This window comes from Apium graveolens, chromosome 1, assembly GCF_009905375.1.
Source record: "Apium graveolens cultivar Ventura chromosome 1, ASM990537v1, whole genome shotgun sequence".
NCBI classification, from domain to species: Eukaryota; Viridiplantae; Streptophyta; class Magnoliopsida; order Apiales; family Apiaceae; genus Apium; species Apium graveolens.
The window spans coordinates 132860612-133004790 of record NC_133647.1 but is presented as its reverse complement, the minus strand read 5'-3'; the positions used below and the strand labels follow the sequence as shown (position 1 = coordinate 133004790).

General features: G+C 37.0%; 1 non-coding gene across 1 annotated transcript; it reads left to right on the top strand.

Moving 5' to 3' along the window:
- Positions 1 to 138866: 138866 nt before the first annotated feature.
- LOC141682492 (small nucleolar RNA R71) lies at positions 138867 to 138973 on the top strand. Its single transcript, XR_012559797.1, has one exon. It is a non-coding gene; the product is annotated as a small nucleolar RNA R71 (small nucleolar RNA).
- Positions 138974 to 144179: the final 5206 nt, after the last annotated feature.

Here is a 144179-nt window from a genome sequence, read left to right as displayed (position 1 = left end):
TAAAAACTGATGCCGATTTATGACAAAATCTCTTTCGACTGTAATCATTTTTATCAAGGGATTATAGATCAACTTGAAACACTGGAAATATGACACTAAATCTCAGGGCCATGATCCACTAGACTTTACTATATTAGGGTAATTGAGAGGTTTCCATAAACAAGAACTTTGACAAGGAAATTGAGCAAGGCTATTGGATAATATGAAAGAGTAATGCCAAACTAGGCTTAAAGCAATGGTTGTAGACAAGGTATAGGTATTAGAACATCAAAAAGATAAGCATCACTGGTTCCAATAGGATAGAGGTGTTAAAATATAAAGAAAGTGATCATCAGCTCAAGATATAACAGGGTATCAAGCTTTTAGGGTAAGGATAGGGTTATCAAACAATCATGAATGAATTTAAGAAATGATTGGCTTTTAGGTATCAAGATAAAGTTTCTATCGAGGTTATTTCAAGAGTTGAATCAAAGCATCAGGGTGCAACATCAAGATTTCTCAGGGATCAATAGCATGATAATCAAAAGGATCAATAAGGTATTATAACACATCTCTATTTTATCATGGCATTAAACTATCATGAAAGACTTTTGAACTACTTGCAATACGTACTCGAGGGTTCATGGCATCTCTATGTAACTCAAAGATAAACAAAAGATACTCTTGATTTAAATATATCAAAATGACTCAGGATAATTGCATCGATATATATATGAACTGTTTACAATAAATGCGAAGGTCAAGTTGAATCACTTGCCTTGAGATAGACTGGTCTGGTCTGACTGGTAGGAGCAACAACTGGAGCTTCACTCGACTTTTATGGCAAGTTTTCCCTCGTCTCGAGATCCTACATAAATAATAATAATCCTCATTATAATATATTCTTTCCATCTTAACCTATTTACAACCCGAAATTAAACATGGATGGCACTTAGGCCTATACACACTTAATTCATATCCACCATTTATATTTTCAAATGTACACACGTAGCCACATAATCACATATCGTATATTAATACCAAATAACATCATATACACCATAATGCCACACTAGGCTTGGATGATCTCGACTCACCACTTAAGTTACTTGGTCGCTAACTAAACGAAGTCTTCGAATTTGGGCTTCCTAACTCAATGTGCCTTTCCTAAGTTATCCAAAACCTATTGACCCTCACTTGTGCCTTTTGTTCTACTGACCTTATACTATCTTACAACTATGGTGGTCGACCCAATACTCACTTCTAAGTGTCCTAAAACTATGTGATAAGTGAAAGTGCTCACTGGTGCAAATTTCAGAATGGTAACTAAGGTTTCTTGAGTGCATTAGACACTCTTAAACTACAAGTTTTTCTTCAAAATTTTTACACAAGACTCTCCTGACCTAAGGGCATCTCACAAGCTTGATGTGGCTCAAAGGCCTGGCTTGGGCCTTCTTGGGCCTAAGCTAAAAGTCCAAGGTACCCCTGTTTTTTTTCTGGGCAGAAAATGCCCTGACTTGAATTAACTTGTGACACATGGTTCTAGCTCATATCCTATGAACTATGGTTGGAAAAACTTCTCTGACATACCCTCTAACTAAGGCCCAATTGGGCCTAATGAGGGCCTACCCATGACATGGCCAAATCTCCCTATTTCTAAGTTGCAACAAAACTGTCCCCTGTTGGACAGATTTTGTTATTCTACTTGTGCACCTAACCAAATGACATGCAAACCTCCAACCAACTCCTAAAACCTATTATATACTCCCCATACTAACTTCTGGTGGCTTGGGCCTCAAAGTGCACATCAATGACATGGTCAAAACTCACTCTAAACCTCAGGGTACTAAACTGATTTTTCTGCAGAAACTATAACTCTCATTTTCCAAGGTTTTGACTTGACAAACCCAATTATCAACAACTAAATACTTAAACCAAGACCTATACTTGGTATTCTACTGAACTAACTCCCTTTTTCTCAAAATAACCTTGGTGAGATCATCCTTACCTAAGGTGCAACTATGGCAAAACAAAAGAGACTACTCTTAACAAATCGCAAATCTTCATGCTTTTGAAACAACAAGATATATATATTTTTATAAAAGATAACCACAAATTATTACCATGCAACAAGAAGCATAAATCAATATTATCACATTATTCCTACTGAAATTAAGGCTCACTAACAAAATCTTTTCCAAATGATCAAAATCTTACAACAAACTAAGAGAATTCCACATGCATGCATGCCTTCGGGTTTTTCAAACCAAAACAACATATTTTCTACATATATTCCATCTTAAAATTGACATGCAAGCCTAGCATAAGGTATACCTAGATGATCACTTAGCATGCAAGGAGTTTTATCAAATTTTCACCACAAAATTCAAGTCATTATCACATAAACATGCAAAAATTGAACAAAACAACAAGAATGATTTCAAGGACCATTCATTCGGCTCCCATATGGTCATGGCCGAATGAAATGGATGGAAATAGCCATTAAATCATCAAGAGTTTCCTTCTCAAGACTTGGCACTTATCCATTTATTGTAGTCCTCTCGAAAACAACCTTAAATCCATAAGAATCAAGATTGTATTTTGAGTTTCACTAAAACCTTTACATGCAACCCTTAAACTTAAACTTTCTACTCAAAACTCTTTGAAATATGAATGATCATGATATAGGAAGTAATATTTACTTGTATGGAAGGTGGAAACTTGAACGTGGAATGAAGAAAAGGGGAGGGGGTAGGTTTTCGGCTAAAAACCCGAGAGGAGAGGGGGAGGGCCGAGAGGAGAGGGAGGAGGGAGGAGAAGTGTGGAAATGGTGGAGTGAAAGTGGTGTGTTTGTCATGTTTTCTTGGTTTTTATTTGCCCATAAGTGAGTGGATGAGAGAAATTACAATAGTAACCTTCCAATCTTAGTTAGGTAGATTTGCATGCAAGGACAAAATAGTAATGTGGCTAGAAAAATGAAAGTGAGTGGGGTTGGAATTGCCCTCCTTGCCCCTTGGTTGAATGGAAGAGAGTTTGCATGCAAGGGTAATCATGTAATTTGATAATTATTAAGCAACTAATTTCCAAAGATTTATTTTTATATAATAAAATACAAGTTCAAAAATTATAAAATTTATACCATAAAATAACTTGGATTTTTAGAGACTTTATAAAATCATTTTCAAAATTTTGTGAACAAAATGTCTTTTAAAAGAAAATTTTTCCAAAGCTTAGAATATTCCTTATAAATCAAAAATAAAGAAATTAAATAAATTCTTGCTTTGAAAAATCATATACTACCCAAAGCAAATTTATAATGCAGAAATTTTCACTCACACAAACGTACAAGCATTGAATATATTTTTATTTAACTTAATATTATTCACAAATAATATTACATAAAATGCCGGTCGTAACATCCTCTCCCCCTTAAGGGATTCTGTCCCCAGAATCTAAGAGAACAGATGAGGATACCGGGAACGCATATCAGACTCTAACTCCCAAGTCGACTCTTCGACCTTAGGGTTCCTCCAAAGTACTTTCACTAACTTTACTGATTTATTTCTAAGACTCTTTACTTGCCAGTCGAGTACTTTAACCGGTTGCTCCACAAATGACAGGTCTGCCTGAATTTCTACAGGTTCATATTCTATCACATGGCTAGCGTCAGGATTGTACTTCTTAAGCAACGACACATGGAACACATTATGCACATGCTGATACTGAGGTGGTAAGGCCAACTCGTAGGCCACCTTTCCTACTTGACTCAAAATCTCAAAAGGACCTACGTATCTAGGTGCTAACTTTCCTTTCTTGCCAAATCTTATCAACCCTTTCCTAGGTGACACTTTTAGCAACACAGCTTCGCCAATTTGGAATTGAACATCCTTACGCGCTGGATCCGCATACTTCCTTTGTCTATCTTGAGCAGCAAGCAACCTTTTCTGAATTAACTTGACTGAGTCATGCAACTGTTGTACCAATTCTGAGCCGAGAATTCTTCCTTCTCCTACTTCATCCTAACTTGTTGGTGATCTACATTTTCGGCCGTACAAAGCTTCATATGGTGGCATGCCGATACTGGAATGATAGCTGTTGTTATATGAAAATTCAATTAATGGCAGGTGGTCGTCCCAACTTCCAGCAAAATCGATTGCACAACTGCGCATCATGTCTTCAATTGTTTGAATTGTTCTTTCACTCTGGCCATCAGTCTGCGGGTGATACGCCGTGCTCATATTCAACTTCGTGCCAAGACATTCCTGGAATTGCTTCCAGAATCTTGAGTTAAATCGGGGATCTCTGTCTGAAACTATTGATACAGGTACCCCATGCCTTAATACGATTTCGTGCACATACAGATGAACCAACTTGTCCAGTGACGACTTCTCATTTATTGGAAGGAAATGCGCCGACTTCGTAAGACGATCAATTATAACCCATATTGCGTCATGTCCGGATTTTGTTCGCGGTAGTCCTACTATAAAGTCCATAGCGATATTTTCCCATTTCCATTCTGGAATCTTCAGGGGCTGAATTAATCCGCTTGGTCGTTGATGTTCTGCCTTTACTTTCTGACAAGTATAGCACTTCGCAACCCATTCTGCCACGTCTCTTTTCATATTTGGCCACCAAAAGTTCTTCTTTAAGTCTTGATACATCTTGGTGCTTCCCGGGTGGATTGAAAATTTCGAATGGTGGGCTTCATGGAGGATCTCATTCTTTAATTCAGGTACATGGGGAATCCATATTCTGGATGAAAACCTTAGTATTCCTTGCTCATCCCTTTTTGTATTAATCTCTTCTCCAGATAACTGATTTTTCTCTTTTTCCATTACTTCCTCTTGATACTTCTTTATCTTTTCCAGTAGTGTTGGCTGAAAGGTCATTGCATGACAAACTTCTTTGACTTTCCCATAAGCACAAATTTCCAATTCAAATTTTCCGATTTCTTCGGATAACTCTTTTGATGTTATCATTATATTCAATCTTTCCTTCCGACTCAGCGCATCGGCCACTACGTTCGCCTTTCCAGGATGGTAATTTATCGAACAGTCATAGTCCTTAATCAATTCCAGCCATCTCCTCTGCCTCATATTGAGCTCTTTCTGAGTAAAAATGTATTTTAAATTCTTGTGATCCGTGTAGATTTCACACTTTTCTCCATAGAGATAGTGTCTCCAAATCTTGAGTGCGAACACTATGGCGGCTAGTTCCAAGTCATGCGTCGGATACTTTAACTCGTGCGGCTTCAACTGTCTTGACGCATATGCTATTACCTTACTGTGTTGCATCAACACACAACCCAAACCCTTATGTGAAGCGTCGCTGAATATTACAAAATTCCCTTGATCATCGGGAAGTACCAACACCGGAGCTGTTACCAACTTCTGTTTTAACCCTTGAAAGCTATTTTCACATTCTGCACTCCATTCAAACTTTTGATTCTTTCTGGTTAACTTGGTCAATGGTGTGGCGATCTTCGAGAAATCCTTGACGAATCTTCTATAGTATCCGGCCAATCCTAGAAAACTTCGCACTTCCGTAGGAGTCCTTGGCCTCTCCCAACTCATAACTGCCTCAATCTTCGCCGGATCCACTTTAATTCCATCATTTCCAATAACATGCCCCAAAAATTGAACTTCCTTTAACCAAAACTCACATTTGGTAAACTTGGCATACAACTTCTCTTGTCGGAGTATCTCCAATGCTATCCAGAGGTGCTGCATATGTTCTTCTTCCGATTTAGAATAAATAAGGATGTCATCAATAAATACCACGACAAATTTATCCAAATACTTCTTAAATACTCGATTCATCAGATCCATGAATGCGGCCGGTGCGTTGGTCAATCCAAACGGCATTACTAGGAATTCATAGTGCCCATATCTGGTCCTAAATGCGGTCTTGGGAATATCTTCTTCCTTGATCTTTAATTGATGGTATCCCGATCTCAAGTCAATCTTCGAAAAACATTTTGCTCCCTTTAACTGATCAAAAAGGTCATCTATCCTTGGTAGCGGGTAGCGGTTCTTGATCGTTACTTTATTCAACTCCCGGTAATCTATGCATAGACGCATACTCCCATCTTTCTTCTTCACAAAGAGAACAGGTGCTCCCCATGGCGACGTACTTGGTCGTATCACTCCCTTATCCAATAATTCTTGTAGCTGGCTCGCCAACTCTTTCATTTCTGCTGGTGCCATCCTATACGGAGCCTTTGAAACTGGTTCCGTGCCTGGAGCAAGGTTGATCTCGAACTCAATTTGTCGATCTGGTGGTAAGCCTGGTAGTTCGTCGGGAAACACATCGGGGAACTCATTAACTACAGGAATATCTTCCATGCTGGGGCTGCCTCTCTCTGAATCCACTACATATGCTAGGAACGACTCACAACCTTTTCTAAGTAACTTCTTAGCCTGAATAATTGTAAGAAATAGTCGCTCTTGCCTCTGTCCCTTAAATACTACCTTCTCCCCACTCTTCGTCTTTAAATACACTCTCTTGGTCTTACAATTTATCTGAGCGCTATTCTCTCCTAACCAATCCATTCCTAAAATTATATCAAACTCTCCCAGCTTGAAGAGTATCAAGTCGGCCGAGAACTTATATCCCGAAATATCAATCTCACATTTTGGACAAAATTGATTCACAGGAATCTTCTCTTGGTTCGCAATTACCACATTTACTACCTCACTCATAACCGTTTTATCACATTGGATCTTATCAACAAAAGATTCTGATATGAAAGATCTTGTGGCTCCCGAATCAATCAATACTTTGGCTTTGACATTATTGAGTAAAAGTGTACCTGCTATCACCTCAAAATTCTGAACAGCATCTTTCATCTTTAGATCAAATGTCCTTGCTGTTGCTTGCGGGGTTGGTGCGGGTGGTGGAGGTAATGCCAATACCTCAGCTGGCACGCTTGCACTGGTACTTGCCACGTTCATCAGAGCTCTGACTGGTCCTGTTGCCTTACACTCCCTAGCCATGTGTCCAGTCTTCCCACATTTGTAGCACGTAACTCCTGGCTTCGGCATCTTGCACTCATTTGCCAAATGTCCCTTCTGATTGCACCTATAACAGGTCATACTCAGCTTATTGCATACTGCGGGGTGCCTTCTTCCACAGTGCTTGCATTCTGGCCTCTGGAACCTGTTTTCTCCAACTTGCCCTTGGCTTGCCTGATTGTTCCCTTTTGATTCTTGCCTTTTGCCCAAATTTCCTTTCCTTTGAGAATTTCCGCCCTTCTGGAAACCAATCCTCTTTACATTCCGATCTTGCAAACTTCCAGCTTCAGACTTTTCTCCATAAAATGGAACCTTCCTCTTCTTGTTATCCCTCTCTTTCCTTGACTGCATCCTATTATTCTCAATCAGAGCAGCTTTCTGTACTACTCCCGCATAAGTTTCAAGCTCAAACATAGCCACCCTATCTCTGATCCAAGGCTCCAATCCTTGCTGAAATTTCTTTGCTTTTTCTTCCTCAGTGCTGGTATACTTTGTCACAAACCTTGACAACTCAGTGAACTTCTTCTCATATTCTAGTACAGTCATGTTCCCTTGTTTTAACTCAAGAAATATTAGCTCCATCTGATTCTGCATGTACTTAGGGTAATACTTGTCCAGAAATAACTTCTTAAATCTCTCCCAAGAAATCTGCTGAGTGACTTCCATAGCTTTTACTGATTCCCACCAATAAATGACTTCTCCCTTCAAGAAGTAAGTGGCATACAGCGTCTTCTGATCGTCTCCTAACTGTACCAACTCAAAAGCCCTTTCCATCTCCTTGATCCATGTGTTTGCTATCACTGGATCAGTGGTATCATGAAATACAGGTGGATTCACACTCTGAAAAGCCTTGAAAGTGACAATTTGTCTTGGTGGTACTGGTGGTTCAGGTGGTTGGTGTGGCTCACGGTCATCTTGGTTTTCAATTCGTTGTTGAAGAGTTAGTTGTTGTTGAGCTATAGCATTGGTTTGCTGTTGCAAGGTTTCCAGTAGTTGAAGAATGTTTGGGTCTGTGGTGAAGGTGGTTGTTGGGTTCTTCTTTTTGGGAGGCATGATCCTGAAATAAGAGTTGTGTCATAACAAATATGAATGATAAAATGATTCGAGGGTATCGCATGGCATTCGCATTTACATATGGGGTCAAGTTTCCAAATTAAGCAGATATGATGATAAAAACATAAAATAACAGTTGAGAGCAGATGGAACAATAGCACATAATTATTGAAATTTTAAAGGTCACAGTACATAGGATTGGGACATAGTCTGATTCTAGAAATAACAGGCTTATTTAAAGGAAAGACGGAAACAACTGGGGATTCCATAGAGTTTGATAGTACAACAACATGAAAGGTAAATGGAAAGAACTAAGGCTCCACTCCATCTGAACGGGGCTTGGTAGTCTTTTCCTCTCGAAGCGTCTTCACAATGCTCTGGAGCTCATCCGCCACCATCTGAATGACATACTGGCTGGTACGGTCCCGGTGCGCTGGCATCTCCTCAAGCTTAGTGTTGACGTACCCAACCAAGGTCTCAAGTCTCGCAATCATCTGCTCCTTGGGCTTCCCTTCGTAGTTTCGGCTGTCCGGATACACGTTCTTCAGTCGGTCTATCAGTCGGTCGTACTTGCCCTGAAGCATGTCGAACTCGCGCCTCAACTCAGCATACACGGAGAAAGCAATAGTGTCGTCCGACCCAGAGGATGACGAGGAATGCGCCCTTTGCTGACAACCAATAAGAGGAGTATTAATAATAATTTACTTTACCTTCTCTCTCGCGTAATATCTATAACCTACACACAAATCCTATAACCTATTTGGGCTGTCCAGGGACTCTAAACCGTAGCTCTGATACCAAAACCTGTCACACCCCCAACTTAAATAGCAAAATAATTATAGCTATTACATCATTTTAATGAGTATTACACAACCAAAATCCAAGATCTTACAGTTTAGGGTTTGGAACAGCCCAACACTACCAACTATTACATCTGATTACAAATACCGAGTCCTCACACAACTATTATTACTTATTCTACCTGAGCTCGAACATAAACATCAGCATCACAGGTCTTACGGGCAGTCTGCTTGAATCTAACCATAGCTGCTAGCTGTAATATAAGGGTAAAGCAAGAAGTGAGCCAAAAGCTCAACAAGTGCTAATAGTACAACGCAAAACATGAATCGAGATATACCTTTAGGAATGACAATGGAAAGACATAATCAATGATAACGAGAGATAAAACTTATGTGAGTTGGCATCATTTTGCTTGCATCAAAACAAATTTTAAAAATCATTCTTAATCAAAATCATTTTATGACGCTACGGATTACAGCCGGTGATCAGCCGCGAAGTAATCCCGAACCTCGCTGGGTTCTAAAACATTATTGGGAATCCCTAGGCAACTTTTAAGCCTAATATAAGTGTGGAAAGGACTCGCGTCTCAGTCCAGATCCACCATTCAAAGAAAACATTTATCCCCCTTTGGGACTGAAAAATCCACATTTTAATCATTTTAAAAACTGATGCCGATTTATGACAAAATCTCTTTCGACTGTAATCATTTTTATCAAGGGATTATAGATCAACTTGAAACACTGGAAATATGACACTAAATCTCAGGGCCATGATCCACTAGACTTTACTATATTAGGGTAATTGAGAGGTTTCCATAAACAAGAACTTTGACAAGGAAATTGAGCAAGGCTATTGGATAATATGAAAGAGTAATGCCAAACTAGGCTTAAAGCAATGGTTGTAGACAAGGTATAGGTATTAGAACATCAAGAAGATAAGCATCACTGGTTCCAATAGGATAGAGGTGTTAAAATATAAAGAAAGTGATCATCAGCTCAAGATATAACAGGGTATCAAGCTTTTAGGGTAAGGATAGGGTTATCAAACAATCATGAATGAATTTAAGAAATGATTGGCTTTTAGGTATCAAGATAAAGTTTCTATCGAGGTTATTTCAAGAGTTGAATCAAAGCATCAGGGTGCAACATCAAGATTTCTCAGGGATCAATAGCATGATAATCAAAAGGATCAATAAGGTATTATAACACATCTCTATTTTATCATGGCATTAAACTATCATGAAAGACTTTTGAACTACTTGCAATACGTACTCGAGGGTTCATGGCATCTCTATGTAACTCAAAGATAAACAAAAGATACTCTTGATTTAAATATATCAAAATGACTCAGGATAATTGCATCGATATATATATGAACTGTTTACAATAAATGCGAAGGTCAAGTTGAATCACTTGCCTTGAGATAGACTGGTCTGGTCTGACTGGTAGGAGCAACAACTGGAGCTTCACTCGACTTTTATGGCAAGTTTTCCCTCGTCTCGAGATCCTACATAAATAATAATAATCCTCATTATAATATATTCTTTCCATCTTAACCTATTTACAACCCGAAATTAAACATGGATGGCACTTAGGCCTATACACACTTAATTCATATCCACCATTTATATTTTCAAATGTACACACGTAGCCACATAATCACATATCGTATATTAATACCAAATAACATCATATACACCATAATGCCACACTAGGCTTGGATGATCTCGACTCACCACTTAAGTTACTTGGTCGCTAACTAAACGAAGTCTTCGAATTTGGGCTTCCTAACTCAATGTGCCTTTCCTAAGTTATCCAAAACCTATTGACCCTCACTTGTGCCTTTTGTTCTACTGACCTTATACTATCTTACAACTATGGTGGTCGACCCAATACTCACTTCTAAGTGTCCTAAAACTATGTGATAAGTGAAAGTGCTCACTGGTGCAAATTTCAGAATGGTAACTAAGGTTTCTTGAGTGCATTAGACACTCTTAAACTACAAGTTTTTCTTCAAAATTTTTACACAAGACTCTCCTGACCTAAGGGCATCTCACAAGCTTGATGTGGCTCAAAGGCCTGGCTTGGGCCTTCTTGGGCCTAAGCTAAAAGTCCAAGGTACCCCTGTTTTTTTTCTGGGCAGAAAATGCCCTGACTTGAATTAACTTGTGACACATGGTTCTAGCTCATATCCTATGAACTATGGTTGGAAAAACTTCTCTGACATACCCTCTAACTAAGGCCCAATTGGGCCTAATGAGGGCCTACCCATGACATGGCCAAATCTCCCTATTTCTAAGTTGCAACAAAACTGTCCCCTGTTGGACAGATTTTGTTATTCTACTTGTGCACCTAACCAAATGACATGCAAACCTCCAACCAACTCCTAAAACCTATTATATACTCCCCATACTAACTTCTGGTGGCTTGGGCCTCAAAGTGCACATCAATGACATGGTCAAAACTCACTCTAAACCTCAGGGTACTAAACTGATTTTTCTGCAGAAACTATAACTCTCATTTTCCAAGGTTTTGACTTGACAAACCCAATTATCAACAACTAAATACTTAAACCAAGACCTATACTTGGTATTCTACTGAACTAACTCCCTTTTTCTCAAAATAACCTTGGTGAGATCATCCTTACCTAAGGTGCAACTATGGCAAAACAAAAGAGACTACTCTTAACAAATCGCAAATCTTCATGCTTTTGAAACAACAAGATATATATATTTTTATAAAAGATAACCACAAATTATTACCATGCAACAAGAAGCATAAATCAATATTATCACATTATTCCTACTGAAATTAAGGCTCACTAACAAAATCTTTTCCAAATGATCAAAATCTTACAACAAACTAAGAGAATTCCACATGCATGCATGCCTTCGGGTTTTTCAAACCAAAACAACATATTTTCTACATATATTCCATCTTAAAATTGACATGCAAGCCTAGCATAAGGTATACCTAGATGATCACTTAGCATGCAAGGAGTTTTATCAAATTTTCACCACAAAATTCAAGTCATTATCACATAAACATGCAAAAATTGAACAAAACAACAAGAATGATTTCAAGGACCATTCATTCGGCTCCCATATGGTCATGGCCGAATGAAATGGATGGAAATAGCCATTAAATCATCAAGAGTTTCCTTCTCAAGACTTGGCACTTATCCATTTATTGTAGTCCTCTCGAAAACAACCTTAAATCCATAAGAATCAAGATTGTATTTTGAGTTTCACTAAAACCTTTACATGCAACCCTTAAACTTAAACTTTCTACTCAAAACTCTTTGAAATATGAATGATCATGATATAGGAAGTAATATTTACTTGTATGGAAGGTGGAAACTTGAACGTGGAATGAAGAAAAGGGGAGGGGGTAGGTTTTCGGCTAAAAACCCGAGAGGAGAGGGGGAGGGCCGAGAGGAGAGGGAGGAGGGAGGAGAAGTGTGGAAATGGTGGAGTGAAAGTGGTGTGTTTGTCATGTTTTCTTGGTTTTTATTTGCCCATAAGTGAGTGGATGAGAGAAATTACAATAGTAACCTTCCAATCTTAGTTAGGTAGATTTGCATGCAAGGACAAAATAGTAATGTGGCTAGAAAAATGAAAGTGAGTGGGGTTGGAATTGCCCTCCTTGCCCCTTGGTTGAATGGAAGAGAGTTTGCATGCAAGGGTAATCATGTAATTTGATAATTATTAAGCAACTAATTTCCAAAGATTTATTTTTATATAATAAAATACAAGTTCAAAAATTATAAAATTTATACCATAAAATAACTTGGATTTTTAGAGACTTTATAAAATCATTTTCAAAATTTTGTGAACAAAATGTCTTTTAAAAGAAAATTTTTCCAAAGCTTAGAATATTCCTTATAAATCAAAAATAAAGAAATTAAATAAATTCTTGCTTTGAAAAATCATATACTACCCAAAGCAAATTTATAATGCAGAAATTTTCACTCACACAAACGTACAAGCATTGAATATATTTTTATTTAACTTAATATTATTCACAAATAATATTACATAAAATGCCGGTCGTAACAGATCTAATCAGAGGACGGCTAGTAGCAGCCTAAGACCGACTGGAGAAGTACGCTGATATGGCCCGAAAGGACAAAGAGTATGAAGGAGGGAACTTAGTATTGTTAAAAGTATTCCCTTGAAAGGATTGAAGAAGGTCGGAAAGAAAGGAAAGTTAAGTCAACTATTTATTGGACCCTTGGAGATATTAAGACATATTGGGAAGTTGGCATATGAGCTAGCCCTACCCCCGAACCTGTAGCAAGTTCATAACGTGTTCCACGTATCAATATTAAGGAAGCATAATCCGAATGTCGAACATATAGGAGAATAAGAGCACATAGACATGCAACCAGACTTGATCTATATGGATCAACCAGTAAGGGTTATGGATTGAAAGGAGCAAGTACTTAGGAACAGGGTTATCTGACTATACAATGTTTTGTGGTAAAACCACTATGTAGAAAAAAAAATTTGACTTGAGAGTTAGAAAGCGCAATGCTAGAAAAGCATCCCCAACTGTTTTCTATCTGATTCTGGGACGGAATCCTTTTAAGGAAGGAGACTGTAATAACCCCAATTTTTGGAAATATTTGAAACCCTGATGAATAGTAACTTTTTGTTGATGATGCTGATTAAGGAAAATTATCAGACCACACTATATAGGAGTACTGTTATTGAAATTCCGAGATCGTATTTGTATTCCATAAAGTAAATGAGTGTATGTAAATGTCGTCAGAATTCAGATTCAAACACTTTGGTTTTTCCCGAAAATCCATCAGATACTGAAAGGATTAAGTATAAGGTAACATAATTAAAAGGATTTTTATTTAAGGCTTATAGTAGAGGATCATTAAAGGAATATAAGATACTAATAAAGGTTCAGGGAAGCACAAGTAATAAGATCCTGAATATGATCCCTCAATTGATTAACAAGAACAAGAGTTAAGCGAACTGTAAAACAGATACGCGACCAAGGGAAAAGCTTGTTCAAGAAGCCAAGGGGCTATAACATCATCAAACCATGGGATTTTGACAAGTGGCAACTAGGTGATGTAATGATGGTGAGATAAACAAGGTTAGTTAGATATTTTATGAGATTCATTTGTAGCCAAGTGAATTAACTTTGGTTTAAATCAAGGTTAATCTTCACCAAAGCAACAAAAACCACACAAATCATTTAAGCAAACTAGAAACATTTTCACTTCACTTCTTCTTCCCTTTCCCTCGGCCAAAACCAGAGCAACAACTTCAAACTGCCATATCTCCTTCAATACTCACTCAAATATTATGTCTATAGCTCTTTGGAAAGGTATTAAAATGGCCTACAACTCTTGTTCACAAGTCTTGTCCAAATAAGCATGGTAAGATCCTCATTTGTACAGTTCTTTCAATCGGACTTTTAGAAACTTCAAAATCTAACTTTGTATTTTCTTGATTGTTTGTGAGATCCAAGCTTGTATAAGGATTGATCAAGGTTTTAAGGCTCCCTAGAAACTTTTCACTCACAAACCAGGGTATAAAAACTTCTTGACCTTTAGTACTAAGCTTGATTGTTTGAGTTTTTATATGAATTGGTAAATGTATAGTTAGATCCACACTTAGTAGTGTTTTTGTGAAGTTGTGTTGATTTTGAATGGTGGATTTGTATTTGATTGAATGAGTTGGTAAAACCTTGAACTGTGGACTGATTTTGAAGTGTTTTAAGTTATATTTGTTGTGTTATTGATTATTGGAGGATGGGAGTGAATTGGTGAGGAATTAGAGTAGTTTAAAATTTGATAATCGCGTCAACATAGCCGTCGTAATGAATGATTTACCTTAGACTATTTTTGTGCTTAGATTTAGGACCCGTGAACTCACTGTAAGTGTTGGATATATTTAAGATATCATGTCTAATATGTTTCATATTTAGTTTTCAGATCTTAACTAACAAGAAATATCAGTACTTAATGGAATCAGGACTTACTGGAAGTCAGGACTTACGGATATCAGGACTTAGATTATCAGAAGATAATATCAGAAGATGGATATCAGAACTTAAGTACTGGAGGACTAACAGTTAAGGAAGGAAGATGATTCACTGGAAAGAAGATCGAGACTAATACAAGAAGAAGATATGCATGGAAAAAGTTAGAGGACTAGAAGAATTAAAAAGATATCTGGTTGATATATTTTAGGAGACATAATTATATTCCATATCAACTAGAAGTTATCTTGTAACTATGTGTCTATATAAACACAGACATAGGTTTACTCTATAAGAGTTACGATCATCGAGAAGATCATATATTGTAACCTAGCAGCTCTCGTGATATTTGTTCATCACTGAGAGAGAACAGTTCCATTATAACAGAGTTTATTATATCGAATACATCTGTTTTCTGTTAGTTGTGCTTTAAATCGATTTGATTATATTCTACACTATATTCAATCCCTTTCTACAGTGTTGTGTGACCTAACAAGTGGTATCAGATCCTATCTATTAACACACATACAGTAAAGATCCAAAACAATCATGTCTGAAAAAGTAGAAAATCCAACCAAGCCCGCCAAAACTGAAGAAACTCCAAAGACTCAAACCCATAGACGATATGAGACTATCAGGGTTCCCATGTTGAGACCTTCTGAGTATCCCATATGAAAAGTGAAGATGGCTATGTTTCTGGAAGCTACAGATCCAGAATATCTTGACAAAATTTATGAAGGGCCGCATAAGCCAACCAAGCTCTCTGTTGTAGTTGCAGATCACCCAACAAAGACCATACCAAAGGAGAAAAGTGAATACACAGCTGAAGATATCTCATCTATTGCCAAGGATGCAAAGGTAAGGCATTTGCTGCACAGTGCCATTGATAATGTCATGTCAAATAGGATAATTCAATGCAAGACTGCAAAGGAGATATGGGATACTTTGGAGACAAGGTGTCAGGGAACTGATTCAATCAAAAAAACAGGAGGACTATACTCACTCAAGTGTATGAGAACTTTGACTCAAAAAGTGATGAGTCATTAACTGACTTATATGACAGGTTTGTCAAACTCTTGAATGATCTGTCACCGGTGGACAAGGAATATGACATTGAAGATTCAAATCTAAAATTCCTTTTAGCTCTTCCTGAAAGTTGGGATTTGAAAGCTACTATTATAAGAGACAACTATGCTCTTGATAAAACTACTCTTGATGAAATTTATGGGATGCTCAAGACTTATGAACTTGAGATGGATTAAAGAAGCAAGAGACATGGGAGAAAGTCAAGGAAAGTTGCTCTTAATGCTGAGGAGGAATCCCCCAAAGTGGCTGTCTCAAAGAAAGGAAAAGGAAAGCCTCTCATCATAAAGTCTGATTCAGAATCATCAAGTTCTAATAATAATGATTCAGAAACTGAAAGTCTACCTAAAGTAGATGTTGATGAAGAGATGATGAACCTGTGTGCTCTTATGGTGAAGGGTATCACAAAGATAGTCTACAAGAAATTCAGAAGAGGAAAGAAGTTTTCCAGGAAAGCTAGAAGTTCTGATAAGAAGGGCTTCAAAAAATCTGAAGGCAAAGGAGGAAAGTCTGACAGAGGAGATTACTCAAATGTCAAAAGCTACAACTGTGGTGAGAAAGGCCATATATCTCCTGACTGCAAGAAAGGAAAGAGTCATAAAGGAAAGGCTCTTGTCACAAAGAAGAAAAGCTGGATAGACACCTCAGATTTTGAAGATGAGGAGAACTATGCCTTGATGGCAAATGTTGATAGCAATTCTGATGCTGCTGAGTTAAAGGTACCTCAAACAACTTATGCCTTTCATACTGATGATATTACTGAGTTGAGATCATATCTTAAAACCATGTTTATTAGCTATAGAGATCAAACTTTAACATATGAAAGATTAACTTCTAAAAATCTTACTTTTAAAAAGAGGAATGATTATTTAGAAAAAGAGTTAGTTATGTTCCATAAAACTCAGAAGGATAGAGATGATGCTTTCTATGTTAGAGATAAAGTGCTAAAAATGAATAAATCTCTAAAAACTGAGTTAGAAAAGGAGAGAGAGATTATCAGGACTTGGACTAACTCTGGCAGAGCAACTCAGGATATACTAAGTAGTGGGAATTGGTAAGATGACTTAGGTTATGGATATGAGGAAAGTGAAAAAGGAACTGAACAAGTTAAGCCAATTATTGTTAAATATACTACTAAGCCAAAGGTAAATCCTGTTAAATTTGTAGCTAAAACAGTTAAGTCTGATTCTGAAAAGATGAAAGATATTGAGACAGAAGTGATAGCAGAGTCAACTTCTGACAAATTAGAACAGGATAAACCAACTGAAGTTAACATAGGCTTAATGACAAAGAAGCAGCTTAAATATAAGCTGAAAGAGATTACCAGTGTAAACAAGGTAAATGTAGCTAGGAAAAATAGGAATGGAAAGGAAGGTGTGAATAAAAGTATCAATTATATGCATGTTCCTAATGCCCCTAGAAAGAAATGCTATAACTGTGGAAACTCTAACCATCTTGCTTCTTTTTGCAGGAAGAATAAGAATATAAACTCCTTACCTTCTAAGTCAGGAGTTAAGAGTCAGTCTGTTAGATTTAAGCCACAAAATCCTTGTTTTCATTGTGGTAGTATATGGCATTCCATTTATACTTATAAGGAATATCATAGTTTGTACTATGATTATTATCAGATAAAACCTTCTTTGAAGAAAGTTTCTTTAATTTCTTCTAGTGTAAAGTATGACGCAAAGTCTGGTACTGTTAATACTGATAAGAAATTTTTTAGCATAAACTCTGATGTTAAATCCGCTGCAAATGTTAATAAAATTAAAAAGGCCAAAGGATCCAAGCACGTCTGGGTCCTTAAAACTAACCATTAGTGGTCTTTGTGATTGCAGGGCAACAGGAAGAACATCCTAGTTCTGGACAGTGGATGTTCAGGACATATGACTGGAAATAAAACACTGGCTATCATATTTTATGGAGAAAGCTGGCCCAGAAGTTTCTTATGGAGATGGAAATATTGGAAAAACTCTGGGATATGGCAAGATCAATCTTGGGAATGTCATCATTGAAAAAGTAGCTCTTGTCTTAGGACTTAAACATAATCTGTTGAGTATAAGTCAAATCTGTGACAGAGGTTATCATGTGGATTTCTTTGAAGAACACTGTGAAGTTATCAGTGATTCAACAGGCAAAGTGGTTCTGAAAGGATACAGGCATGGTAACATTTATGAAGCCAGACTTTCAACAAGTACTGATGGTTCTGCAATCTGTCTGTTGAGTAGAGCATCAATTGAAGAAAGCTGGAATTGGCACAAGAAACTCTCTCATTTAAATTTCAACAATATAAATGAGCTTGTAAAGAAAGATCTTATGAGAGGACTACCAAAAACAGTATTTGCTCCTGATGGCCTTTATGATTCATGTCAGAAGGCAAAATAAAGAAAATCTTCTTTCAAGAGCAAAATCGAGTCATCAAAACTTGAGCCTTATCACCTACTGCATGTTGACCTATTTGGTCCAGTCAATGTCATGTCTATTGCAAAGAAGAAATATGCTATGGTTATAGTGGATGAGTTCACAAGGTACACTTGGGTGTACTTCTTGCACAGGAAGACTGAAACTGCATCTACCCTAACTGATCATATCAGACAGCTGGATAAATTGATCAAAGATTCTGTTAAAATCATAAGGAGTGATAATGACACTGAGTTCAAGAATTCAATCATGGAAGAGTTCTGCAAAGATCATGGAATCAAACATGAATTTTCTGCACCTGGAACTCCACAGCAAAATGGAGTTATAGAAAGAAAGAACATGACTCTCATTGAAGCTGCACGAACAACGCTTGATGAAGCAAAGCTACCAACCTTTTTTTGGGCTGAAGTTGTGCAGACTGCTTGTTTTACACAAAATGCTACACTTATAAACAAGCATGGAAAAACACCATATGAGATGGTGAAGAAGAAGAATCCAAATGTGAAATACTTTCATGTATTTGGTTGCAAGTGTTTTTTTCTTAAGACTCATCCTGAACAACTATCCAAATTTGATCTAAAAGCTGATGAAGGAATTTTCGTTGGATATCCACTTTCCACAAAAGCCTTCAAAGTCTACAATTTGAGAACAAGAGTTGTCATGGAATCTATCAATGTCTCTTTTGATGATAAGAAAATTACCGGACTTGAAGATTTCGATGATCATGATCAGCTGAGATTTGAGAAAGAAGATTTAAATTCTGATTCTAGAAATTCTGATGACTTAAATCCTGATCTTGTAAGTTCTGATGGATTAAACTCTGATGTCGTTGAAACTGTGGTAACAACTTCAAAGGAAAATGCACCTGTCCAGGGGGAGCAAACTGAAGAACCTACCACATCTCAAGACTCTCGAGAAGCATCAGAACCTATCACTGGCTCTTCAAATTCTGATTCATCTAGTTCTGATGAGCCAAATTCTGATAATTCTGGAAGCTCTGATTCTTCAACTCCTGAAAAATAAAATTCAATTTCTGAAGTCTCAGAGAGCATAACTACAGGGGGAGTATCAGAAAGTGCTGATGGTGACAACATGGATCATGGGGGAGGATCCAGTTCTAGAGATCAACTTCCATCTGCAAGGAAGTGGAGTAAAGCACATACACCTGATTTAATCACTGGAGATCCTGAAGCAGGTGTCGGAACTAGAACTGCAACTTCAAATGAATGTCTCTATCATTCTTTTCTCTCTCAGACTGAACTAAAGAAAGTGGAAGAAGCTCTTCAAGATGCTGATTGGGTGCAAGCAATGCAGGAAGAGTTAAATGAATTTGAAAGAAATAAAGTCTGGACCCTAGTGCCAAGACCAAAGAACAGATCAGTTGTTGGTACAAAATGGGTGTTCAGAAACAAAACTGATAATGATGGCATAATTACAAGGAATAAAGCAAGACTAGTTGCTAAAGGCTACTCTCAATAGGAGGGTATTGATTATGATGAAACATTTGCATCGGTTGCTAGATTAGAGGCCATAAGGATCTTTTTGGCTTATGCTGCTCACAAGAAGTTTAAAGTCTTTCAAATGGATGTGAAAAGTGCTTTTCTCAATGGAAAATTGGAAGAAGAGGTATATGTTGAACAACCTCCAGGCTTTGTAGATCCTAAATTTCCCAATCATGTCTACAGGCTTAACAAAGCACTTTATGGCCTTAAGCAAGCTCCAAGAGCATGGTATGAGACTTTAGCTCAATTCCTTCTGGAAAGTGGATTTCACAGAGGCACAATTGATAAGACTCTATTCTACCTCAACCATGGAAAAGACTTACTTTTAGTACAAATATATGTTGATGATATCATATTTGGTTCTACTAATTCCAAACTATGTGAGAAGTTTGCAAAGCTAATGTAGTCAAGATATCAAATGAGTATGATGGGAGAACTCAACTATTTTCTGGGCCTTCAAGTCAAGCAAACTGTAGAAGTCACTTTTATCTGTCAATCCAAGTATACCAAAAATTTACTGAAGAAATTTGGAATGCAAGATTGTTCAATTGCATCCACTCCCATGGCCACTGCAACCAAGTTAGATTAGGATACTGATAAATCAATAGATATTACTAACTACAGAGGTATGATTGGTTCCTTATTTTATATAACTGTAAGTAGACCTGATATCATGTATGCTACCTGTCTTTGTACAAGATTTCAGGCTGATCCAAGAGAACCTTACTTATTAGCTGTGAAAAGAATTTTCAAGTATCTTAAGGGTACAACTGATCTAGGATTGTGGTATCCTAGGGAATCAGATTTTAAGCTAATTGGTTACTCAGATGCAGATTTTGCAGGATGCAAAATAGATAGGAAAAGCACTAGTGGAAGCTGCTAATTTCTTGGAGGTAGATTGGTTTCTTGGTTTAGCAAGAAACAAAAGTCAATTTCCACATCAACTGCAGAAGCATAATATATTGCTGCAGGAAGATGTTGTGCATAGATTCTTTGGATGAAGAATCAGTTACTGGATTATGGGTTAGAATTTTCTAAAATCCCTATTTACTGTGATAATCAAAGTGCTATTGCTATGACAGGTAATCCAGTTCAACACTCAATGACAAAGCATATCAGCATTAGGTACCATTTCATAAGGGAACATGTGGATGAAGGTACAGTGGAATTGCATTTTGTTCCAACAGATCAACGGCTACCAGATATCTTCACAAAACCACTATGTGAAGCTACTTTTATAAGATTGGTAAATGAACTTGGAATGGTTTCAGGTTCTTTCTCTAAATGTGCTTAGTTTTTGTTCTCATGCATCAGACTTTATGATCAGTGTTTACAGATTGTATTATCTATATATAATCTGTGCTTAATTTGAAAATTCATTAAATGTTGATTGTTATCTGATGTGGATTTGTATAGTCTGATAAGTGTTTTGAATGTTCTGTGGCTATTCAATCCAATGAGGATAACTGCGCTAGATGCTGACCTAGTAGTCTTTAACATACTAGAAATCCCATGTTTGAATTAGTTGTTTATGTGGAAACTCATTAACACAAGCAGATTCTGATATTGAGCTTAGTCAAGTTTACTTTGTGTATCTTATTACTAATTCACAAACTAGATTCTTGTTTTTTTATCTGTCAAATTCTATTGTCAGTAAATCTTAAGAATGAACTAAGTGCTGATAAGCCTCACTTATCAAAAGAAAAGAAAAGAAAAGAATAAAATTCAGGTACTCCTTTGAGATCTAGAGTAAAAATGTGGAAGGGAAGACCCAAGTGCATTGCTAGTTTTAAGTAATTTGCATTAGAAAAGCAAAAAAATTCTTGGTGACTTTTCATACTCTACGATTACTGGAGAAATACTCTGATAACAGCATAAATTCTGATAAGCAGTCGTGACTCACTTACACTGAGAAGCCACTGTAAAAAGGAATTTCAAAAGATGCATCAAATGAGCACAAACAGTTGAGGTGGACTCATGCATAAATTTGTTCTATAGTAGACATCATGACTGATGACAGATTTTAAGCATTTTTCTTAGTTATGCCTTATTTCTAAGATGTACTGAAGTTGATCAGACTTTAATCTTTATCTGATATTTTGCTCAATGCACACACTTTCACTCCATATGAATGATGAAAATTACAGTGGTGATTAAGTTGTTTTTGACAAACAGTTAAGTGTCATTTGCATAAATTCTGAGGACAAGTTCTAATGGAAGTTCTGATGATTAAACTCTGAAGAAAACAAGTCAGTATTTGTATAAAGAATCACAGAAAAAGATATTCACTTTTTGAGTACAGAAGCCATGTTCTGATGACTGTTAACATCTGATATAAGTTAAGTTCTGATATTAAATCCTGATGGAATCTTTGATGCTTACATGGCATTTTTCTTTACTTGACTTATTTGTGGTAAAATCTGAAACAGTCATATTTAAATCATAATAAATTTGGGTGAGATAAAAACAGTCATAATCATTATGGGTTAGTGGTTAACGTGTATGTCCTCAAAACCTACATGTGCACGGTAATTATTGCTTATTTTACGTGCCCATTAACTCCTCTCTAGTCGTTTATTGACTGTTCACACGGTGCCAGGTGTAAAGTGTATATTATGCTTGAAAAATATAACTGTTGAGTGGAGAGAGTATATATATGGGAGTTAACAGATTTTATAATCTTTTACTTACTTTTCTATTTTTCATCTCTCTTATTCTCTCTCTCTCTCTTTAATATTCTCTGAAGCATTTTTTTTCAGAACTTTTAACAAACAATTTGCAAACACTCTCTTTCTCACTTAATTTCTTACAGAGATGGCACCAAAAGACGTAATTTTCAATGGTGCTAAGTTTTTTCCTAACAACTACTCTGCCATTCTTAGCAAGGCTGAAGCTCCATCGGAACTTCACTTCATTCAGGATTTTCTCGCTAATTCTGATATTGGGTACGCTCTGACCCAACCTGATGCAGTCCCTGGAACTCAAGTGCTGGAGTTCTGGAGAAGTGGAGTATATGATGATGGTGGTTCTCAAGGGTCCCCGAGTATTATCTTTTCATCAGGGGAGGACGAGCATGTCGTGACATTGACCACGGTTCGACAAGCACTGCAGCTGCCTGAGAACTGCGTTTACTCTACTGTTGAGGAGCCAGTTCTTCAAAATATGATGGCCAGTCTGGGGTATGAAAAGACATTGGCAAAGCTGGGTCAATTGAAGAGACCTTACATAAGGAGGGAATGGAGTTTCTTCTTTGACTGCATTTCCAAGGCTTTTGCAAACAAATGTTCTAACTTCAATGCAATCCCCATATTCAGTCAACAAATCGGGTATGCTCTCATTAATCAAACTGATTTTGATTATGCAAGTGCTGTCTTAGGTTTCATTGGGGATAGGATGATAGAAGATAGAAATACTGTTTATTTTGCTAGATTCTATCAGCTTATATATAGTTTTTGTTCTGATGATAAGCCTCAATCAGCTACTGAATTAATTCCATCATTCAGACTAGCTAAAAGAACTTTTAATGACTTATTATCTACTGATAATAAGAAGGCTGCGTTAAGACCCCTCCGAGTTCCTTTATCTGTCAAACAAGACATAATAATCTATGATCCAGTTAAATACACCGCACTATATCCTGATGTCCAACCATCAGAACCTCAACCATCAGCACCTACCACCTCTACACAAACACCTCAGACTTCTCAACCATCAGCACACACAACCAGACCTTCATCTTCTAAACCTTCTAAGAGGACAAAGTCCGTTCCTCAACCTCCACAAAAGAGAAGGAAGATGATTCTCAGAGATAAGTCCGACAGTGAAGAGGAAATAGTTGAAGCACGAGTTCATACATCTGAACCTGTGATAGTTGAAGCTGAGAATGATACTTCTCAGAAAAAGAAAGCAGCTCAAAGTTCTGATACTTTGAAAAGGAAATCTGTAAATTCTGATGCTGCTGAAGCAACTCCTTCATTGGAAAAGAGATTGAAGAAAATGAAGGCAAGGAGGTATTTGGCTAAGGCTATATCAGAAGATACTGAAGAAGCTGAGGAAGGGGATCATGAATCTCTGATCTCACAAGAACCAATTATCATTGAAGCCCTTCCAGCTCAAGCCAAAGACACTGCTAATGACACAGTTGTTACCCCTCATGTCTCTCCTATTAAAGCTACAGATGATGCTAAAGAACAAACTTATAATTCTGAAATAGATATTCATAATTTGAATATACCTAAAGTTCTTTATCTGGAAGCTCCATCTACATCAAAGACACCAGCTCTGGAGATAAATTTTGTTGATCAGAATTTAGATGATGTTATTCCTTGATCTCCAGTTGCTTCACACAGTATTGAGCTATCAGAACAGAATGAGTCTTCCTCAAGTTCTGATGACAGTGTTTCCTGTTGAGACTCCAATACCTACTCTGGGCAAGGAAGAATTGGTGAAGAAATTTGTTGAAAAGAAAGCACCTATTCCTTGGGAGGATACTCACAGAGGTGTTGAGTGGACCAAGAAGTGGAATGAATCAGATTTTATTCCATGTTCTAAAATTCTGACAGAGCATATTGCAAAAGCTGATGAGTTGCTCACAAATGCTGATTTCAAGACACAACTCAAGATCACAGCTCTGTCTACCAAACATCTTCAAGGTCTACATACTTCTGCTCATGAAAAGGTTGATACACTCAGGGAACAAGCTGAGAAGTTCAATCTACAGAACAAGCTTGACAAGAACAGGTATATCAGACCTATTTCTGAAAAAGTTGCAACTATTGAGAAAACTCAAGAGAAGCAACAGGCCCAAATTGTTGAGGTTCTGGCTAATCAAGCTTCTCAGAAAGCTCAATTGGATGAAATCCAATCTTCAGTTGAACTTCTTCTTTCTCTCTTACTTCCTGATGATGCCAAAAATGGGGAGAAGGTAGTTAAGTACAAATGTTCACCTACTCAAGAACTAAAGAAAAAGGATGATAAAGGTGATGTCCAGGGAAAATATGAAAAGAGCAGAGGTCAAAGAAAAGTTCAAGGAAAATCTTCTATTCAGAACAAGTCAAGTTCTGATGTTGTGAATGCTCAAAGATTGAATTCAAGTGGTGATAAGCAAATTTTGATGTCAAGTTCCGATATTCTGATTCAGTCAGGATCTGAAGACTCTCAGAAGTTCTTGCAAACTCTGAAGTTAAAGGGGAAGCAGACTACTGTTTATTACAAAGATCCTAAAATCCAGACACTTGATGAGGAGATAGCACATGAATGGATTTAGAAACTCTCAAGGAGGAAGAAGCTAGATTTGCTGCTGAGAAGACAAATCCTAAGTCTAAAGCTTCTGATACAAAGAAACCTCCAAGGCCTAAGGAAAAAGGCATTGTGATCAAGGAAAAGTCAAATTCTGAAACTTCAAAGTTCAAGACTAGAGCACAGACTGAGAGTGATCCCAATGACAAAGGGAAAAGAAAAATTTATGAACCAACCAAGTCACTGGACTTGAAAACTTCTCAAGCTCTGATGAAACCAGTGTGTAAAATGGTTCAAGTATCTGATGATAATCTTGTTGAAGATGAAACTGTTCAAATTCTGAAAAGAAGAAAGATAATTGAAGATTCTAAAACAACCTCTGACACTGCTCAAGTTGTTATTTAGAATAAAGGACAGGAAGGTACATAAGAAACAACAAATTCTGATCAAGCTATCAAGACATCAACTGTTGACAATGCTCAAGTTGATTTGGATAAAATGACAATTGCTGATAAGAAGAAGCTATTATGGAAGAAAGCTACTCCGGTTAAACCAAAATCCAATCTCATGATTAATCAACTTGCTACATTTGGGTTGAAAGACAAGCAAACTAGAGATAGAGCTGGATTAGGTTCTGATGAAGAGAAGATTCAAACAGGAGTAGAGGTTACTCTAAGAGATCCTTTCATATTGATAGACAAACCATATGAACAAATCAAACAAAGGCACCTTGACAAGGTGTTGTCTGCTCAAGTTGTGATAGATGCTCATGGTAAGGAGAATCTAAAAGAGAAATTGATCTTATTTCTCAATGGTGGAAGGACTTATAGATTAGATGATAGTGATGTATTAAAGAAGTCTATCAGAGAACTTCAACATATTCACTATCTTCTAGAAGTAAAATCTGATGTTACAAGAAGATGGTCAGAATACATTTCGAAGGCTATAAGAGATCTATTCAAAATCTCTGGTACAAAGACTTCTCATTACATTCCAATGATTATTGAAGATGATGGAAGAGAAATTCCTATGCTGAAGAATTCTGCTAAGGTAGAAGTTATTTTGAATGGAAGATGCTTATGTTATAATGAAAACTCTTCATATTCTAAGGTTATCAGACTTGGTGATGGACTTGAAAGAACATCCATTCAAGCTCTCAGAATAGCCATTTATCAAATCGGTGATAGTAAGGAAGAAGAACTGATGCATGTCAAAGCACAGTTAGCTGAAGTTCTGAAGAAAGCTGAAGATCATCTGATAAATGATTTTGTTAAGAATCATTATGGATAAAGGTTGATTCAGTGATGTTGGTAAAGCTGGATGTTTTGTAAGTTGTAATGAATAGTCTTATTAAACTCTTATTACATTTGAACTTAAATGTTTTTGACATCATCAAATCTATTAACTTGTACATTCTTGCATAATTTACAAGTTGGGGGGAGATTGTTGGATATATTTGAGATATCATGTCTAATATGTTTCATGTTTAGTTTTCAGATCTTAACTAACAGGAAATATCATTACTTACTGGAATCAGGACTTACTGGAAGTCAGGACTTAAGGATATCAGGACTTAGATTATCAGAAGATAATATCAGAAGATGGATATCAGAACTTAAGTACTGGAGGACTAATAGTTAAGGAAGGAAGTTGATTCACAGGAAAGAAGATCGAGACTAATACAAGAAGAAGATATGCATGGAAAGAGTTAGAGGACTAGAAGAATTATATAAGATATCTGGTTAATATATTTTAGGAGACAAAATTATATTCCATATCAACTAGAAGTTATCTTGTAACTGTATGTCTATATAAACACAGACATAGGTTTACTCTATAAGAGTTACGATCATCGAGAAGATCATATATTGTAACCTAGCAGCTCTCGTGATATTTGTTCATCACTGAGAGAGAACAGTTCCATTGTAAAAGAGTTTATTATATCAAATACATCTGTTTTCTGTTACTTGTGCTTTAAATCGATTTGATTGTATTCTACACTGTATTCAACCCCCTTCTATAGTGTTGTATGACCTAATAGTAAGATTATGTCCTTTTACATTTTTATATAGTTCATGTTATGAACTTTGTTTTGATATGTCTTTCTCCTAAATCCGAGTTACGAGGGAGGAGAAACGACTATTTTAAATAACGGCGTTTCGCGAGCGAACCCCGGAACCTTGAGTAACTTTGAGAGCATAATTAAGGCCCTTAAATGATTAATTGAAACACAAAAGATTTATGTGAAGTGAATTAGGCAGTTACTAAAGTACTCGTGTAAGTGTCACCTTAAAAGTTAATCGGTTAATTTTATAAAAATTGTGAAGCCGAGGTTACTCGAGCGACTAATATAAATCGTTAAGCGCATAAGCGAACATTAGAGTCTAAGGGGATAAAGTCCAGTTTCTTAAGCGACCGTGGTCTAATTCTGGCTTATGTTATTGTTCATAGGTTACCGGACCCACTTAAAGCTTAAGCCTATCCTAGAACACTCATGCAAGTTTTCTACCCGTATAACTGTTGTTGTGATATATATAAATATATATGCATTATCTTGCGATAAGTGCATGTTTGTTATTAGAAATTCTTGCGATACATTGAAGCATGTTGATATGATATATATATATGCATGCCTGTTTCGGAATCCTGATATTTCATTGTCGATTCAATTGATTATAAACTGCATAATACCTATGCTAGAGATAAGCAGTACTTGCGTATACCCTTGGTATAGAGGACCCAAAGTTGAACATTTTTCTAAATCAGGAGACGATGTTCCCGAGTATATTATATATATATATCTATATAGTTTTTAAAACTATTAATCAAATAATGTTTATTCGATAGTTTTAAATTATAAGTAAATATTATTTTACGAATATTCATTTAAGATTCTTATTACAATCAAAGACTATTTTAATTATTTGAATAGATTTTTACTTATGAAACTTATTTTATTTCTATTAATAAATGAATATTAGTCTGAATATTCATTCGAGGACTTATGACTCCGCTAATTTTATTAATGAATATTAGTCTGAAAATTCATTCGAGGACTTATGACTCTGCTTATTTTATTAAATAATATTCTTTATTTTCCTAAAGAATAAAGTTTCGATATTCGCCAAATATTCGGGAAATGATTAATACTATCAAATCATTCTTACTTTAAATATTTCCAAAATCTATTTTCAAACTTTATCAAAACTATTTTTGAAAGTTAGACCAGATCCCAAAACTTGTTTTCAAATTTAAGATCTTCCTTTTGAAGGGGATTTAAATACTCGCTCAAAAATCTGAGGGATCCGGCCCCGTGATGTATCTTTATATTCGCAAGGAAGGTGCTGTTTTGATAAAAGAGTTTTTGATTACTTACCCAACACTCAGGAAGTAAAATTCTTGGAATAAGTTTAATCCATTAACAGGCATCGCCTGAGAAATATCGGTGAGTTTTCCTTTCCAACTAAATGCCACTTCTTGGTGGAGTCGTATCAATAAGTTTCTACTTGGGGAAAGGGGAGACGAGCTTTACGTTTCAGAGTCATGGATTTTATCTGAACTAGGAGTGGCGTAAGTGGTCAAGTGGCACCGGCCCAGCCTTATTTATTGGCCTAAATGGCCTGAAAGTTCCGCTAAGACGGTCCATTCCTTAGGAGTCCAGCATTCGGTCGACAAGTAAAACCGAATGTTCTCCTTTACATGTAGAAAATTATGGGGTCGTACTACTGCGACTGATCATGATAAGTGGTCTTCTTGGCGCGTCAAACTCCCGTAATGAGTTCATCATCCAGTTTGGATATTTCTGCAACACTACCCAGAGCACTTTGATAGAAAGACTACGGCTTAGCGATTGTTGAGTGTTGGTAGGTTTGAGTTTTTAAAATGATGTTTTCATCAAATAAAGTATCTCATAACTTCATTTCATTTTGATGATATTTCAAAAATTGATTATATTAAAGTTTTATCTTGTAGTCTCATCTATATGATGAACTTTTGAAACTGATTATACCTTGAACGGTGGAAGTTCAAGTAGTATTCGAAAAAGATATAAGTATATTGGAGTATCTTGTAACTTCATCTTTTCAACTTATATCTAGTAAATGATTAATTTATGTATGCCAAAGAGTTTCAGAAAAATGTTGAGACAAGGGTAGATATATGAGATCACCTTGCAATAATATTTTTATACAATTATAGAATGAAACTCTGTGTATATGATACACGACAGAGGATTTCAAAGTTTTTGAAAAGTATATCTATATTGAATTTTTTCGAGTTCGTCGCATTATGATATCAAACTCCGTTCATTTTTGCTTGACCAAAACTTTCATGAGTACTATGAGAATGCTCATATATTGTTAATTATTATACATGTTATTTTGGTGGGCTTTTTGCTCACCCTTTCTTTATTCTTTCATCACACAACAACAGCTAGACAAGATGAACAAGACCAAGCTCCCAATTCGCGAGCATATAGGAAACGTTCCGCAGTTTCCTGTAGGCGTTGAAGCCGTTGTAGCTAAGGTAGGAACTACCAATAGGCTAGTCTTTCAACCCTTGTTATGCCATACTTATTTATATTTATGAAGTGTAATAATGGAAAATGATATGTAATTCATTCAGAAACTCTTTTGAGGTGTAATGATTTACAATTTTGGAATAAAATGACTCGTTCATTTTTGGTATTCATCTCTGAGACTATAACTTGTGGTGTGTGTGTGTATGTTGTTGGGTCAAAATACGGAGTTGTTGGTTGTTTATTAAGATTAAGTTTTATGAAAGGAAATGGAACTCGTGACAACCCGGATTCCCGACCCCGAATTTGGGGGTGTTACAACCACGAGGCTAATTAAATAGCTTTTTAATCTATTATGGCCTTATTAAGGCTAAGAAACGTGTGTTGATCACCTTTTAATCTTGACAAAGGCTAATTTCAGTCCTACAGCTAATATTCAACTCTAATGAGGGTTAAATGACCCTAATCGGGGCTAGTTTCTTGGTAACAATTACTAATTAGGCTCAATGTAGCCTAATTTTGAGGTAACGTATGCTAATTAGCCTTAATCAAGATTAATCAACCCTAAATGGGGATAATTGGTTTTAATCTGGTTAAATATTAAGGGTAAGTTACTAAATAACCTTTATAAAGGTTAAATATAAGGTTTATTACACTAATTGTCCTTAATCGAGGCTAATTGGCCTTAAATGGGGGTTGATTTTTGACTAATTTTTACTAATCGACCCTAATTAGTAATTTTGAAAATTTTAATTTTTCGGCAAAAAATCATTAGAAAATTTCGTCTTTGTTCGCCATGGGGAGCTAAAAATTTTGTTTGTGGTCGCCATGGGGGGCAAATATTCACCTGTGACCGCGATCGCGGGCCGAGGGCTCCTATGAAGCCTACTCAGCTCCTCCTACTCGGTTGAGGGGCTCCACGATGGAGACCTACTCGGCTGGAATCTCCTGCCTCCATTATTCTGGGCGTCATCATGACCGTGATGGTGAGCGAGAGGCTCCTTTAGAGCTTACTCGGCCTACTCTACTCTTTTGGAGGTTTGCGTCAAGGCAGCCCACTCAGTTGGTAGGTTCCTTGGTGTAGGCCTTCTCGGTTAAAGTATTTTCAAATTTTTTTCTTTTTGCTTTGGTAGTGGCAACCTACTCGGCCGAGAGGGCTCCCTTGGAGCCTACTCGGCTAGGGCTACCCCGAGGGAAATTCTAGGGAGCCTACTTGGTTGAGTTCACTCGTCTGGAGTGGTTCCCCTAGAGCCTCCTTGCCTGAGGGTCCTCAGTCTATTTTTTCTTCAAGTCAAAACCTTCTTTCTTGAATCTTGTGATGTTGACGCCCTATTATTCCAGGAGCTTGTGGCGTGGATGCTCTACTCTTCCTAGTATTTGTGGCATGGACGCTCTACTCTTTCAGGAGTAATCGTGGTGACATGCTAGATGGCTAAAAGCCTTTAAAATAATCATACTCTTCTGAGTCTACTCTCATGGGAATAAGCAAGGTGTCTTCCGTGGCGTCTGAAAAGCCTTTAAAATAATCCTACTCTTTCGAGAGTAGGCAAAATGACGTCCTTGATGGCTGAAAAGCATACAAAATATTTCTACTCTTCCGAGAGTAGGCAAGGTGATGTTTTTGATAGTTGAAAAGCCTCCAAAATTATTTTACTCTTTCAAGAGTAGGCGAGGTGACGTCCTTGACGGCTGAAAAGCCTCCAAAATAATCTTACTCTTCCGAGTGTACTCTTCCGAGAGTAGACGAGGTGATATCCTTGGTGGCTGAAAAGCCTCCAAAATAATACTACTCTTTCGAGTCTACTCTTCCCAGAGTAAGCAAGGTGACATCATTGGCGGATGAAAAGCCTCCAAAATAATCTTACTCTTCCGAGTCTACTCTTCCGAGAGTAAGCAAGGTGGCATCATTTTTAGAAATTTATAAATAAGTTTCCAACTTATTCATTAATTTGAATGATTAGCATTTCTAATCTTGGCTTAAGACTAATCCATTAATCTTAGCTTTAATTAAGTGTACTTAGGACTGTCTCTGTAAATTCAGCTTCGAAGGAGCATTTATTCATTCTTTGTGTTCCTTTCCCACTAATAATGAACAATTTTAGTCAATTGTAGGAATTAACCCATAAATAACCTGCATACGCGAACCATCCTGGGTTGTAACTTGCTATAGCAGGTGCCTTTTTTCTTATAAAGGAAGAGGAGAAACTTTCATTTTCATTCACTTCTCATTTCTCAACTTCTCAATTTTTCAAATTCTCTATACCTTTAGCTCTTTCAAGTATTTAAAGCTTTTGTCGAGGATGTCTCCAGAGAATAACACCACTTTCATCTCCCTGACTGGGGCCGTGACTCCCCGTGCCATGGTGAGATCCCAATGAGGTATGGTACTTAATTCATCTATGTTCTACAACCTTCTTCGGATGCTACGAGCATGACAAACATGTTCCAAGAATTAACTGAAGAGTATCCAACTAGTGTTTATCTTGATGCCTTTCGTCAAGCGAGCTCAAGAAAAGTGAGCTACGACAAATCAAATAATTGTATAGCTTTTCACGAGGGGTCAAGGTTTGTAAGGCCCATGATAACAACCTAACCTGCAACTAAGACCCGAAACAACTGTATGTCTTCAAGAGTGCTATTATTTCGGGAATAAGGCTCCCAATTCATCCATTCATAGTAAACTTTCTAGCAGAGTTCAGGGCTCACCCCTGCGAGCTTTACCTGAACGCCTGGGCTGTTATTGTAGTCCTTATAATTAGATACCATCAGTTGGGCATCCTGTTGAGCACCACAATCTTTATGAGCATTGTAACACCCCCAAATCTGGGGTCGGGGATCCGGGTTGTCACATGTTCCATAAAAATTAATAACACTTAATATAGAATCAACAATTAACTACTGCACGTTGTGACCCCACAATATACGCACACACACATAATTAGTTATATTCTCAGAGATGAAACTGAAACAAGTACAAGTCATATGATCCACAAAATTATAAGTTATTACAACTTAAAAGAGATTCTTAATAATTTTACATGTTCCTTGCCAATATATAACATGATTTATAATTATAGATAAGTCCGGTACACCAAAAGTTGAAGGCCTAGCCTATTGTAGTTCCCACCTCAGCTATGGCGGCATCAACCTCTACAGGAACCTGCCGAACGTTTCCTATCTGTTCGAGAATTGGGGATTGGTTATGTTCATCTTGTCTAGCTGTTGTTGAGTGATAGATAAAATAAGCAAGGGCGAGCAACATAACCCACCAAAATAACATATAACTGATCAACAGTATTTAAGATTTTCATAGTATTTCTGAAAATCTTTGCCATGCAAATATTAATTAAGTTTAATATCTTAACATGAAGAGTTGCAACATATTTCAATATATATACTTTCATAAATCTCTAAAATCCTATGTTATGCATAATATAAATAGAGTTCCATTATATTTTAAAAGATGAAGTTACAAGTAACTTCAACATATATCTTTTCATAATCACTGAAAATCTTTGGTATAAACAGAGCTTCAAAATATGAACTATATAATATAACGTTACAAGGTGATCTCATATATATAACCTTGTCTGAACATTTTTCTGAAAATCCTTGCCTTGCATAAGGTAACATAAACTTGATATATGTTTAAAAGATGAAATTACGAGATACTTCAATATATTTATATATCTTTTTCATAAAACTCCTTGAACACTACTGTTGTTCAAAGTATAACAAGTTTTGAAAGGTTCATCATGTAGATGAAGTTACAAGGCGAATCTTGTATAATTCATTTTCGTAAAAACTCTTGAGGACCTTTGTCCCTTCAAGTAAAATCAATTCTCGGGATATCAGTTAAAAGATGAAGTTACGAGATACTTCATTTTTAAAATATCATTTTGAACGCTTGACCCTGCCAACATTCATCGGTCACCCAACCGTAGTTTTCCGATCGGGGTGCTCTCGATAATGTTACAGAAAATATCCAATCTGGATGGTGAACTAATTCTGGAGTAGTGTCACACGAGAAGTGCAACTTATGATGATCAGTCGCAGTTGTACAACTCCACTTAATACCTACATGTAGGGGAAAACAGTCAAATTTACTTGTCCACCGATCGCTGGACTCCTAAGGAATGAACCGTATTTCCAGAACTTCCTGGCCATTTGGGCCTAATAAACAATGCTGGACCGGTATCACTCGACCACTTATGCCCCTCCTAGTTTGAATAAAATCCATTATTAGGTCTGTAATCAAATTTAGAGGGGGGTGAATAGAGTTTATGCAAACAATTCGATAAATCTTTAATAGAATCAACAGTTTCTATATTAACAGATAAAAACTGATTATAAACAATTATGCTTGAGAGCTGCTAGGTTATGCGGATGATATAATAATGTACGCAACTCATATAAAGTAAACCTAATATGTGCTTATATAGTGCACAGTTACATAATTAATAAGGAATCTTATTCTATTACAATAAGGAAACCTATTACATATCAATGTATGATTGCTTCTGAGATAAATCCTTCACCGCCTTGAATTCCGCAATCTTTTTCCTTCTTGAATATCTACTGAAGTGATAAATCTTAATGACATCAACTTTTGATCATCAAGTACTGATATAAGTACTGATGACGTCACTCTTCAGTAAATACTGATATTAAGTCCTGATAAGAACTACTGATAGTTTCTGTCCTGATATCATCAATTAGATCTAACAATCTTCCCCAACTTGTACATTATGTAAATATGTACAAGTTCTGATTGATGATGTTAAAACTATCTAAATGTAAAAATCAAGTAAGCATATTCATTATTACTTCAGTGAATATCATCATTCTGAACTCTAACACAGTCTGGAAAATCTTCAAGAAACTTCCTCAACAGATTCTCTTCCATTACATCCAAATACCATTGCATCCTATATTTTTGTTCTTTCAGTTCATCTATTGATTTATCATTATGATAGATGGAAGCCTTGAGATCATGTAGCTTTGAGTTCCCAAGAGATAGATCATCCAGTTCCAGAAATCCAATCTTCTTTCCATCAGGATTAAAAGTTATGACTTCCCTTCCTAGACTCATTTCTATCTTGGCTCCTCCAATAGACATATCAACAGCATTTTCAGTTTGATCAATGTACTTTGGAATGTAGTTAGATTTGTAAGGCATTCCTCTCTGCTTTAACTGTATCAGGTTCTTTATAAATATAGACCATCTTGCAGTTATAGGATTGGTTACCTTGAGAATTGTAGCAACAAGTTCTAATTCCTGCCATGATTTGTCTTTCAACTGTTCTTGAGTTAACCTTATTCTTCTCCCAAACTTCAGAAAACAAATCATTTTCTGTCCAACAAGATCAGTAACACTTTGTACTAATATGATCTTCTGTAAGTCTTCAAGCATTACATTATCTCCAATTTCTGTCAGATTAGCATGCTTCCTTAGAATCTAAACATCACCTATAGATGGATCATCATTTAACCTTCCCAGACCCCTTGTGATTCCAGGTTTTCTAGAATGAGAACTTCCACTGTAAATCTTCTTTAATGTTTCAGAAGAATCTCTTCTAGGTGCAAGTTTCTTACTTCCCCATAGTTTGTCAATGTCAGCTACTTACATTTAGACTTAACAATCTTCTCCCCATTTTTGGCATCATCACCGAGCAGTAGAGAAAGAATCATCTCCATTGAATTCTGTACCTCTGTAAGTTGTTCAGACATTTGAACTTGCTTAGCTTCCAATCTAGCTTGATTGGCTTCAATTGTAGTATGTCTAGCAACAATTGGTACAATCTACTTCTGAATTTCCTAATGAGTAGTTAGCCTTAAAGCAATCAAAGATTCTTTGATCTGATTGATTTGAGAAGTAGTTGCTTCTTGAGCTGTATGCAAGGATTTTATGACCAGAGTAGATGCTTTCAGATGATTCAGCATGTCAGGATTATGAATTCTCTATTTAGCTGTTTCCAGATGTTCAACAACATTGGTTTTGGAAATAAGATATGCAGCATATTTCCATTTAGCATTCCATATATCATCAAAATAATCCTGCTTCTTCTTAGCATCTAACTCCTTAAGCTTCTGTTGCCTCACATGTTTAGGCATATCTTTAGGGAAGAATAAATCATCTTTAGGATCTATAAGGGCATTTGAAGTATCAGCTTCTTCACCATCATTAGATCCTTCATTTATAACTGGATCTTGAACTATCTGCTGAACTTTATCTCCAGCTTCAACATGTAAGATAGAATCAGAAATTGGTGTTGTATGTGATCCAGCAGCTTCAGAAGCTTCCATACCATCAGCATTTAACTCCACATCTTCAAGAATTGTAGATAGATGAACTAAAGCTTCTGGATTTACTTCCAGAACCTCAGTACCTCTGGAGTGCTGTGATGACTTTGTAGTAGATAAATCTTTTTGAATGGACCGTTGTGCTACTACATCTTTAGCAATAACATGGAGAATTTTAGGTGATGAAATAATAGAGTGAATCGACTATTTTTCAACAAGAACAGGGATTGATATAGGTGGTGGAATAGTAGATTGAATGGACTGCAGGAAAGTATTAGTACTTAGACCTGCAGGGAGATTATCAACACTTGGTACATTAGAGTTTATTCGAGGGTCAACAGACTGTTGTTCAACAGCTGTTTCTTGTGTACTCTATGCACCTGAAAAATATAACAAGTAACACTTAATCTCTATATTCTTTTAAAGTAGTCTAACTACTCCTCACATCACACAACTCATAACTTTCAATATTTAGAGTTTCCTTACAAGGATTACTAAATCCTGACTCTCATCTACCTCTCCTTTTGCCAGGAAGGATCCTGCCTCTCTTTAATTCTGTTTTATCTAAATCTTTTCACATAACTCACATAAAAGTTCATATAATTTATCCTACAAAAATAAGAGGTGGCTAATGAAAGGTGATATGTGGTCATACAACTAGAGGTAGTCCTTAAATACGGTCTAGAAATAACCATCCTAGCAGATTTTAAAACATGCATAATAAATGCTGATAAGACAAAATCAGTATTTAAAATAAATACCGACAAAGTGAAATCATTATTTATACCTCGTGAATCTGAAGATTCAGCTTCTTTACATATATTCAATGGAGGAACTGATAAGATATCAACAGATGGTGGTGATGGATGAACTCTGCCTTCAACATTTATTACTAGAGTTACTGTAGTAGGAGTGAAGCCTTCTTTGCAACTTTGATGTAATAGTTCTTGTGTGGCTGGAGAATCATGAGTTGCTGAATGACTTTGACACCCAGGTTCTTGTGCACTCTTCTCCATAATTGTAGTGTTAGACTCCTAAGCATGCTCTTCTTGAAAAATAGTTGTCTGACTGAATCTTATAGGATCAAATTTCCTACAGAAGTCCTTGACCTTAGAGACTTCTGCCTGAATTCTGGCAGTTTCTTCATCATGCCATTGTTGAATGGACTTTTCATTTAGAGGCTCTTGTTCTTCAACATCTGCTGCACCACTCTGAGGTGCAGGTTCTTGTGGGATTGGATCAAGAGATGTAGTTGTTGTACTCCTTTGAGATACATGTTCTTGTATGCTTGATCAAGGGAAAAGACCTTTCCCTTGTAACCTTTTGACACTCTCTTGAACTTGTTCATGAGATATTCTCTTATTCTCTTGCTATATTGCTTCACTGGAGAATCAAATAGAATCACAGGTGCATTAGGATTAGATTTGTTACAACCGGCATTTTCGTGTAATAGTAATTGTAAATTTGGTGTAATTTTAAAGCCGAATGCCAATATATTCAACTATTGTATGTTTGTGTGAATGAGAATTTCCGCGTCTTAAATTTTCGTTATGTGGTATATGATTTTTTTCAAAGCAAAAGTTTATTTATTTCTTTTATTTTTGATTTATAAGGAATATTTTAAACCTTGAATAAATATCTTTTTAAAAGTTATTTTGTTCACAAAATTTTAAAGTGGTTTTATAAAATTTCTAAAAATCCAAGTTATTTTATGGTATAAATTTTATAATTTTTGAACTTGTATTTTATTTTATAAAAATAAATCTTTATAAATGTCAGTTGTCATAATTAGCAAATTACATGGTTGTCCTTGCATGCAAATCCTTCTCTATTCAATTCAAAGGGCTAAAGAGACAATTCCAACCCCACTAACTCTTATTTTTCTAGCCAAATTCCTTCTTTACCCTTGCATGCAAAATGAACCAAGTATAAGTGGAGGGATAGTCTTGTCAATTCTCATTCCCACTCACATTTGCCAAATCAAAAACCATAAAGCAAGCAATTGATATGATCATCCACTCCACTCACCATCACACTTTCTCCTCCCACCCTCCTCACTCCCTCATTCTCGGCCCTCCCCCTCCTTCTCTCGGTTTTTCAGCCGAAACCAACCCCCTCCCCATTTTCTTCATTCCTCCACCAAGTTTCCACCTTCTACACAAGTAAATGTTACTTCCCATACCATGATCACATATATTCCAAGGAGTTTTGAGTAAAAAGTTTAAGTTTTAAAGTTGCATGTTAAGGTTTTAGTTGAAACTCAAAGTGCAACTTTGATTTTTGTGGATTTAAGGTTGTTTTTGAGAGGACTACAAGGAATGGTGAAGTTCCAAGTCTTAAGAAAGAAACTCTTGATGTTAAATGACCATTCCCTTCCATTTCATTCGGCCATGACCTTAAGGGAGCCGAATGAATGGTCCTAGAGATCATTCTTGTTGCTTGGTTCAATTTTTGTATGTTTATGTGATAATGGCATGAAACTTGTAGTGAAAATTTAATAAAACTCTTTGCATGCTAAGTGATCATCTAGGTATAGCTTATGCTAGGCTTGCATATCAATTTTATGATAGAATATATTTAGAAAATATGTTGTTTTGGTTTACAAAACTCGAAGTTATGCATGCATGTGAATTTCTCTTGAAATGTTGGAAGATTTTGATCATTAGGAAGGAATTTATTAGTAAGCTTTAATTTCAGTAGGAATAAGGAGTTAATATTGATTAATGCTTCTTGATTCATGGTAATAATTCGTGTATATCTTTTATAAAAATGCATAACTTGTTGTTTCAAAAACTTGATGATTTGTGAGTTGTGAAATGTGGTTTCTTTTGTTTTGCCATGATTGCACCTTAGGTAAGGATGATCTCCACCAAGATTATTTTGAGTATAAGGGAGTTAGTTCAGTAGATCACCATGTCTAAGTCTTGGTTTGGGTATTGGGTTGTTGGTGGTTGAGTTTGTCAAGTAAAAACCTTAGAGAAAGGAGAGTTATAGTTTCTGCAGAAAATCAGTTTAGTACCCTGAGGTTTAGAGTGAGTTTTGGCCATGTCATTGATGTGCACTTTGAGGCCCAATCCACCAAAAGTTAGTATTGGGAGTATATAAAAGGTTTTAGGTGTTGGTTGGAGGTTTGCATGTCATTTGGTTAGGTGCACAAGTAGAATAACAAAATCTGTCCAGCAGGGGACAGTTTTGTTGCAACATAGAAATAGGGATATTTGACCATGTCATGGGTAGGCCCTCATTAGGCCCTGTTGGGCCTTAGTTAGAGGGAGTGTCAGAGAAGTTTTTCCAACCATAGATCATAGGATATGAGTTAGAATCATGTGTCACAAATTAATTCAAGTCAGAGCGTTTTCTGCCCAGAAAAACAGGGGAACCATGGATTTTGAGCTTAGGCCCAAGCAGGCCCAAGCCAGGCTCTTGAGCCACATTAAGTTTGGGAGATGCCCTTAGGTCAGGAGGGTTTTGTGTAAAAGTTTTGAAGGAAAAATTGTAGTTTAAGAGTGTCTAATACACTCAAGAAACCATAGATATCATTCTGAAATTTGCACCAGTGAGCACTTTCACTTATCACATAGTTTTAGAACACTTAGGAGTGAGATTTAGGTTGACCACCATAGTTGTAAGATAGTATAAGGTCATTAGAGAAAAAGGCCCAAGTGAGGGTCAATAGGTCTTGGATAGTTTAGTAAAGGCACATCGAGTTAGGAAGCCAAAAAATTAGAAGACTTTGTCTAGTTTAGCGACCAAGTGACTTAAGTTGTGAGTCGAGATCATCCAAGACAAGTGTTGCATTATGGTGTATATGGTGTTATTTGGTATTAATATATGATATGTGATTATGTGGCTATGTGTGTGCAATTATAATTTAAAGGTGAATATAAATTAAGTGCATATAGGCCTAAGTGTCATCCGTGTTTAAATTCGGGTTGTAAATAGGTTAAGTTGGTGAGGATATATTATAATGAGGATTATTATTATTTATGTAGGATCTCGAGATGAGGGAAAACTTACCATAAAGGTCGAGTGAAGCTTCCAGTTGCTCCTACCAGTCAGACCAGACCAGCCTTTCTCAAGGCAAGTGATTCAACCTGTCTTTCTTATTCACTGTAAATAGTTCATTTATATCGATGCAACTATCCTGAGTCATTTTGATATATATATTTAAGTCAAGCGTATCTTATGTTTATCCTTGAAATGCCATGAACCCTTGAGTACGTATTGCAAGTATTTCAAAAGTCTTATCATGATAGTAATTTAAAGTAATTTGAATGTCATGATAAAAGAAAGGGTAGTTACAACTCTTGGTTGATTCTCTTGATTAACATGCTAATGATTCCTAAGTATTGATATCTCATCCTGATACTTGAACCCCTATAGAACCTTACCTTGAACCCTAAAAGCCAAATATTTATCAAAGTCATTCCTCACTGATTACCCCTCTTTCTTATCTTAAAGCTTGACAATTCTGATAAATCCTGAGCTAAAGATCATTTCTTCATAACTTAACACCCTTAGTATTCATGAAGCTTACCTTCTTGATGTTCCAGCACTTGAACCTTGATGATAAACCATTGCTTTAAGCCCAGTTTGGCATTACCCTTCATAATATCCAATAGCCTCGCTAAATTCCCTTGTCCAAATTTTGATATATGAAAACCATTCAGTTACCCTAATAGAGTATAGTTTTGTGGATCATGGCCCTGAAATTTGGTACCATATTTCCCGTATTTCGAGTAGATCTATAATTCCTTGATAAAACGTTTCTGTTAAAAGAGATTTTGTTATATTTCGGCATCAGTTTTTGAAATAAATAAAACACGGGTTTTCAGTCCCAAAGGGGGATAAACGTGTTCTTGAATAGTGGATCTGGACTGAGACGCGAGTCCTTTCCACACTTATATTAGGCTTAAAAGTTGCCTAGGGATTCCCATTAATGTTGTAGAACCCAGCGAGGTTCGGGATTACTTCGCGGCTGATCACCGGCTGTAATCCGTAGCGTCATAAAATGATTTTGATTAAAAGTATGATTTTGAAGTTGTTTTGATACAAATAAAATGATGCCACCTCCCAAAAGTTTTATCTCTCGATATCATTGGTTATGTCCTCTCATTGACATTCTTTAATATATATCTCGACTTATGTTTTGTATCATATTGATTAGCACTTGTTGAGCATTTGGCTCACTCCTTGCTTTACCCTGATATTACAGCTAGCAGCTATGGTTAGATTCAAGCAGACCGCCCGTAAGACCTGTGATGCTGATGCTTATGTTCGAGCTCAGGTAAAATAAGAGATAGTAGTTTTGTGTGAGGACTCGATATTTAAAATCAGTTGTAATAGATGGTAGTGTTGGGCTGTTCCAAACCCTAAACTGTAAGATCTTGGATTTGATTATGTTTATTTATTTTTAAATGGTGTAATAGTTACATTTACTTTGCTGTTTAAGTTGGGGTATGACAGGTTTTGGTATCAGAGCTACGGTTTAGAGTCCCTGGACAGCCCAAATAGGTTATAGGGTATATGTATAGGTTATAGATAATATGCGAGAGAGTAGGTTAAGTAAGTTTATTATTAATACTCCTTTTATTGGTTTGTCAGCAAAGGGCGCATTCCTCGTCATCATCTGGGACGGACGACACCATTGTTTTCTCCGTGTATGGTGAGTTGAGGCGCGAGTTCGACATGCTTCAGGGCAAGTACGACCGACTGATAGACCGACTAAAGAACTTGTACCCGGATAGCCGAAACTATGAAGGGAAGCCCAAGGAGCAAATGACTGCGAGACTTGAGACCTTGGTTCAGTACGTCAACACTAAGCTTGAGGAGATGCCAGCGCACCGAGACCGCACCAGCCAGTATGTCATTCAGATGGTGGCGGATGAGCTCCAGAGCATTGTGAAGACGCTACGAGAGGAAAAGACTACCAAGCCCCGTTCAGATGGAGTGGAGCCTTAGTTCTTTCCATTTACCTTTTTATGTTGTTGTAGTATCAGACTCCGTAGAATTCCCAGTTATTTCCGTTATTTCCTTTAAATAAGCCTGTTGTTCCTAGAATCAGACTTTGTCCTAATCCTATGTATTGTGACCTTTAAATTTCAATAATCATGCTCTATTGTTCCATTTGCTCTCAACTGTTATTTTACGTTTTTATATGCATCGCCATATCTGCTTAACTTGAAACTTGACCTCATAAGCAAACAAGAATGCCATGCGATACCCTCAAATTATTTCAATCATTCATATCTGTTTTGACATAACTCTTATTTTAGGATTATGCCTCCCAAAAAGAAGAACCCTACAACCACATCCACCACAGACCCAAATATTCTTCGATTACTGGAAGCTTTGCAACAACAAACCAATGTTATAGCTCAACAATAACTAACCCTTCAACAGCGAATTGAAAACCAAGATAACCGTGAACCACACCAACCACCTGAACCACGAGTACCACCTAGACAAGTTGTCACTTTCAAAGCTTTTCAGAATGTGAATCCACCTGCATTCCATGATACCACTGATCCAGTAATAGCTAACACATGGATTAGGAAAATGGAAAGGGCTTTTGAGTTGGTACAGTTAGGAGACGATCAGAAGACGCCGTATGCTACTTACTGTTTGAAGGGTGAAGTCATCTATTGGTGGGAATCAGTAAAAGCTATGGAAGCAACTCAACAAGTTTCTTGGGAGAGATTTAAGAAGTTATTTTTGGACAAGTATTACCCTAAGTACATGCAGAATCAGATGGAGCTTAAATTTCTTGAGTTGAAATAAGGGAACATGACTGTATTGGAATATGAGAAGAAGTTCACTGAGTTGTCAAGGTTTGTAACAAAGTATACCAGTACCGAGGAGGAAAAAGCAAAGAAATTTCAGCAAGGATTGGAGTCTTGGATCAGAGATAGAGTGGCTATGTTTGAGCTTGAAACTTATGGGGGAGTAGTACAGAAAGCTGCTCTGATTGAGAATAATGGGACGCAGTCAAGGAAGGAAAGGGACAACTGTTGGATTTTTAACGCAGCGGGGCATGGCAAAACACTTTTACACATATAAAATCCAAATAAAAGCATACAGATCATGAATAAAAATTCGAGGGATCGAATCTAACCTTTAAAATAATTCGGAGACAACGATCAGAGATCCTTAGCAGTTGCTCCTCAAGTGTGAAGCACTCCACCGGTATCCACCAAGAAAACGATGTTAAGGAGGAGGAAGGAGGTGGAGAGAATTGGGTTTTCCAAACTTTTTGGGTTTTGGGGTTCAAATGAAAATAGGGTCTATAATAGTATATTTATAGGCAAAATTTTCAGCTTAAATTTTCCCATAAATAATATTATTATTATCCCATTTATTATTCTCATTAATAATTAAAACACCTTTTAATTATTAATCCTTTTTCTAAACACTTTAGAAATAATTCTCTCTCTTGATTTAATTTCCAAAAATTAAATCCTTTAATTAATAATATTAAGAAATTTTCTTAATTAATTTATAATCAATTAAATCTCATTTAATTAATTATTAAATTTGCCAATTAATTATTTATTTCATAAATAAATAATTATCAGCCATTATTAATTAATTTCTCCACCATTAAATCATTCTCTTTTTATGGTGTGACCCTGTAGGTTCAATATGAAGCCGGTAGTAGAAATAAATAATAATAAAACTATTTTATCATTATTTATATAAATTCTCTAATTTATTAAATATGATTAATTAATTAATCACATTTATTCTACATCGTGAGGGATACTTCTCAGCATATCGCGACTATCCGGATAATATGAATTCACTGCTTAGAATGCCAAGAACCTATTCTGTGAATAGTTACCGTACAATAAACTCCTTGTACCCTCCAATGTCCCTATTAAATACAAGGCATGTATCTCGTGTCAAGCCTATCTAATTTAATCACTTGCTTACCATTTACTATGCGTAGTTCTATGCAAATTAGAAACTCCTTTCTAATTTCATTCACTCTGGCCAGAGATTCCTGAACTAGCATAGGTGGATCAGCCTTGAACATTCGCTTCCTTCACTGGAAGGGGTAGATCCTTTATTGATCATACACTATCTTCGTGTACAAATTCCTATACCCAGTAGAGCCCTAATAATTGTCCCTGTAGACTAAGAACTAAACCAAAGCATAGTTCAGTGTATACAAGATGACTATGATGACCTCAAGTCTAAGGATACTTGTACAACTATCACTATGTGAACAACTGCTGACACGCGAGTGAACTCCATCAGTTGTTCAGCTGGGCGAGTCATGTTCAGTGAACTTATTCTATAATAAGCACCTACATACTAGCTATAGTGTCACCACACAAATGTCTATGAGAACAGACCTCCTTCATAATGAAGCAAGCATAGTATGTACCGATCTTTGCGGATTATTAATTACCAGTTAGTAATCCTACGACCAGGAACTATTTAAGTTTAGAGTTATCATCTTTTAGGTCTCACTATTATGATCTCATCATAATCCATAAAAAGCTTTACTCTAAACTATGGTATATCTTATTTAAACACTTAAATAGATAAAGCCCGTAATAAAAACAAAACAAGTCTTTTATTAATATCAATGAAATCAAAATAGATTACATAAAAGTTATTCCTAAATCCTCATACATGATTGGACTTAGGACATATTCCTTTCAATCTCCCACTTGTACTAAAGCCAATCACTCTGGTATCTAATACCCATCTTGTCTTTATGACGATCAAAGTGACTTTTATAAAGTAGCTTTGTGAGTGGGTCTGCTATGTTGTTATGTGTGTCAACTCTAATTCAATACAATACAAGCAATGTTACCGCGCTCCCACTAACCCTTTTGTAGACGCATGGTTCATCTTCGTTTTTGATAAAATCAAACTCTTTGATTGTCTCATCAAAACGAATGTTCCATCTTTCGAAAAGCTTGCTTTAACCACATATGGTTTGCAGCAGCTTACACACTAGGTTTTCATTTCTCTTGGAAAGAAAACCATCTGGCTATTTGCCAGATCTCATAGTTGTAGTAAGCAGCAATCGCAAGCAAAATCCGAACTGATTTTAACAGGGCTACAAGTAAAAGGTTTCATCAAAGTCAATCCATTTCCTTTGTTTGAATCCTTTTGCCACAAGCCTGGCCTTATAGGTTTCCACCTGGCCATCTGCTCCAATCATTCTTTCTTATACCGTATACATAGATTTCATTCCGGATTTCATGGCACTATTCCATTTCTCTGAGTCAACACTACTCATAGTCTCATTATAGGTTACAGGGTCGTCATCATCAATGATCGACAACTCATTGTCATTCTCAATGACAAGGCCATAATACCTCTCAGGTTGGCGAGACACTCTCCCTGATCTATGAATGGGCTGTTCCACAAAAGGTTGTTCAGTCAGAATAGGTGTTTCCACTCGATCTGTAGTAGTTTGTGCTTCTTGAACTACATCAAGTTCAATTTTGCTCCCACTGTTTCCTTCAAGGATAAACTCCTTTTCCAAGAAGGTAGCATGTCTGGAGACAAACACCCGATGATCGGTGTAAAAGTAATACCCTAAAGTCTCTTTAGGATATCCCACAAAACTACATTTTACGGATCGATATTCCAGCTTATCTGGGTCAACTTACTTGACATAAGCTGGACATCCCCAAATCTTAACGTGTTTAAGACTCGGTTTCCTTTCTTTCCATATCTCATACGGAGTTTGAGGAACAGATTTGGAAAACACCTTATTCAGTAAATATGCTGAGGTTTCCAATGCATAACCCCATAGGAATACTGGAAGATTTGCATAGCTCATCATGGACCGAACTATGTCTAACAAAGTTCGATTTCTCCTATCAGATACCAATCTGGAGGCGTCCACTGAGAGACTATACCATTTACTTTGAGATAATCTAGAAACTCTCCATTAAACTATTCACCACCTCGATCTGATCGAAGAGTTATAATACTATGTTTGGTTGTTTCTCCACTTCATACTTATATTCTTTGAACTTTTCAAAGGCCTCAGACTTGTGTTTTATCAAACACATATCTGAATCCAGATCTATCATCTATGAAAGTAATGAAGTACGAAAATCCACTCATGGCTTGTGTAGATATTGGTCCACATACATCTGTGTGTACCATTCCTAGCAAATTTGCAGCCCTCTCTCCATGTCTACTAAATGGAAACTGCAGTGCCATAATGAAGTGAGATTTTCATCATCCCTTTTCTTTTATTAGTTTGTTCAATCTGAAGTAAATTATGTCACATTTATACAGACCATTATTTAAAGTACCACGTCCATAAAGAATATTATCTCTAAGAATAGAACATTCATTATTCTCAATAATAAATGAAAATCCAGCCAAGTCTAACATGGGAATAATATTCCTCACAATCGAGGGAACAAAATAACAATTATTTAAAACAATAGTCTTGCCCGTAGGCATATGTAAATGAAATGATTCTACATCTTCAGCAACAACTCTTGCTCCATTTCCCATCAGTAGAATCACCTCCTCTTCCTCAAGAGTCCTACTTCTCCTTGGTCCCTGCAACATATTACAGATTTGAGAACCACAGGCGGTATCTAATACCCAAGTAGAAATTTGATTTAATGACATATTCACTTCTATCATGAACATATCTGAATCAGAAGCGGTAGTTTGACTACCCTTCTTCTTCTTCAATTCTACAAGGTAAACCTTGCAGTTACTCTTCCAGTGCCCCACCTTGTTACAGTGAAAGCAAACAACTTTGCTCTTGGGGTCTTCAGCTTTTGGTGGAACCGGCGTTTTCTCACCTACTTTCTTCTTCTTGGAAGAGTTCCTCTTCCTTTTCTTAGGATTGGAACCTTCACCAATTAGAAGAAAAGAACTCTTCTTAGGGGGAAAATTCGATTCCGCGGTCTTCAACATGTTGTGGAGTTCAGGCAGGCTGACATCCAACTTATTCATGTGAAAGTTCACAACAAACTGCGAGAACGAACTCGGAAGCGATTGCAAGACCAAGTCTTGGCTCAGCTCCCCATCCATGGTAAAACCAAGTTGTCCAAGATGTTCAATCAAATTGATCATCTTAAGTACATGGTCATTCACAGATGATCCCTCAGATATCCTACAACCGAACAACTCGTTCGATATCTCATATCGAGCTGTCCTCCCCGCCACATCATACAACTCTTGTAGATGCATGAGGATAGTGTGAGCATCCATATGCTCATGTTGCTTCTGTAGCTCAATGTTCATGGAAGCTAGCATGATGCATTGAGCAACATTTGCATCATCTATCCACTTACGATACACAACATGTTCATCATTATGTGCATCACTAGCAGGTTCAGTAGGCTTAGGTGAGTCAATCACGTATTCCAGCTTCTCAATCCTGAGAACAATTCTCAAGTTTCGAAGCCAGTCAGCATAATTAGGACCAGTCAATTTGTGAGCATCCAGTATGCTCCTGAGTGATAGTGCAGAAGACATAATGTATATTGTAAATCTGTAAATGATAAACACATAACAACACTTAGCAAATATTTGATTTCATTTTAAAACACTATATGAATCGGATCTTTATTCATAAGTGGCTCCCACTAGTTTATCTAATTTATTCAACCCCCTACGTGAAAAATTAAGCATTCATAATGCTAGTGGGAATAGGGATCCTACATTCCATTACACAACCCCGGCTGTGGCACGAAACGCCACGTAATGTTCAATAGGCAGACAACTCTTGTCAATTAAATCTAATGTTATTCCCTAATCAAACTTTAGCCTCTTGAATAATTGAGTCACGGCAAGCACGACAAACTCAATATTCTAAGTCAAGTCTAACCCAACATTCCGTACAATTGAATCAGTCCCCAAAGGCCCACGACTGTGGCACGTAATGACCTTTAGATTCTTATTCAATGTACACATCTCTATGTAATAGACAAGTATTTCTTACTTCGAAATCAAAGCCCTCGGCTGTGGCACGAAACGATAATGATTTAAAAATAAGAACTACTTTTCTATCATGTTGGAAGGCTATGACCGACACAAGCCCGTTGTGTCATTGGCCAATTACTACTTGATATTATTTAATTTTAGAGGGATTATATTACGTTACAATCATAATCATATTATAAAGAGATTCTTTCTTTTAAATTAAATATTTCAAATCAATAATCAGTAATCAGATGATTCCCAGATCGAGTGGAGCATTGTCAAGAGGCGTCACTTAATAACCCTTTCTTACAGATAGAAATCTGTTATTGACAGAATCATCCTTTCTCTCATATCGAAAATTCATATTCAATTACGTGTTTCATAAACACAAGAATCTCATGATTGTATTCATAATATTATTATTAAGGTTATGAAACAATTTCACTATACTAGGTTGTCTAACAAACGCCTTATTTTCATTTAAGTTCACCTAAATCTATCATCGCATGATAAACTTGTTGGATTTTTAAATTCAGCGGGGCGTGGAAAAACACTTTTACACACACAAAATCCAAATAAAAGCATATAAATCGTGAATAAAAATTCGAGGGATCGAATCTAACCTTTTAAAATAATTCGGAGACAACGATCAGAGATCCTTAGCAGTTGCTCCTCAAGTGTGAAGCACTCCACCGGTATCCACCAAGAAAAGGACTTTTAGGAGGAGGAGGAGGTGGAGAGAATTTGGTTTTCTAAAACTTTTGGGTTTCTGGGGTTAGAATAAAATAGGGTCTATAATAGTGTATTTATAGGCAAAATTTTCAGCTGAAATTTTCCCATAAATAATATTATTATTATCCCATTTATTATTCTCATTAATAATTAAAACACCTTTTAATTTTTAATCCTTTTTCTAAACACTTTAGAAATAATTCTCTCTCTTTATTTAATTTCCAAAAATTAAATCCTTAATTAATAATATTAAGAACTTTTCTTAATTAATTTATAATCAATTTAATCTCATTTAATCAATTATTAAATTTGCCAATTAATTATTTATTTCACAAATAAATAATTATTAGCCATTATTAATTAATTCCTCCACCAAAAAATCATTCTCTTTTTATGGTGTGACCCTGTAGGTTCAATATTAAGCCGGTAGTAGAAATAAATAATAATAAAACTATTTTATCATTATTTATATAAATTCTCTAATTTATTAAATATGATTAATTAATTAATCACATTTATTCTACATCGTGAGTGATGCTTTTCAACATATCGCGACTATCCGGATAATATGAATTCACTTCTTAGAATACCAAGAACCTGCCAGTGAATAGTTACCGTACAATAAACTCCTTCTACCCTACAATGTCCCGATTAAATACAAGGCATGGATCTCGTGTCAAGCCTATTTAATTCAATCACTTTGCTTACCATTTACTATGCGTAGTTCTATGCAAATTAGAAACTCCTTTCTAATTTCATTTACTCTGGCCAGAGATTCCTGAACTAGCATAAGTGGATCAGCCTTGAACATTCGCTTCCTTCACTGGAAGGGGTAGATCCTTTATTGATCATACACTATCTTCGTGTACAAATTCCTATACCCAGAAGAGCCCTAATAATTGTCCCTGGAGACTAAGAACTAAACCAAAGCATAGTTCAGTGTACACAAGATGACTATGATGACCTCAAGTCTAAGGATACTTGTACAACTATCACTATGTGAACAACTGCTGACATGTGAGTGAACTCCATCAGTTGTTCAGCTGTGCGAGTCATGTTCAGTGAACTTATTCCATAATAAGCACCTACATACTAGCTATAGTGTCACCACACAAATGTCTATGAGAACAGACATCCTTCATAATGAAGCAAGCATAGTATGTACCGATCTTTACGGATTATTAATTACCAGTTAGTAATCCTATGACTAGGAACTATTTAAGTTTAGAGTTATCATCTTTTTAGGTCTCACTATTATGATCTCATCATAATCCAAAAAAAGCTTTACTCTAAACTATGGTATATCTTATTTAAGCACTTAAATAGATAGAGCCCGTAATAAAAATAAAACAAGTCTTTATTAATATCAATGAAATCAAAACAGATTACATAAAAGTTATTCCTAAATCCTAATACACGATTGGACTTAGGACATATTCCTTTCAATCTCCCACTTGTACTAAAGCCAATCACTCAGGGATCTAATACCCATCTTGACGATCAAAGTGACTTTCATAAAGTAGCTTTGTGAGTGGGTCTGCTATGTTGTTATGTGTGTCAACTCTATTTCAATACAATACAAGAAATGTTATCGCGCTCCCACTAACCCTTTTATAGACGCATGGTTCATCCACATTTTTGATAAAATCAAACTCTTTGATTGTCTCATCAAAACGGATGTTCCATCTACGAGAAGCTTGCTTTAAACCACTTATGGTTCGCAGCAGCTTACACACTAGGTTTTCATTTCCCTTGGAAAGAAAACCATCTGGCTATTTGCCAGATCTCATAGTAGTAGTAAGCAGCATTCGCAAGCAAAATCCAAACTGATTATAACAGGGCTACAGGTAAAAGGCTTCATCAAAGTCAATCCATTGCCTTTGTTTAAATTCTTTTTCCACAAGCCTGGCCTTATAGGTCTCCACCTGGCCATCTGCTATAATCTATCTTTTGTATACCGTATACATAGATTCCATTCTGGATTTCATGGCACTATGCCATTTCTCTGAGTCAACGCTACTCATAGCCTTATTATAGGTCACAGGGTCGTCATCATCAAATGATTGACAACTCATTGTCATTCTCAATGACAAGGCCATATTACCTCTCAGGTTGGCGAGACACTCTCCCTGATCTATTAATGGGCTGTTCCACAAAAGGTTGTTCAGTCAGAACAGGTGTTTCCACTTGATCCGTAGTAGTTTATGCTTCTTGAACTTCATCAAGTTCAATTTTGCTCCCACCTATTTCCTTCAAGGATAAACTCCTTTTCCAAGAAGGTAGCATGTCTGGAGACAAACACCCGATGATCGGTATAAAAGTAATACCCTAAAGTCTCTTTAGGATATCCCACAAAACTACATTTTACGGATCGATATTCCAGCTTATCTGGGTCAACATTCTTGACATAAGCTAGACATCCCCAAATCTTAACGTGTTTAAGACCCGGTTTCCTTACTTTCCATATCTCATACGGAGTTTGAGGAACAGATTTGGAAGGCACCTTATTCAGTAAATATGCTGAGGTTTCCAATGCATAACCCCATAGGAATACTGGAAGATTTGCATAGCTCATCATGGACCGAACTATGTCTAACAAAGTTCGATTTCTCCTTTCAGATACCAATCTGGAGGAGTCCACTGGGAGACTATACCATTTACTTTGAGATACTCTAGAAACACTCCATTAAAGTATTCACCATCTCGATCTAATCGAAGAATTATAATACTATGTTTGGTTTGTTTCTCCACTTCATACTTATATTCTTTGAACCTTTCAAAGGCCTCAGACTTGTGTTTCATCAAACACATATCCAAATCCAGATCTAACATCTATGAAAGTAATGAAGTATGAAAATCCACCCATGGCTTGCGTAGACATTGGTCCATATACATCTGTGTGTACCATTCCTAGCAAATTTGCAGCCCTCTCTCCTTGTCTACTAAATGGAGACTACAGTGCCATAACGAAGTGAGATTTTCATCATCCCTTTTCTTTTATTAGTTTGTTCAATGTGAAGTAAATTATGTCACATATATACAGACCATTATTTAAAGCACCACGTCCATAAAGAATATTATCTCTAAGAATAGAACATTCATTATTCTCAATAATAAATGAAAATCCATCCAAGTCTAACTTGGGAATAATATTCCTCACAATCGAGGGAACAAAATAACAATTATTTCAAACAATAGTCTTGCCCGTAGGCATATGTAAATGAAATGATTCTACATCTTCAGCAGCAACTCTTGCTCCATTTCCCATCAGTAGAATCACCTCCTCTTCCTCAAGAGTCCTACTTCTCCTTGGTCCCTACAACAAATTGCAGATTTGAGAACCACAGGCGGTATCTAATACCCAAGTAGAAATGACATATTCACTTCTATCATGAACATACCTGAATCAGAAGCGGTAGTCTCACTACCCTTCTTCTTCAATTCTGCAAGGTAAACCTTGCAGTTCCTCTTCCAGTGCCCCACCTTGTTACAGTGAAAATAAACAACTTTGCTCTCGGGGTCTTCAGCTTTTGGTGGAACCGGCGTTTTCTCACCTACATTCTTCTTCTTGGAAGAGTTCGTCTTCCTTTTTTTAGGATTGGAACCTTCACCAATTAGAAGAACAGAACTCTTCTTAGGGGGAAAATTCGATTCCGCAGTCTTCAACATGTTGTGGAGTTCAGGCAGGCTGACATCCAACTTATTCATATGAAAGTTCACAATAAACTATGAGAACGAACTCGGAAGCAATTGCAAGACCAAGTCTTGGCTCAGCTCCCCATCCATGGCAAAACCAAGTTGTCGAAGACGTTCAATCAAATTGATCATCTTAAGTACATGGTCATTCACAGATGATCCCTCAGACATCCTACAACCGAACAGCTCCTTCGATATCTCATATCGAGCTGTCCTCCCTGCCACATCATACAACTCTTGTAGATGCATGAGGATAGTGTGAGCATCCATATGCTCATGTTGCTTCTGTAGCTCAATGTTCATGGAAGCTAGCATGATGCATTGAGCAACATTTGCATCATCTATCCACTTACGATACACAACATGTTCATCATTATACGCATCGCTAGCAGGTTCAGTAGGCTTAGGTGAGTCAATCACGTATTCCAGCTTCTCAATCCTGAGAACAATTCTCAAGTTTCGAAGCCAGTCAGCATAATTAGGACCAGTCAATTTGTGAGCATCTAGTATGCTCCTGAGTGATAGTGCAGAAGACATAATGTATATTGTAAATCTGTAAATGATAAACACATAACAACACTTAGCAAATATTCAATTTCATTTTAAAACACTATATGAATCGGGTCTTTATTCATAAGTGGCTCCCACTAGTTTATCTAATTTATTCAACCCCCTACGTGAAAAATTATGCATTCATAATGCTAGTGGGAATAGGGATCCTACATTCCATTACACGACCCCGGCTGTAGCACGAACCGCCATGTAATGTTCAATAGGCAGACAACTCTTATCAATTACATCTAATGTTATTCCCTAATCAAACTTTAGCCTCTTGAATAATTGAGTCACGGCTGTGGCACGACAAACTCAATTTTCTAAGTCAAGTCTAACCCAACATTCCGTACAATTGAATCAGTCCCCAAAAGCCCACGGTTGTGGCACGTAATGACCTTTAGATTCTTATTCAATATACACATCTCTATGTAATAGACAAGTATTTCTTATTTCGAAATCAAAGCCCTCGGCTGTGGCACGAAATGACAATGATTCAAAAATAAGAACTACTTTCTATCATGTTGGAAGGCTATGACCGACACAAGCCCGTTGTATCATTGGCCAATTACTACTTGATATTATTTAATTTTAGAGAGATTATATTACGTCACAATCATAATCATATTATAAAGAGATTCTTCCTTTTAAATTAAATATTTCAAATCAATAATCAATAATCAGATGATTCCCAGATCGGATGGAGCATTGTCAAGAGGCGTCACTTAATAACCCTTTCTTACAGATAGAAATCTATTGTTGACAGAATCATCCTTTCTCTCATATCGAAAATTCATATTCAATTACGTGTTTCATAAACACAAGAATCTCATGATTGTATTCATAATATTATTATTAAGGTTATGAAACAATTTCACTATACTAGGTTGTCTAACAAACGCCTTATGTTCATTTAAGTTCACCTAAATCTATCATCGCATGATAAACTAAGCATATATCACATATATCAACATGAATAAACATCAAGGTAGGCATGTTATATCATCTAGCACATAGAACTAAGCATTATACATCTCTATGTATCACATGAAGCATTTAAAAGCAATTAAAAACAGTCAAAAACAGCTTTAAAACACTTCATGCAAATATAAACAGTTCAAAACTTTTATATAAACTAAAATTGATCACTTCATTAGATCCGTCTCGGAAAAATGAATCCAACGGTATATTGCACGCCCAAAACGGAGTTACGAAACTCCCAGAAAATCAATTTTAAGATCAACAGACGGGCTATAACGCATTACAGGAACGCGTTACAACCCCTGTAACGCATTCTGGTGATGCGTTACACCCCTTTTAAGCCATTAAAGGGTGTAACGCATTCCGTGAATGCGCCACAGGTGTGTAACGCATTCCCGGAATGCGTTACACCCTTATTATTTTATTTTTTTTTAATTTTTTTCAGCAGCCGTCTTCTTTCCTCGGTTTGCGCGCCTGACACCTCTGATCTACTTTTCTCCGTGCATTACATCGCAGACAGCAGTACAGATTATGCAGATAACTTACAGATGTATATATAAATATATATATATACTATATATACATATATTTACTTATTTAATTACGAATTTAATTACAAGAACTTCAAAAATTCATAATAAAAAATCTATACATCATAAAATTATGAAAAAAATACCCAGACGATCTACAACACTTGTAGAACCCAGATCAACATTCAAAATTATTATGAGAAACGATTTCTCATCAGACAAAATTAATCCATGATATAACTTGTAAAAATCATAATTAATTCATACAAGCACATAAAATTCTGAAATTTTTACCACAGATCTATATGCATACAACCTATGCTCTGATACCATTGTTGGATTTTTAAATGCAGCGGGGCGTGGAAAAACACTTTTACACACACAAAATCCAAATAAAAGCATATAAATCGTGAATAAAAATTCGAGAGATCGAATCTAACTTTTAAAATAATTCGGAGACAACGATCAGAGATCCTTAGCAGTTGCTCCTCAAGTGTGAAGCACTCCACCGGTATCCACCAAGAAAATGACTTTTAGGAGGAGGAGGTGGAGAGAATTTGGTTTTCTAAAACTTTTGGGTTTCTGGGGTTAGAATAAAATAGGGTCTATAATAGTGTATTTATAGGCAAAATTTTCAGCTGAAATTTTCCCATAAATAATATTATTATTATCCCATTTATTATTCTCATTAATAATTAAAACACCTTTTAATTATTAATCCTTTTTCTAAACACTTTAGAAATAATTCTCTCTCTTGATTTAATTTCCAAAAATTAAATCCTTAATTAATAATATTAAGAACTTTTCTTAATTAATTTATAATCAATTTAATCTCATTTAATCAATTATTAAATTTGCCAATTAATTATTTATTTCACAAATAAATAATTATTAGCCATTATTAATTAATTCCTCCACCAAAAAATCATTCTCTTTTTATGGTGTGACCCTGTAGGTTCAATATTAAGCCGGTAGTAGAAATAAATAATAATAAAACTATTTTATCATTATTTATATAAATTCCCTAATTTATTAAATATGATTAATTAATTAATCACATTTATTCTACATCGTGAGTGATGCTTTTCAACATATCGCGACTATCCGGATAATATGAATTCACTGCTTAGAATACCAAGAGCCTGTCAGTGAATAGTTACCGTACAATAAACTCCTTCTACCCTACAATGTCCCGATTAAATACAAGGCATGGATCTCGTGTCAAGCCTATCTAATTCAATCACTTTGCTTACCATTTACTATGCGTAGTTCTATGCAAATTAGAAACTCCTTTCTAATTTCATTTACTCTGGCCAGAGATTCCTGAACTAGCATAAGTGGATCAGCCTTGAACATTCGCTTCCTTCACTGGAAGGGGCAGATCCTTTATTGATCATACACTATCTTCGTGTACAAATTCCTATACCCAGAAGAGCCCTAATAATTGTCCCTGGAGACTAAGAACTAAACCAAAGCATAGTTCAGTGTACACAAGATGACTATGATGACCTCAAGTCTAAGGATACTTGTACAACTATCACTATGTGAACAACTGCTGACACGTGAGTGAACTCCATCAGTTGTTCAGCTGTGCGAGTCATGTTCAGTGAACTTATTCCATAATAAGCACCTACATACTAGCTATAGTGTCACCACACAAATGTCTATGAGAACAGACATCCTTCATAATGAAGCAAGCATAGTATGTACCGATCTTTACGGATTATTAATTACCAGTTAGTAATCCTATGACCAGGAACTATTTAAGTTTAGAGTTATCATCTTTTTAGGTCTCACTATTATGATCTCATCATAATCCATAAAAAGCTTTACTCTAAACTATGGTATATCTTATTTAAACACTTAAATAGATAGAGCCCGTAATAAAAACAAAACAAGTCTTTATTAATATCAATGAAATCAAAACAGATTACATAAAAGTTATTCCTAAATACTAATACACGATTGGACTTAGGACATATTCCTTTCAAAACTAAGCATATATCACATATATAAACATGAATAAACATCAAGGTAGGCATGTTATATCATCTAGCACATTAGTCTAAGCATTATACATCTCTATGTATCACATGAAACATTTAAAAGCAGTTAAAACAGTTAAAAAACAGCTTTAAAACACTTCCAGAAATATAAACAGTTCAAAACTTTTATATAAAATAAAATTGATCACTGCATTAGATCCGTCTCGGAAAAACGAATCCAACGGTATATTGTACGCCCAAAACGGAGTTACGAAACTCCCAGAAAATTAATTTTAATATGGACAGACTAGCTGTAACGCATTACAGGAACGCGTTACAAGCCCTGTAACGCATTCCGGTGATGCGTTACATCCCTTTTAAGCCATTAAAAGGTGTAACGCATTCCGTGAATGCGCCACAGGGTGTAACGCATTCCCGGAATGCGTGACACCCCTTTTTTTTTCTTGCAATAGCCGACACAGCCGCCTACCATCTCTTGGACACCGTGCCGCCGTACTGACTGTTCCTTGTCTTCTTTCTCCGTGCCAACAACATCAACAGACAACACAACAGATGCAAAATATATATATATATATATATATATATATATATATATATATTTACATACTTACAATTTTTATATATATATGATTATTTAATTACGAATTTAATTGCAACAACTTCAAAAATTCATAATAAATAATCTATACATCATAAAATTATGAAAAAAATACCCAGACGATCTACAACACTTGTAGAACCCAGATCAACATTCAAAATTGTTATGAGAAACGATTTCTCATCAAACAAAATTAATCCATAATATAACTTGTAAAAATCATAATTAATTCATACAAGCATATAAAATTCTGAAATTTTTACCACAGATCTATATGCATACAACCTATGCTCTGATACCATTGTTGGATTTTTAACGCAGCGGGACATGGAAAAACACTTTTACACATATAAAATCCAAATAAAAGCATACAAATCATGAATAAAAATTCGAGGGATCGAATCTAACCTTTAAAATAATTCGGAGACAACGATCAGAGATCCTTAGCAGTTGCTCCTCAAGTGTGAATCACTCCACCGGTATCCACCAAGAAAACGATGTTAAGGAGGAGGAAGGAGGTGGAGAAAATTGGGTTTTCCAAACTTTTTGGGTTTTGGGGTTCGAATGAAAATAGGGTCTATAATAGTATATTTATAGGCAAAATTTTCAGCTGAAATTTTCCCATAAATAATATTATTATTATCCCATTTATTATTCTCATTAATAATTAAAACACCTTTTAATTATTAATCCTTTTTCTAAACACTTTAGAAATAATTCTCTCTCTTGATTTAATTTCCAAAAATTAAATCCTTTAATTAATAATATTAAGAACTTTTCTTAATTAATTTATAATCAATTAAATCTCATTTAATTAATTATTAAATTTTCCAATTAATTATTTATTTCATAAATAAATAATTATCAGCCATTATTAATTAATTCCTCCACCATTAAATCATTCTCTTTTTATGGTGTGACCCTGTAGGTTCAATAAATAATAATAAAACTATTTTATCATTATTTATATAAATTCTCTAATTTATTAAATATGATTAATTAATTAATCACATTTATTCTACATCGTGAGGGATAATTCTCAGCATATCGCGACTATCCGGATAATATGAATTCACTGCTTAGAATACCAAGAACCTATTCAGTGAATAGTTACCGTACAATAAACTCCTTCTACCCTACAATGTCCAGATTAAATACAAGGCATGGATCTCGTGTCAAGCCTATCTAATTTAATCACTTGCTTACCATTTACTATGCGTAGTTCTATGCAAATTAGAAACTCCTTTCTAATTTCATTCACTCTGGCCAGAGATTCCTGAACTAGCATAAGTGGATCAGCCTTGAACATTCGCTTCCTTCACTAGAAGGGGTAGATCCTTTATTCATTATACACTATCTTCGTGTATAAATTCCTATACCCAGTAGAGCCCTAATAATTGTCCCTGGAGACTAAGAACTAAACCAAAGCATAGTTCAGTGTACACAAGATGACTATGATGACCTCAAGTCTAAGGATACTTGTACAACTATCACTATGTGAACAACTGCTGACATGTGAGTGAACTCCATCAGTTGTTCAGCTGGGCGAGTCATGTTCAGTGAACTTATTCTATAATAAGCACCTACATACTAGCTATAGTGTCACCACACAAATGTCTATGAGAACAGACATCCTTCATAATGAAGCAAGCATAGTATGTACCGACCTTTACGGATTATTAATTACCAGTTAGTAATCCTATGACCAGGAACTATTTAAGTTTAGAGTTATCATCTTTTAGGTCTCACTATTATGATCTCATCATAATCCATAAAAAGCTTTACTCTAAACTATAGAATATCTTATTTCAACACTTAAATAGATAAAGCCCGTAATAAAAACAAAACAAGTCTTTTATTAATATCAATGAAATCAAAACAGATTACATAAAAGTTATTCCTAAATCCTCATACATGATTGGACTTAGGACATATTCCTTTCAATAACAAGAAGAGGAAGGTTCCATTTTATGGAGAAAAGTCTGAAGCCGGAAGTTCACAAGATCGGAATGTAAAGAGGATCGGATTCCATAAGGGCGGAAATTTTCAAAAGAAGGGAAATTTGGGCAAAAGGCAAAAATCAAAAGGGAACAACCAGGCAAGCCAATGACAAGTTGGAGAAAACAGGTTCCAGAGACCCGAACGCAAGCACTGTGGAAGAAGGCACCCCGGAGTATGTAATAAGTTGAGCATGACATGCTATAGGTGCAATCAGAAGGGACATTTGGCGAATGAGTGCAAGATGCCGAAGCCAGGAGTTACGTGCTACAAGTGTGGGAAGACTGAACACATGGCTAGGGAGTGTAAGGCAATCGGACCAGTCAAAGCTCTAATGAACGTGGAAAGTACCAGTGCGAGCGTGCCAGCTGAGGTATTGACATTACCTCCACCACCCGCACCAACCCCGCAAGCAACATCAAGGACATTTGATCTGAAAATGAAGGATGCTATTCAGAATTCTGAGGTGATAGCAGGTACACTTTTACTCAATAATGTCAAAGCTAAAGTATTGATTGATTCGAGAGCAACAAGATCTTTCATATCAGAATCTTTTGTTGATAAGCTTCAATGTGATAAAATGATTATGAGTGAGGTAGTAAATGTGGTAATTGCGAACCAAGAGAAGATTCCTGTGAATCAATTCTGTCTGAAGTGTGAGATCGATATTTCAGGATATAAGTTTTCAGCCGACTTGATGCTCTTCAAGTTGGGGGAGTTTGATATAATTCTAGGTATGGATTGGTTATGAGAGAATAACGTTCAGATTAATTGTAAGACCAAGAAAGTGTATTTAAAGACGAAGAGTGGAGAGAAGGTAGTATTCAAGGGGCAGAGGCAAGAACAGCTATTTCTTACAATCGTTCAGGCTAAGAAGCTACTTAGAAAAGGTTGTGAGTCGTTCCTAGCGTATGTAGTGGATTCAGAAAAAAGGCAGTCCCAGCATAGAAGATATCCCCGTAGTTAACGAGTTTCCCGACGTGTTTCCAGAAGAACTACCAGGCTTACCACCAGATCGATAAATCGAGTTCGAGATCAACCTTGCTCCAGGCACGGAACCAGTTTCAAAGGCCCCATATAGGATGGCACCAGCAGAAATGAAAGAGTTGGCGAGCCAGCTACAAGAATTGTTAGATAAAAGAGTGATACGGCCAAGTACATCGCCATGGGGAGCACCTGTTCTGTTTGTCAAGAAGAAAGATGGGAGTATGCGGCTATGCATAGATTATCGGGAGTTGAATAAGGTGACGATCAAGAACCGCTACCCGCTAACAAGAATAGATGACCTTTTTGATCAGCTGAAGGGAGCAAAATGTTTTTCAAAGATCGACTTGAGATCGGGATACCATCAATTAAAGATCAAAGAAGAAGATATTCCCAAGACAGCATTTAGGACCAGATATGGGCATTATGAATTCCTAGTAATGCCGTTTGGATTGACCAACACCCCGGCCGCATTTATGGATCTGATGAATCGAGTATTTAAGAAGTATTTGGACAAGTTTGTCGTGGTATTCATTGATGACATCCTTATTTATTCTAAGTCGGAAGAAGAGCATAAACAGCACCTCTGGATAGCATTGGAGATACTTCGGCAAGAGAAGTTGTATGCCAAGTTTACCAAATGTGAGTTTTGGTTAAAGGAAGTTCAATTTTTGGGGCATGTCATTGGAAATGAAGGAGTTAAAGTGGATCCGGCAAAGATTGAGGCAGTTATGAGATGGGAGAGGCCAAAGACTCCTACGAAAGTACGAAGTTTTCTAGGATTGGCAGGATACTATAGAAGGTTCGTCAAGGATTTTTCGAAAATCGCCACGCCATTGACCAAGTTAACCAGAAAGAATCAAAATTTTGAATGGAGTGCAGAATGTGAGGATAGCTTTTAAGAGTTGAAGCAGAGATTGGTAACAGCTCCGGTGTTAGTGCTTCCAGATGACCAAGAAAACTTTATGATATTCAGCGACGCTTCACATAAGGGATTGAGCTGTGTGTTAATGCAACATAGTAAGGTGATTGCGTATGCATCAAGACAGTTGAAACCGCATGAGTTGAAGTACCCGACACATGACTTGAAACTAGCCACCATAGTGTTCGTACTTAAGATTTGGAGACATTACCTCTACGGAGAAAAGTGTGAAATCTACACTGATCATAAGAGTTTAAAGTACATTTTCACTCAGAAGGAGCTCAATATGAGGCAGAGGAGATGGCTGGAATTGATCAAGGACTATGACTGCTCGATAAATTACCATCCTGGAAAGGCGAATGTTGTGGCCGATGCTCTAAGTAGGAAGGAGAGACTGAATATGATGACAACATCAAAGGAATTATCTGAAGAAATCAAGAGATTTGAACTGGAACTTTGTGATTGCGAAAAAGTTGAGGAAGTTTGTCGTGCAATGACCTTTCAGCCAATACTAGTGGAAAAGATAAAGAAGTGTCAAGAAGAAGTAATGGAGAAAGAGAAGAATCAGTTATCTGGAGAGGAGATTAATACTCAAAGGGATGAGCAAGGGATACTAAAGTTTTCTTCCAGAATTTGGATTCCTCATGTACCTGAATTAAAGAATGAGATCCTACACGAAGCCCACAATTCAAAATTTTCAATCCACCCTGGGAGTACCAAGATATATCGGGACTTAAAGAAAAACTTTTGGTGGCCAAATATGAAGCGAGACGTAGCGGAATGGGTTGCGAAGTGTTATACTTGTCAGAAAGTGAAGGCAGAACATCAACGACCAAGCGGATTAATTCAGCCCCTAAAGATTCCAGAATGGAAATGGGAAAATATCGCTATGGACTTTATAGTAGGACTACCGCGAACGAAATCCGGTCATGATGCTATATGGGTTATAGTTGATCGTCTTACGAAGTCAGCGCATTTCCTTCCAATTAACGAGAAGTCGTCATTAGACAAATTGGTTCATCTGTATGTGCGCGAAATCGTACTAAGGCATGAAGTACCTGTATCAATAGTTTCAGACAGAGATCCCCGATTTAGCTCGAGATTCTGGAAGCAATTTCAAGAATGTCTTGGCACGAAGTTGAATATGAGCACGGCGTACCACCCGCAGACTGATGGTCAGAGCGAAAGGATAATTCAAACAATCGAAGACATGTTACGCAGTTGTGCAATCGATTTTGCAGGAGGTTGGGACGACCACTTGCCGTTGATTGAATTCTCTTACAACAATAGCTATCATTCCAGTATTGGCATGCCACCATACGAAGCTTTGTACGGGCGAAAATATAGATCACCAACAAGTTGGGATGAAGTAGGAGAAGGAAGGATTCTCGGCTCGGAATTGGTACAACAGTTGCATGACACAGTCAAGTTAATTCAGAAAAGGTCGCTTGCTGCTCAAGATAGACAGAGGAAGTATGCGGATCCAGCGCGTAAGGATATTCGATTCCAAATTGGCGAAGCTGTTTTGATGAAGGTGTCACCTAGAAAAGGGTTGTCTAGATTTGGCAAGAAAGGGAAGTTAGCACCCAGATATATAGGTCCTTTTGAAATTTTGAGTCAAGTGGGGAAGGTGGCCTACGAGTTGGCCTTACCACCTCAGTATCAGCATGTGCATAATGTGTTCCATGTGTCGTTGCTTAAGAAGTACAATCCTGACGTTAGCCATGTGATAGAATATGAACCAGTAGAAATTCAGGCAAACCTGTCATTTGTGGAGCAACAGGTCAAAATACTCGACTGCCAAGAGAAGAGTCTTAGAAATAAGTCAGTAAAGTTAGTAAAAGTACTTTGGAGGAACCCTAAGGTCGAAGAATCGACTTGGGAGTTAGAGTCTGATATGCGTTCCCGGTATCCTCATCTATTCTCTTAGATTCTGGGGACGGAATCCCTTAAGAGGGAGAGGATGTTACAACCGGCATTTTTGTGTAATATTAATTGTAAATTTGGTGTAATTTTAAAGCCGAATGCCAATATATTCAACTATTATATGTTTGTGTGAATGAGAATTTTTGCGTCTTAAATTTTCGTTATGTGGTATATGATTTTTTTTCAAAGCAAAATTTTATTTATTTCTTTTATTTTTGATTTATAAGGAATATTTTAAACCTTGAATAAATATCTTTTTAAAAGTTATTTTGTCCACAAAATTTAAAAGTGGTTTTATAAAATTTCTAAAAATCCAAGTTATTTTATGGTATAAATTTTATAATTATTGAACTTGTATTTTATTTTATAAAAATAAATCTTTATAAATGTTAGTTGTCATAATTAGCAAATTACATGGTTGTCCTTGCATGCAAATCCTTCTCTATTCAATTCAAAGGGCTAAAGAGACAATTCCAACCCCACTAACTCTTATTTTTCTAGCCAAATTCCTTCTTTACCCTTGCATGCAAAATGAACCAAGTATAAGTGGAGGGATAGTCTTGTCAATTCTCATTCCCACTCACATTTTCCAAATCAAAAACCATAAAGCAAGCACTTGATATGATCATCTACTCCACTCACCATCATACTTTCTCCTCCCACCCTCCTCACTCCCTCACTCTCGGCCCTCCCCCTCCTTCTCTCGGTTTTTCAGCCGAAACCAACCCCCTCCCCATTTTCTTCATTCCTCCACCAAGTTTCCACCTTCTACACAAGTAAATGTTACTTCCCATACCATGATCACATATATTCCAAGGAGTTTTGAGTAAAAAGTTTAAGTTTTAAAGTTGCATGTTAAGGTTTTAGTTGAAACTCAAAGTACAACCTTGATTTTTGTGGATTTAAGGTTGTTTTTGAGAGGACTACAAGGAATGGTGAAGTGCCAAGTCTTGAGAAAGAAACTCTTGATGTTAAATGCCCATTCCCTTCCATTTCATTCGGCCATGACCTTAAGGGAGCCGAATGAATGGTCCTAGAGATCATTCTTGTTGCTTGGTTCAATTTTTGTATGTTTATGTGATAATGGCATGAAACTTGTAGTGAAAATTTGATAAAACTCTTTGCATGCTAAGTGATCATCTAGGTATAGCTTATGCTAGGCTTGCATGTCAATTTTATGATAGAATATATTTAGAAAATATGTTGTTTTGGTTTGCAAAACTCGAAGTTATGCATGCATGAGAATTTCTCTTGAAATGTTGGAAGATTTTGATCATTAGGAAGGATTTTATTAGTAAGCTTTAATTTCAGTAGGAATAAGGAGTTAATATTGATTAATGCTTCTTGATGCATGGTAATAATTCGTGTATATCTTTTATAAAAATGCATAACTTGTTGTTTCAAAAACTTGATGATTTGTGAGTTGTGAAATGTGGTTTCTTTTGTTTTGCCATGATTGCACCTTAGGTAAGGATGATCTCCACCAAGATTATTTTGAGTATAAGGGAGTTATTTCAGTAGATCACCATGTCTAAGTCTTGGTTTGGGTATTGGGTTGTTGGTGGTTGAGTTTGTCAAGTAAAAACCTTAGAGAAAGGAGAGTTATAGTTTCTGCAGAAAATCAGTTTAGTACCCTGAGGTTTAGAGTGAGTTTTGACCATGTCATTGATATGCACTTTGAGGCCCAATCCACCAGAAGTTAGTATTGGGAGTATATAAAAGGTTTTAGGTGTTGTTTGGAGGTTTGCATGTCATTTGGTTAGGTGCACAAGTTGAATAACAAAATCTGTCCAGCAGGGGACATTTTTGTTGCAACTTAGAAATAGGGAGATTTGACCATGTCATGGGTAGGCCCTCATTAGGCCCTGTTGGGCCTTATTTAGAGGGAGTGTCAGAGAATTTTTTCCAACCATAGATCATAGGATATGAGTTAGAACCATGTGTCACGAGTTAATTCAAGTCATGGCGTTTTCTGCCCAGAAAAACAGGGGAACCATGGACTTTGAGCTTAGGCCCAAGAAGGCCCAAGCCAGGCCCTTGAGCCACATTAAGTTTGGGAGATGCCCTTAGGTCAGGAGGGTCTTGTGTAAAAGTTTTGAAGGAAAAATTGTAGTTTAAGAGTGTCTAATACACTCAAGAAACCATAGATATCATTCTGAAATTTGCACCAGTGTGCACTTTCACTTATCACATAGTTTTAGAACACTTAGGAGTGAGATTTAGATTGACCACCATAGTTGTAAGATAGTATAAGGTCAGTAGAGAAAAAGGCCCAAGTGAGGGTCAATAGGTCTTGGATAGTTTAGTAAAGGCACATCGAGTTAGGAAGCCAAAAAATTAGAAGACTTTGTCTAGTTTAGCGACCAAGTGACTTAAGTTGTGAGTCGAGATCATCCAAGCCAAGTGTTGCATTATGGTGTATATGGTGTTATTTGGTATTAATATATGATATGTGATTATTTGGCTATGTGTGTGCAATTATAATTTAAAGGTGAATATAAATTAAGTGCTTATAGGCCTAAGTGCCATCCATGTTTAAATTCGGTTTGTAAATAGGTTAAGTTCGTGAGGATATATTATAATGAGGATTATTATTATTTATGTAGGATCTCAAGATGAGGGAAAACTTGCCATAAAGGTTGAGTGAAGCTTCCAGTTGCTCCTACCAGTCAGACCAGACCAGCCTTTCTCAAGGCAAGTGATTCAACCTGTATTTCGTATTCACTGTAAATAGTTCATTTATATCGATGCAACTATCCTGAGTCATTTTGATATATATATTTAAGTCAAGCGTATCTTATGTTTATCCTTGAAATGCCATGAACCCTTGAGTACGTATTGCAAGTAGTTCAAAAGTCTTATCATGATAGTAATTTAAAGTAATTTGAATGCCATGATAAAAGAAAGGGTAGTTAGAACTCTTGGTTGATTCTCTTGATTAACATGCTAATGATTCCTAAGTATTGATATCTCATCCTGATACTTGAACCCCTATAGAACCTTACCTTGAACCCTGAAAGCCAGATATTTATCAAAGTGATTCCTCATTGATTACCCCTCTTTCTTATCTTAAAGCTTGACAATTCTGATAAATCCTGAGCTAAAGATCATTTCTTCATACCTTAACACCCTTAGTATTCATGAAGCTTACCTTTTTGATGATCCAACACTTGAACCTTGATGAGAAACCATTGCTTTAAGCCCAGTTTTGCATTACCCTTCATAATATCCAATAGCCTCGCTAAATTCCCTTGTCCAAACTTTGATATATGAAAACCATTCAGTTACCCTAATAGAGTATAGTTTTGTGGATCATGGCCCTGAAATTTAGTACCATATTTCCCGTGTTTCGAGTAGATGTATAATTCCTTGATAAAACATTTCTGTTAAAAGAGATTTTGTTATATTTCGGCATCAGTTTTTGAAATAAATAAAACGTGAGTTTTCAGTCCCAAAGGGGGATAAACGTTTTCTTGAATAGTGGATCTGGACTGAGACGCGAGTCCTTTCCACACTTATATTAGGCTTAAAAGTTTCCTAGGAATTCCCATTAATGTTGTAGAACCCAGCGAGGTTCGGGATTACTTCGCGGCTGATCACCGGCTGTAATCCGTAGCGTCATAAAATGATTTTGATTAAAAGTAAGATTTTGAAGTTGTTTTGATACAAACAAAATGATGCCACCTCCCAAAAGTTTTGTCTCTCGATATCATTGGTTATGTCCTCTCATTGACATTCTTTAATATATATCTTGACTTATGTTTTGTATCGTATTGATTAGCACTTGTTGAGCATTTAGCTCACTCCTTGCTTTACCCTGATATTACAGCTAGCAGCTATTGTTAGATTCAAGCAGACCGCCCGTAAGACCTGTGATGCTGATGCTTATGTTCGAGCTCAGGTAGAATAAGAGATAGTAGTTTTGTGTGAGGACTCGATATTTAAAATCAGTTGTAATAGATGGTAATGTTGGGCTGTTCCAAACCCTAAACTGTGAGATCTTGGATTTGGTTATGTTTATTTATTTTTAAATGGTGTAATAGTTATATTTACTTTGCTGTTTAAGTTGGGGGTGTGACAAGATTGACAGTCAAGATTTGATGAAAATGCCCCCCCCCCCAGTGTCTCCTCAGCAAGTTAGGTGTGAGAGCAAACCCAATCTCACTAGATCTAAGAAAGTCCTGAAAAATATGAAAATTAACATTCACACTGTCGTTATCCAGGATAGCAGAATAGTTGTTATTCACAAACTTTGCACCACCATAATTAAATGGTTTAGAAGCACTGGGTGAAGTCATGGTTAATTTTCAAGAAAAAATTTCAAACAAAACTTAGGCTTTCAGAGTTTACGGGTGAGAGAAGGTAAAGTTGTAGAGAGAAAAGTAATAAAGATAAGTAGAGTGTTAATTGAAATCAAGAATTGATTTTGTATAACACATCACTCCACTAATTCAGAAACGATTCAATTTAGTGGGACACGTGGAAGTATACGATTGACTGTAAAAGTAATCTTGTAAATATGTGTTACTGCGTGCACAGTTCCAGAGAATAAAGTTTTGTATTAATTGAACATTTTCCATATTCTCACGCCATCGTATAAACAACTGTAATCATGCAAAAAATTACACACTTTCAAATCACTTTAAACCTGTAATTAAAATACTAATTAAAACAATATTTGAATAAATTCAAAAATTTTCATCAGAATATAATAGTCAATCAAAGTTTGACCAATATTAGTATTTAATCAACAACTATCATTATTTATCAGTCAACACAAGTTTGACCAATATCAGAATTTAACAACTACTGTCAGGATTTATAAGTCAAAACAAGTTTGACCAATATCAGAGCTTATAGACATAATCAGAGTTTAACATGCAGCTACTGGCAGGGACTAATAGAAGTTAATTGCATGCTTTCATTACATCAGAATTTAACACTATAATCAGTATTTAGCAAGTACTGATACATAATAATAATATACCATACTCCAACTATCAGTAGTTATTCCTTATTTAACAGAGTTTGAGAAATGTCTTGATATCATTCCTAGTTCATTCACCAATCTTGTGAAGGTAGCTTCACAGAGAGGCTTCATGAATATATCTGCTAATTGTTGATTGTTATTCCCTAACAATACAACAAGAATTACAGAATGGGAGTTGAATGTAATTCTGGCTACTTTTTCAACTTTAAAGAATGTTTTAACTTGATAAATATAACAGTGTTTGATTAGAAATGGTGCGGAATAAAAGAGTGATAGAAATCAAAATACTAAGTAATAAAAACACAAGCTTTTAAAACTTTTTAGTGGATTTGAGAGTGTCCACCAGATATATATATATATATATATATTATATCAAATGAGAACCCTGTGAAGCTTTGAATAGCTCACAGCTGCTTTACAAGTTTAAACAAACAAAACTATAGAGAAATGCTTACTGAATACAGCTTGATATGTTTCTCTGTAAATAAGCTTGCTTAGTTAATTGTTCTACTTGTTTCACTTGGTTTATATCACCAAGTTTATATGATAATAAGACAAGATAATAAAACAAAACACATCTAGTCTAACTCTATGCTACTTCACTACTATATTCCAGCATCTTTGAATATTTTCACAATTGCATAGAAATGGTAATGCTTCTTTATTCTCAAATTCATGCTTAACAGGCTGCCACATTCCTTTTGCAAACACCCAACGCATGTGACTGTGTTGTCACTGTCAACAACTATTTGAATTTAATCATCCGTCGGGACTATGCTTGTCATCCGTCGGGAGCCTTATTGATCATTCGCCGGGAGTCTTGTAGATCATCCGTCGGGAGTCTATCTGCCACTTGACTCTATTTCACTTATACAGAATTACAAGACATCTCATATTTATAATTAATCAACCTATTCTGCATATCAATCTAGTAGTCAACATGACTTAGAAAACCCTACATAATCTACTTGACTAATACATGTTGCTTGCAGAAATGTGCTACAAAACTTATTTATTACATAAGCTACTCACTCGATGGATGTTAATCTATCATCCGTCGGGTTCATCCGTCGGGACTATATTAGATCATCCGTCGGGTGCTACAAAATTCACTAAGTTAAATCTACTAAGGTGTTTTGTTTAACTTATCATCAAGTTCACAACATATTCCTTACACTGATCTATTGGAACAAAGACCAATTTCACTATACCTTCTTCCACATGTTCCCTTATGAAATGGTACCTAATCCTGATGTGTTTAGTCATCGAATGTTGTACTGGATTTCCTTTCATTGCAATAACACTTTGATTATCACAATATATAGGAGTAGCAGAATAGTCTATCCCATAATCCAGTAACTGATTCTTCATCCATAAAATTTGAGCACAACAGCTTCCTACAACAATATATTCAGCTTCTTCAGTTGATGTGGAATTGGACTTTTGTTTCTTTCTAAACCAAGAAACCAATCTGCCACCATGAAATTTGTAGCTTCCAGAAGTGCTTTTCCTATCTATTTTGCATCCTGCAAAATCAGCATCTGAATATCCAATTAGCTAAAATCTGAATCTCTAGGATACCATAATCCAAGATTCATGGTGCCTTTGAGATATTTTCATAGCTAACAGATGAGGTTCCCTTGGATCAACTTGGAACCTTGCACAGAGACAGGTAGCATGCATTATATCAGGTCTACTGGCAGTCAGATATAGGAGTGAGCCAATCATACCTCTATAGTTAGTTATATCTACTGATAAACCAGTATTTAAATTCAACTTGGTTGCAGTGGCCTTGGGAGTTGATGCAGTTGAACTGTCTTGCATTCCAAATCTTTTAAGAAAATTCCTAGTGTATTTGGATTGATTTATAAAGATCCCTTCATCAGTCTGTTTTACTTGTAACCCAGAAAATAACTCAATTTTCCCATCATACTCATTTGATATCTAGACTGCATTAGCTTTGCAAATCTCTCACAAAGTTTATCATTAGTAGAACCAAAAATAATATCATCAAAATATATTTGTACTAATAACAAGTCCTTACCATGGTATTTCTAAAAGAGAGTTTTGTCAATTGTACCTCTTGTGAAATCACTTTCTAACAAAAATAGAGCAAGTATTTCATACCAGCCCCTTGGAGCTGGTTTTAGTCCATAGAGTGCTTTATCCAGTAAGTAGACTTGATTTGGATATTTTGGATCAATGAACCCTGGAGGTTGTTCAACATAAACTTCCTCTTCTAGTTCTCCATTTAGAAATACACTATTTACATGCATTTGGAATATTTTAAACTTCTTGTGAGCAACATAGGCTAGAAAAATTCTGATTGCCTCTAGCCTTGCAACTGGAGCAAAAGTCTCATCATAATCAATGCCTTCTTGCTGTGAATAGCCTTTGCATCCAGTCTTGCTTTATTTCTTGTAACAATGCCCTCACTATCAGTTTTTTTCTGAACACCCACTTTGTACCAACAACTGATCTGTTCTTTGGTCTTGGCACAAGAGTCCAGACTTTGTTCCTTTCAAATTCATTAAGCTCCTCTTGAATTGCTCTTATCTAGTCAGCATCTTGAAGAGCTTCTTCCACTTTCTTGGGTTCAGTTTGAGATAGAAAAAAATGGTAGAAACATTCATTTTGAGTGGCTTTCCTGGTTCTTACACCACTATTAGGATTTCCAATGATTGAGTCAGGTGTGTATGACTTAGACCATTTTCTTGCAGATGGAAGTTGACTCCTTGAAGAAGAACCTCCCTCTTGATCCATGAACTCTTTGTTATTTCTTTGACTTATACCAAAGGCTTCGGGATCGAGGTCTCATTAGCCGAAGAAGACCCTGGCCAATCCACGCGGCCTGCTTGATGAAATCATGTCCTGATGCTCCCCCTGAATCAGTATTCCTATTGCTATCAATATTTGACTCATTAGAATTTGAGGAATGAGAGTCTGATGACTTATTTACTGATGTTCCTTGAGTTGAATCACTTGTAGAAGACTCTGGATTTGAATCATGTTGCTCCCCCTCAACATATGCTTCAGTATTTGAAGAATTTCCACTTTCATGTGGATCATCAGAGCTTGGAATGATTTCAGGATTTGTTGTATCAAGGTTTCTTAGTGAATCAGGATTTAACTGTTCAACATATGGTACTTAATTTTCAAATCTCAACTTATCATGGTCATCTGCATCTTCTAGACCTGTAATCTTCTTGTCATCAAAAGATACATGTATAGATTCCTTGATTGTCTTTGTTCTTAGGTTGTAAACTCTGAAGGCTTTTGTAGACAATGGATATCCCATAAAATGCCTTCATCAGCTTTTAGATCAAATTTAGTAAGCTGCTCTGGATGAGTTTTGAGAACAAAACACTTGCAACCAAAAATGTGAAAGTACTTCTGATAGGGAATAAAATAAACCCTGATTGCGTAATTAATATCGCATTAATTGTATTGACATTGGGCTGACAATGAAGCCCAGTTAGAAAGGGCCCAAAATCCTGATTATTAATTAATTTCGTAATTAATTAATAAGGGAAAAATCAGCTATTAAGAAGAGTCCTAATAAGGACATAAATCCTAGTAGATTAGCCTCCAAGGGACCTAAAAGGATAAGGAATCAGTTTCCTACCACTTAGGACTCCAAAGTCCATTCTAATTCTGAGACTTGCCCACCAAGTCTCCTAACCCAAGTCTAATTCAAGGACTCCCAACATCTATATAAGGGGCCTCACCCCACCAATCAGAACTACATTTTAGACTTAGTCCTTGGAGGACATGAAAGTCACTACGTCCTTGGTGAGCCCTCGCCGCCATAGCCCCGAGGGCAACTATCACCAAGAACTACATTTTTTGACTTGATCCTTGGCCATCAGCAAGGTACATAGGCATCTTGTTAAGGCAGATTGAGTCATGAAACACAAGAGCGGTCAAATCGAGCCTCGAAGCTCACGTTCCTTAGTAATAAATACAGCAAATAATAACCTTAGTTTTGTATCCATAACATTTGGCGCCGTCTGTGGGAAAACACAACAACAACCATGGTGAAAACACGGAGAACAGTTAGAGCCCTTGAAGGAGGAACACCAACGGGGACAACCCAAGTGATTTATTCAACTGTGGAGGTACCTCCTCATTCAACTTATGCAACCACGCAAGGAGAAGCCCAGATAGGGGCAACTGAACCTCAGCCATAAGGGATGATTCCCTCGGCTATTCAAGGTATGAATCCCCAAGTTCAACAACTACATGCACCTGTGAATTCTCGACCCATTGGGTATGAGTATTCAACTATTGTGACTACTAACCCCCCCCATATGGGATGCCCCTTTACCCCGAGGTTGGAGGAAGCGGACATGTTGGGCGGAATGAAGCACGAGGGCGATCACCCCCGTGTATACAAGATGATGGAGTGGCCCCAAAAAGGAGGCGTGCTGACAAAGAGCCGATGGCTGATGGTCACCAACGTCCTAGGAGCACCCAAGGGACGAATTCCCAAGAAGTACAGGAAAGGATCAGGGCTCATGAGGCTGAGATTCAAAAGCTGAAGCGCGACTTGGAGTCACACCAGAACACCAGACCCCAATTACCCTCAAGGGGGAGGAATCCTCCTCCTATCATAGACCTGGATGGTCCAATACAGAGAAGGGCTGTTGTCCCAAGGGCTGATCCAAGCAATCTTCTTCTCCTTGGAGATCCTGATGATCCTACTCCGCCATTCACTGAAGAGATAATGAATGCTCATATCTCAAGGAAGTTCAAGATTCCCACTATCAAAGCTTATGATGGCACGGGAGATCCCGCTAATCATGTCAGGACATTCTCTAATGCGCTGTTGCTACAGCCCGTGAATGACGCTATTAAGTGTCGGGCCTTTCCTCAAACCCTGTCGGGTATGGCTCAAAGATGGTATAGTCGTTTTCCCCCGAACTCTATTGGGTCCTTCAGAGAATTAAGTAAGGCTTATATTAAGCAATTCATCAATGGGAGAGTGCATGAGAAAAGTTCGGCATCCCTCATGAACATTGTGCAGGGGGCGAAGGAACCCTTAACAGACTACCTGAATCATTTCACAAAGGAAGCTTTAAAAATCCCAGACCTTGATGACAAGGTAGCCATGATAGCACTGCAACAGGGAACTAGGGATGGGTTTTTCAAGATGTCCTTGGCCAAACGCCCCCTGAAAGCATGTTGCAGCTCCAGGATAGGGCAGGGAAGTATATGAAGGTGGAAGAGAGTATGAAGAAGACAGTCGTGAGCAATGAGCCCGTAGGAGGCAAGAAGCGGAAAACTGATCTGGAATATATTGCTAAGGACAAGTATCCTAGAACTGAGGAAAATCCTGACTCAACTCCCAAGAGAGGAGGACCTGGACAAAAATTTACTGAGTATGCTAAGCTGAATGCTCCAGGGAGTCAAATTTTAATGGAAATCGAGATAGATCGAGATATTCGCTGGCCTAAGCCCTTGAAGGCCGACCCTGCCAAGTTAGATAAGAGCAAGTACTGTAGATTTCACAAGGATGTTGATCATGACACCGATGAATGTAGGCAACTGAAAGATGAAATTGAGTTCCTTATTAGAAAAGAGAGGTTGAACAAGTACACTGGAGATGGAGGGGATAGGAATAATAATGGAAGAAAGAACTTTGAAGATCGTATGATGGACCAAGACGATCAGGGGCGGAATCCCCAGCCTAGGGGACCAGTGATAAATATAATCTTCGGAGGACCACGACCCCGAGGGCCTGTGATAAACATAATTTTTGGTGGACCAACTGCTGCTGGGTTATCCAAGAACTCCAGGAAAGCATATACTAGAGAGGTTATGCATATTGTTGGAGAAGCCCTGAAGAGGGCCCGGACAGGAGTAACAATGACTTTTGATAATTCTGATCTAGAGGGTGTGAAATTTCCTCATGACGACCCGCTGATCATAACACCAATAATAGGAAACAGCCCGGTGAAGAGGGTCCTCGTAGATAATGGTGCTTCAGTGGATATCTTGCTCCATGATCCCCTTTTAAGGATGGGTTATAATGATTCACAATTAACCCCGACCGATATGCCGATGTATGGATTTGCTGGAGTAGAGTGCCCCGTGGAAGGGATAATTAAGTTGCCAACAACCATAGGTCAGGAACCAAGGCAAGCAATATAAATGTTGGACTTTGTGGTAGTGAAGGCTAGTTTGACTTACAACGCTATCATGGGAAGAACAGGGATACATGCCTTCAAGGCAATCCCTTCTTCCTACCAGTCAGTTATGAAGTTTCCCACCTGGGATGGGATTGGAGAAGAGAGAGGAGATCAAAAAATGGCTAAAAGTTGTTATGTGGCCTCACTAAGGGCAGATTGAGTCGGGGGGCAGGTTCTACCTATTGAAGATCTGGATATCCGAGAGAATGATGAGAAAAGGGGGAAGCCATCAGAAGACTTGGTTCCGATTCCTTTAGACCCTGAGGATCCTAAGAAAGTGACTTTCATCGGAGCAACACTAGAGGAGCCCCTTAGAGGGAAGTTGGTGAGATTTTTACAAGAAAATAGCGATGTGTTTGCATGGTCGACAGCTGATATGCCAGGCATAGACCCGTAACTAATCACTCATAAACTGAATGTGGATCGAAATCGGAAGATGGTGAAACAAAAGAAAAGAAGTTTTGCTCCAGAAAGGCAGGAAGCTATAAAACAGGAAGTAGAGAAGCTCTTAGAGGCTGGTTTCATTGAGGAGATTCAATTTCTGGAATGATTAGCAAACCCTATAATGGTGAAGAAGGCCAATGGAAAGTGGAGGATGTGTATAGACTTCACTGATCTGAATGATGCATGCCCTAAGGACTGCTTTCCTTTGCCAATGATTGATACTTTGATTGATGCCACTGCTGGGCATGAGATGCTGAGCTTCATGGATGGATTTAGTGGATACAATCAGATTAAGATGCATAAGGGCGACATCCCAAAGGTATCATTCATCACTGACTTTGGTGTTTATTGTTATCTTGTTATGGAATTTGGTCTTAAGAATGCAGGAGCCACCTATCAAAGGTTAGTAAATAAAATTTTTAAGGATCTTATTGGCAAGACTATGGAAGTCTATGTTGATGACATATTAGTCAAGAGTCTAGTAAAGACTGATCATATAACCCATTTGAGGGAAGCTTTTGAGGTCTTGAGGTACCACAAGATGATGTTAAATCCTACGAAGTGTGCTTTCGGTGTAGGGTCTGTAAAGTTTTTGGGATTGATGGTCTCCAAGAGAGGAATCGAGGCAATTCCCGATAAAATAAAGGCAATCCTGGACATGGAGCCACCAAAAAACTATCAAAGATATTCAAAAGCTCACGGAAGGCTTGCTGCGTTGGGACAATTCATCTCCAAGTCTGGAGACAAGTGTTTGTCGTTCTTCAAGTCCTTAAAGAAAGTTAAGAATTTTGTATGGAGTGAGGAAAGCCAGAAGGCATTCGAGGAATTAAAGAAATATATAGCCCAGGCCCCGTTGTTGGCCAAGCCAGCTTTTAATGAAGTCTTGTACTTGTACTTGGCCATTTCAGAGAGTGCCTTGAGCGCTGTATTGGTTAAGGAGGAACTGAAAATCCAGAAACCTGTATACTATTCTGCATGGAGCAGAGTTGAATTATTCAACTATTGAGAAGTTTGCTTTAGCCTTTGTAATGGCTTCAAGAAAGTTGCGTCCTTACTTCCAGGTTCATAAGATTGAGGTGCTAACAAACCAACCCCTGAGAAGTATCATTCACAGTCCCAAGGCTAGTGGGAGGTTGATCAAGTGGGCAATAGAGCTGGGAGAATTTGACATCAAGTATAAGCCACGAACGACAATAAAAGCCCAGGCATTGGCTGACTTCGTGGTGGAATGTACCATATCCAACTAAGAAGTCGGGGGGCAGGAAGATAATATACCTCAAGATAAGGAGGTTGATAAGGGGGACAAAGAAAAGGATGATAATGAGAAGGAATATTGGGTCCTCTATTTTGATGGAGCATCAAAAACAAATTCAAGTGGAGCAGGTTTGGTTTTACAAAGCCCTGATGGGTTCTTAATTGAGTATGCAATGGAGTTAGATTTCCTGTCCATAAACAACGAGGCAGAATATAAAGCTCTGATAGTTGGCCTCGGCTTAGCAGGGACAATGAGAGTCAAGAACTTGAAGGTCTGTGGAGACTCGAAGTTGTTCATTTCCCAAGTGAAGGGAGAGTTTGAGGCAAGGGATGATACGATGGCTAAGTATGTCTGCCTAGTAAGGGGTGTGATGACTCAATTCGATGAATGCCATGTTGGGCACATTCCAAGGGAGGAAAATGCTAAGGCAGATGCATTATCGAAGTTTGCTTCATCTGAGATAGAGGAAAGTTCAGGAAGTGTATACTTCCACATTCTGAAGACACGGAGCATTGATGTTAAGCTTGTAGCTCCTATAGGTCTGGGGACGTCACGGATAGATCCCATTAAGACCCATATTCAAACCGATTGGTTGCCAAATAATGCTACTGAAGGACGGAAGTTGGCTGTTCGAGCACTAAGAAACTCCTTGATAGATGGGATTTTATATAAAAGATCTTATGTAGTTCCTTACTTAAGATGTCTCAGGCTCGATGAGGCACGCTTGGCTCTTGAAGAAGTGCATGAAGGTATATGCGGGCAACAGTTGGGGGGCAGAGCACTAGCTCACAAGGTAACCCGTTTAGGCTTCTATTGGCCAGAAATAATGGCTGATGCCAAAAAGTATGTGAAGAAGTATGACCGCTGTCAGAAGCATGCACCTGTTGTTAGACAACCCCCTAAGATGCTGACCTCCATCAACTCACCCATCCCCTTTGCTATGTGGGGAATGGATATACTTGGGCTTTTCCCATGGCCATGGCACAAAGGAAGTTCCTGATTGTAGCCATTGATCATTTTACTAAGTGGATTGAAGCCAAGCCTTTGGCCAAAATCACCACCGAACAGGTTGCGCAATTCTTGTGGAAAAATATCATGTGCCGATATGGAATCCCACGAATTCTTGTCACGGATAATGGGAAACAATTTGATAATACAGAGCATCAACGAAGAGCCTCCCTCTATTTTAATTAAAGGGTTAAAGAAAGGTTCTTTTACCAAAGAGGCTTGATCTTAAGAAAGATTGAGGCTTCAGGAGTTGAAGAGAAAGAAATGCTAATCCCTAACTGGGAAAGACCGTATAAGGTCAAGAAAACATGAGGACGAGGATCCTACAAGTCGGAAACCCTGAGCAGTGACAAAGTGCCTCCTACCTGGCGCGTTTCGAAGCTGAAGGTTTAATATGTTCAGGACATGAAAGACATATTCCTGGTACTTAGTAGTAAATGGAGGAATAAGGTCGACCAGTGTACGAGCATCCAATAAATAAAATTCTCGAAGGACCAAAGTACCGAAAATAAAAGACGAATATGAAATCAAACTACAAATGCAGGAGATCCTGAAGGATCAGAAATCAAGTCATGATGAACAATTAGGTTACATACTGAAGATGTTCAAGTCCATGAAGGACCGCAAATAGATAAAAGCCACACACGGAAAACAAAGCCATGCAAGGCCTAAACACTGAAGGACAATCTATAGTCCAAAATCAGATGATTGGCCAATAATGGCAACCTCAGAAACAACCCAAAGGCTAGGAAAGCCCCGCAAATTTACCATATCCGGGTAAGAGCTATGAACAAAGCCAATGGACATATTAACGCATCATCATGGGTGTCCATCATCTTGAATAAGTCTTGCGACCGTCGATAAACGCTAAGAGAGCTCTAGAATCCCAGTCTTGAAACTTTCTCTCAAGTTTCTTCATCAATGCCTCCAAGGCCATGTGCTCACACCTTCATTTTGCACTCCTAGTGAAAGAAGTTACGAAGTAGGCGTTGGCCTAATAAGAAAAAGATATTAGAAATCTAACTTCACGAAATGTATATGGTCAATTGGAGTCCACATTACAAACTCCAGCCTACCAAAGAAGGCTGATCAGCCTCAAGAGAAAGCATTTGACCAACTGGAGATCCCTTAGAAAGGGCTCAGCCAGACCGGCCTCCAAGGGATGCTTTAAGCCAGCCAGGCTCCTCCTTTAATTTGTGAAGTACTGAAAGTTCTAAAAAGAATAGATGTACCAAATACAAGGCATGAGCCCCGCACATCCCCGCCTCAGGAAGCTGTTCACCTAATTGGAACAAACTTAATCAATGGAAAGATAAGAGGGGTTAGGCCAGCTTTAACAAGGTTCCTTTGAATTATGAGGACCCATCAAGAACACGGACGTGATAGTTTATGTTCGAGGTCCATCAAGATATGTTGTCCAAGAAAGCAAAAATATTTCCCTTTGACCAACCAGAGGAGGTTGAGTAGCCATCCACGAAGATCTTTGACCGTCTAAAGGGTCCTTGGATGAGGTCCCCACCCGGCAAGACACTCCCTCGAATAAAAAAGAGAGAAGTCAAATCCACGAATTGATATTGAGAATATTGAAGTTCAAGAACTTCCATGAAATAGGATCCCGAAGGGCCAAGAAGCTCTAGACATTAAGGTTTCGGCCGACCAAGGCCTCAAGGGCTTGGTCTCTATGGCCGACTAAGAGTCCTTGAAGCTGACTCCTCCACATGGAGGGTTAGGCCGACTAGGATGTCCTCAAAGGAACGTCTACAGATGTCCGAAACTAATAGGGATGGCCCCTAAGAGAAGGTTCCAAGAAAACCATGAACTAGAGCCAAGGGATGCTCCTAATGAAGGCAAGAACTTCCACGGAAACAAGTTTCATAAAGACTAGAACCCTTACGGAGGGAAATAAGTTTCACGAAGAGTAAGACGCTCACGGCTACCAAGAGTCAGTGACGCCTAGCCCTCCACAAGGAAGGATTAGGCCGAATAGAACCTTCACAGAGGAAAATAAGTTTCATGAAGAGTAGAACGTTCACGAGAACAAGTACATAACGCTCACTAGAAAAAGGGCCAAACGTCCAAAAAGAGCAGAACTGGCCGACCAGGCCACATGAAGGCCTCATAGCCGACGGGAACCCATGTAGGGTTGATCCAGACCCTCCTAAAGGTTTTCTGGTGGAACTCCTATGAAATTCCTTGAGAATTCTTGAAAAATTAGGCGCCCGATGAGAACAAGTTCCGCGAAGACTAAAGAGTCCATGAGAACAAGTTCCGCGAAGGCTAAAGAGTCCATGAGAACAAATTTCGTGAAGACTAGGACATCCACGAAAACAAGTTTCATGAAGAATAGAACGTTTACTAGAAAATGATCAGAAAAGCCTGGCTGAGGCTAAACACAAATCGATAGTCTTAAGGGACAAAAAGCCCAGTGAATTTAAAAGCCCAAAGAAGAAAACCCCGAAGTGGAACGTTCCATAATACTCCAAGAAATTCTAAAGGAAATAAATGAATAGGGAAGAAATATTCAAGAATATTCCCAAGAATTCTAGAGAATTCTAAAGGAGGTATTTAAATATATTAAAGTCTAATTATAATTAGGAAGAGGCCCGATAAAAGGCCCAAATCCAGTTAGGATTTGGAAAAATAGAGGCCCAAGTCCAATTAAGATTTGGAAGGATACAAGCCCAAATCCAATTAGGATTTGGAAAAAGAGAAGGCCCAAATAAGGCCCATTCCAAGTTGAATAAAGAAGAAGCCCAATAAAGACCAGGATTGAGGTCGAATTTGAGGTCGTGAATTCTATTCGAATTCTTTCGAACAGACACCCAAAAATTACGGGTAAAAAAGACCAGGATTGAGGTCGAAATCCAGGACGTGGATCCTAGTCGAAATCCTTCGACCAGGATTGAGTGGTTGGCCCAAAATTCGACTAGGATCCAGGTCGAATTTTCGACTAGGATCCTGGTCGAAAAAGGGCTGAAAATTAAAAAAAAAATTGTGAAAAATTGCAGAAAATTAAGAAAAAATCCCAGAATTAAGGGAAAATTAAGGGAAAATTCCTGGAAATTAAGGAAAAATCCCCGAATTAAGGGGAAAATCCAGAAAATCAGGGAAAAATCCAGAAAATCAAGGAAAAATCCAGAAAATTAAGGAAAAATCTCAGAATTAAGGGAAAATTCCTGAAAATTAAGGGAAAATTCCAGAAAATTAAGGGAAAATTCCTGGAAATTAAGGAAAAATCCCCGAATTAAGGGAAAAATCTAGAAAATCAGGGAAAAATCCAGAAAATTAAGGAAAAATCCCAGAATTAAGGGAAAATTCCTGAAAATTAAGGAAAAATCCAAGAATTAAGGGAAAATTCCTGAAAATTAAGGAGAAGTCTCAGAATTCAGGGAAAATTCCTGAAAATTCCTGAAAATTCAGGGAAAATTTCTGAAATTAAGGGAAAATTCCTGGAAAATACCAGAAAATTCCTAAAGAAAGGGAAAAAGGTAAAAAAATGATAGGGAAGTTCTAAAAAACCACCCTGAAGCCGTGTACAAGGCAAATCATTGTAAATTTGTAGGTCGCTCCATACTTTACGCCAAAACGATACCCTGTAAGGGAATGAATGAACTTAACTTCTGCGAAATCTTTTACGATTTCCCAGGAGTTGGGGGGAAAATGATAGGGAATAAAATAAACCCTGATTACGTAGTTAATATCGCATTAATTGTATTGACATTGGGCTGACAATGAAGCCCAGCTAGAAAGGGCCCAAAATCCCGATTATTAATTAATTTCGTAATTAATTAATAAAGGAAAAATCAGCTATTAAGAAGAGTCCTAATAAGGACATAAATCCTAGTAGATTAGCCTCCAAGGGACCTAAAAGGATAAGGAATCAGTTTCCTACCACTTAGGACTCCAAAGTCCATTCTAATTCTGAGACTTGCCCACCAAGTCTCCTAACCCAAGTCTAATTCAAGGACTCCCAACATCTATATAAGGGGCCTCACCCCACCAATCAGAACTACGTTTTAGACTTAGTCCTTGGAGGACATGAAAGTCACTACGTCCTTGGTGAGCCCTCGCCGCCATAGCCCCGAGGGAAACTATCACCAAGAACTACGTTTTTTGACTTGATCCTTGGCCATCAGCAAGGTACGTAGGTATCTTGTTAAGGCAGATTGAGTCACGAAACACAAGAGCAGTCAAATCGAGCCTCGAAGCTCACGTTCCTTAGTAATAAATACAGCAAATAATAACCTTAGTTTTGTATCCATAACAACTTCTGTTGTGTATATGTTGTGTACTTGATGATTTCATAAACAAAACATCTAAGTAGAATTTACTTAGTGAAATTATGTAGCACTCGACGGATAAGAATTATAGTCCCTCCGGATAACTCATTATAGTCCTGACGGATGATTAACTTATTATCCATCGAGTGAGTAGCTTATATAATAATAAGTTTATAGCACAGTTATGTATGCACCTTTGTATAGAATCTGTAGTAGCATATAAGTCATGTTGACTTTAACTAGATATGCAGAATAGGTTGATTAATTGTACATAATTGATGTCTTGTAATTCTGCATAAGTGAAATAGAGTTAAGTGCCAAAATAGCTACCGACGGATGATTAACAAAGCCATCGACGGATGATCAAATGACTATCAACGGATGTTTAATATAGCAGTCGACGGATGATTAATTAAACCATCAACGGATGTTCTGAAAGTCGACGGATGATCATATGAAGAATTCAAACAACAGTTGAACAGTGAAAGCTGACACACAGCCGTCGAGATGTATACAAACACACTGTGGAAGCCCATTAACTAAGTAATAGAGGACGAAAAGTAGCAAAGCTTAAGACTGATAGTTTTTACATTTGTTCAGTCTTTTTGACTTTGTAATCTTGGTATTATATAAACCAAGAGAGTAGGAAAAATAACTGAGATAGCTGAAAAACACAAAAACAGAGAAATCTTTGTAAGCAGAATCTTTAGCATTTCCTTTATTCTCAGCAGTTCAATTTGTAAGCAGCTGTGAGCATTCTTGCACACAGAGTCCTCTCGATATATAATATATATCTCTGGTGGAATTGTTTAAGTCCACCAGAAAGTTTTTAAAGACTCTTGTTTTTAATTACTTATGTTTTGATTCAATTAAGTTTACATTCTGTATTGTGCTAATCAAAACAAATATATCTATAATCGAGTTGAACATTTTTATTTCGAGAAAAAGGTTCAAGAATTCCATTCAACCCCCCTTCTATAATTCTTGCTATATTGTTAAGGGACTAACAATTGGTATTAGAGCAAGCTCTTAATCTACAAAGAGTTTAAAGATCAAAACAATTCAGCAAGATAAACAAGAAAGATGTTGGAGTCAAGATTCCTTTTCTTGATAAAGATAATTACCATCATTGGAAGGTAAAGATGCAACTTCACATGCTTTCTCAAGATGAGGCCTATGTGGATTGCATAGAAAGAGGCCCTCATGTTCCAATGAGAGCTACAACAGGAAACGAGCCATCTGTTCCAAAGCCAAGGCATGAATGCTCTGATCCTGACATTGAACAAGTCAGGAAAGATAAAAAGGCCATGAACATTCTGTTCAATGGTGTTGATGCAGACATGTTTGATAACATTATCAACTGCAAAACTGACAAGGAAGTTTGGGACACAATACAGATAATTTGTGATGGCACTGAGCAAGTAAGAGAAAATAAAATGCAGCTCCTGATTCAGCAATATGAGCATTTTCACAATGAGGAAAGTGAGTCACTCACTGACATTTTTAGTAGATTTCAAAAACTACTAAATGCTCTTAAGTTGCATAGAAGAGTCTATCAGACTAAAGACTCCAATCTGAAATTTCTCAGATCTCTTCCAAAGGAATGGAAACCAATGACAGTCTCATTGAGAAACTCACAAGATTATAAGGAGTTTACTTTGGAGAGACTGTATGGCATTCTGAAGACCTATGAGCTTGAGATAGAGCATGATGAAAGAATGGAGAGAGGAAAAAAGAAAGGAGGATCCATTGCACTAGTTGCTGATCTGGAAAAGGAGAAGGAAGTGAAGATGGAAGCTGTAGATTCAACTTCAAAGGTCTGTGAGAATAAGAGTAAGGGACTAGCAGTAGAAAGTGAAGATTTATTGAGCCAAGATGACATGGAGGACATTGATGAGCACCTAGCATTTCTTTCAAGAAGGTTTTCCAAGCTCAAGTTCAAGAAGAACTTTGGAGCTGCCAAGCCAAATAAAAACAGGTGGATAAGTCAAAATTCAAATGTTTCAAATGTGGCTTGGCAGGGCATTTTGCAAATGAGTGTAGAAAGTCAGATTCCAGTAAGAAAAGGTTTGAGTCTGTAGATTATAAGCAAAAATACTTTGATCTACTCAAACAAAAGGAAAGGGCTTTTATTACACAAGAAAATGACTGGGCAGCAGATGGTTTGGATGAAGATGAAGATGTCAGCTATGTCAATCTAGCCCTAATGGCCAAGTCTGATGAAACAGAGACAAGTTCCTCAAGCAATCAGGTAATCACTACTAACCTTGCACATTTATCTAAAGCTGCCATAAATGACATGTCTACAGAATTGTATCATTTGCGTGTTACACTTAAATCTCTCACTAAAGAAAATGCTAAAATCAAATAAAACAACTTGTTTTTAAGTGAGAGGAATAATGTGCTTGAGTCTTAGTTTGTTGAGTTTGAGAAACTAAAAATTGAGTGTAAGATTGCCAAGGAGGAATTAGCCGAGTCCTTGAAAAAGGAAGAAATTTTGAAGAAGCAGCTCGAGCGTGAACAAGAGGTGATTAAAGCATGGAAAACATCTAGGGATGTTCATGCTCAAATCACCAAAGTTCAAGGAATTGAGTCTTTTTGTGATGAAGCCTGGAAAAAGAATAAAGAGAAACTAGAACCTATTTTGGTAGATGGGTTGCTGACAGATGTAGACTCGATGGATGATGAGGACTATCCGTCGGATAACAAAAAGTGTTATCCGTCGAATGATAAAAATCCTCATCCGTCGGCTGTAAGCAAACCCATTAGCAAAGCCAAATTAATCAAGCTAAATGATAAGTATGGGTCTGTTTCCAAGAACTTTGTTTCAGGAGAGTCAAGTCAAGCTAAGAAAGGGAAAAAGGCTAATGTTGGTCACATGACTGTCAAACAGTTAAGTGACAGACTTGAGAAAATAGAGGTAAAAATAGAGACTAAAAAGAAAAACAATAGGAATGGTAAAGTAGGGATTAACAAACACAATAACTACACACCTGATAAATATGCTCCTAGAAAAATCTGTGTCAAGTGTGGTAGTGTAAATCATTTGTCTGTTAATTGCAAATCTGCCATGCCTACTCCCATGTCTGTTCAGCCTCAATTTCCTAATGTGAATGCCATGCCTCCCATGCCTGTTAATGCTATGCCTACACAGAATATGAATGCACAGTTTGCTAATATGCCATTTGCACCTAATCCATACTATGCTGCATACAATATGCCTCAAATGCCATTTAGCATGCCTTACTGGAATAACATGTTTGCACCAAGCATGCCATTTCCTGTTAGCCATAACATGCATGATATTCTGTTGCATTTAGTGGTTTCAAAGGTACAACCCAATTGACTAAGGAAGAATCTGAAATTCCTAAGTCAAATGAGATAAAACCTAAAAAACAGAAAAGAAAGCTAACAAGGCAGGACCCAAGGAAACTTGGGTACCAAAATCAACTTGATTTGATTTTGATGTGTGCAGGGAAACAGAAAGAATCTTTTGTACTTGGATAGTGGCTGTTCAAGACACATGACTGGTGATTCTACCCTGCTCACAGAGTTTAAGGAGAGAGCTGACCCAAGTATTACTTTTGGAGATGACAGCAAAGGTTATACTGTGGGATATGGCTTGATTTCAAAGGACAATGTCATCATTGAAGAGGTTGCCTTAGTGGATGGTCTCAAACACAATCTGTTTCAGTATCAGCCAGCTTTGTGACAAAGGCAACTCAGTAACCTTCAACAAAGAAGCCTGTGTTATGACTAACAATCAAAATAACAAAGTGGTTCTCACTGGTGTGAGAAGAGAAAATGTGTACCTAGCTGACTTCAACTCAACGAAAGCAGAATCTGTAACTTGTCTTCTCCGTAAAGCAAGTCAAGATGAAAGTTGGCTATGGCACAAGAAGCTATCCCATTCAAACTTCAAAACCATGAATGAGCTAGTAAAGAAAGAACTAGTAAGAGGCATTCCTTTAGTGGAGTTTACAAAGGATGGACTGTGTGATGCCTGCCAAAAGGGGAAGCTGATCAAAGCATCATTCAGGAAGAAACTTGATTCAGCAATTGAAGAGCCTCTGCAATTGCTCCACAAGAATTTGTTTCGACCAGTCAATGTATTGTCAATCTCAAAGAAAAGATTTTGCCTAGTAATTGTAGATGATTTCTGTAACACCCCAAATCCGGGGTCAAGATTTGGTGTCACTAAACAATCTTTACATAAAACAAAATTAAATAAACAAATAACCCCTTGAATCCGGATCGTTTACAGGTTATGGTATGAAACAAGAATCTAATCTTCTACAACTTTCAACAACTAAAATACAATTGTAAATACCTTTGAACTAATGTTCGTAACACATTCTTCTAACTTCTTCAACCTCTCATAGTGGAGATTTCTCGAACTTCTGCTGTCTATCTAAGCTATTCATTTTTATCCTTATCTGTTTCTGGAAGAAATAAGAATTGACAAAGCAAGAGTGAGCCAAAAATGCCCAGCAAGTATATAATTTGAGTTTCAAACATTAATATCAAAGAAAACTTCCGGACCAAATCTCTGAAATATTTTGAAGAGCAAAACACGAAATCATTTAAAGGATATATTTCATTATCTTAAAATCAATTTGATTTACATTGTTATAAATCACATAGGAAATAATGACATTTTATAAGAGCTTCAGAGATCACGTGTTTTCAAAATAGCTTCTGGTAACACTTCATACCTGAGCAACGAATGCAACAACTATTCATAAAATGACGTTCAAGAAATTCCTAACTATTCAGTATCCATCATTATCGACTAAGTTTCCATAGACTTAGCCTGCTAAACCAGCCTGCTAAGGATGGGTTGAATAATTAAGAAGATCCTAATTCATTCAAGATTCTAACTATCACTGAGCAACTAATGCTGCAGCAACAATCTGAACCTCGAATTTATTTAGAAACATTGTAATTTTTCCGAAACTGAGTGCTAAGAAAGAATAACTTCAATCCATAATCACACTTTTCTTTCAAGAAGGAATGCCATTAATGGCGATTAACAATAAATTAGACTGGACACTAGTTCTAACATATGCACTATACCCTGCTGATCAGTCAGGATACAGTGCGGATCTATACCCAACTGTATAGGTCCATTCAGGTACCTAGGCACTAAGGCCCATATCGAGGCACCAGTCATATCCCGGTCCTCAGGATTAAGACACACTCAATCCCCAAAATATCACTATCCAGCTCGTAGAGTGTTTTGATGTCAAATCATTTTGAATTCAAAACATCCCAATTCAGGGTTCACAAATAACCTGAAAGAATGGGTATTTGCTCATGAGAGCAATCGAATTACAGGAACAATAATGAAAGGAACATGCATAATCAGAGTAATTGCAGCGAAATGTAAAACAGTTAATTATTCTGAACTTAGAATAAGAATGAATAATATTTACAGTATTTAAAAGAAATTCAAGAATACTGGCAGTATTTAAAAGGAAAAATCCAGAATACTTGCCTCAATAAGCTTTAACCACTATTATCGGTTAACTTTGGTTCGACTTTAATCATTCGGCTTTATCGTCAAATTTCTATCCTATTCTGGATACGATCCCAACATTCAGACCCTTCGGTTGGAACTTCGTTGATCTCGACGTCTAATCATTAGATCGTTCCTAGTACGATGTCACGTCTTGGGTCTTCCGTCTAAACCTACAGGGTTGAAATACCCTAATTCAGATAACCGCTTAAGCTTAACATCAAATCGTCATCCTATTCTACCCATACGATTTCATAACCGAATTCATATTTATATGTATTATCGAAATACACATAGCAATTATGGTTCCCATTTTCGAAACTCGGTTCGGTATTTAATTTCGGAAAATACGTATATTTGTCATTTTGAAAAATAGGGTAATCGATTATTCATAAAATATCTTGTCACGTCACGTAAATAGGTTTCATAAAGTTTAATTATATCCTTGTTCGACATTCCGATAATTACAGGTTACGTTCCCATATTTTCGGAATTAGTTTTCCCAAGAATCGGGCAGTGTTTCCTTTATTTATCGGCCTACCCGTCGAACATCCCGACGTCAAATTCACAACACAACAACCAACAATCGCAATCATTCTACTCATAATCAATTACCAAGTCCCAACTCCGATTCGCTTAGTTATTAATACCATTCGTATTTTGCATCTTTATTCGCATTTTCATTTCGCAACTAACTTACCAACTATTTTTATTTAATTAATAACGTAGGACTCAGATTAAAATCATCACGGTCCACCATCGGCTCACCGAAGCTCATCGCCGACGGCGATAAAATTCGCGGGTTTCCGTTTATTACGGACATCCGACACGAATTCCATCGATTAATTGCTAATAATTCCCCTTTTCAAATAATTATTTTTATTTCACAAGAAAATCAGTGAATTATATCCTGCAAAATCACATAATCACCAATCAATATCACGCAACCGGAATCAACACAGAATCAAAGGGGAAATAAGCCGGAAAAATAACCGAAACCAGGAACAAGATCGAACACAACACAGAGATACGTGCCTACGCGCTGCGTTACAGGGGAGGCTGCCTCGCCGGACTTGGGCCGGCGGCAACCGGAGAGAGACGTAAACCAAAAACACAAATCACAGTCCTTCAACCCACCCACACATACACGTATCACACACACAGAGAACATACACACCACACATATACATACAACCATATGCACCCGAAAGTACAGGGAACGCACCACCGCCGTTGTCGGGCCGGTGCTCCGGCGGCAACAGGGCGGCCCAACACAGTAACGAAGACAACATGCTTACCAAAAACAGGAGTTTCGGTGGGGAATAGAAAAGAAATCATTGAGAAAAGAGTTTAAGAGTTGACAGAGAGATTGAATGGGAGAGACGAGAGAGAATTGAGGGGAGGGAGAGGCGGTGATACCAACAGGGGGTAGGGGATTTAGGGATATATGTGTTTATTTTATTTTATTTTATTTTCTTGTCTTTCTTTTTCATTGAAATTATTGTTCGAATCACGATTAAAGATCCGTAAATAAATAATCTACGAGTACTAATAATTCGAAATTTACCCGAACATATTTAAAAATTCTCAAAATATTCAAAAGTTAATAAAATAAAATTTTCATGATTTTTGAAATATTTTGGAATTAAATACTAATTTTACGATTTAATATAATCAGAAAATCATTTAAAGATAAATAATTAATAAAATATTGATTTCTAAAATTTATAAATTCCTAAAATAATAAATAAAATTATAAAACAACAAAAATAATTTTAGGAGCAATTTTTAGTATTTTTAGGAATAAATATTCAATAAAATCACTTTAAAATGAATTAAATTTATACAGCTCAATAATTAATTATAAAATCAACCTTCGCGTCCAACAATTCACAAACGATTAATAACACAGCAACACATCACTGATAGGACCATCACCTATTTTATTTGTTTAATAATTCAATAATTACATTTACAGATCGGATTCGCAAATAGGTTACTTAGCCGCTAAGTAACTGAAAAGATGATACGATTTTAATACCAGAATTGGATAATTATCAAAACAGGGCTTCCTATAAAATAATGTATACGAAATTAAGGTAATAATGTCTCGCCTTTTGAGAATATGGGTTCCTATCGATATATAAAATGGTTTGCGTATCGCAAATTTCACACCGGGACTCGTACAGGTCCAACCGTACCCCGGATTGAAAAAGTCAAAACACGAAAAGTGTTCAGAATTATCAGATTAGGTTAAAAAGGAGTTTTCGGAAGAGTTTCGGATTGTAAAAACGCAAAAACGATTGAAGTGGGACGATTTCTGGTTCTAAAATAAGTAATTTTATAATTATGTAAAAATAATCATTGTTAATTCTATAAATCCTTAAAAATCATATGATTATCCAAAAATTACCAGGAAAATACCAAAATTATCTAGATTTAATTCTGGATAATTGGAAATTAAAATATCTAAATTTTATCAGAAATAAACATCCAAATATTATTGTCCATCATCAAATAATTCACCAAAATTCACATAAAAATCACATAATAATTATTTATTGATAAAAATAATTACATAATATTTCCCAGGCGTTACATCCTTCCCCCCTTAAAAGGATTCTGTCCTCAGAATCATGCTGAGGAACATACACTGATACATTTCGAGTATCTTACTTCAAATTTTCCAAAACTCATCATTTTCACCACTACTCAACAGTCTTCTGCCAATATCAACATCTATCAGTTGCTCATGCAATCTAATTCAAATTTCTATTCCGTATATATATATATATATTGAGCTAAATTATTCTTCATGGTCATACACACATGAATGTTTTATGATCTTGTTATACCTGTGACCACAAGACCAACTCATTCACAATCGTTCTATCTGTCTTACTATTCAAATGACTAACTTAATTTACACTAACCTTCTTTTCTTTCCACTTCTAATAGTTCGAGTTCATGAACTTTCTATTTCCACTAACTATTCTACTCTACTTTTCATGTCTCCTTCTGTTTGACTAGCCTTACCTATGATCGTTTCCAATCATGTTCGAGAATTCTTAATCAGCCTTTTGCATTTTCTATTCGTCTACGTCCGATATCCTGAGTTCATGACGTATGATGTTTCGAAACATTCTATATTTAGTCAAAAGTTAAAAAGAAAATTCTCGGCAACTGCATCTACTTACCATTTGGTAGCATACTTCTATTTCTTTTCAATCACTATCAAGTATATTCATTGAGCGAGAACCTGTTACTATCTGGAAGGAAATATATCAATTTGAAACAGAATAAATCAAAACTTTATTCAAAACCCGGTCTCTTGGTACTAATACTCATTTTGTTGTCATATCAAATTAGATATCAATACGAACTTTGATGCTCACAACGTCCCATACTGAAGTCAACATCACTCATCTGCATTAATACCACCTTTGATATTCAACAACAAAGTAAGTATCAGCATAACCCAGAAGACGGATCAAAATCTATTTTTCAATTTCTAACTTTTTCAATTCTTTTAACCATTTCTCAACAATTTTAATGGTATTTCCTCTTTTCTTTCTATTTGTAACATCTGTTTCTAAATGGACCTCTCCGGTTTGGTATTTACCCACACACTGGAGCTCATAACCAGAGTTCATATCTTTGAAGCTAAGAATGCAGCTGCTATTTTCCAGTTCTTCGCAAGCATATCTTGAGTCGTTCGACTTAGTTTTCCTTAGTCCTTGAATTGGTGAGGATGTTATCAATAAATATGATCACTCTATCTCAATACTCATTGTACATTGTGTTTACTTAACCTTCAAACTTACAATTTCTGATAATCCACGTGTAGTTTTATACCTTCATTCTCTTTTCTATGACCGCTTTTACGCATAGCGCACGGTACCCTTTATTTCATTATTCTTTCATTCCACATTCCTGAAGTTTTTCTTTACTTATTATTTTATCCCTATTGAGTTAGACGATACAGAGCTTTTGATACCAGTATGACTCTGTGCAGTAACCGACGAGAAATCCTCACCTCATTCCTTGAGGTAATCTTGATAAGGCGTTCATTCGAATCTCCAGGACTTCACTTTAGTTCTAAAGAATTCCATTTTGAGATTCATTACAACGTGCTTCTCCAATCGTTTGCCATTAATATCTTTGTTTAATCATTCCTGTTTACACGCATTTTTGGAACGAATTCCTATCTCCAACTATCGGTATTTCCCTTCATTCTCCAATCAGTTCTGGCATAACCGATGTTCACAACTTGCATATATTCTGGATTATTTTATAAAATTTATTTATCATCCTTTTGATTCCACTTCTTGTCTTGATTAGTTCTTCGTTCTCATTATTCATTATCTCTCTTAAAATAACGAATTTCTTTTTCTTAGTAATATTACTCTGTTTATTATTGGATAAGTCATTCCTGAAGTTCACGCTGGAATGAGGGCTTTTATTTGTACTATTCAAATTCTTACTAACAGAATTATCGAATTTCCTCGGTAGCTATTTTCTTAGCCTTGCTTGACGTATCACAGATCGCGTGTTTGACTTCTCTTCATTGACCATCATCTATTTTCTCTGAGTTCACATGCGGACTTCATCAATCAACCAAATCATCCATAATCATATCCGTCCACTTCCATCAACCACATCCATTCAACACAATTCAAATTATATCGTTTTGATCAACATATGTATTATTAATTGGCATAACATATATCTTTTTAATTGGGAAATTGGGTCTTACACCAATAATGATTAATATAACCATACCCTTCTCAGTCCATTCAGAATATTACGAGTTGTTATTAATGAACTTAAGGTTTGATTTCATGATTCTTTTAATTTATTTCTGACCATGATTAATCAGTTTATCTTCTAATAACTGCACATGGTCTTCATTATTACCGTCACAATCTGGTGGAAACTCAATCGTAAAATCATTATTCCTTGAAAAGTTTCATAGTCGAGTCACCATTGCTTCATCTCTATTTATGGCTTTGCATCGAACTTTCGTCACTGACCCAGGTACGAGCATTAAATTCACAATCACTTATTTACGCAAGTTAGAGAACTTCACACTTTCTTGAAACACATGTTCGAAGTTTGATTACATTTAAGATTTCCCTCATCTTGAATCTTCACGACAAGTATCTTCCAGCGACGAAGGGATGTTTCACGTCGTAATTGCATGTCTGAGGCATTGTTCAGAATTTCCTTGATCTTTGATCGTCATCCCTATACTCGTTTGCTCCGTTTGAGCACACAACTTCACTTCCTTATTTCGTAATTAATGTATAATTCGCTAACCATTCATTTCGCGTCGAAATCTTCTGGTTTGAAGTGCATTACGTTAACGCAATCTACCATACTGATGAGATCCTCGTAACATGAACAACTGTCTGACTTGATATCTTCGCCATGTCCACATTTGTCGGTGCATCCATTTTTCCTCGCTCGCAGATGTCCACCATTTATCGATTTCCAATCGTCTCTATGTTCGTTGTATGGTTCCACGCATCACACTATTTCATTTCTTATGAAATTGTCAGTGATCAGACTTTGTGCAAAAGGAGAGTTTCTGAATATGATTTTGATTGAAAAACGGAATAAGGAATAACAATGCAACATCCGATTGAAAAAAATTTGCAAATCAGAAAATTGAAGGAAGAAAAATGAGTGAAGAATGAGACAACCATATTCGTACTTAAGATGGTCAGTCTTTCATACTATATGGCATACAGCACATGATTAGGTGGCGTCCCACCCGACTTTTCGTCATTTTGACAAAACGTCATATCACAACACTGTTGTCTCAATCAGAAATCAATAGTTTGAGAAGAGAAACAATTCAGAAGGGATACAAGAATGTTCTTTCATTTTCGCCTCATATAATTTATCAACAGAAGAAGTTTCTACATATTCAAAAATCAAGAAAAACATATACTGTCGTATTAGAGGAAAGAATGTCAATGCCGATCACCTCCACGCTTCACTTACGTATGCCTTCAGGATCGTGCAGATACAGGTTCACGATTCAAGTCACATCATTGCTTCGGAATGCTTCCTGGAAATGCCTTCACATCAATTACTTCAATAATTTAATCTTAATCGCGTCGTTCCGAAGTTAAAATCACGGCTTCAGATTTCATCTATATCATGTAAAATACCCATTGATCACGTAATGCCTCTATTTCATCGATAGAAATACGATTCTTCTCCAATCATCTGGAATATTCTGCCATTTCCTTCAATTATCCTCCGTCTATTCGAATCACGAATCTCGTTAAATTTTAATAATCTTATAAATTGGGTAAATAATATTTTAATACGTTGATTCAATTATTGATTTTATCAAATAACGTTTACTTTCATTTTTCACAGCAAACTTTAAACCTTCTCCCTGCGGGGGTTTACTTGGCCCTTCGAATTAACAACACTGAGTCTAAATCCATTATCTTTTTAAGTCATTTTCTGTTGGTAATAACAAGAACATAAATAGTAATTTAACAACCAATTTGTAAAACTCATTTCATGCCAAAAATCTTCTGAAAGTTGATTAAGAAAAACTTTTCCGAAATCTCATTTTAAAATTTTGGAAATCAAATATTTGGTCGTCATTACTATATAAGTTATTTGCTATTTTCCTGATTTACCAATGAAATGTATAATTAAAAGAATGCTCATCTAACGATCTCTCCACTTTGGTACCTCTTCCACTTTTCCTTGGATTCTGCTCGCACTTATTGATTGACGAAACTTCATTTATCGTCATATATCATTTTATTCGCAATTCTACCGCAATGCTGACATCTGGTAATATCTTTGACATTCTTGTCATCGTCCTTGACGTTATGCTTACAATCACGCATGCGATTCGACGTTCTGTCTGTAGCTAGGGTCGCACCTTCTTGCTAAACTTACTTATATCTTAGGAAGGTAGATATCATTCCTCGCGCAGCTCTCGATAAGTGATAAGAATCCTCTCGCAACGGTGGTGCCTTCAAATCGCGCAACATTAGCTCTTCAGCAGCTTCCTTCAACTAGTTGCCTTTGACGTGGGACTCGGCCTAATACCTAAGTTAAATCGTACCATCACTCACCTAGCTTCCCTTACACAAGTGCTTACAAAATCAACCGCATTTCCTTCAAACCACAAGGAAAGTAGGGTATCATACCCCATCTCCGTCGATCCGTCGATTCCTCATTATTGTATACTCTAAGAACTCAATATACCTAAAATTTATGATATTCGCCTTACACTTTCTCAACGATCCTATCTTAGCAACTCCAGATCGGATCCGCTAATCCTAATTCGTACTCCACTCAACTTAACCTGAGTATGCCTGGGGTCTTTCCTATCCTGTACGACCTATCATTCTTATCTTGCTCTTACCTATTCTTATTTAAGTGACTAATAACCTGCAGCTCTGATGCCAAACTGTAACACCCCAAATCCGGGGTCAAGATTTGGTGTCACTAAACAATCTTTACATAAAACAAAATAATAAGCAAATAACCCCTTGAATCCAGATCATTTACAGGTTATGGTATGAAACAAGAATTTAATCTTCTACAACTTTCAACAACTAAAATACAATTGTAAATACCTTTGAACTAATGCTCGTAACACATTCTTCTAACTTCTTCAACCTCTCATAGTGGAGATTTCTCGAACTTCTGCTGTCTATCTAAGCTATTCATTTTTATCCTTATCTGTTTCTGGAAGAAATAAGAATTGACAAAGCAAGAGTGAGCCAAAAATGTCCAACAAGTATATAATTTGAGTTTCAAACATTAATATCAAAGAAAACTTCCGAACCAAATCTCTGAAATATTTTGAAGAGCGAAACACGAAATCATTTAAAGGATATATTTCATTATCTTAAAATCAATTTGATTTACATTGCTATAAATCACATAGGAAATAATGACATTTTATAAGAGCTTCAGAGATCGCGTGTTTTCAAAATAGCTTCTGGTAACACTTCATACCTGAGCAACGAATGCAACAACTATTCATAAAATGACGTTCAAGAAATTCCTAACTATTCAGTATCCATCATTATCGACTAAGTTTCCATAGACTTAGCCTGCTAAACCAGCCTGCTAAGGACGGGTTGAATAATTAAGAAGATCTCAATTCATTCAAGATTCTAACTATCACTGAGCAACTAACGTTGCAGCAACAATCTGAACCTCGAATTTATTTAGAAACATTGTAATTTTTCCGAAACTGAGTGCTAAGAAAGAATAACTTTAATCCATAATCACACTTTTCTTTCAAGAAGGAATGCCATTAATGGCGATTAACAATAAATTAGACTGGACACTAGTTCTAACATATGCACTATACCCTGCTGATCAGTCAGGATACAGTGCGGATCTATACCCAACTGTATAGGTCCATTCAGGTACCTAGGCACTAAGGCCCATATCGAGGCACCAGTCATATCCCGGTCCTCAGGATTAAGACACACTCAATCCCCAAAATATCACTATCCAGCCCGTAGAGTGTTTTGATGTCAAATCATTTTAAAATTCAAAACATCCCAATTCAGGGTTCGCAAATAACCCGAAAGAATGGGTATTTGCTCATGAGAGCAATCGAATTACAGGAACAATAATGAAAGGAACATGCATAATCAGAGTAATTGCAGCGAAATGTAAAACAGTTAATTATTCTGAACTTAGAATAAGAATGAATAATATTTACAGTATTTAAAAGAAATTCAAGAATACTTGCAGTATTTAAAAGGAAAAATCCAGAATACTTGCCTCAATAAGCTTTAACCACTATTATCGGTTAACTTTGGTTCGACTTTAATCATTCAGATTTATCGTCAAATTTCTATCCTATTCTGGATACGATCCCAGCATTCAGACCCTTCGGTTGGAACTTCGTTGATCTCGACGTCTAATCATTAGATCATTCCTAGTCCGATGTCACGTCTTGGGTCTTCCGTCTAAACCTACAGGGTTGAAATACCCTAATTTAGATAACCGCTTAAGCTTAACATTAAATCGTCATCCTATTCTACCCATACGATTTCATAACCGAATTCATATTTATATGTATTATTGAAATACACATAGCAATTATGGTTCCCATTTTCGAAACTCGGTTCGGTATTTAATTTCGGAAAATACGTATATTTGTCATTTTGAAAAATAGGGTAATCGATTATTCATAAAATATCTTGTCACGTCACGTAAATAGGTTTCATAAAGTTTAATTATATCCTTGTTCGACGATTCCGATAATTACAGGTTACGTTCACGTATTTTCGGAATTAGTTTTCCCGAGAATCGGGCAGCGTTTCCTATATTTATCGGCTTACCCGTCGAACATCCCGACGTCAAATTCACAACACAACAATAACCAACAATCGCAATCATTCAACTCATAATCAATTACCAAGTCCCAACTCCGATTCGATTAGTTATTATTACCATTCGTATTTTGCATCTTTATTCGCATTTTCATTTCGCAACTAACCTACCAACTATTTTTATTTAATTAATAACGTAGGACTCAGATTAAAATCATCACGGTCCACCATCGGCTCGCCGAAGCTCATCGCCGACGGCGATAAAATTCGCGGGTTTCCGTTTATTACGGACATCCGACACGAATTCCATCGATTAATTGCTAATAATTCCCCTTTTCAAATAATTATTTTTATTTCACAAGAAAATCAGTGAATTATATCCTGCAAAATCACATAATCACCAATCAATATCACGCAACCGGAATCAACACAGAATCAGAGGGGAAATAAGCCGGAAAAATAACCGAAACCGGGAACAAGATCGAACACAACACAGAGATACGCGCCTACGCGCTGCGTTACAGGGGAGGCTGTCTCGCCGGACTTGGGCCTGCGGCAACCGGAGAGAGACGTAAACCAAAAACACAAATCACAGTCCTTCAACCCACCCACACATACACGTATCACACACACAGAGAACATACACACCACACATATACATACAACCATATGCACCCGAAAGTACAGGGCACGCGCCACCGCCGTTGCCGGGCCGGTGCTCCGGCGGCAACATGGCGGCCCAACACAGTAACGAAGACAACATGCTTACCAAAAACAGGAGTTTCAGTGGGGAATAAAAAAGAAATCATTGAGAAAAGAGTTTAAGAGTTGACAGAGAGATTGAATGGGAGAGACGAGAGAGAATTGAGGGGAGGGAGAGGCGGTGATACCAACAGGGGGTAGGGGATTTAGGGATATATGTGTTTATTTTATTTTATTTTTTTTTCTTTCTTTTTTGGTTGAAATTCTGGTTCGAATCGCGATTAAAGATCCGTAAATAAATAATCTACGAGTACTAATAATTCGAAATTTACCCGAACATATTTAAAAATTCTCGAAATATTCAAAAGTTAATAAAATAAAATTTTCATTATTTTTGAAATATTTTGGAATTAAATACTAATTTTACGATTTAATATAATCAGAAAATCATATAAAGATAAATATTTAATAAAATATTGATTTCTAAAATTTATAAATTCCTAAAATAATAAATAAAATTATAAAACAACAAAAATAATTTTAGGAGCAATTTTTAGTATTTTTAGGAATAAATATTCAATAAAATCACTTTAAAATGAATTAAATTCATACAGCTCAATAATTAATTATAAAATCAACCTTCGCGTCCAACAATTCACAAACGATTAATAACACAGCAACACATCACTGATAGGACCATCACCTATTTTATTTGTTTAATAATTCAATAATTACATTTACAGATCGGATTCGCAAATAGGTTACTTAGCCGCTAAGTAACTGAAAAGACGATATAATTTTAATACCAGAATTGGATAATTATCAAAACAGGGCTTCCTATAAAATAATGTATACGAAATTAAGGTAATAATGTCTCGCCTTTTGAGAATATGGGTTCCTATCGATATATAAAATGGTTTACGTATCGCAAATTTCACACCGGGACTCGTACAGGTCAAACCGTACCCCGGATTGAAAAAGTCAAAACACGGAAAGTGTTCAGAATTATCAGATTAGGTTAGAAAGGAGTTTTCGGAAGAGTTTCGGATTGTAAATACGCAAAAACGATTGAAGTGGGACGATTTCTAGTTCTAAAATAAGTAATTTTATAATTATGTAAAAATAATCATTGTTAATTCTATAAATCCTTAAAAATCATATGATTATCCAAAAATTACCAGAAAAATACCAAAATTATCTAGATTTAATTCTGGATAATTGGAAATTAAAATATCTAAATTTTATCAGAAATAAACATCCAAATATTATTGTCCATCATCAAATAATTCACCAAAATTCACATAAAAATCACATAATAATTGTTTATTGATAAAAATAATTACATAATATTTCCCAGGCGTTACAATTTCTCAAAGTTCTCTTGGACGTATTTCCTAAAGTCTAAAGATGAGGCTAGTGAAATCATCATCAATCACATAAGGCAAGTTAACAATCATCCTGATTTTAAAGTTAAAAGAATCAGGAGTGACAATGGAACTGAGTTCAAGAACTATGTCATAAGAGCATTTTGTGAGGAAAATGTGATCTTGCATGAGTTTTCAGCAGCAAGGTCTCCACAATAGAATGGAGTAGTGGAAAGAAAGAACAGATCTCTTATTGAAGCTGCAAGGACAATGCTTGAAGAATCAAAACTACCAACATACTTCTGGGCTGAAGCTGTAAATACTGCATGCTACACTCAGAATATTTCTCTGATTAATCAAGCAAGATGCATGAATCCTTATAAATTGTTCAAGAACAAGAAGCCAACTCTAAACTTTCTTCATGTCTTTGGCTGTAAATGCTATATTCTGAGAAATCAAACAGATCAAAATGGGAAGTTTGATGCTAAAGCAGATGAAGGAATTTTTGTTGGATATGTTGTTGGTAAAGCATATAGAGTCTACAATCTAAGAACCAACATTGTTGTGGAATCTATACATGTTGTGTTTGATGATAAAAAGATTGAAGGACTGAAAGATGGAGATTACCATGAGAGCCTCAAATTCGACAATGTTGAGATGGTCAGTGATGAAAGTGATGATGAGAGTGATAAGAAACAGTGTCTAAGGATAATGCAGACAAATCTACCACCAATGAAGCACAAAACTCAACATCCGTCGAGTCACATAATGCTTCATCCGTCGGAAGGCAATCTGTGTTAACCGTCGGAAGACAACCTGCCTCATCCATCGGTACTCAAAATTCACCATCTGTCGGGTTATCTAAAGGAGCAGGAAGTCAAGGTAGATCACCCATAGAAAGTACCCCTTTCTCAAATCAAAGATCCTCAAACTCAGGGGGAGTTTCCAGCAATCAAAACTCAATCACACATCAAGACAACATTGAGGTCTCTTCATCTAGAGCTAATCTACCTCAATCAAGGAAATGGACAAAAGATCACCCCTTTGAACTGATTATTGGTGATGTTTCTTCTAGAGTTCAAACTAGGAGAGCAACTCAAGAAGAATGTTTATACAGCAGCTTTCTGTCAAAGGAAGAATCAAAGAAGGTAGAAGAAGCCTTTTAGATCCTGATTGGATTTTAGCTATGCAGGAGGAGCTAAACCAATTTGAAAGAAATAAAGTATGGAAGCTGGTACCCAAGCCTAAAGGAAAGAATCCAATAGACACCAAATGGGTATTCATAAATAAGATGGATGAAAATGGCATAGTAGTAAGGAACAAAGCCAGATTGGTTGCTAAAGGCTATTGCCAGCAAAAAGGAATATATTTTGATGAAACATTTGCTCCTGTTGCAAGACTTGAAGCCATTAGAATCTTCTTAGCCTATGCAGCCCATGCCAATTTCAAGGTCTATCAAATGGATGTCAAAAGTGCCTTTCTGAATGGAGATTTGGAGGAAGAAGTGTATGTTAGTCAACCTCCTGGCTTTGAAGATCCAAATTTTCCAGAGTATGTCTATTATCTTCTGAAAGCACTTTATGGACTGAAGCAAGCACCTAGAGCCTGGTATGACACTTTATCAAAGTTCCTTTTGGAAAATCACTTCAAAAGAGGTACTGTAGATAAAACTTTATTTTTCAGAAATGTTAATGGCTCTAGCATACTTGTCCAAATTTATGTGATGATATTATTTTTGGCTCTACAGATGAGAAACTTTGTAAAAAGTTTGCCAAACTGATGCAAAGTAAGTATGAAATGAGTATGATGGGAGAACTAACTTACTTTCTTGGTTTACAAGTTGAACAAGTTAGTGATGGAATATTCATTAGTCAAACTAAATATATTTTTGACCTTTTAAAGAAGTTTGATCTAATGGATTGCACATCTACAAAAACTCCCATGGCCACTGCAACTAAGCTTGAATTAAATACTACTAAAAAGTCTGTGGATATTTCAAGCTATAGAGGCATGGTTGGCTCACTTCTGTACTTAACAGCTAGTAGGCCAGATATAATGTTTGCTACATGTTTATGTGCTAGATTTCAGGCTGATCCTAGAGAATCTCACTTGATAGCTTTTAAGAGAATTTTCAGATATCTCAAGGGAACACCAAAACTTGGAATTTGGTATCCTAGAGATTCTGGTTTTGATCTAACTGGTTATTCAGATGCAGACTATGCAGGTTGCAGAATTGACAGAAAGAGCACAACATGAACTTGTCAATTTCTAGGAAACAAGCTTGTGTCCTGGTTCAGTAAAAAGCAAAATTCAGTTTCTACTTCTACAGATGAAGCTGAATATATTGCTGCTGGCAGTTGCTGTGCACAGATTTTATGGATGAAAAATCAATTGCTAGACTATGGTTTGCAAGTTGAGAGGATTCCTATTTTCTGTGATAACACAAGTGCAATTGCCATCACTGAAAATCCAGTGCAACATTCAAGGACAAAGCACATAGACATCAAGTACCATTTCATAAGGGAACATGTAATGAATGGTACTGTAGAGTTACATTTTGTTCCAAGTGAGAAGCCACTTGCAGATATCTTTACCAAGCCACTGGATGAATCCACCTTTTCAAGGTTGGTAAGTGAGTTAGGTATGCTTAATTACTCTTGAATTTATCTGAGTTATTTTGCAAGTTAAAATGTAGCCAGAAATTTAGCTGATTTTTAGTCTTGGATGAAATTTTGGCTAAGTCAAAATTTGCATCTCGACGGATGACCATTATCCATCGAGTTGAGTCATCCGTCGATATACTATTTGCAAATAAAAATCAATTACTTTTCTGGAATCTTTTAAAACTCGACGGATAACAGTTTATCCTCATTCGTCGAATTGGCTAAATCTTAACCGTTAATTCCCTGAACATTATCCATCGAGTATACTTACAGTTTGTAAGCATTACACGACGGATAATGGATGGAATTTTTACAGCTTATTTTTTAAACGACTATTTTAGGCAATTTCTATTGGGTAATTTACTTTTCTTTATTATTTTCATCCGTTGTTTTTGAGATAGTATAAAAGCTTATTTCATTCTAATTATTTTCTTTTATCATTCTCAAATTCAACTGCTTTTATTTCATTCTCTCTCAAGCAAATATTATCCTTCTCTTCAAGCTTTCATTCTCTAACAATGGCACCTGTAGTAAAGATTATGTCTCAGACTGGGTTCATTTATGAGAAGAACAACTTCACTGCTTTGGTCAATAAGGGTATTCAGCAATCAGAAGACTATCACAAGATGATGGACTTCGTGAAGAACTGCAAGTTAAGTTATGCCATGCTTGAATCACCCACAATTTTCTGTGAAGTTGGTGAAGAGATGTGGACCACTGCAATCTACAACTCTATTGACAAAACCATGACTCTAAATATCAAAGGTAATGAGTTCTGTATCAATAGTGATGTGATAAAAGCATGTTTCAAAATTCCTGATGATAATGTAACTTCACCACACAATGACACTGATATTATCAATATGCTTAATTCCATGCATTATGCACTTCCTACTACTAAGCTAAGTGATATTAGAAGATTAAATCTTAGGAAGGAATGGAGTTTCATGTGTGATGTTGTGACTAAAGTTTTCTCTGGAAAAATCAGTAATTTTGATTCTTTGAACATTTGCTTAACATGCTATACATGCTAGTTACAGATAAATTTTACAATTTCAGTGACCTTGTCTTGTATGAGTTAGGTTTTAAACTAGGTGAGTTAGCCAAAAGGGGAAAGAATGTATATTATGCTAGATATTTCATGATATTGGCTAACCATCTTTGTCAAGAGATTGTACTTGAGAACCCAAACAACAAATTAGCTTATTGGGTTCAAGAGAGAAGAATCATTGCAGATTTGAACAGAGCCAACCATCATAGGGATGTGCCAATGTTCTACTTTCCTGTAATGTAGACACCTCAGGTAAGTGAGGTAAGTTCATCCATACCCTCAACTATTCCAATCTCCTCAATTTCTTTGAGTTCAGGAGTAGCTATGGCAACTGTGACAATGACCAAACAGTTGCCTACCAAAGCTTCCAAAACAACTGTAATTTCTAAATCCAAGTCAAAGAAAACCCCCTCTGGTATCTCTCAATAGGTATCAGTTGAAAAATCTACCAAAGCCAAAGAGGGGAGTGTGAAGGAGGGTCAGTTAGGTGAGGGAAGGGGTGAACATCAAAGAAACCCCAAGGATAAGGTTGGAGAGTTGAGTGAATCCCAGCCTAGCCATACTGCAGTTTCCCAACAAACTGCAGTGCTTAAAAAGGACAAAAGCTCACTTCTAGTTGCATCCTCCCAAAAGGATGTGGCTATTGAACAAAGCTCTCAGCCAAGAGCACAGGCCAAAAGGGTTAGGGACACAAGCTCACCCAAACTTACACAAGAAATAAGAAATCCAAAATCATTGGGGATGCACAGGGCACACACACAGTGCAAACTGGTGATAAAGACACAGTCCCTGCACTTTCTCAAATTCAGTTTGATGTGGCTCCAATAAATGTGGAGTCACAGCCAAAATCTCTTATAATAGAAGCCTCTGAAACACCATACTCACCAACAAACTCTCTGGAAGTGGATATGATAAATACTTCAATTCCTGATTCCCCTTCTTTAACTCTGTTGGGGAAGCCAAAATCTAGTGCAAGTGAGCATCATCTTTTAGATGATTTGTTGGCTCACTTGCCAATTCTTTCAGATACTATTGTGACATCTATGCCTCAAATAACTTCAATCAACACAGAGTCAACAATAGTTTCTCTTCCCACCTCATTCATTTCTACTCTCTCGATGGATATTGCTCATCCGTCGAGTAGTGATTGTATCCCGACGGATAAGCTTAACAGCAGTTATCCATCGGATAGTTTTACCACTCACCCGATGGATATCACTTATCCGTCGAGTGTCTCTGCACAACTTCAATCTTCAACTATTTCTAGTGCAGAAGATTTAGTGGTAATACAGTCACTCTTAGGACTGAGAGAGGAAAGTGCATTGAGTGAGAGGATGGGTTGCTCCCAGGCAAAAGGAGAGGAAAAGAGTGAATCTCAGCAATCCATTTATTCAGGATTGGAAAAAGTGAGTGAGAGGAGTCCCACCTTAGTAGGTGAAGGTGAGGGTGTGAGGGTGGGGAGCCAGGGTGAGACCCTGATGCAAGAAAAGAGAGGTTATGAGAGAAAGGCAGGTACAGGAGAAATAAGGGTGGATCCATCCATTGCTAGTGAGTCAATGACTGTGGATGATGCTGAAAAGGAAAGACAATTTCAGCAACATTACAAAGCTGAAATTGATAACATTTCCTTGGATGCTGGCACTTTTACTCATCCTGTGTCAGCCTATCAATTGTTAGCTACTCAGGGCAATGTGGAGGCAGAACATACTTTGAATTTAGTACACACCTCAGAATCTCTTCAAAGAGATAAAGCTGCTGTCAATAGGATGCCTTCTCAAGCTGGTGAGCCATCTGAAGAATTTGGAGTAAATTCTAATGATGATGACTCTGTTTCTCTGGATGGAAGCATGAACTTAGGGGGAGATGAAGGCCCAAGTTCTGTTTTAAATTTACCTGGATGGGCATGGACAAAGGAATCTACACCAGGACAATTTGGTGTATCTTTGGTCAAGCAAGTGATGGCTATTCAAAAGGCCCTTCAGGAAACTTCAGATACTGGTACCAAGGCTATTCTTCAAGCTCACCTAGACTCTCTACATCTCATGAAGATCCAGCACTTAAGACAGAATCTGAGTGTGGATGAACTAAAAAGAGATATAGCTGACTTGAAAACTTATAATTCTGAGAAGCTGGATTTAGTAATGCCATATGGTACCATGCAAGATCTATTACTGAGACTGAGGAGAGAATCAGATTCTGAAAAGAAGCTAGCCAAGCTGGAAGACAGAGTTTAAGTTATTGAGAATTCAGTGGCTATCCTTCTTCAAAATCAACAGACTCAGACAAATCTTCTCATGCAACTGGCTAAAGCTCCAGGACTAACTCCTCAACTTGATGATAACAAAAAGGGGGAGAGAGAATCAAGTAAGGGGGAGAAATGACCAACTGAGGGGGAGAAACTTCAAGTACAAATCAGCAAAGTAATTGTACCTTCGATTACTGTCTCCAAGCCAACAGTTGCAGATGGTATAGATCTAATTAAAGCAGCAGCAGCAAATTTGAAAGTTGCTGAAAAAGGAAAGTTGAGTTTGATCAACTGGAATAAGATTGATGAGGAGATACAGAAAAAGTTTGAACTAGTCAAGGAGCCAGTTAAGTCAGCCATCCATCACTCTCATGTCAAGCCAATCAGTGTGAATGAGATGAGCATGAACTATCTGGAAAAAGGACAATCTTCCTGCATCAAGTCTACAAATGCTGAAACAATTCTTAAACCAAGGGCAAATTATCCTAAATCATCTGGGAAGAACCCTACGGACACTTTGTATGAGACACCCAAGCCTAATGAAAAGAAGCTTCTGTCAAGATCTATTGTCTTCTATAAAGATCCAGCTGATTCAACTTCAAAAAGGAGAATTGCTAAGATATTCAGAAATGGAAAGGAAATTTGTGTGGTAGCTGGACATCCACAATTTGCTCAAGCAAAGAATGAAGAAAAAGCCAGATTAAAGCAGGAAAAGAGGTAAGCTGCTCTAGATGCAAAGGAGTCTAAACAAAAGAAAGAACATATTGCTATCTTGGCCAAGCTACAGGCTGTAAACTCTTCTCAACAAATTCCCTCTCAACCATCTGAAGCTGCTGAATCAAAGAAGAAAATTGAAGAACAGAAGAAATCCCCAAGGAAGAAAAAATTGGCTAGAAGAATAAAAAGAAAACTTGATGTTGTTGACAAGGAATTGAAAGATCAATTTCCTAAGGAATCCACACCAGCTACAAATCAAGCATCAAAGCCCTCTGTGGTATTTGAAGACATAAGGGTGGTGGATCCCTACAGGAACATACATGGTGAACCTATTGTGCCAAAGGATGAGCCAATAGAGTGGGATAACATACCAATTCCTGACTTCAACTTACCAATCCTTAGCAAGCCAAAAAGGACAAAGTCAAGGGCAGTCAAGAAAGTGAAGCTGTCACCTCTCAAATCCAAGTCAGTAGTTAAAGCTCAACCCAAGGTCAATAGGGGAGACTACTTGTACTTGTGTGACATCAAAGAATTTTCAGATCTAAATCTTTATCTGGATGAACTGGATGAAGTAAGGGCAATTGATGCATACAGAAACCTACCTGAAAGGTTGGTGTTCAAGTACAAAGGAGGAAGGGAGATTCAGTGGCCACTTCACAGGATTCTTCAAGAAAGCCAAGCTGTGCTGATTAAAGTCTATTCATCCTTCAAGAAAAACTTTGGGTTCAATGTAACTGTAAGAAGACTAGTATTGAAGAAGATTGAAGAGCTAAGGAGTGTTAGAGCTAAGGATGCACTCCCAAAGACACTAATCATCCCATATACAGGGAGAAGAGTGCATCTAAGGCCCTACTGGCTGATGGAGTTCATGGATGACAAGGGTGTGAGAAGATTCTTCAGATTAGAAGACCAACAAAGTATCTCTAGCAATGAGACTCTCTTGGAAATGCAAGAAAAGCTAGATCTCTCAGAATCTGATGAACTGGAATTCCACAGGCAGCTCCAGAATCAAATTGAGGAAAATAACAGAAAGCTTGGAAGAAGATCCAGACCTTCAAGGAACTAGAAAAATCTGCTCAGGCTAGAGGAGCATCTTGAATTGACTGTGAGCCAAACCTTGTACATTTTGTTTAATTGAAGCACTTTCAGTTTATATACTTATCTTTAAAGATGTATGTTCAGGATGTTTTGTTATCATCATGTATCTCTTAATTTATGGCTACAATTCCAGTAGACATAAATTGGGGGAGATTGTTGTGCATATGTTGTGTACTTGATGACTTCATAAACAAAACATCTAAGTAGAATTTACTTAGTGAAATTATGTAGCACTCGACGGATAAGAATTATAGTCCCGACAGATAACTCATTATAGTCCCGACGGATGATTAACTTATTATCCATCGAGTGAGTAGCTTATGTAATAATAAGTTTGTAGCACAATTATGTATGCACCTTTGTATAGAATCTGTAGTAGCATATAAGTCATGTTGACTTTAACTAGATATGCAGAATAGGTTCATTAATTGTACATAAATGATGTCTTGTAATTTTGCATAAGTGAAATAGAGTCAAGTGCCAAAATAGCTACCGACGGATGATTAACAAAGCCATCGATGGATGATCAAATGACTATCAACGGATGTTTAATATAGCAGTCGACGGATGATCAATTAAACCATCAACGGATGTTCTGAAAGTCGACGGATGATCATATGAAGAATTCAAACAGCAGTTGAACAGTGAAAGCTGACACACAGCCATCGAGATGTATACACACACACTGTGGAAGCCCATTAACTGGGTACTAGAGGACGAAGAGCAGAAAAGCTTAAGACTGATAGTTTTTACATTTGTTCAGTCTTTTTGACTTTGTAAACTTGGTATTATATAAACCAAGAGAGTAGCAAATAGAAAAATAACTGAGATAGCTAAAAAACATAAAAACAGAGAAATCTTTGTAAGCAGAATCTTTAGCATTTCCTGTATTCTCAGTAGTTCAATTTGTAAGCAGCTGTGAGCATTCTTGCACACAGAGTCCTCTCGATATATAATATATATCTCTGGTGGAATTGTTTAAATCCACCAGAAAGTTTTTAAAGACTCTTGTTTTTAATTACTTATGTTTTGATTTAATTAAGTTTACATTCCGCATTGTGCTAATCAAAACAAATATATCTATAATCGAGTTGAACATTTTTATTTTGAGAAAAAGGTTCAAGAATTCCATTCAACCCTCCTTCTGTAATTCTTGCTATATTGTTAAGGGACTAACAACTTCAAATTTGTCTTATTTCCCTTCACCATCTTAATGGTGTTTTTCCTTGCTTGTTGATCAAAGTTGTATTTTGTGTGAAGCAAGCAGTTTGCATAGCCTCAACCCAGAAGTAGGTAGGAAATTTTGCTTCCTTTATCATGGTTCTTGCAGCTTCTATGAGAGTTCTATTGTTTCTTTCAACAACTCCATTTTGTTGTGGAGTTCTTGGAAAAAAATTCTTGTTTTACCCCCCTTAATTTGCAGAACTCTTCCATAGAACTGTTCCTGAATTCTGTTCCATTATCACTTCTAATGATCTTCACTTTTTATGTTGATCCTTTTTCCAGCACTCTCACATGATCAAGAAAAATGGATGGAGATTCATCCTTGGTGTACAGAAAGTACACCCACGTGTATCTTGTATGTTCATTAACAATTACAAGTGCATACCTCTTCTTGGAAATCAACATAACATTGACTGGACCAAAGAGATCAATATGAAGTAGATGATATGCTTCAAGAATGGAGGATTTAGTTTTACTCTTGAAAGATCCTTTTCTAGGCTTTCTAACATGAGTCACATAATCCATCAGGAGTAAACACTGCACTGGGAAATCCTCTCACAAGATCTTTCCTCACAAGTTCATTGATATTATTGAAATTGAGGTGAGAAAGTCTTTTATGCTAGTTCCAGTTGTCTTCCACAGATGCTCTACTAAGTAGAAAAACTTCTGATTCATCATTACTTGTGGAGACCCTAGCTTTATATAAACTACCATATCTTACACCAGTCATTGCCATCTTGGCATGAGACTTACTGACAATTTCACAATGTTCTTCATAGAAATTCACACGGTAACCTCTATCACATATCTGACTCATACTAATCAAATTATGCTTGAGTCCTACAACCAGAGCTACATTTTTAATGATGACATTCCCAATTATGATTTGGAAATATCCTAAGATTTTTCCTATGTTGCCATCTCCATAAGAAACATTTGGACCAACCTTCTCCTAAAACTCTGATAGCAGGGATCTATAACCAGTCATATGTCCTGAGCATCCAATGTCCAAGACTAGAGAATTTCTCCTATTACCCTGCAATCAGTATTTAAAATCAATTAGTGTTTTTAAGGAACCAGACTTGCTTGGATCCTTTGGCCTTTTTAAGTTTGTTAACATTTGCAGCAGAAGACTTCATATCAGAGTTTACTATCAGTATCTACACATGCAGAAACAGATTTTGCTTTATTTAAAGAGGGTTTCAGTTCATAATAATCATAATATAAACTATGATACTCTTTACATGTATAAATACAGTTCCACACACTACCACAATGAAAACAAGGACTCTATGGTTTATATTTAACTGTTCTATTTCTAAACTCTGATTTGGGAGGAACAATATTTATCTCTTTATTCTTCCTACAAGAATTAGCAAGATGATTAGTACTACCACAGTTCAAGCATGTCTCTCTAGGTGCATTGGGAGTAGTTACATAATTACCATTCTTATTAACACGTACCTTGCCATTCCTGTTTTTCCTAGGCTTTTTCTCCTTATCTTTCATGTGTAATTCCTTTAGCCTTTGCTTAAGCTATTTCTGCGTCATTAAACCGATATTTACTGATCTTGTGTGAACTTGTTCACTCTTATCAGTATTTAATTTTGATCTAGGTGTTGAGGTTGAACCTACCTCATTAACTGACTTAACAGCATCAGCACTTGGATTAAACTTAATGGGCTTCAACTGAACCTTGTTCAGTTTGACCTTAGTATCAGTATTTACTGGGTTAGTTCTCTCAGTTTTTTTTCCATTTTTCTTATGTGAATTAGATCTATTAACATATCTTAATCCTAATCCCCAACAACCATTTTCTAAAATTTCCTGAGTTATTTTTTCTGAGTTAGTCCAAAGCTTAATGATCTCTATTTCTTTAGCTAACTCCTTTTCTAGATAAGCATATTTTTCTAACAATTTTTCTTTAACATAAACAACATTATCTCTTTCTTTTTGAATTTCTAGCATTGAAAGCAACTCAATTTCTAGGTGATCATTCCTTTTCTTTAACTCAGAGTTTTTACTCTTGATTCTATTATTCTCTAAGGTTTGATTCCTATAACTGACATGTAGAGATTTAAGAAACAATCTTAATTCATAGATATCATCAGTATCAAAAGCAAGTGTGGTTTGAGGTACCTTTGTTTTAGTAGACTCAGCCACAATATCAGTATTTTCCATGAGAGCATAGTTAACACCATCATCTGAATCTGATGAATCATCCCAGTTTTTCTTCTTTGTGATCAAGGCTTGTTTCTTCTCAGCTTTTGGTTTTTTGCAGTCAGCTGCAAATTGTCCAATTCCATCACAGTTATAGCATATTTCCTATGAATTGTCATATTTTCTAGACTTTGATTCCTTCCAATTAGTATTTCTTCTGTCATTCCTCTTATCAGAGTTTGAGGAACTAGAACCCTTTCTGGAAAACCTTTTCCCTTTCTTAAAGTTCTTGTAGACCATCTTCTTGAAGCTTTTAACCAATATAGCAGCCATTTATTCATGTTCTTCATTGTTGTCATGATTACTATCAGTATCTGATTCACTATCAGTATTTGAATCATCATCAGAGTTTGATGACTCAGTATCAGACTTTACAATCATAGCTTTTCCTTTGGAGTGACCTTTTATCCTAGTTTTCTCCTTTGGTTTCTCTTCAACTCTAAGTGCAATAGGTCTTGACTTTGATCCTTTTCTCTTGCTTCTTTGCTCCATCTCTAGTTCATGAGTTTTCAATATGCCATAGATCTCATCTAGAGGTGTTTCATCAAGTTCATAATTATCCCTTATTGATGTGACCTTATAGTCCTACTTTTCAGGGAGTGCAAGTAGAAACTTCAAGTTTGAGTCCTCTAAATCATATTCCTTGTCGACTAGAGATAAGTCATTCAACATCTTTTGAAATATGTCATAGATTTCATTTAATGACTCATTATCTCTTGAGTGAAAGTGCTCATATTCTTGAATAAGTATTGTCCTCTTGTTCTTCTTAATAGCAATGGTACCTTGACACTTTATTCTAAAGCATCCCAAATTTCCTTTGATGTTTTACATCCAATGACCTTATTGGACATAACACTATCAAGACTGCTGGGTAAGATGTGTCTTACTTTTGAATCCTTCATAATAGATGAAAGATCTTTAGGAAAATAATCCTTCTTTTCTTTATCAACCATCTTTTCTGCTTCTCCTGCAACAACAACAGCTACCTTCATTGGTCTATGAGGACCATCATAAATCTTACTCAAGTATTCGGGATCTGTTGCTTCCAAGCACATGGCCATCCTAACTTTCCAGATTAGATATTCATGTATCTTCAGGACTGGAACCTTGATGGCTTCATACCTACTCATATTACTGCTAATCTGTGATGTGGCTGAGGGTGGTGGTGGATTCTGTGGAGCTTCTTTGTCTGTCATTAAAGATTGATTTTCAGATCTTAAACTATTTGTATGTCAACAGCAAGCTCTGATACCAATTGTTAGGTCTATAATCAACTGTAGAGGGGGGGGTGAATACAGTATATGCAAACAATTCGATAAAGCTTTAACGGAATCAAGATTTTTTTATTAACAGATTAAAACTGATTACAAAAGTACTCTCTCAAAGGATGAACAATTATCCTTGAGAGCTTCTAGGTTATGCGAATGATATATCAATGTATGCAACACATATAGAGTAAACCTAATCTGTGCTTATATAGTGCACAGTTACACAATCAAGAAGGAATCATATTCTATTACAATAAGAAAACCTATTAAATATCCATGTATGACTGCTTATGAGATAAAGTCCTTCACTGCCTTGAATTCTGCAATCCTTTTCCTTCTCGAATATCTACTGAAGTGAAAAATCCTGATGATATCAACTATTGATCATCAAGTACTGATATAAGTATTGATGACGTCACTTTTCAGTAAATACTGATATTAAGTCTTGATAAGAACTCCTGATAGTTTCAGTCCTGATATCATCAATTATATCTAACATCCATGACCCTGAAACGTAGAGTTCGTCTCCCTTTTCTCCAAGTAGAAACTTGTTAATAGGACTGCACCAAGAAGTCGTATCTAGTTGGAAAGGAGAAAGTCGCCAATATTACCCAAGGCGATGCTTGTTAATGGATTAAACTTGTTCCATGACTTACTTCCCGAATGTTGGGTAAGTAATCAAAAACTCTCTTTCTTTATCTATTCAGCAACTTCGTTGTAATATAAATACATCACTGAGCAGGATCCCCCATATTTTGAGCGGTTATTTAAATCCCCTTCGGAAAGAAGAATTTAAATTTGAAAATGGGGTTTGGGATCCTCTCTTTACTTTTAAAACCATCTAATAAAGTTCAAAATTATTTTTTGAAAACCTTTAAGGTAAAGATGATTTAAATGATATAAATCATTTGGCAATCTCATTCGAAAATATTTAATGAATATTTTAATATTATTTCTTAAATAGTTATTATTTGAATAATATAATTAAATTAAATAATCAGAGTTAAAAGTCTTTAAATGAATATTTATTTAATGAATACATAAATATTCATAAGTAAAATCTTTACTCGAATAATCAAAACAATAATCATTAATAATACATGTTCGTAAATAAAATATTAAATAAATATTCAAAATAATATCCAATTTAGGATTTTAAACTATTAAATAAACTTTATCTGATTATTAGTTATTGAAAATCGTATATAACATACTGGGGAACACCGTCTCCCGGTTTAAAGTGTAATGTTCAAACTTGTATGCTTTATAATAAGGGTATACGTAAAATATAGCTTACCGCTAGCATAGGTATTATATAGTTCGTAAGCACAACTTTAAGTAATCGTATTTTACTATCGAAATATCATGGTTTCAAAACATGCATGCATATATATCGTAGGATTTTAACTTCAAATCATACATGCATTTATATCGCAAAATTATGCTTTCAAAACATTCATTCATTTATATCGCAAGATGTTGCATATATTTGTAATCATCACAACAATAATAATTAGGGTTCGAAGACTTGCCTGATTGTACGGGGGTGGTAGTGGGTCTCGAGTTGGTCCGATAATCTATAAACAATAACATAACTCAGGATTAGTCATCGGTCTCTTATGAAACTAAGCCTTACTCTCATATACATCAACGCTCATTTTCAAGTCATCAATTAATATTTTTCGTTCGCATACCCTTGGCTCCATCATTTTTATAAAATTGAAAAATAATTTTTTTAACGCAAAACCTTCACGAGGGCCTTACTAACTGCCTTTAACACTAAACATATATCTTCATGATCCAACAAGTCTTTTAGGAGTCTCAAAAGCAGTTTCAAAGTTGCACACATAGTCAGGGTGGTTTCGCAAAACACCGTTACTTAACACGACCGTTTCTCCTAAATCATAAATCTGATTAACGCGATTTATATACCAAAAAAAGCTTAAACCATGAATAACTAATCATGGAAATGGTGATGTTCAATAGGGGGTTTTTGGACTCCAAAGTTACACACAAACATGCCTATTGTAAAATCGGGCATTACGACGGGTAATAAACTAACGATTTCCAATTTACGAAACATCGTTAAATGACTCAATATGCTAATTGTTAAATGGTGTTAGTCCCTGTTAGTTTTCTGAAAATATTAACTTAAAGGTATTATTTTTAAAATGCTTATTTTAAAAGCTGGTCGTTTTATCGATAGCGGTGAAACTGAGTGTATTTTCCCTTCTTGAGGATCGAATGCATATTTTGTTCGCCTCAATATTTTATCTGTGTCGGAAATATTATTTAGTATTTTATCCGTGTCACCCGGGTATAGGGTGAGGTTTGAAAACATTTAAAAATAATATTTTAAAAGCTATTTTATTACGTGTTAAATGAATTATTACGTGTTTAATAGTATTTAAGAGTGTGTCTGGCCATGAATTAGCATGCGATAAAGTTGTGTGTGGTCCCGTAAGGACCAGAGTATTTTTCGGATACTCGTTACATGTTTAAAATGTATTTATATGAATTGATCTGCAATTGGGACACGTGTTTATTTACGTCTTTATCGAGGTACTCGTTTCATTTCATTTTATATGCGTTTGAATGTAATTTATGCGTTTTCGGGGTTTTCTATTAATTTAGGGATCGTTTCGATTTTCCAAAATTAACGGACCGGGACCCCACCAGGACGTTAAAGCCCACAAAATTCATGTTTTCATTTCTATAGAATTAAAATACCCGTCATTTTTATATTTTTGGATTATTCGGAATTTTTGGGGAATTTTGACATAAAATTTATATTTTATTACTTTTAAAATTATTTCCCATAATTATTATTTTGGGGCTTAATTATTTTAATTAGGAAATAAAAACACCCTAAATTGATTTTGGGGTATTTATTTTTTAGAAAATATAAATAGCCCATTATTCTTTTATTTATTTTTATTTTTATTAAAAACAAAAACCAAGAACATTTTTGGGGGTAAAATTCTTGAGCAAAGCTTTGATTCATGATTTTGATTGATTGCGGAAACCAAATCAAGTGTTCTAGTAATCAAAACGATCCTCGTGAAGAGACCTTTTTATTGATATAACTTTTGCAATCGGAGAGTAAGTATTCATGAAAATCGATTTTTGTAGTTTTGTTCTTGAATTTCGATTTTGATTATTGATGATTGTGGGTTGATTTTGGTGACTCCAATAGATTCCTGGGCTTGTTTATAGTCGATTTATGTATAGCTTCGGATTGATTATTTACAGAATAGTCAAATCGTGTTTTTGGATTAATTCGGTTTTTCTTTTGATTTTTACGAATTATCCTTGAATTGGTTGTTGATTTAGATGATAGTAATAGATTAGATATATTCTCAGCTTCATTTTGGTATATAATTCGTTGTGTTTGGTTTAGAATCGAATGAAGTCGAGTTTTCGCCGGAAAATTTCGAGAAAACCCACCGGTTTTAATGGTGTTTGATCGTAGTTCTTGATTCCGATATTGATTGTTGCTATTAGGTTGTTATCTAGACTGCTAGAATGATAAGGAGTTGATTCTGATAGAAACCATGGAGTTTGGGAATGTTTTGGGCTGACCGGGGGGGGGGGGTTTCCGGCAACCGGAACGGTCACCGGTTTCTGGGTAGCCCAGATTCCGGTGACCCGTTCTTGGTCTGCCACCGGCATTCTTCAACGACCCGGTTAATCCCCCAAACTCGACCCGTTTTCAATTTAAATAACCCGGTTTTGATTCTTGAATCCCTAATTCCAAATTCAATAACCTGTTTCTCAATTTCCTTTTTAGAAATAAATCAAAATTGATTTCAGTTTTTAGAAATCATTTATTTTAATTTCAAAAAAATCATTTAATTATTATCTTAAATTCTAGAAAATTATTTACTTAATTATTTTAAATTCAAAAAATCACTTTCTATTATTATTTTCCAAAAATCCAATTTGATTTAATTATTTATGATTTGTTTTAGTTAATTATTTATGAATCTAATTAATTGATTAAATCATTTAATCAATTAATTTTAATTATGAATAGTTAAATAAAATACAATTTTTTATAATTAATTCAAATAATTTCTAAAAATTATTTTTATTTTTTAAAATTTATATTTTGATATTTAAAAATCAATTAATATTATTATTAATTGATTTATTCTTATTTTATTCATAATAAATAAACCGTTCGTCCGTTTAATATAAAATAACCGCGTATAGACTCAGAAAAATATTCTGCTTTCATTAGAAATACTTTAGAGACCCAAATTCTTTTGTTTCGAAAGGTCGCTTATTTTGCGAGTCATTCTGTGTCAATTTTTTTGAGCAATAAATCATATTTTTGACCCGATTTTAGTTTTAAGCGTACCGAGTCGAATGTTTTGATGAACCAAGGCATGTGTGATATGAATTATGTGATACGTGAGTTATATGCTTATGTGCTATATGAATTACATGTGTACGTAGGTCAAAAGTCCTGTATTTGACTATTTTCCTTATGTGTGTGCTATCGTATGGGTAGACAATTGGATTTTGACGCGCAGTTTATCAAGAATTATCGTTTAGACGATTTAAGTTGTATCTCTTAATTATAGATGCGGATCATTCAATTTGATCAAGACAAGACATTGGATGAAGAGTAGAGTTGAATAGTATGGAATATTAGGTTGTAGCACTGCATGAACAACATACAGTGAGTTATCAAAATAGAAAGACGGTGATGTCGTGAGATGCCAGACTGAGATAATTATGATATTGCGAGTGTGACTAACTGCTAAAAACCCAAAGGCAAGTATCCCTATCATCACTTATTATTCAAGTAATATTTATTTTAAATCTTCTTATGCAAGTATTGTTTTCCCTATTCTCAGTTCGGAATAGATAAATGTTTTACATATCGCTGAATTAAATGATTCTGTTTATGCAAGTACTCTTCTGTTATTCTATGTTCAGAATAGCTAAGTGATTTTACTTATCAAATGAATGGATTTATAAATGTTTTGGGTTTTGAGAAAAATGATTTTGTTGCAAGGTATTCCAGCCCAAGTGAATGGGGGAATGAAATTATTTCGGGTGTCGATTATTATGACCCATTTTCAGTAAAAGGTTTTAAGATTGGATCAATGCGTAAGTGACCGGGGCGGACGGTCCAGCGGAGGGCTATTGGTAAGTGTTATATGAAATATTATGACATAATTTATGCCACAAGCAGATATATTGCCTTTTTATTTGAGTACTCGTGTTTTGGGGACATGTTTCTATGAATCATGACTTTGTGTTATCACACGGGCTGATCAACATGTGATAGTACATCCGTCGGTGAAAGATCCCAATCTAAATTATTATATTATTTACGACAATCATATACTAAATGAGTTATCTAGTGTTTCTGTCTTGGATAAAAGGTGAAATACAGTTTTGATTCAGTTTCTGCTTGATGTGAATATTTTGGTTGTTATTGAATATCAAAGGTGGTATTAATATAGATGATTGATGTTGACTTTAGTATGGGATGTTGTGAGCATCAAAGTTTGTATTGATATCTAATTTGATATGATAACAAAATAATTATTCATATCAAGAGTTCGGTTTTGAATAAAATTTATGATTCAGTCCATAATCATTGTTTCATGTTATCGTTGTTTACGATATTTCCATAAACACGGTTTTACGAGTTTTATTCTCGTCAAGATTCAAAGTATTGCTGAAGCATTTTGCTCAAGAATATCAAAAGAGTTTTGAATACAACTAAGGAACCAACTCTGGGGTTCCTTATCTAAATTTTTTATTTAGCAATTATGATTTTAAAGTGTTCTGCGCTATTGCAGATGTCGGTTTTATATCAAAACGACTATCTATTTATTATACTGATCTTGCTGAGCATTTCTTTCGCTCATACTTGCCTATTTTTAAATTTAACCTCCAGTGAGGATTAACTTGCGCTGTTTAGCCGCGTAATTCAAGGAAATAAAGAAGAAGCTTTTGGAAGGTGGTTGGTCCAGGGTTTGCGAACTAGTGTAAGTTTTATTGTGTAAAGTTGTTTAATTATATTATATCATAGTTGTGTATTGTATAGTTGGGCCTAGTATACTTCTTTTCAAAGTTATACTAGCGGGTTATGTTTTGAGATTGAGAATTATTGAAAAGAGTTTGAAAAGAAAGTGAAAATTTTATTTGTGGAATTTGGATATCTTGTTTCTAGAACTGTAACCTTAAAAGATCTTGGATTAGTTTGGGGTCATAGATGCTAATTATTTTCCGCTGGCATTTGAATATTGATTAAACATGTTGATTTGGATTGAAGTTTCATAGTGGCGACAAAATCCTCTGACCCCGGATTTGGGGGTGTTACAAAATTTGTCCAAAACCTCATCACAACCAAAACCACCAAACCAAGCAATCAATATCTCATTTTGATCATCTAAAACATACAAACCACAATATCCATTCCAAACGTCCAAAACAACACAAGTTCGTAACATAAATCAATGAGGGAAATCTTGTTTATAACTTCTTGATTCTTCTTAACACAAGACAAAAGTTTTGAATGTCCTAAAGAACCATGATCTAATCTTAAACAATCTTAATCTTCCATGAAAATCAAGAAAATCAATGTTGGTTACTATTCATCAATATTCATCATCATCTTTATGATTTACTTGAGTTAGCTAGAAATGAATTTTGAAGCTTAAACTTCTAGGATAACTAAGTTTAATCATCAAGAAGCCATGGAATTTTCCTTCTAATTTATGATGGAGTGGAGCTTGGACTTTGACTTTTTCTACATGGGCCGAGAGCTTGATGGTAGGGGGAGATGAGTTTGCTTTTTAGTTGGTGAAGTGATAAAAGTGATCAATAATGTAATTCACTTGTTAAATATTTAGTTTTATTTTAATAAAGTGCTTATGTCACTTAGCTTACCTCATCTTCATGCCACATGTTGATTCCTTATGGTATAATGATGTCATATAGCTTAATCCACTTAGTTAGTTGCTAATTGCTTGGTTAATTTCCATTTCCGCTTCCATAAGCTTGATCCTTGATCATTTATGTGTTTTACGGCCCGTTTAACTCTCATTCTCATTGATCAGTTGAGCAAACATATATGTGATCTTATTGTTAGGGTTTCCCTTAAACCTTCTCAATATCTTTTATTCCTTTAATCATTCTCTACTGTAATCCTTGGATATAATTCCTTCAATTTTAACACTTTATACTTAATTCCTTCGGTGTCTGGTGGATTTTCGGGAAAAATCAAAGTGCTCATTTTCGTACTCTCACGACCTTTACATACATTCAAATTCATTACTGAACACTAATACGTACTCATAATTTTTATAAAGAACTCTTATATGTTGTCGTCTGATAATATTTCACAATCAGCAAAGTTCATTATTCATGAGGGCTTTGTAACAGAAGTATTATTCACTAGGGTTTCAAAAATTCCAAAAATTGGGGTTATTACAGTCTCCCATTCTTAAAAGGATTTCGTTCCAGAATCAGATAGAAAATAATTGGGGATACTTTTGTAAAATTGCGCTTTCTAACTCTCAAGTTGGTTCCTCCATGATATGGTCCTGCCACAAAACTCTGACTAGCTTGATAACCTTGTTCCAAAGCACTTGTTCCCTTTTATCCATAATTCTCACTGGTTGTTGCGCATAGGTTAAGTCTAGTTGCACATCTACATGATCGTATTCCACTATATGTCTGGCATCCAGATTATACCTTCTTAACATTGACACATGGAACACATTGTGAACTTGTTGCAAGTTCGGGGGTAGGGCAAGCTAAGCTAACTTCCCAATACATCTCAAAATCTCAAATTGTCCGATATATCTCGGGTTTAGTTTTCCTTTCTTTCCAAACCTCATCAACCCTTTCCAAGGCGATGCCTTTAAACAACACTAGATTCCCTACTTCATATTCCTTACCCTTCTGGGCCAATTCCGCGTACTTCTCATGTCAATCTTGGGCTGCTACCAGCCGTCCTTAGATTTAATCTATTATGTCTTTGGTTCTTTGGACTACTTATGGCCCAAGCATCTTGCTCTCTCCAACTTCATCTCGATACAAGGGAGATCGGCATCTTCCTCCCTAAAAGGCCTCATAAGGTGACATTCCAATACTGACATAAAATTTATTGTTATAATAAAACTCGATCAGTGATAAGTGATCATTCCAACTTTCTTTAAAGTCTATTGCACATAATCTCAACATATCTTCTAACGCTATAGGTTTTGCTTCTCAATAACAACTCTTTTTCAGTCTGTAATCATTATTATTTTCTGTACATAATACTATTATGGCTATACTATTACTCGTTAGCGTTCCATAACCTTTAAAGAATTACGTCGACCTTAGTATCATAACCGCGTTTCAATTTCAAAGGCAACCGTACTTATACTACTCCTTTCCTAGCCGCTTATATCTTTGAAATTTATCATTCATATAGAAGTAAAAGAACTTATTGAGAGATCACTATGATCAATGAATGTTTGTTACATTGCATAGCGAGTACAGAAGGGGGCCGACCTTTAGTACTTGACAAGCAATTAAACAACCTGTGGTATCCCACGAGGCTTCTATCCCATATATAGATAGTCATTCGGCAAAACCTCCCCTTTTGGAAGGGTTGTTCTTCTCACTTTATAAGAAGATAAAAAAGAAATAATTTAAGAGAGTTATAAAAAGATATATGGTCACAAAGTATTTGGCTTGGAATCTACCTCTGAATTATAGAGGTTTATCAACGAAAAATGAAAATTATATATATATATATATATTAATATCAAGTATTATTGCATCATGTTTTTACATGTCTGAATATTTTCATGTGTCTTGTTAATAATTACCTTTGAAACTCCCTTAATATCTAAAATTGAATATGGGACTTCATACTTGTTAAGGAGAAAACACGCGCTAATATTCAAGCAAGTATACACGATCGCAAGTAATATAGAATTAATTCTAGTTCATTCCCACAGAGACTGGTTTAGGTTAATTTAAATCAATACACTTATGCAACAATGGTATGGTTATTATTCAATGCTAAGATGAATAAAAAATTGAGGTTGTTTTTAACTACGATTATCTAAGAGATTATACTAAAGAACATTAACTAAGAGATTAAAAGGAATGATTAACTATATGACACAAACATGGGATTCTAACTTCATTACTACTTCATTCAATATCCTTTTTGTTCTTAACCTTAGCATGAAATGGTGATGACACTAATTAGATAACATGAAACTAGTAAACGCCAACTTTCGTTGTACAAATACCCTACTACCAGACATCCACTAAAGAGATAGAAGCTGAATAGACACCAATTATATTAAGACCCTATATGTCTATAAAATTTGACAACATAATGGTTTAATGCACAAGTTATCTATCATGATTACATAGGGCAAGTAAGATGGTTAAAATTACCTACGAACCATGCATATCAAATACATGAACCTATGCTAGCATGGCAAGTTCTAAACCCCTATATTCACTTTTGCTTGAATAGAGATTAACACGCTATCTTATAAGTTCGCGACGCTCATAAGATGAATAAGCACAACCAATACTAGGATATCATACAATCACCATATACTAAGGTATCGAAACACATTAACTAAAGAAATCCATAAGTAAATTCGTTAGAACCCCACGATAACGATTAGCCCATAATCGGACTCATCATCAACGTGGGTTCCGATGAAGGCATGGTATGATAAACGTAGTCTTTATACTGAATAAATAATAAACCAAGTACGTAACAAGAGTATAGGTTCAACAAAACAAGAAACGAGCATCCAAGATTATAACTTAGAACAAAGATTCACAAGAATAAACTAGGTCTTCTTCGCTTTTATTGAATTGTGCTATAGGTCTTTTTGTTGAACTCTCCTTAAGCTCTGTTATGTCTCCTTTTTTAAAAATGACCTTAAGTTGTCATTATATATCATCCCATGCATATTAGAATTCCAGAAAATCAGAACTGCAATAGAAACATGATTCCTGGAAATTGACCCGGCGCGGGCGTGTGCTTCACCAGCGCTGGCGCGCTACAATTTTGCATCTTCGGCGTGGGCGCGCGCTACCACAACGCGGGCGCGCTGACCTTATGGAAAATCTTTATTTTATTAATTTATTGGCTGGTTTGAGTTGGCAATCCTCGAGCAATCTTCCTGAGCACTATCCTAACATCAATATAGCACCAAAGCAATGCTAAATCTCCTGATTCTTTTATTTATGCCTGAAACACAAAAACACTACAAAAACACATCAAATATACAAATAAGTCGAGTACAACACATCAATTCAATCCTTTATAGAGCATTCTAAGTGGACATAAATGCCACTTAACACACCCCCAAACTTGAACAATGCTTGTCCTCAAGCATAAACAGACTCAAAGAACAAGAAATAAAAATGCATGAATGCAAGCTATATGAATGCAACGATCCCCATAGAATAACTTAACCAACCGGTGAGCAACATGTCAACAAATGCAGTTATTCGCATAAAGATCAATCAAACCTCACAAATTAACTTACAAACTAGAAACGTTCGCATGTGCAAATGCTTACAGATATACTATTGCAACTAGATCAACAATCATGGCTCACTACTCATCATGGAAATCACAGGGTTATAAATAAAAAAAAAAGCTAAACTCAAAATGAATTATAACACTTCAATTCTTATATCGAAGTTATACATAGATTCATGCTTTTATTCCCAACACATAAACAACACAAATATGCTTACTTGACCGTGCAATGAGTGAGGTCCACAAAAGAATTATACAATAATACCCATGTAGCGAGCATTAGGTTAGTGGATCTCAGACTATAAAAGCCTTAGGTCACTAGGCACAATGTCCCCTAAGAACTTAATAACTCGAGTACTAAAGAGCCCACTCGTGATCAATTATGCATAAACACATTTTTTTCATTTTTTTTCTTTTTTTTCAACAATTTCTGAACGAGTGCGTTTCGCTCCATCTCGTTCAACCCTAGACTACTCATATAAAATGAGCCGGCTACTAGCCATTCTACACCTAACCACAACAACTAGCAATGAAATCCAATTTTTTTCTCCAATTTTTAGATATCCATGTTGTTTTATCATTAAAAGAATATCCTAAATTCTAAATATAAACATGTGATTAAACCTCTACAAACAAACAAACCATGATCATGATCTAGCAGTTCAAGCAACCTAAAAGACTTAGTGAAATTTATTGCTTCTAGAATGCAAATCAACTCGATAAGATTTAACATCCCTAAATACGACATCACTACACTAGCATCAATATCACAAATGAATCGGAAAAATCATCTAATGGGTCCTGTTATAATGCAAATGCATGAAACTATATGCAACATACTACAAAAAACAAAAAAAAAATACTACATGGAAAATATGCAACTATATGAACTAAACGATCATGAATATGCAAACTATATATGACTCACACATAACATATAATCTTTAACTACCACCCCCAAACTTAAAATATTCACTATCGATAGTGAAGGTAATAATAAGGAAACAGGCATACCTACTCAGAATTAGGGTCATCACCCTCAACGGGTGGAGTGTCAGGAGTGTCAGGCGGCGGGTACACAGAATCCTCACTAAATACTGGCCACTGGATATCAACTCCTGTGGCTCTGAATGCACTCCCCACCGCCTGGGTATGGTCCTGTGCAAACCGACTATGGATGTCATGCATCGCATCCATCCTCCTCATCAAGCGCCTATACTGCGCTGAACTCATAGCAGCACTGCCCTGTGCTTCCTACTGTGCTGCTACTGTGACTGTGAAGGACCGGCCTCTTCACCCAACCGAGCCCTCCAAGCTGCTCTCCTATCCTGAGCCATACAACCAGCATACATTTGATCCGCTGGCCTTCGACTTGGCAGGTGGTCATATGAATAACCAAGACCCTTCAAATCATGCTTACCTCATCCCCACTCCTGCATAACTGCTATTGTCGAACTATCAATCGGGGCACTAGGAAGCTACAGCTGTTCATGTGCTGGCCAATAAACTCAAACCGCCACACACAACTTCGTCACAATAGACACATAGGGTATATAACCTGTAGTACTCCCCCGAAAGAACCTCATAATACCCTGATAAATCACCATCCCGAGATCCACATAGTCTCCCTGAATAATCCCCCACAATAATCATGCACGCTCCACAGTAACATCATTCATGTGAGAAGATGGCATGATATTTGCACAAATAAAGGAATTCCATGCACGTGCAAACCTGTTCATGCACGAGGCAGGGAAAGTGGCATACTCGTTCGTGCCCTCTTGAACTTCCAGTGAGTCTCGGGCACACACAGGGTAGCAACGATCAAATCCAAGTTAAAATCATCCCCCGTCTTCTCATTCCAATTCTCCTGCTCTGGCCTCCTTTCAGGTTGCTCAATCACCCTCCGAATCGCCTCAGCACTATAGTCCACCGTCAACCCCCTCACCACAGTAAAACCGTTCTTCTCCACCTTTGCATTCGCATAAAACTCGCAAACCACACTCATAGGCACCGTAACTGGTGCCTCACAAAAAGCTATCCAACCCATCTCTACGATCATCTCCAACAACTTACCATCCCTCCCCGATGGCAGAAAACCTCGCTCCTTGGCTATGGGCTTCGAAAGCAACCTCGCATACTCCGCCTCAGCCTCCGGAGTTGAAAACTTAGGCCTCACACCACCGACATTAGAGGAATCGGTAGTGTTGCTGCTAACTTGGGTTCGTTGTCTTTTGGGTGCATTGAAAGTGAATAAGTTTGAGAGAATAGAAGTGTATAATAGAGATGTGTCTTTAAGAATTTGAGAAGTGATAGAGAAGTTTGTGTATAAGTGTGTGTATATATAGGAATTTGGGAGAGAATTAGTTATGGAAAAGAAGTGGGAATTGATTATGGGAATAATGGGATTAATGGGGTTGATTGAAATTGATTTGGAGAGGGAAATATAGGAAGTGGAAGAGGAAAATTAGGTTGCAAGCTGTTTTTGTTTTTGATTTTCAAATTTTTCAGATTTTTTTCTCCTTATTTTCTTCTTCCTCTATCTACTAATGTAAAACAAACTTGGGTTGCCCCCCAAGAAGTGCTTGCTTTACGTCGTTAGCTTGACGTAGAAACTGGAGATCAAGTGGACAATAAAATGACACTAACCACTTCACATTTTCCGTATCCTCATAGTAATGCTTCAACCTCTGCCCATTCACTGTGAACGTTTGTCCTGGATCATTTTCAAAAATCTCCACCGCTCCATGTGGAAATACAGTTTTGATTATGAAAGGCCCTGACCACCTCGACTTTAATTTTCCGGGAAAAAGACAGAGACGAGAGTTGAATAAAAGAACTTGTTGCCCCAACACAAATTATTTGAGTACTAGACCCCTATCGTGCTACCTCTTGACTTTCTCCTTATACATTTTGTTATTCTCATACGCTTGAAGCCGAAACTCATCGAGTTTATTCAATTGAAGCATTCTTTTCTTACCAGCTGCATCCATATCAAGGTTCAACTTTTTCAAAGCCCAATATGCTTTATGCTCGAGCTCCACAGGAAAATGACATCCCTTACCATAAACCAACTGAAACGACGACATGCCAAGTGGAGTCTTATATGCTGTCTTGTACGCCCAAACAGCTTCATCCAGCTATAAAGACCAATCCTTCCTTGGTGGACACACAACTTTCTCTAGAATTTGCTTATCTCCTTGTTTGATACCTCAGTTTGACCTTAGTATAAGGATGGTAGGCTATAGCAATGCAGTGATTCACATTATATCTCTGCATCATAGCAGTGAACTTGCGATTACAGAAATGTGATCCCTCGTCACTGATTATGACTCTTGGAGTCCCAAACCTTGTGAATATCTGCTTATGAAGAAAATTCAGCACTACATTCGTATCATTTATCGGAAAAGCCTTGACTTCAACCCATTTTGAGACATAATCAACCGCCAACAAGATATATTGATTGTTGTAAGATGAGACAAATGGACCTATGAATTTAATTCCCCAAGCATCGAAGACTTCAACCTCGAGAAATACATTAAGAAGCATCTCATCTCTTTTGGACATATTACCCACTTGTTGGCATCGATCACACTTCAAAACAAATTGATGCGTATCCTTAAACAATGTAGGCCAGAAAAATCCCTCTTGAAGGATACGAGCTGCTTCTTTTCTCCACCATAGTGGCCTCCACACGCAGTCGAATGGAAATCTCGCAAGATCCTCCCGTTTCGCTGTTCGGAATACATCTCCTGATGATTTTATCAACTCCTTGCGGAAAAAAGAATGGCTCATCCCACATGTACCACTTTACCTCATGAAGAAACTTTTCCTTTGAGCATAAGACAAGTCTGGAGGCATGATATTACTCACAAGGTAGTTCACAATGTTTGCAAACCACGGTTCTTCCTCTTGCAACCCAAACAACTGCTCATCAGGAAAAGACTCATTTATCAATGTCTTATCCTGTGAAGTTATACTTGGATCTTCTAAACGAGAAAGATGATCAACGACTTGATTCTCGGTACCCTTTCTGTTCTTGATCTCCAACTCAAATTCCTGAAGTAAAAGAACCCATCGAATAAGTCTAGGCTTTGTGTCCTTCATCGAGATGAAATAGCGAATCGCAGCATGATCAGTGAAAACTGTCACCTTCGTCCCAAGATAAGAAGATCGAAACTTCTCAAAACCATAGACAATAGCCAATATCTCTTTCTCAGTAGTAGTATAGTTCAGTTGAGCACCATTGAGAGTCTTACTAGCATAGTAGACCACATGAAATATGTTGTTCTTTCTCTTCCCAAGGACTGCTCCAACTGCATAGTCACTTGCATCGCACATCATCTCAAAAGGGTCATCCCAATTAGGTGCAATTATGACCGGTGCCGTGATCAAACTCTTCTTCAAAATCTCAAAAGCAACTAGGCACTCGTCATCAAACTTAAAAGGGACATCTTTCTCTAGAAGATTGCATAAGGGTTTAGAGATATTTGAGAAGTCCTTGATGAACCACCTATAGAAACCCGCATGACCAAGAAAGCTGCGAACTCCCTTAACAGAAATTGGTGGAGGAAGGTTTTTGATAACCCCCACCTTGGCTTTGTCCACCTCAAGACCTTTACTAGAGACCTTGTGCCCAAGAATAATGCCTTGTCGTACCATAAAATGACATTTCTCCCAGTTGAGGACCAGATTGGTCTCGACACACCTTTTAAGAATGACGCCAAGATTTTGCAAGCATTCGTCAAATGAATCACCAAACATAGAGAAATCATCCATGAACACCTCCATATTTTGACCAATCATGTCAGACAAGATAGCCATCATGCATCTCTAAAATGTGGCAGGTGCACCACACAACCCAAAAGAAACTCTTCTGAAGGCAAAAGTACCAAACGGACAAGTGAAAGTAGTCTTTTCCTGATCTTCTAGAGCAATACAAATCTTATTATAACCCGAATAGGCATCCAAAAGACAGTAGTACTCATGCCCAGCCAATCTATCAAGCATCTGATCGATAAATGGAAGAGGGAAGTGATCCTTCCTCGTGGCCTTGTTCAGCTTCCTGTAATCCATGCAAACTCTCCACCTCGTGACTGTTCGAGTAGGAATGAGCTCACTCTTTTCATTAGCAACCACGGTCATACCTCCTTTATTCGGCACACACTACATTGGACTCACCCAAGAACTGTCAGAAATGTGATAGATAATCCCTGCATCTAACAATTTCAGGATTTCTTTCTTCACCACTTCTTTCATGATCAGATTAAGCCTTCTCTGTTGCTCAACAGTAGGCTTGCTACCTTCCTCCAGCATAATTTTATGCATACAATAAGAAGGGCTGATTCCTTTGATTTCTACTATAGTCCATCCAATTGCCGACTTGAACTCTCTCAGAATTCTTAAGAGCTTTTCCTCATCACTACCTGAAAGGTCAGATGCAATAACAACATGCAAAGTAGATGCATCACCTAAAAAAGCATACTTTAAGTGTTCAGGCAATGGTTTAAGCTCAAGTGTAGGAGCTTCCTCAATAGATGGCTAAGGCGCTTTGGAGATTTGTTCAACTCCTCCAATCCAAGAGATTCAAAAGGCATATCCAGCCTTCTCTTCCAAGGAGAAGCATTAAAATATTGCAACTGCTCATCACCTTCATCATTTTCACTATCTGAATTCCCCAACAAGGCCTTCTCTAAGGCATCAGACCTTAGCATTTGATCAAGTTTTGAAGTAACCACATAATCGACCAACACCACTTTTAAGCACTCCTCATTTTCAACTGGGAATTTCATGCCATTAAAAACATTGAACGTCACATCCTGATCCAGTACTCACATGGTAAGCTCACCCTTTTGCACATCTATTAAGGTTCTGCCAAGAATGGCCTTCCCAAGATTATGAGAATCTTCTTATCCTCCTCGAAATCAAGAATTACAAAATTAGCAGGAAAGATGAGTTTATCCACCTTGACCAAGACATCCTCCACAATGCCTCGTGGATATGTAATAGAATGATCGGCCAACTGCAAGGTCATATAAGTAGGCTATGGATCAGGTAAGTCCAACTTCTTGAAGATTGACAAGGGCATCAGATTGATGCTCCCTCCCAAGTCATATAAGCATTTGTCAAATGACACTTTTCCAATGGTACAAGGAATAGTGAAGCTTCCAGGATCTTTAAGCTTCGGAGGCAACTTCTGTTGCAGCACAGCACTGCATTCCTCTGTAAGAGAAACTGTTATGGATAAAAAACCAAGGTTATTACTTGCTGTATTTAATACTAAGATTCGGGAGCTCAAGGCCTTTAATGGCTGCTCTCGTGTTTCGTGACTCGATCTGCCTTTACGAGATGCCTACGTATCTCTGTGAATTAGAGAATCAAGCCAAAAAACGTCGTTCTGATTTGTGGGGTGAGGCCCCTTATATAGATGTTGGGAGTCCTTGAATTGGACTTGGTATAGGAGACTTGGTGGGCAAGTCTCATAGTTAGAATGGACTTTGGAGTCCTAGATAGTAGGAAACTGATTCCTTATCCTTTTAGGTCCCCTTGAGGCTAATCTCCAAGGATTTATATCCTTATCGGGACTCTTTTCAACATCTGTTTTGTCCCTTATTAATTAATTATGAAATTAATTAATAATCAGGGCTTTTGGGCCTTTTTTATTCCATCAGGCCTGATCTGGTCCATCAGGCTTAACCTTTCTGGTCTGAGTATCATATATCTTTTTATTGGGCCTAGCAGCCCACAGCTTGTACAATTAATGCAGTATTTAATAATACAATCATAATTTATTTATCCCTATCATTTGCCCCCCAACTTTTGGGAAACATCGATTAGGTTTCGCAGAAGTTAAGTCTATTCGTTCCCTTACAGGGTTTCATTTTTCCGTAAAGTGTGGAGCGACCTACACATTTACAATGAATTTTCCCTTTTATTCAGGAATTATCTTAATTTCAAGGAATTTTTCCCTTATTTCCGGGATTCTTCCCTTATTTTCTGGATTTTTCCCTAATTTTCTGGGATTTTCCTTAATTTCTGGGATTTTCCCTAATTTTCTGGGATTTTCCCTAATTTTCTGGGATTTTCCCTAATTTCTGGGATTTTCCCTAATTTTCTGGGATTTTCCCTAATTTTCTGGGATTTTCCCTAATTTTCTGGGATTTTTGCCTATTTTCTGAAAATATTTAAGGAATTTCTGGATTTTTTCCCTAATTTCTGGGATTTATCCTTTAATTTTTCTGGATTTATTCCTAATTTCTGGGATTTATCCTTTAATTTTCTGAATTTATTCCTTATCTCTGAAAATATTAACATTTTTCAGAAAATATTTAAGGAATTTCTGGATTTTTTCCCTAATTTCTGGGATTTATCCTTTAATTTTCTGGATTTATTCCTTATCTCTGAAAATATTAACATTTTTCAGAAAATATTTAAGGAATTTTCTTATTTTTCTAATTAAATGATCAGAAAAACAGAATTTTTGTTGCTCAATACATCCTAGGCGTTGTTGATCCACGCCTAGGAGACAGTTTCCTAACAACGTCTAGGAAAACTTGCGTCATGGGCGTTGTTGGAGGCTGATGCTTCCTGGGCGTTGTTGATCCACGCCTAGGAGACGGTTTCCTAACAATGTCTAGGAAAACTTGCGTCCTGGGCGTTGTTGGAGGCTGATGCTTCCTGGGCGTTGTTGATCCACGCCTAGGAGACGGTTTCCTAACAACGTCTAGGAAACTTGCGTCCTGGGCATTGTTTAAGACAGATGCTTTCATAGATCCTAGACGTTGTGCACCCACGCCTAGGAGACAGTTTTCTAACAACGTCTAGGAAACTTGCGTCCTGGGCGTTGTTGAAGACAGATGCTTTCATAGATCCTAGACGTTGTGCACCCACGCCTAGGAGACAGTTTTCTAACAACGTCTAGGAAACTTGCGTCCTGGGCGTTGTTGAATACAGATGCTTCCTGGGCGTTGTTGTACCACGCCTAGGAGCCACACTTCTAACAACGGCTAGGGACGATGTATCCTGAGCGTTGTTGGGGACAAATGCTTCATGGGCGTTGTTGTACCACGCCTATGAGCCACACTTCTAACAACGGCTAGGGACGATGCATCCTGAGCGTTGTTGAGGCTGTTCGAGCCTTGATTCATTTATTGAACTTTGATTTTAAATCTTTTCAAAATTCAAATCTTATGGGCTTCCCGCCTTTTTCTTAGGCCCTGGCCCGTTTGTGCATCTTTGAGCTCCTCTATATAAGAGGTGGAGTGTGAGTTCATTTCTCACACTTCACTTTCACAAAAATTTCTAAATTTCAACTCTGCAATTAGTCTCTCAAGAATCGCCACCTCCAAGCGATTTCCGGCTTTCTACTCCGCTGCTTTCTGGGCTTATTTTGAAGATTCCGTTTGAATCTTCATCTTCTTTACTTACTTTCAAGAGCTTCCTGGGTTTTTGTCTTCATCCATGGCGGATTCCGATTCATCTCACTCCCATGTCCCCCAAGCTGTTGCCCGTCCCTCTAGGGCCAGCCGAGGTAAAAAATCTCTTGTACATTCCTCAGTTATTTCTCTTAGGGATCTTTTAACCGAATTTGGGCAAGCCTTTCCTAACATGTTACACTTAGATGCATATAATTATCCTTCTAGATTTGGTCCAGATCAAGTAGGTACCATAGCCCGCCTTTTTGGCATTTCTCACCCTTATAGGGCCGAGGCTCCAGGCCCAAATGATAGGGCCTGCTACCCAAAACCTGGGGCCATTCGGGTCTATAAGGAAACCTTCTATGCTGGTTTTCGCCTACCTCCTCATCCTTTTGTTTTTCGCCTTTTGGCTGAGGCCCGAGTCTGTCCGACCCAACTCACACCCAACTCTTGGCGTTTTATTCACTGTTATATGGCCCAATCTCGTAAACACGGTTTTGAGCCAAATGTTTGTGTCTTTCGTTATTTATTTAAATTTGTAAATGCTTCTGAGGACCAAGGATGGGTCAAAATAGTTCATAGATCCTTGGCTCGTTCCTGCTTTATTTCTGGCACCAATCCCGACTCGTATCCAACATGGAAGAGTGAGTGGTTTTATATATTTCTGGATTCCGAGGAGGGTTGGGACCATTTTTTCAGGCCCAACTTCTCAAAAAGTATAGACGGGTCTTTAAGAGACCTAAAATTGGGGATAGATGAGGATGCGGCCATCAAGGCCATTACTGCTGATAACTTGCACCATTGCGCTCTCATCCTTTCAGAGGGTAATTTGCAAGGTTTAGGTCTAAGTGACCTTGGTCCCGAGGGTATTTCTTTCCCCTTTTTGTTCCATTTCCTCCATTCTCTATTTGTCCTTTTTCTTACGTGCTCGTATTTGCCTGCAGCTAGGGCCGCTTTGGACACGATCTTCAAGAAGCGGGAGGCCCGTGCCGCCAAGGGCTCTGCTGTTGAGAGCCACCGCGACAAGCGGGTTAGGATTGGTGACGGCCCTTCAGTCACGGTTCAGGAGGCCGTCCCTACTTTTTTATCCCAGAGGCCTCCTAGCCTTGATGAAGATAACTCTCCCTTCACCGTCACTTGGGGCCTTCAGAGGAGGGACACGGTGGTAGGGAGTTCCGAGGCTGCCGCCGTTTGGTCTCAGAGTGTGATCACGCCTCGTGACAGGGCTGAGATCGTCGAGTCTTCTGATGACCTACAGATTGAACGTCTGGGTGCTCAGGCCGTGGCTTCTGTAAGCCTCTTCCTTTTTTAACTGTTTTTTTTTGTTTATTATTACTTACTGTACTTTGATATGTTCGTGCAGATGAATACCTATCTCCAGGCTGCCCTTCACAATTTGAAGGATGTGAGGACCAGCCTAACTATTGCTGAGAGGGACAGGGATAGGTACCTCAAGGCTTCCGAGGCCAACTTCACTCGTTTTCGTGAGGTAGAGAAGGAGCTGGCGGACGAGAAGGAGAAAGTTCGTAAGCTGGAGCTGGATGCTCAAAGGGCCCGAGCTGAGGTGATAGCTGAGTATAAGGCATCTCAGGACTTTCAGGATGTCCTAAATGCTGAGTACGATGCTAACTTCTCGGAGACCTTTTCTAGCTGTTGGGAGCAGATAGTAGAGGAGATTGGGAAGAAGATTCCGGAGGTGACTCTTACTGCCTATCCAGTCCCTGATATTCCTGGGAAAGAGCCTCTTCTTGATGATATCCCTCTTTCTCCTATTCTTGCTTCTTCTGCTGAGGCCGAAGCTGTTTCTCCTCGAGGTGCTGATCATGTTCCAGTTCCTTCTTCTGCTGCCAATGAAGGAAACATCGATGATGACTTCTTCAAGGATCTTTGAGTATTTTGTTTTTCTTGTTTGGCCCATTGTGGCTTTCTATGTATTGACTTAATCGCATTCAGAACTTATTACCCTTCGGGGCTTGTATTCTATATGTTGCTTTTCTTGCCTTTTTCTGTTTTATCTTTACAATCTTAATATGCATTTGAACCTTAAACATCCTTAGATAGAAATAATTTCAAACTCTTTAATATGAAGTCTGGTTTTCCAAAACCTTACATAGCATGGGTTTGACCCTAATCAACAATAACTAGACAATGTAAATTCTACTGGAATATAAAATCCTATGCAAGCAAAGCTTCAAGGTGCTTTTAAACCTACTTGTCAATGACAAGTGAGAATCGTACTTCTCCTATCTTACACATAGTAAACCTTCAGGTTTTGTGCATGCCAGGTCCTCGGGACTTCAAAACCTTCCATAGTTTCCAGCTTGTAGGTTCCTCTACCCTGAACGCTCTTGACTCTGTACGGCCCTTCCCAATTCGGGGCAAACTTTCCTTTCTGTCCAACACCAGAAGCCTCTATTTTTCTCAAGACTAGATCTCTTTGTTTAAAAAATCTCTCTTTAACCCTTAGGTTGTAATAGAATGAAGCCTTTTTCTGATATTCTACTATCTTTGCATGTGCCTCATCTCGCACTTCATCAATTAGATCCAGGGCTAACCTCTGCCCTTCCTCATTTTCTACAGCATTGAAAGTCTGAATCCTTGGAGAGGAATGCGATATCTCCACGGGAACTACTGCTTCTACCCCATACGCCAACATGAAGGGAGTTGCACCTGTCGTAACTCTACAGGTAGTCCTATAGGCCCATAATATGGGAAGTATCTCATCCACCCAATTATTTCTTGACTTCTCGATCCTTTTCTTTAATCCATCCAGGATTATTCGATTTGCTACTTCTGCTTGCCCATTAGCTTGTGGGTGAGCCACAGAGGTGAACCGTAACTCAATTTCATTTTCTTCACAATACTTCTTGAATTCCTCGTTGTTGAATTGTGTTCCATTGTCAGTGACAAGGATACGGGGAATTCCATATCGGCACATAATGTTTTCCCACAGGAATTGTGCAACCTGTTTAGTTGTGATTTTGGCCAAGGGCTTGGCTTCAATCTACTTAGTGAAATAATCAATGGCTACCATCAGAAACTTCCTTTGTGCTGTGGCCATAGGGAAAGGCCCTAGAATATCCATCCCCCACATAGCAAAGGGGATTGGGGAGTTGATAGAGGTCAGCATCTCGGGGGGTAGTCTAACAACTGGTGCGTGCTTCTGACAGCGATCACACTTCTTCACATATTCTTTGGCATCAGCCATCATTTCTGGCCAATAGAAGCCTAAACGAGTTATCTTATGAGCCAAGGCCCTGCCCCCCAAGTGTTGTCCACAAATACCTTCATGCACTTCTTCAAGAGCCAAGCGTGCCTCATCGGGCCTGAGACACCTCAAGTAGGGAACCACGAAAGATCTTTTGTAAAGAATCCCATCTATCAAAGAGTACCTTAGTGCCCGAACAGTTAACTTCCGTGCTTCAGTTGCATCGCTTGGCAACCAACCGGTCTGAATGTGAGCCTTGATGGGATCAATCCATGACGTCCCCAAGCCTATGGGAGCCACCAGCTTAACATCTATGCTTCGTGTCTTCAAAACACGGAAGTACACACTTCCTGAACTTTCTTCAATCTCAGACGAAGCTAACTTTGATAGTGCATCTGCCTTAACATTTTCTTCCCTTGGAATGTGTTCAACATGGCACTCATTAAATTGGGTCATCACAGCCCTTACTAGGCGGACATACTCAGCCATCGTATCATCCCTTGCCTCGAATTCTCCCTTTACCTGGGATATGATCAGCTTCGAGTCTCCACGGACCTTTAAGTTTTTGACTCTAAGTGTCCCAGCTAGACCAAGGCCAGCTATTAGGGCTTCATACTCTGCCTCATTGTTTGTGGTTGGAAAATCTAGCTTCATAGCATACTCAATTAAGAACCCATCAGGGCTTTGCAAAACCAACCCTGCTCCACTGGAATTTGTTTTTGATGCTCCATCAAAATAGAGAACCCAATATTCTTTCTCCTTATCATTCTTCTCCCTGTCCCCATTGTCGACTCCCTTGTCTTGAGGTATGGTATCTTCCTGCCCCCCGACTTCTTGGTTGGGTATGGTACATTCCACCATGAAGTCAGCTAGTGCCTGGGCTTTTATGGCCATACGTGGCTTATACTTGAGATCGAACTCTCCCAACTCTATTGCCCACTTAATCAGTCTCCCACTTGCCTTGGGACTGTGAATGATATTTCTCAGTGGCTGATTTGTTAGCACTTCAATTTGGTGAGCTTGAAAATAAGGACGCAGCTTTCTTGAAGCCATTACCAAGGCTAAGGCGAATTTCTCAATGGCTGAATAATTCAACTCAGCACCATGCAAAATTTTGCTGACATAGTATACGGGTTTCTGGACTTTCAGTTCCTCCTTAACCAACACCGCGCTCAAGGCGCTCTCTGAAACAGCCAAGTACAAGAATAAAACTTCATTCAGAACCGGCTTGGCCAACAACGGGGCCTGGCCCATATACTTCTTTAATTCTTCAAATGCCTTCTGATTTTCCTCACTCCATACAAAGTCTTTGATGTTCTTTAGTGACTTGAAAAATGACAAGCACTTGTCTCCTGACTTGGAGATGAATCGTCCTAACGCAGCAACCCTTCCTGTGAGCTTCTGAACATCCTTGACAGTTTTGGGGGGTTCCATGTCCAGGATTGCCTTTATTTTATCGGGGTTTGCCTCAATTCCCCTCTTCGAAACCATCAATCCCAAGAATTTTCCAGATCCTACTCCGAAAGCACACTTCGTCGGATTCAACATCATCTTGTGGTACCTCAGGACCTCAAAAGCTTCCCTTAAATGGGCTATATGATCAATCTTTACTAGACTCTTGACTAACATATCATCAACATAGACTTCCATAGTCTTACCAATAAGATCCTTAAAAATTCTATTCACCAACCTTTGATAGGTGGCTCCTGCATTCTTGAGACCAAACGCCATAACAAGATAACAATAAACACCAAAGTCAGTGATAAATGATACCTTTGGAATGTCATCCTTATGCATTTTGATCTGGTTGTATCCGCTAAACCCATCCATGAAACTCAGCATCTCATGTCTAGCGGTGGCATCAATCAAAGTATCAATTCTAGGCAGCGAAAAACAGTCTTTGGGGCATGCATCATTCAGATCGGTGAAGTCTATACACATCCTCCACTTTCCATTAGCCTTCTTCACCATTACAGGGTTTGCTAACCACTCCAGAAATTGAATCTCCTCAATGAATCCAGCCTCTAAGAGCTTTTCCACTTCCTGCTTTATAGCCTCTTGTCTTTCCGGGGCAAAATTTCTTTTCTTTTGTTTCACTGTCTTCCGGCTTGGATCTACGTTTAGCTTGTGAGTAATTAACTCCGGGTCTATGCCTGGCATATCAGTTGCTGACCATGCAAACACATCACTATTTTCTTGCAAAAATTTCACTAACTTACCTTTAAGGGGCTCCTCTAATGTGGCTCCAATGAAAGTCGTCCTCTCAGGATTCTCGGGGTATAAAGGAACCGAGACCAATTCTTCTGCTGGCCTTCCTCTATTCTCATCATTTTCTCGAACATCCATATCTTCAATAGGAAGAACCTGCCCCCCGACTCCATCTGCCCTCAAAGAGGCCACATAACAGCTTCTAGCCATTTTTTGATCTCCTCTCTCTTCTCCAATCCCGTTTCGGGTGGGAAACTTCATGACTGAATGGTAGGAAGAGGGGACTGCCTTGAAGGCATGTATCCCTGTTCTCCCCATGATAGCATTATAAGTTGAACTAGCCTTTACCACCACGAAATCCAGCATCTGCGTTGCTTGCCTTGGCTCCGTACCTATGGTGGTTGGAAATTTGATTATCCCTTCCACAGGACATTCTACTCCAGCAAATCCATATATCAGCATGTCGGTTGGTGTCAACTGTGAGTCGTTATATCCCATCCTTAGAAAGGTGTCGTGGAGCAAGATATCCACAGAAGCACCATCATCCACAAGGACCCTCTTAACCGGGCTATTTCCTATTATTGGTGTTATGACCAGCGGGTCGTCATGGGGAAACTTCACACCCTCTAGGTCGGAATCATCAAAAGCCAATGTTACTTCTATCCTGGCCCTCTTCGGGGCTTCTCCAACAATATGCATAACCTCTCTAGTATATGCCTTTCTGGAATTTTTGGACAATCCAGCAGCAGTTGGACCTCCAAAGATCGTGTTTATCACAGGCCCTCGAGGTCTCGGCCCTCCATAAATGGTGTTTATAACTGGTCCTCTAGGCTGGGGGTTTCGCCCCTGATCGTCTTGGTCCCTCCTATGATCTTCAAAGTTCTTCCTTCCATTATTATTTATGTCCCCTCCATCTCCAGTATACTTGTTTAATCTTCCTTTTCGAATCAAAAACTCAATTTCATCTTTCAATTGCCTACACTCATCGGTGTCATGGCCAACATCTTTGTGAAACCTGCAATACTTGCCCTTATCTAGCTTGGCGGGATCAGCCTTCAAGGGCTTAGGCCAGCGAATATCTCTGTCTTTCTCAATCTCCATCAAAATCTGACTTCTGGGAGCATTCAGCTTAGCGTATTCAGTGAACTTTTGCCCAGGTCCTCCCTTTTTGGGGGTTGAATCAGGGTTTTGTTCGGTTCTAGGATATTTGTCCTTAGCGATATACTCCAAATCAGTTTTTCGTTTCTTGCCTCCAGTGGGCTCATTACTTACTACGGTCTTCCTCATACTTTCTTCAACCTTGATATACTTCCCAGCCCTCTCTTGGAGCTGCAACATGCTCTCAGGGGGTCGTTTGGCCAAAGACATCTTGAAAAACTCATCCCTAGTTCCTTGTTGCAGTGCTATCATGGCTACCTTATCATCAAGGTCTGGGACTTTTAAAGCCTCCTTTGTAAAACGATTCAGGTAATCTCTTAAGGATTCCTTAGCTCCCTGCACAAGACTCATAAGAGATGCTGAACTTTTCTCATGAACTCTTCCACTAATGAATTGCTTAATAAAAGCCTGACTTAATTCTCTGAATGATCCAATGGAATTTGGGGGTAGGCGACTGTACCATCTTTGAGCCATACCCGACAGGGTTTGAGGGAAGGCCCGACATTTTATAGCATCATTCATGGGTTGCAGCAGCAGTGCATTAGAGAATGTCCTAACATGATTAGCGGGGTCTCCCGTGCCATCATAGGCTTTGATTGTGGGCATCTTGAATTTCCTTGAGATATGGGCATTCATTATCTCTTCTGTGAAGGGTGGAGTTGGATCATCAGGATCTCCAAGGGGAAGGAGATTGCTTGGATCAGTTCTTGGGACAGCAGCCCTTCTTCTTACCGGACCATCCAGGTCTATGATAGGAGGAGGATTTCTCCCCCTAGGAGGTATGTGGGGTCTGGTGGCTTGGTGAGCCTCCAAATCACGCCTCAGCCTTTGGATTTCAGCCTCATGAGCCCTGATCTTTTCCTGCACTTCTTGGGGATTCGCCCCTGGGGTGCTTTGGGGGCGTTGCCTTCCATCGGCCATTGGCTCTTTTCCAGGACGCCTCCTTCTCGGGGCCACTTCATCATCCGAAGATTCGGAGTCTCTCTCAGTGTATGGACCAGAAAATTCCCGATCCTCAGGGATAGGATCCAAACCTCGTATATAAGGGGGCGACCGACCTCGTGCTTCGCTTCGCCCAGCATATCTGCTTCCTCCAACCTCAGGGTGAAGGGGCATCCTTGAATAGTCGGGGGAGTTGTCCCTTGTGGCTGAGGATGAGTTGCCCCTGTCTGGGCTTCCCCCTGAGTAGATGCATAAGTTGAATGGGGGGGAACCTCCACGGTTGATGAAATCACCTGGGTTGCCTCTAATGGTGTTCCTTCCTCTAGAGCTCCAATTGTTCTCCGTGTTCTCGCCATGGTTGTTGTTGTGTTCCCCACAGTCGGCGCCAAATGTTATGGATAAAAAACCAAGGTTATTACTTGCTGTATTTAATACTAAGATTCGGGAGCTCAAGGCCTTTAATGGTTGCTCTCGTGTTTCGTGACTCGATCTGCCTTTACGAGATGCCTACGTATCTCTGTGAATTAGAGAATCAAGCCAAAAAACGTCGTTCTGATTTGTGGGGTGAGGCCCCTTATATAGATGTTGGGAGTCCTTGAATTGGACTTGGTATAGGAGACTTGGTGGGCAAGTCTCATAGTTAGAATGGACTTTGGAGTCCTAGATAGTAGGAAACTGATTCCTTATCCTTTTAGGTCCCCTTGAGGCTAATCTCCAAGGATTTATATCCTTATCGGGACTCTTTTCAACATCTGTTTTGTCCCTTATTAATTAATTACGAAATTAATTAATAATCAGGGCTTTTGGGCCTTTTTTATTCCATCAGGCCTGATCTGGTCCATCAGGCTTAACCTTTCTGGTCTGAGTATCATATATCTTTTTATTGGGCCTAGCAGCCCACAGCTTGTACAATTAATGCAGTATTTAATAATACAATCATAATTTATTTATCCCTATCAGAAACTGTCTCTAAGTCTCAAGCTTCACTTTCCGAGAAAGAATACCTTTCATAAACTTCACATAACTAGACATCTGTTCAAGAGCTTCTACGAAAGGTATATTGATATGAAGTTTCTTGAACACCTCCAGAAACTTCTCAAACTACTTATCCAGCTTTTTCTTCTACAGCCTCTTAGGAAAAAGTAGTGGAGGATAGATCTGTTTTTCCCCTGTATTACCCTCAAGAGGAGTGTGTTCCATTGTAGTCTTCCTTGGCCCCGCTTCTGCTTCCTTCTGCCCTTCTTCTTCAGCCACAGCTTTTTCTTCCGAAACTTGAGATTTTTCGGGATTTGCAACCTTCCCAGACCTCAATGTAATTGCCTTCACCTGCTCCTTATCTTCCCTCTTTCCTGGAACTTCAGTGTCACTAGGGAGTGTACCAGGTTGACGATTTAGAAAAGTGTTGGCAATTTTCCCAATTTGATTCTCCAAGGTCTTAATAGAAACTGCTTGGCTCTTGCACATGAGCCTCAACTCCTCCAATTCAGATTTTTTATTAGACTGTTGCAGCTGAAGTTGTTGTCTTGGTGCATAATACGATTGCTAAAAACCAGGAGGGTTGTATTGCTTTGCTGCATACTGCTGATAAGGCTAGTGAACCGTATGAGTATTGCTCCAGCTGAAGTTAGGATGATTGCGGTTGTTGGGATGATAGGTGGCTGGAACAGGATGCTACGACCTTTGAAAGTTGCTCACGAACTGAGATGATTCACTAAAAATAGCACACTGCTCCATCTCATGGGAACTAGCACAAAGCTCACAGACACTAGTGATCTGATTAACTCCATAATTAGCCAAAGAATCCACCTTCATCGTCAAAGCCTATAGCCGAGCAGCTATAACAATAGCTGCGTCCACCTCCCGAATTCCTGCTACCTTGCCCTGAGGTAGTCTCTGAGTAGGATTCTAGTATTCATTAGCAGCCATCAGTTCAATCAATTCATAAGCTTCATCGTAGCTTTTAGCCCACAAGGCTCCTCCTGATGCTGCATCAAGCATGGGTCTAGAAGTAGCACCCAATCCGTTATAAAAGCAGTTAATGATCATCCAGTCAGGCATCCCATGGTGAGGACACTTTCTAAGCATCTCTTTGTTGCGATCCCAAGCCTCACATAAAGATTCTCCAGATTGCTGAACAAATTAAGTAAGTGCATTTCTGATTGCAGCAGTCTTCTCCATAGGAAAGAATTTAGTTACGAACTTTTGAGCAAGATCCTCCCATTTGGTGATAGACCCTGGTAGTAGAGAATGTAACCAGCACTTAGCTTTATCCCGGAGAGAGAATGGGAAAAGCCTCAACTTAATAGCATCTTCAAAAACTCCACTGAACTTAAAAGTGTCGCAAATCTCGATGAAATCTTTGATGTGCATGTTGGGGTCTTCTGTCGGAGAACCCCCAAACTGAACTAAGTTCTGTATCATCTGAATTGTGCTCGATTAGATCTCAAAGGTGTTAGCCGAGATGGCTGGTCGGACAATGCGTGACTGAATATCATTAATCTTCGGTTGAGAGTAATCCATCAAAGCCTTCATATTCGCTTTTGGTTCTCCCATTACAATAAGAGCTTCTTCTTCTTTAACTTTCTACTCGACAAGAACTTCTTCAAATACTTCCTTAGCTACTACAACTTCTTCCTCAGCTTTATCCAGTGTTCTCTTACGAGACCGAGAACGCGTATGCATACACGCTCGCTAGAGTACCTGAAACACGACAAGGAAATAATTAAGTAACAATGTCTGAGTCAATGAAATTTAACGACCACTGATGACAAATACATAAACTAAAAATTAACCCCGAGTCCCCAGCAGCGGCGCCAAAAACTTGTTCAGGATGAAAACACGCGCTAATATTCATGCAAGTATACGTAATCACAAGTAATATATAATTAATTCTAGTCCATTCCCACAGAGACTAGTTTAGGTTAATTTCAATCAATGTACTTATGCAACAATGATATGGTTATTATTCAATGCTAAGACGAATAACAAATTGAGGTTGTTTTTAACTACGATTATCTAAGAGATTATACTAAACAACATTAACTAAGAGATTAAAAGGAGTGATTAACTATATGACACAAACATGGGGTTCTGAGTTCATTACTACTTCATTCAATAGCCTTTTTATTCTTAACCTTAGCATGCAATGGTGATGACACTAATCAGATAACACGAAACTAGTAAACGCCAACTTTCGTTGTACAAATAACCTACTACCAGACATCCACTAATGAGATAGAAGCTGAATAGACACCAATTATATCGAGACCCAATATGTCTATAGAATTTGACAACATAACGGTTTAATGCACAAGTTATCTATCATGATAACATAGGGCAAGTAAGATGGTTAAAATTACCTACGAATCATGCATATCAAATACATGAACCTATGCTAGCATGGCAAATTCTAAACCCCTATATTCACTTTCTCTTCAATAGAGATTAACACGCTATCTTATAAGTTCACGATGCTCATAAGACGAATAAGCACAACCAATACTAGGATATCATATAATCACCACATAATAAGGTATCGAAACAAATTAACTAAAGAAATCCATTAGTAAATCCGTTAGAACCCCACGATAACGATTAGCCCATAATCGGACTCATCATCAATGCGGGTTCCGATGAAAGCATGGTTTAATAAATGTAGTCTGTATACTGAATAAATAATAAACCAAGTACGTAACAAGAGTATAGGTTCAACAAACAAGAAATGAGCATCCAAGATTATAATTTAGAACAAAGATTCACAAGAATAAACTAGGTCTTCTTCGCTTTTGTTGAATTGTGCTATAGGTCTTCTTGTTGATCTCTCCTTAAGCTCTGTTATGTCTCCTTTTTGAAAAATGACCTTAAGTTGTCATTATATACCAGAGCGGGCGCGCAGCAATTCTGCATCTTCGGCGTGGGCGCGCGCTACCATAGCGCGGGCGCGCTTACCTTCTGGAAAATCTTTATTTTATTATTTTCTTGGCTGTTTGAGTTGGAAATCCTTAAGCAATCTTCCTAAGCACCATCCTAACATCAATTTAGCACCAAAACAATGCTAAATCTCCTGATTCTTTTATTTTTGCCTGAAACACAAAAACACTACAAAAACACATCAAATACACAAATAACTTGAGTACAACACATCAATTCAAGCCTTTATTGAGCATTCTAAGTGGACATAAATGCCACTTAACAATATTCGACATCATCGTTGCTAGAATCCTACGCTGCACCACAATTTCCTTCGTATAGTAATACTACTACTCTTTATCGATAAGAAGGAATAAATATTCAATAGATAAATAATCGATATAGTTAGTCTATTAACGATAACTTATACATCTTCATGACTCGATTATTGGTAATCATATCTCAACATCCAATATAATACATCTCTCACAATTGTTATCATATCATTATTCACAGAATCATTGTTGCATTACTATAGTCCACTGATCTACTACAGTCATTTATTTTCCACGGTGTAATATCCGGGATATCGCGTGTAATTATTTTTATCAATAAATGATTATTATATGATTATTATGTGAATTTTGGTGAATTATCTAATGATTGATATTTATATTTACATGTTTATATGTGATAAGATATGAGTATGTTAATTTTGATATATCCAGAATCAAATATAGATAATTGTGATATTTTTCTAGTAATTTTTGGATCGTTATATGATTTTATAATGATTTATAGATTTAGAAATTATTTTCAGAATAATTACAAAACTATTTTATAAAGCCGGAAATCATCCAACTTCAACCTTTTTTTTGCGTTTTTACAACCCGAAACTCTTCCGAAAACTCCTTCCTAACCTAATCTGGATATTCTGAACATTTTTTGTGTTTTAACTTTTTCAATCCGGATTACGGGTTGACTCGTACGCGTCCCATCGTATAATTTTCGATACGATAATCATTTCGATAAAGCAACAAAACCCGTATTCTCAAAAGACGGGATAATATTACATTATGTTCATATAAAGTGTTTTATAAGAAGCCCGGTTTGGATAATTATCCAATATGGGTATCAAAACGGATCGTCTTTGCAGTTACTTAGCGATTAAGGGCCCATTTGATAACAAGTGAATGGGTAAATTTGAACTGAATGAATGAGTTTGTGTTGTTCAGATTGTTTGTTTAGTCACATTAAAATTTTATATATGAACTATTCATGAAGTGCGTGCTAGTATCCATGTGTGCTCCTGTCAAAAATTTTGTTCACATTCTTTATATTAATTACTTTTTTATCTAATAAACTTCTCTTTTAATTTATGTTAACATTCCTCATATTATGTAATTGTGGTTGCAAAAAACTTAAAAATGTATATTTATCTAATTATCACATTTCTAATATTTTATATAATGAAAATAATTGTCTTTTATCATAATTAATTTAATTACAACTATTAAATATTTTATAATTTTAAATTTTTAATATTATATTGGGTTATTAAATATTAATAAAATATTTGTATATACTGAATAAATGATTTATTTAGGAGTATTAATAGATATTTAAATTTAGATTTTATTTAATTATTATTTTTTATAAAAATGATCATTCAGAATTTTTGATTCAGGTTTATCAAATGACTCAAATCAATCATTCAAAAATTTGATTTATTCAGAAATTTTAACCGTTCAGAAAATACTATTCAGATTTATCAAATGAGCCCTAAGTAACTAATTTATCGATCCAATACGATCCAACACGAACCAATATTCCATAAATATATATATAACCCTTTTATTATTTTATTTTATTCGTATAATCATAATCAGTCAGTAAAATCTAGTGAAATACAGAGAAAACCTTAATTAAACGTTACGTTCTTGAAAATCAAACGCATAAACGAAGGCGTTATCGTATTCCGATTCAAGCGTGCCACATATCAAATCGAAGCTCTCTAAAAGCTCTTTCTAAATCAATCAACTATTTTAGTGCAGAAATCAAGGTATTTTTCTTATTTAATTGTTTTATTTCAAATTATTTAAAGATTAAATTATTAAATTTTGTTCTTGATGTTATTTGTCTGATTTGATGGCATAATCATGTAGATAATTTTCCACTGATTAATTTGGTATATTATATGTCAAAAACAGAGGTCAATAACATGGTGAAAATGGGGTTTGATTATGTGAAAATTCGAATTAGGGTTCACATTCTTGAATAATTTCAATTGAAAATTGGGCATTTTCAAACTGTTGTTTCTGGGCAAATTCTGACCATACCATCGTGTACATCTGGTTAAGGAGAGTCGATTCATGGGCTCAAATTTACAAGGGACGTCGGGAACGGGCTCGCCGGAAACCTCCGCGTGGCGGTGCCGGAAAAGTTTGAGCCGATTTCTCGGCTAATACGTAGTTTATTTGCAAAATATGATGACACGGATCAATTCGTGGCATGATAAGGAGTATATATGCAGGTGCATGCGTGTTTCTGGGCAGGGAGGAGCGACGACCGGCGAAGTAGCCGCCGGCGGCTCGTCGGAGAAGACGGTGGAGGGGATTACATTTTCCACCCCTGTAGTTTTCAAAAATTACAAATCCTTTATTTTAGTTTTAAAATCCACAAAAACAGGATTTCGGTTTTAATTATTTTTAAAATTTTATTTTCATTTATTTTTAAAATCAGAAAAATATTTATTTATTTATTTTAAATTCAGAAAATTGTTTTAATTAATTATTTATTTAAAAATAAATCTGATTTATTTTATTAATTAATTTTATTTAGTTTTTAATTATTTTAATTAATCAATTAATTCAATATTAATTGATTAATTAATTTAATTATTTATTATTTGATTTTAATTGATTTAATAATTAGATTTAATTATTTATTAGGATTTAAAAAATTTTAAAAATAATTTCGAGCTTTTAAATATTATTTAAAATTATTTTTAATGCTCAATAATTATTATTAAATCATTTTAAAGTCAGATTCGGGTGTTGGAATCCTATTATTTAATTATAAAATCACTCGGAGACCCGTTTTAATTCTGAAAAATGTTCAAAAATTTGTATTAAGTACCTGAATAATCATTTCGACCTCGAATCTTCTTTGAATAATTATTTTAATTGATATCTTACGTGCTACGTGTTATCTGTGATCTGATTGATGTATAATATGAGTGTACATGTATTGTTTGACTGTTTTTGCTATAATTTTCAATTTGTAAGATGGATTTGGGTGAAACGAAGGTTAGATGAAAGCTTATGACGTCTATGTGACAATTTGAATGATATGAGATTGAGTATTGATAGATATTTTTGATGCCTAACAGAGTAAGCGAGGCATAGAAAAGAAAGCCAGTGATCAGTATATAAAACTGAAGTGTCGAAAAAGAAAGTAA